The 121,896-nt window shown below is 48.1% G+C and overlaps 2 protein-coding genes, 1 long non-coding RNA gene and 1 other non-coding gene across 16 annotated transcripts; 3 read left to right on the top strand and 1 right to left on the bottom strand.

Moving 5' to 3' along the window:
- Window positions 1-9,504: 9,504 nt before the first annotated feature.
- On the top strand, window positions 9,505-9,612 carry LOC146395228 (U6 spliceosomal RNA). The gene has a single exon (XR_014832981.1). It is a non-coding gene; the product is annotated as a U6 spliceosomal RNA (small nuclear RNA).
- Window positions 9,613-30,771: 21,159 nt separating this feature from the next.
- SMOX (spermine oxidase) lies at window positions 30,772-69,827 on the top strand. Of its 13 annotated transcripts, none has more exon segments than NM_001444522.1 (8): window positions 30,772-30,920; window positions 54,941-55,174; window positions 58,746-58,972; window positions 65,039-65,212; window positions 65,375-66,134; window positions 66,839-66,999; window positions 68,804-68,893; window positions 69,350-69,827. In NM_001444522.1, coding segments are annotated over 7 exon segments (1,758 nt in total). In that variant the 5' UTR covers window positions 30,772-30,920; window positions 54,941-54,966; the 3' UTR covers window positions 69,488-69,827.
- A 4,403-nt stretch (window positions 69,828-74,230) lies between these two features.
- Window positions 74,231-79,625, top strand: LOC146395227 (uncharacterized). The gene is made up of 2 exons (XR_014832117.1): window positions 74,231-74,300; window positions 75,015-79,625. It is a non-coding gene; the product is annotated as an uncharacterized LOC146395227 (long non-coding RNA).
- Window positions 79,626-85,396: 5,771 nt separating this feature from the next.
- ADRA1D (adrenoceptor alpha 1D) lies at window positions 85,397-105,737 on the bottom strand. The gene is made up of 2 exons (NM_001123073.1): window positions 104,627-105,737; window positions 85,397-86,001 (listed from the first exon to the last, which is right to left on the bottom strand). The coding sequence occupies exons 1-2, from the start codon at window positions 105,735-105,737 to the stop codon at window positions 85,397-85,399; spliced, it is 1,716 nt and encodes a 571-aa protein (NP_001116545.1).
- Window positions 105,738-121,896: the final 16,159 nt, after the last annotated feature.

Here is a 121,896-nt window from a genome sequence, read left to right as displayed (position 1 = left end):
TTGTTTTCTGCGGGCCATTGTTTCTTGCTGCCCAACTTGAGCGTCCACATTCCGGGAGAGGGTGTCCACAGCAGGTCTCCAAGGTGAACAGCCACATTTGGGGGGTGGGGGTGGGGTTCTGTCTCTGTGCTCTGCGACCCTATCACTTCTGGGACCCTGACTAGTATTGTAACTGAGTGAGTGCCCTCTGTCGAGTTGCTGATTAACCTCTATCCAAAACTTTATTCCTTTTCATGTCCCAGACCTGTTCCCCTCAAACTGATTTATATCAAAGAAAAGGGCGGGGGTGGGGGTGGGGGAATCGAAACCAAGCAGGGCCCTGTGGAGCTCCTGGGCATGAAAGCTTTTCTGTGTCCTCCATTTCTTGTGTTTAGGAAATGGGCCTCATGCAGCCTCCATGACCTTTCCTGAGTCCAGCTAATCAGGGAAGGGAGGGGAAGTCAAGAAAAAAGAGTGCAGCCTTAGGGCAGGGTCCTGGTTCTGCCTCAAGAGACACACAAAACTGCAGCTTTGAGCTCTTCTGCAGAACTAAAACCCCTAACAAATGAAGGATGTTATGAAGCCTTCATTCCAGGACCCCCAGAACCAGTCCTGGGGCCACTAAACACCAGCTTTGAAGAATTTAAGCTTGAATCTTCCCTGATCCTTATCTGCAGCCCTATTTTCCAATCCCCAAACTATAAAGCTACCTCCTAATCTTTCCCAAGGGAGGGCACAGTTTTAAGGTGTTAGCTGGCCATGGCCTCCTTTGCCTGGCAAAGCAATAACGCTGTCTTTTTCTCCTTCACCCCAAACTCCACCCCTGTGTTTCTATTCAGACAAAGGCCATATTTAGGCAACATTCCTGGGTACAAAAGGCTTTCCATGCACCCTGTTTCTTGTCTGTAGGAAAAAGGCTTTAGCTTCCCAGACCTTCTCTGAGTTCCAAAGAACAGATTCAAACAGTTATTAATTAGGGAAGTAAGGGTATGTGGAAACACAGGAAAAGCAGTCAAACAATAATGCAGTGATAGAAATTCCCATCGTGGCTCAGCGGTTAATGAACCCAACTATCATCCATGAGGATTCGGGTTTGATCCCTGGCGTTGCTCAGTGGGTTAAGGATCTGGTGTTGCCACAAGCTGTGGTGTAGGTCTCGGACACAGCTCGGATCCTGCATTGCCGTGGCTGTGGTGTAGGCCTGCAGCTACAGCTCCAACTGGACCCCTAGCCTGGGAACCGTCATATGCCTCAGATGCAGCCCCAAAAAGACCAAAAAAAAAAAAAAAAAAAAAAAAAGATGCAGTGATAAAGCAGAGTCCTAGTTCCTCCTCAAGACCTATACAGAACAATTGGACACTTACCTTTGAATTGTTCTGTAGGAACTAAGGCCCCCTGCCCAGGTAGAAGAGGTAAATGCATGCTGAGACCCTAGATTGGGTGGAATTTGAAGGCTGATGATTGAGATTCCTGGAATACCACCCTTTACCTCAACACCAACCAATCAGAAAAAACTCTTGCACCCTGCAGGCTTTGGGGAGTTTGTGTCTATTGAACTTGAGCAGCCCATATTCCTTGCTTGGTACCTGTAATAAATACTACACTTTCCTCACCTCAACCTTGTGTCAGTAAATTGGTTTGCTGTGTGGCAGGTGAGTGGACCCACGTTTGGTCTGGTAATACAAGGATCTTGGTTCTCTATTGTACCCCCGATCTATCTTTGTAGATCCCAATCCTTAGAAGCAGCCAAATCAAGGGGTGAGTACCCAGGAACTCAGCCAGAGTACACGCCCTGGTTCCTTGGAAAACACCCAAGGAGAAATGGGGACCTTCTCTCATGTTGCCCCAAACATTTACACCATACTGTCCATCCATAGCTAATTGGGAACCAGGAACCTAGAAGACATCTTTTCCTTCTTCAGCTCAGGGCCTAATGGAACACCCCACCCTCAGACAGGTCCTTTAACCAGGTGACCAGGTAACCAGATAAGCAGAGAATAAGACAACAAGGCCACCAGATGACCAGACAACCAGGCAAACAGAACAGCAGGCAGCTTTCTGTGTATCTGCTGTTATGCTGCTCCAAATCCACTCTCCCTTTTCCAATAGCAGGTTTCCCCTGGGGAGCCTCTCTTCCCTCCCTCTCAGCCTCCAGCTCAACTTTGACATAGGCCCATGCCAGTTAGCCAATCAGGTAACCAAATCTGACCCTGGGGCTTGAGTAACCAGAAGGAGTTTCTTTCTTGTTGGATCTGCTAAGAGGCAGTGAGATCTGGAGCTGTGGGCACACTTTTATATCCAGGGTGGGAGCCAACGTGGAGGAATGCAGGGCTGAGAGAAGGTCATTGTTTGGGCCCTGATCAAGCCATGTCTGAAGTGAGCTACCCCGGAAACTTTCAGTTCATAAGCCAATTAATTCCCTTTTTGCTTAAAGCCAGTTTATGCAGAGTGTGCATAACTCTATGTGTGATAAGAAATACATACCCTTGAACAACAAGGGGATTAATCCAAGTATAATTTGTAGTTGTTACAAGGTTTCTTTGCATCTTTGGATTCAACCAACTGCATATCATGTACTCCTGTAATATTTACTATTGAAAAATATCCATGTGTAAATAGACCCACACTGCTCAAACCTGCCTTGTTCAAGGGTCAACTGTTTGTTTGGTCTTCGTTCCTGACACAGAGCTCCTAAAACCTCTGTAATTTCCTTAGTGATGAGAGTGTCTTTTGGTATTCAAAACAAGCCACACTTGAGTTTATGCTAATGAGGTAATTTAGGATGGGGTCCCTGCAGAGCCTCTGAAGAGGGAAAGTTTCCTCACCCCACCCACTATACCTCTACATCTCATTATTCATCTGTTTCTTTTCTAATAACCTGGTAAAGTGTTTCCCTGAGTTTGTGAGCCATGGTAGCAAATTACCAGAACTGTGGAGGGAGTTGTAGTGACGCCCTCGTCATATAGCCAGTCTATCAGAAGACTGAGAGGCCTAGACTGGCAATTGGCATCTGAGGTAGAGAGTAGTCTTCCCCCTGCCCTCTGCCCCCAGCTTTAAATGTTTATTTTGTTTTTGAGGGCCAGGTGTGGCATATGGTAGTTCCCAGGCTAGGGGTTCAATTGAAGCTACAGCCCCAGACCTACGCCACAGCCACAGCAACGCAGGATCTGAGCCACATCTGCAAAATATACCACAGCTCATGGCAACGAAGGATCCTTAACCCACTGAGTGAGGCCAGGGATTGAACCCAAATCTTCATGGATCCTAGTCGGGTGTGTTAACCGCTGAGCCATGAAGGGAATTCCATATTGGTTTTTTTTTTTTTAATTTATGTATTTTTGTCTTTTTAGGGCTGCATTTGTGGCATATGCAAGTTCCCAGACTAGGGATCGAATCAGAGCTGCAGCTGCTGGCCTACACCACAGCCACAGCAACACCAGATCTGAGCTGCATCTGCAACCTACACCAAAGCTCACGGCAGTGCCCGATCCTTAACCCACTGTTCAAGGCCAGGAATCAAACCTGTGTCCTCATGGATACTAGTCAGATTCATTTCCGCGGAACCAGGATGAGACCCGCCCCTCCCCCAGCTTTATAATTGACATATAATACTGTGTAAGTTAAGGTGTACAATGTAATGACGATGTACAAGGATTATCGCCCCTAACACCTCCATCCTGCCACATAGTTACTTTTTGTGTGTGGTAAGAACATTGAACATTTACTCTCTTAGTAACTTTCAAGTATACACTGCAGTATTATTAGTTCAAACCATCCTGCTATACATTAGGTCCCCAGAGATGCTGCATTTTACAACTGGAAGTTTGTACCCTCTGACCAACATCCGATTTCCCCCAACCCTAGTCCCTGGCTACCATCATTCTACTCCCTGTTTCTCTGAGTTTGGCTTTTTTAGATTCCATGTATGTGACATCATACAGTATATCTTTCTCTGATTTATCTTGCTTAGCATAATGCCCTCAAATTTCATCCAAGTTGTTGCAAATGGCAGGATTTCCTTTTTTCTCATGGCTGAGTAGTATTCAGTTGTATGTATATCAACCACATCTTCTTTATCCATTCATCCGTTGACAGGCGCTTAAGATTGCTTCCGGATCTTTCCTAATGTAAGTAATTCTACAGTGAAAATGAGGGTGTAGATATCTCTGTGAGACCCTGTTTTCATTTCTTTTGGATATGTAATCCAGAGTGGGATTACCGTAGCCCCCCCACCCCTTTTCTTTAGCTTTTTACGGTCACACCTGCAGCATATGGAAATTCCCAGGCTAGGGGTCAAATTGGAGCTACAGCTGCTGGCCTACACCACAGCCACAACAATGCAGGACCCCAGCCGCATCTGCGACCAACACCACAGCTCAAGGCAATGCTGGATCCCCGACCCACTGTTTGAGGCCAGGGATAGAACCCACATCCTCATGGATACTAGTCAGACTCTTTTCCGCTGAGCTGCAGCGGAAACTCACTGGTAGTCACTTTTTGAATTTTTTGAGGAATCTCCATGCTGTTTTCCACAGTGACTGTACCTTATATTCTGAAGTGGAGGACAGTCTTAATCTGTGGAGTCTGATGCTGTCTCTAGGTAGAGTGTCAGAACTGAGTTAAATTCTAGGACAACCAGTCAGCAGGGAAATGAATTGCATGGTTGCGGGGAGAACACACACACACACCTGGCATCTGAAGTGTTCTGTGTGAGAGTGCAGAGAAAGTTTTCCCTGACTTTGCAAAGGAAGGAGCCCTGAATGGGCTAAGAGCCATTACAACTTTATTCCACTGGCCTACTCTAGGGCCTGAGAAGGGGTGAGGATGAATCTACACACGTGAGGTTTCTCCCTGCTTGTGGGAGTCAGTTGGGAGGCCTGGGCTCAAACCTGGGTATGTGTTTAATAAGCTGAGTCAATGGACACATCCCTTCTGCTCTCAGGGCCTTGGGCTGCTCACTGGTAGCCAAGGGGGAGACTTTCCTGCCCTGATTCTCCAGGGCAGGGGGCTGAGCGTATGCTTCCCTGGGAGCTGCTGGGGTGGGGTTGGGGGTGTGGAGGCCAGGAGCAGCCGGCTCAGACCTGGCTCTCAGAGCAGGAGGCCTTGTTCTCTCTGGGAGAGGAGCCAGGGACCTGCCACCCCCATTGAGAACAGCTGGGCTCCCAGCCAGGGTGAGAACCTCACGCTGCAGCAGCTGAGTCTCCTTCCCCGCTTCTGGCCTCTGCCTCCCCTGTGTTTTTTTTCCCAACTCCTTTCCTGAATCAGAGGAACCAAGGGGAGCTGAGTGCAGGATAAGGATGACAGGATCAGGAAAGCTTATTTGCTCTCATAACTCTTTTTTTTTTTTTTTTTTTTTTTTTTTTTTTTTTTGATCACACCCGTTGCATGTGGAAGTTCTCAAGCCACATGAGAACCTGCACCTCAGCAGCAACCTGAGCCACTAAAGTGACAACACTGGACTTTAACCCACTGCGTCACAAGGGAGCCCCCATAACTCAGCCTTTAATCATTGGGAATTGCCCGTCCCACATGCTAGAGCCATGGTTCTCAAGTTTGGACTCCACACCAGCAGCAAGAGAACTTAACCTGGGAACTTGTTAAGAATACAAGTTCTGTTGTTTCCATCATGGTGCAGCAGAAATGAATCCGTCTAGGAACCATGAGGTTGTGGATTCGATCCCTGGCCCTGCTCAGCGGGTTAAGGATCCAGTGTTGCCTTGAGCTGTGGTATAGGTCGCAGATGTGGCTTGGATCTGGCGTTGCTGTGGCTGAGGTGTAGGCTGGCAGCTGTAGCTCTGATTTGGTTTCTAGTCTGGGAACTTCCATATGCCGCAGCTGTGGCCCTAAAAAGACAAAAAAAAAAAAAAAAAAAAAAGAAAAAAGAAAAGAAAAAGAATGTAAATTCTACAGAGAGCTATATCTCATCACTTGTGATGGAACATGATGGACGATAATGTGAAAAAAAAGAATGTATATATATATATGTAGAACTGGGTCACTTCTGGACAGAGGAAATTGAAAGAATATTGTAAATCTATTCTAATAAAAAATTTTTTTAAAAAAAGAATGCAAGTGCTCAGGTCTCATGTCAGACCTGTGGAATCAAGTGCTCTGGGGGGTGCAGCCCAGCCACGTGTGTTTGAAGGAGCCCTGCAGGGGAAGCTCCCCCAAGTGTGAGAACCACTTGGATCTGTTCTAGAAAGAACTTGGGGCTGTTGCTCATACAAAAGGTGCAGGAGGCGATGGTCTAGTGCTTGCCTGGATCCCTCGTAGCTGCAGATGCCCGTTCCCCACCTTCAGTGAGGGAACGTGGCTGCTAAGGCCTCCAGCTGGCCCTTCTCTTGAGTGTTGCCCCGCGCTAAATCACTCTGCCCAGAAATGCCTGAGAGGTTATGCACTCACCCACCCCCTTGTGGGCCACAGCCAATGACTGATGGCTGGGGAGTAATGGACCAGCCCCTTGTCTCCAGGTGGGACATTTTGGTGTGAATTGCTCTCTGGAGCCTCTCTGTGAATTAGGTCAAGCCTAGACCTTAATTGCTCCAAGTTGCTGCTTATCCCAAATGCCCAGAGCTCTTGTTGGTACAATAGGTATGAATTACTGCACAAGGCCCTGGTGTAAAAAGAAAATGTCACTTGGCTTGCTTTGAAAAAATAAAAATAAACCTGGCTGCCAGGACTGCTATGCTTGGTGCCCTCCTTTGTATGCTGCTTTGGAGGCAGCCAGGAGGGCCTCCTGCAGTGGGGGAAGCTGGGGAGATCCTGAATCACAGGCTCCGGTGGCTGTAACGGGTCCATTTTCCTCTTGATCTTAAACAATCAGTTCATCTGCCCTCAGCCCAGATGCCATCGGGGCACATCTCACAGGAGCACAGGAAATACAAAAAAGTTGTCAATGAGGAGTACTCATTGTGGCTCAGCAGTAATGAAGCTGATTAGTATCCATGAGGATGCAGGTTCGATCCCCGGCCTCACTCAGTGGGTTAAGGATCTGGCATTGCTATGAGCTGTGGTGCGGGTCACATATGCAGCTCGGATCCTACATAGGTATGGCTGAGCAGTAGGGTGGCAGCTACAGCTCTGAATCAATCCCTAGATTGGGAACTTCCCTATGCCCTAAAAAGACAAAAAAAAAAAAAAAAAAAGAAAAAGAAAAAGTTGTTAATGATTTTCCTCCCCAAGTGTCCTTCCTAAGAGGAGAGAGAGGAAAAATATTTACTTTTTTGTCCTCAATAGAAAGAAAAAAGAGACAAGACATGAATTAATTTCCTCAATTAGTTCCTGTGGGTTTCAGAGCAGATGGTGTGTGTCTGTGTGTATGTGTGTGTAGGGTTATGTTGGCAAATTGTGTGTGTACAGGTGTGTTTGCACGTGTGAGCCTGACTCGGGTTCCATTACTGAGAGGTAGCCCTGAGAGGTAGCCAGAGGCCCTTTCACCTAAGAAGGTGTCTGTCTCTTCCCCAGTCCCAGTTTTCTGCCTCAGGCCTCGCAGACGATAAGGCCCTCATCTGCTACCTTCTAGGAGCCCCTGGGAGCACAGAAGGTAGCCCTGGACAGGACAGTGGGATGAGCTAAGTTCCAGCCACTTCCTTGCTTTGGCACTTCAGAGAGCTGGGGTTCTGACTCCTGTGGTTTGCTCTTTTTGCTGTTTCGGAGTCAAAAAATGACAAAACCTGGGTAATTATGTTAATACAATAAGACATTTACAGCATTATCTTCCCCTTGGGAGCTGTGATTATGGGTGGTTTCTATTTATGTTTTGGTGTTTATTTGCATTTTTGAAACTTTCTACACTCAACATGAATTATGTGTATAATAATTAAAAATGAAACCATAAGAATAATTATAAACACTCCCACATCTATTCCTGAGTGTCAGCTTCCTCTCCACCCACATCATCAAAGGAAAGCTTTTATTTCCTTAACTTTGTGTTATGAAAATTTCTTGACGTAGAGAAAAAAAATGGAAAGGAAGACACTGTCCTTTCAGTATACTCTACCACTTAATTTCAAAACTGGAAATTATTTTTTCATATTTGACTTATTTACGTATGTTAAAACATATACTTTTTTCTGGAGCGTTGTGAAAATAATGAAAACATTCTGAAACAATTTGTAAGTAAATTGCAGATACCATGATATTTCACTTCTAAACACATTTTTTTTTTCTTTTTAGGTAGCTGCACCTGCAGCATATGGAAATTTCCAGGCCGGGGGTCAACTCAGAGCTGCAGCTGCTGGCCTTCGCCACAGCCACAGCAACAAGGGATCTGAGCCACAGCTCACGGCAACACCAAATCCTTAACCCAATGAGCAAGGCCAGGGATCAATCCTGCATCCTCATGGATACTAGTGGGGTTCATAACCCGCAGAGCCACAGCAGGAACTCCTCACTTCTAAACGCTTTTGAACACATCTTCTAAGACTAGAGATTTCTGAGAATCCAGGTCAGTTTCCTACGGAATGTCCTAAAATTCTGGCTTAGTCACTGTCAGCTGTCTCTCCTGGGCTACTTCCCTGCATGGATTCACCTGCACAGACTGTCTGCAGATTCAGGGTCATTTTCAAACCCTACCTCCCCCAGGAAGCCTTCTCTGACATCATTTAATAGGCTGTTTTGTTATCTCACTGTTCATTCAACATTTTTTTGAGTAAAACCATTCAGACCAAGACTCAGTCCTGCTCTCAGGGAGCCTGCAGTCTGGGTGTTGGGGAGCAGAGCAGGTACTTAAGCAGAGTGTGCTGGGGATATAGGAGGCACCAGCCAGGACTTGGTGCTGTTGGAGGTGGAGGTAGAGGAGGCATAGCTCCCTGAGGCTGGGGTGGCCAGAAAAGGTATTTCAAGAGGCAGATGGCATCTAACCTGAGAGCTGAGGGATAATACTTGGGAGGATGTGGAACCAGGGGCAGATCAGGATTGGTGGAAGATGTCTCAGTTAGAGTTTCATGTCAGGAAAATTTCTCTCCCCACATAAATTTCTCTGCCCTCAAAAATATTATTTGAATGGGACTTCCAGTCATGGCTCAGCAGAAACAACTCTAACTAGTATCCAAGAGGATTCACTTTTGATGCCCGGCTTCGCTAAGTGGGTGAAGGATCTGGTGTTGCCGTGAGCTGTGGTATAGGTTGCAGACAAGATTCAGATCTGGCGTGGCTGTGGTTGTGGCTCCGACAGGACCCCTAGCCTGGGAATCTCTGTATGCCACAGGTGCGGCCCTAAAAAGACAAAAAAAAAAAAAAAAAAATGTTTGAGTGAATGAAATGCTGAATGGAGAGTAGATTGGAGAAGAACAGGTTCTATTGGGGAGCTAAGGCAGCCATCCAGCAGACATTCACAGTGTAGCTTGATATTAGGATATTAGGGTTCATAGGAGTTAACAATCAGCAAGGTTTGGTTATTGAGTAGATGTGGGAGGATAAGCAGGGAGATAAGTCAAAACTGGTTAAAGCATCCAAATTTCTGGCTTGAGCAATTGGATTGGCACTGGAACCTTCGATGAATCAGGTAATTTAAAAGAAGAAATAGAGCTCTCGCTTTGGCAGCACATATTCTAAAATTGGAATGATACAGGGAAGAATAGCATGGCTCCTGCACAGGATGGCATGCAAATTCGTAAAGTGTTTCATTTTTTTTTTTTTTAAACAAGGACCTATTGTTTAGCAGAGGGAGGTCTGCTCTGCTCAATGTTCTGTAATAACTTACACAGGGATAAAAGAATGGATATATAAATATGTATAACTGATTCACTTTGCTATAAACCCGAAGCTAATATAACATTGTAAATCAACCCCAATAATTTTTTTCTTTGTCTTTTTTTTTTTTTTTTTTTTTTTTTTGCCTTTTTCTAGGGCCACTCCTGCGGCATATGGAGGTTCCCAGGCTAGGGGTCTGGGTCTTCCCTATGCCAGAGCCACAGCAACCCGGGATCCGAGCCGCATTTGCGACCTACACCACAGCTCATGGCAACGCCAGATCCTTAACCCACTGAGCAAGGGCAGGGATTGAACCCACAACCTCATGGTTCCTAGTCAGGTTTGTTAACCACTGTGCCACGATGGGAATTCCCAATTTTTTTTTCTTTTTTTCTTATTAAGGCTGCACCTGTGGCTTATGGAAGTTCCCAGGCTAAGGGTTGAATCAGAGCTGCGGTTGCTGGCCTATGCCACAGCCACAGCAATGTGGTGCGGAAGTCTATGCTGCAGCTTGTGGCAATGCTGGATCCTTAACCCACTCAACAAGGCCAGGGATTGAACATGCATCCTCATGGATACTAGTCAGATTCTTAACCTGCTGAGCCACAATGGGAACTCTATAAATTAAAAAAAAAAAAGAAAGGAAAAAGAAATAGCATTTTATGGGTGGATGAGAGAAATGAGAATCCTTTCTCACATGTTTTATTTGAAGTGCCTGAGGCTCATCCAAGTGGAAACATGTGATAGTTGGGAGTATACATGAAAGTTCAGGGGACTCATCTAGACCGAAGATACAGACTGTGGGACTTCACTGCAGGCATGGAGATGACATCACACCTAGGACATGAGTGTGGCTTGAGTGGAGAAGTGAACTGAGCCTCAAATATGGAGGAACTGCCACATTTGGGATTTAATCAGAAGCAGGAGACTGAGGAGGTGTGGCCAGAGAAATGAGAGGAAAGTCAGAACCTGATGCCAAGGAAACCAAGAACACTACCAAGGAAGGAGGAAATGGTTAGTGAGTCAAATGGTTCCAAGAACATAAAAGTCAGATGAGGATGTACAAAGGTCCACTGAGGATAACATTGAAGGACAGTACCAATAAAGTGATAAGGGCAGAAGCAAGATTCCAGGGGCTTGGTGATGAGCAGAACCCAAGGCAGGGAGGTATTTATAAGGGGTATGCTCTGTAGCAACAGGAAGATTTTGGGAGTGGTGGATGGAGGAAGGGAAAGCTCTCTGAAATGGGGTCTCCCATTCTCCGTTGTTCCTCAGCATCCAGCTAATGAGGAGCGAACTGAGATGGGATACGGGAAAGGAGGAGGATGGTGGCAACTGCCGAATAAATACACCGTCTAGGGAAGGCGGCCAAGGCTGGGCCCAGAATATCTGGAACGGAACCCATCTTCCGTCTGCAGCAGGAAGTGGTGTTGGGAGCTGAGTTGACTGTGGAATTTCCGAGCTGGGAGGATGTTCCTGGTGAATGCTTTTTATTTATTTATTTATTCATTCATGAAAAAGAGTTGGACTTAAGTGACACCCACTCCAAACCCCACATTCCCTCCCACAGAGGAAGTGCTTTATTTAGCCTTATGTTCCAGTTGAAAAATATCCCTGAGGTTTGGAGGCTTCTACTGGTTGTTTGTCACCCTTAAATATGGCAGGATGTTAATGCATATGGCAAGATTGGACTCTTTGTGTACTGATTTCAGCTGAGGTCCTAAGAGAATAGGTGGCACCATCCCAACCTCTGTACCAAGAGGAAGTCCTGTTAGACCATCTATGCAGGATGTGGAAAGAATGTCTCTAAAACCAGTTTTAGGAACCTTAGATGACCCTCCCCTTCTCTGGGCAATGGAAGAGGTTGGTGAGGCAGAGAGGGTTGAAATGTGTGCTACGGTCCTATCTCCCTCGAAGCAGGGGATGCTGTCCTTTATCTAGAGTCAAATGAGAGTCTTTTGGCACCGTTCAGAAAGCTTGATGTGTGCCCCTGGAACTTGCAGGACACAGCAGACTGGTACCTGATTCACCAAAGAAAATTGATTTTTACAAGACTGCCTTGAACTGACCGTCTGAGATCTAAACGGAGATGTTTTGGGGAGTAAAGTTTAGCCCCTGAGGAGGTGGGTCAAAGGAACTGTCTTTTTGTACCAGATGTGGCCATACAAGAGAGGAAAAGAAGATTGTTTAGATCCTTCCCCAAAGGGTTACCTGGCATAAGGGGGTGATCCCAGAATAAGGAGCCTGAAGATAACCATCCCAGATACTGGGATATTTAAAGGAGGTGGCTAGGAAAAGGCATCCTAAGTAAGTGATTAAACTGGGACCCCCAAGGCTTTCTCAAGCACTTACAAGAAGGGTTCTTGGCTGCACAGTGTAAATCTGTCCAGCAGCAAAGATCAAAATATAGCTGTTGCCTTCATATCTGTGATATTGTGATTTATCATAGAAAATACATATTTGGTCTTTACCCTTGGTTTCTGGTATAAAGTTCGTAAATCTCTTGGGATTTCTCAAGTAATAAAAACAATAAAGGTGTCTTGATATTCATAACAAACCCCTTTCAACCTCACCTAAGTTTATGTTAATGAAATGACCTTTGGAAAGCCCATAAGGATGGAGGGGCTGGTTGCCAGGGAAACCACTTCTTGTCCCATCTCCCCCCTGACCTCCAGAAAGGGAAGAGGATCTGGAGATTGAGTTCAATCACTAATTGCCAATGATTTATTTAATCATGCCTTTAGAGATCCGGAGAGTGGTATGCCTGGAGAGGACATGGAAGCTCCTCATGCTTTCCCCATACCTTGCCCTATGCACCTGTTCTGATTGGCTGTTCCAGAGTTATATCTCTTTATAATAAACCAGTAATAGAGTAAATAAAAATGTCTCCATGCATGAACTTAATCAAACCCAAGAAAGCGGCCATGGGAACCTCTGATCTACAGCCAGTCAGAAGCACAGGTGACAACCTGGACTTGCAGCTATTGGTATCTGAAGTGGGAAGGGGACAGTCTTGTTAGGACTGAGCCCTTAACCTGTGAGATCTGATGTCACCTTCACATAGACAGTATCAGGATTGAGTTGAATTATAGGACATTCAGTGTCCATGAGAATTGAGGAATTGCAATTAGACCCCTAGCCTGGGAACCTCCATATGCCTCGGGTATGGCCCTAGAAAAGACAAACAAACAAACAGAAAAATCCAAGGCTATTATTTCGTATGTCCTTAGGGAGATGCCATTAAGCGAAATAATGGAGGCTATCTGAATATCAATGTCAATAAAAAAGTCAAGAGTTTTCAAAAGCATAAATAAAGAAGAAAAATAAAAAAAGACCTTCTTTGGGTAAGTTTACTTAAACATCAAAGTGTGGCTAAACACATCTGAAGCCTTCTAAAGGTTAGATGGTGCTGGACTGCCAAAGAAACTTTAAGCCTGACCTGCAGCCCATAAAGCAACCTCAGATCTTCTATACTAGTCTGAAGCCAATTGTGAAAGGTATGCAGAACCCAGGGAGGTCACATGCTTCAAAGCCAATTTTATTTTATTTTATTTGGCCGTACCAAAAGTACGCAGAAATTCTCAGGCCAGGGATCAAATCTGCACCACAGCAGTGACCTGAGCCACAGCAGTGACTGCCAGTTCCTTAACCCACTGAGCCACCAGGGAATTCCCAAAGCCCCTTTTTTTCTTTCTGTTTTTTTCTTTTTTATGGCTGCTCCTGTAGCCTATGGAAGTTCTCAGGCCAGGGGTTGAATTGAATTGGAGCTGTAGCTGCCAGCCTATGCCACAGCAGTAGCAGCAACACCAGATCTGAGCCACATCTGTGACCTATGCCACAGCTTTCCACAACGACGGATCCTTAACGCACTGGGTGAGGCCAGGGATGGAACCCGCATCTTCATGGACACTGCGTTGTGTTCTTAACCTGCTGAGCCACAACCGGAACTTCTCGAAGCCAATTTTATATTGAGAAAAATGAATACTCAAGTGGCAATTCCAAGGCCAAAGAGGAAAAGAACAGAACCAAATTGGTCAACTAAGGAACTCACTCCACTGAGTAAATCAGGGCAGATATTTCATGACTCCTGCCTACCAAGTGCTGCTTGATCACAGTTTAGATCACTGACTGCTGAGGAGGTTTCCTCCCATTCTCCACCCCCCCCCCCATTTTTTTGCTTTCTAGGACTGCGCTTGTGGCATATTGGAATTCCCAGACTAGGGGTCGAATTGGAGCTACAGCTGCTGGCCTATGCCACAGCCACAGCAACACAGGATCCAAGCTATGTCTGCTACCTACACCACAGTTCACGGCAACGCCGGATCTTTAACCCACTGAGTGAGGTCAGGAATTGAAATTGCAACCTCATGGTTACTGGTCAGATTCATTTCCTCTGCATCACAACGGAAACTCCCCATTCTCCTATTTTTCAAATGAGAGTTTTTGCCTTAGTTAAACTATTTTTTCTCCAGCATTGTACATAATCACCATTTGTGGTGGAGCTAGGTAATTTCTCTTTTATTTGTCTCTGCACTGAATGCAGAGAAGTTTATCCAGATCTCATGGGGAAACTGTACATCTCCCACAGACCTGGACTTTGAGCTGGAATCATTCATTAGATAGGACTTTAAAGTCGTCTTCCTTGGGGAGGGGCAAGGATTTTTCCATTCATGGACAGAAAGGTTTGCATGGCCAGATTGGTGGACAGTTAGAAAGATTGCTAAGTTGTACCCCATCTTCTCTATTTTCCTTTTATTCTATGGCAGTAGAAGTAGAAGTTTTTTGCGAGGCACTTGATTGCTCACCTATGACCCCACTTCGAGGACTCCCTTGCAGCGAGATGTGGCCATGGACCCAGGCCAGTGATGTTAGTGGAAGTGATGTGTAGAGTTCCCTGGTTGTGCTGTTAAAAGGAAGTTTACTTGTGTTCGTTCTAGTTTAGTCTTCATTTCTGAATTATTGTATTTCGAATTCTCTCTTGAGTGCTCTCAACATATTTCTAAGTTTTTTCATTCTGATTTATGTTGCTATTTCCTACCTTATATGATCTTCTCATAATCTTTTAGCTCATTTTGATGTAGTAGATTACATTTTATTTATTTACTTATTTATTTTTAAAATTTTATTTTTGTCTTTTTAGGGCCGTACTTGTAGCATATAGAAGTTCCAGGCTAGGGCTTGAATTGGAGCTGCAGCTGCTGGCCTACAGCATATCAACACCAGTTCTGAGCCACATCTGCAACCTACACTGCAACTCACCACCACGCCAGATCTTTAACCCACTGAGTGAGCCCAAGAATCCATTTTATGTCTTTGTGGATACTAGTCAGGTTTGTTTCCACTCAGCCACAACAGAAACTCCATAGATTACATTTTAAAATTTGTTTTGTGGCCACATCTTTCTGGCTCATGTTCATTATCTGTAGGGTTGTTATTTTGCTCCTTATTCTCTGTCTCTTTTCTTTAAAAGTAATAACATTATATGGGATTTGGCTTTGATAATTTTCTATTGGTTATAGCTATGTGAAGTTAGTTTTCCTGATTTTTAGAAGGCGTCTGGCCAGGACTTCCTGTACAAAGAGAATAGAAGCAGTGACAAGCAGTTTTCTTGTTTCATCCTAGGATTTTTTTTTTTTTTTTTTTTTTTTTTTTTGGTCTCTTTCTGGGGCTGCATCTGTGGCATATGGAGGTTCCCAGGCTAGGCGTCTAATTGGAACTGTAGCTGCTGGCCTAAGCCACAGCCACAGCAATGTGGGATCCGAGCCAGGACTGCGACTACATCATAGCTCATGGCAACGCCGGATCCTTAACCCACTGAGCAAGGCCAGGGGTTGAACCCGCCACATCATGGTTCCTAGTTAGATTCGTTAATCACTGAGTCATGACGGGAGCTCCTATCCTTGGATTTTTAAAGGTGAAAGTTTAATGTTTCTCCATTAAGTATGATTTTTTTAAAAAGGATTTTGGTAAATATCTTTTGCCAGATTTAGGAGTTCCATTCTGTTTTTAGATACCTAAGAATTTTTATTTTTAATGGATGTGAATCAAATATTTAAAAATTTGGGAATTCCTATTGTAGCTTAGCAGTATCCATGAAGATTCGTGTTTGATCCCTGGCTTCACTCAGTGGGTTAAGGATCTGATGTTGCTGTGAGCTGAGGTGTACCTCACAGACTCATCTTGGATCTGGCATTGCTATGGCTGTGGTGTAGGCCTAGGAACTTCCATATTCCACAAGTGCAGCCCTGCAAAGCAAACAACAACAAAAACCCACAACCCAAAACCCAATAATAATAATAATAATTTGAGATAATCTTGTGTATTTTAAAACTTTAGTAACGAGGTGAATATTTAATACATTTTAATGGTGAGCCCTTCCTTCCTTCCTTCCTTTCTTTCTTTTTAAGCATATGGAGGTTCAGAGCTGTAGCTGCTGGCCTACACCACAGCCATAGCAATGCCAGATCCAAGCCACATTCGCAAACTACACTGTAGATTGTGGAAATGCTGGATCCTTAATCTACTGAAAAAGCTCAGGGATTGAACCTGCATCCTCATGGGTACTATTCAGGTTCTTAACCCACTGAGTCACAATGGGAACTCCTGGTGAGCCATTTCTGAATTCCAGAGGTAAATCTAACTAGGGCATGATTAATCGTTGCTTTAAATACATTGATGGATATAATTTGTAGAATTTTACTTTGAATTTTTAGATCCATGTTTATGAGTAATATTGGTCTGTGATATTTCTTTCTCATTTTATTCTTGTTTGGTTTGGGCACTGGGGATTTTCTAACCTCATAAAAAGAATTGGGGCACGTTCTCTTATTTTCTGGAACAGTTTGCATGAGATTCAAATGATCTGTTTCTTGAGTGCTTTGAAGAAACTGTATAAAACCATCAGAGACTATTTTCACTGGTTATGGGGCAGACCAAAGATTTTTAAACTTTTGATTACATTTCTCAAGTGGTTATAAAATTATTTAACTTTTCTATTTCTTGAGTCAGTTTTGGATAGACATAAACTGAGAAATTTGCCCATTTCGTCTAAGTTTTTATGTTTAATAGCAAAAAGTTGTTCATATTTTATAGTTGTTTATAGTTTGTGTCTATTTTTCTATCATTATGCATCTTTTTTCATTTTCAATATTAAGTTGTGCCTCCTTTCTTATTTAAGTATTAAGTTCCTAAATTTTATCATTTCATTCCTCTGCTTTCTTCAGATGTATTCTATTATTCCTTTGCTCCTGTCCAATGTTGGCTGTTTAGCTCAACAATTTTCAGCCTCTCTATGTGTGGAATCCAGAAAAATACAACAAGCTAATGAATAGAACAAAAAAGAAACAGATGCACAAATATAGAGAACAAATTAGTGGTTACCAGTGGAGAGAAGAAAGGGAAGAAGGGAAATACAGGGGTAAGGGATTAAGAGGTACAAACTATTATGTATAAAACAAACTACAAAGATATATTGTACAGCACAGGGAGTGTAGCCAATATTTTATAATGTCTGTAAGTGGAGCATAATCCTTAAAAACTGTGAATCACTATAGTGTATACCTGTAACTTATAATATACAGCTATACCTCAACTTTTAATATTAAAAACCAATTTTCAACCTTTCTTCTTTTCTAATATCATCATTATGGTTACATATCAATCTTATGCCATGTTTCCTAGAAATAGAGTCTAAGATGGGGATTCTCGTGGACATGATTTATTGAGAGAGAACTCTCAGAAAAAGGAAGCTGAGGGAGATAAAGTAGAGGAATGAGCTAAGCAAAGATATGGTCTCGGCTGGAGTCTACCTGCTCCTGATCCATGGGGAGCTCTGGAGCGTCCCTGGCCACAGCAGTGGTCCCACCTTGAGGCATGTGGGCTGGACATTTGTACTCCTACTTGAGTTAATGCTTGGTTGCAGAATGCTGAAGGGGGTGGTAGATAGGGGCATAATCTCCCAGGTGAGTTGGCACCCATGAACTGAGTGAGAGCAATTCCCTAGATAAGGGCAATTCACATGAGCTGCTAGCAGAAGCACCCATTGATGCTGGAGATGGGCCTGCTGATCTATTTAAAGGGCACCATCAGAAGCTACAATATTATATGATAATAATATGCCAATATTATATGAAAATAATATTATATGATAATAAGATATATGTATATATACACCAATAATATACAGATAGCATTTCTTTAAAAAAGTTTTTTTATTATGATTGATTTACAATGTTCTGTCAATCAGAAAAGTGACCCAGTCATACATATATATATATATATATATATATACATACATACTTTTTTTTTTTTTTTTTGGTCTTTTTGGTCTTTGTTGTTGTTGTTGTTGTTGTTGTTGCTATTTCTTGGGCCGCTCCTGCGGCATATGGAGGTTCCCAGGATAGGGGTTGAATCGGAGCTGTAGCCACCGGCCTACACCAGAGCCACAGCAACGCAGGATCCGAGCCGCGTCTGCAACCTACACCACAGCTCACGGCAACGCCGGATCCTTAACCCACTGAGCAAGGGCAGGGATCGAACCCGCAACCTCATGGTTCCTAGTCGGATTCGTTAACCACTGCGCCACGACGGGAACTCCTATACATACATTTTTTTCTCACATTATCCTCCATCATGTTCCATTATGAATGATTAGATATATAGCAGATAGCATTTCTATTATTCCATTTTTTACTACTATATAACTCTATATAAATTTATTTTTAATCTATATCTGATTTTTATCTGATTTTGAATGAGTTGAAAATAAGTTGTAAATCTGTTTTTTACAGTTATCTCTTTGTTAGATTTATAAATTAATTGCTTTATGTTAAGAGATTTATGATACTCATTCTTTCCCATTGGTTATAAAATGCTCTATGGTCTATTCTGTGGTCAATTTTGTAAATATTATATATGTGCTTGAGAGGAATGGTGCTTTTTTTACCTCTTGTTGATGCAAGGTTCTATATTTGCCTCTTAGATCAAGCTTACTAATACTATTATTCAAATCATCCATAGTCATTAAAAATGTTTAATCTACCTTTTTCTCAAATATTGAAAGAAGTTTGTTAAAAATTTATTCTAAGATTATTGATTGGTCAATTTTTTCTTTTAATGTTAGCAAATTTTGTTTCATCATATTTCATCAATTCAGCTCAGGATCTGAGCCATGTCTGTGACCTCAACAACAGCTCATGGCAACACCAGATCCTTAAGCCAGTGAGCAAGCCCAGGGATCAAACTCACATCCTCATGGATACTAGTCAGGTTGGTGACCCACTGACCCACAACGGAACTCCCTATTTCATCAATTCTAAGATGTCCCCCCCTTTTGGGGGGGGCTGCACTTGTGTCATGTGGAAGTTCCCAGGCCAGGGATTGAATTGAACCACAGCAGTGACAATGCCAGATCCTTAACTTTCTGAGCCACAAGGGAACTCTTAACCTTTGTGTTACTGGGATACATTTCACAATTGATGTTAGTTACTTTGTGATTGCTTTTGGCCAGGTGGATTCAAGATGAAGTTGTCACTGCCTGAGTATGGATGAACTTGGGCATAGTCGTTTCTTTTGTCATCATTTCATTTGAGGGATATGTTGGTACATCATGTATAGAAGTTAATGACCATTTGACATTACCTAACAATATTATATTAATTCAGCATTGAAATGAAAAGTTGTGTACATTCTATGTATAGAAAGAAAGCAGCAGGGCAAAAGCACCTGATATTGAAAGAATTTTGTAATTCTGTTTTTTTGGGGTAAAACAACAAGAGATTTTTATGAAATAAAATGAAGATATCCATAAGCAGATGAAGTTGTATTATGGTTAAAAACTTGCCTGTCATTCACCAAGCAAAGCAATGAAAGGCAAGAGAAATTCCCAAGCCCCTCAAATTGGATGAAAGACATTTCAAAACAACGAGGAACTGGTATGACTGATGTGTCAGTGGGAATTTTTGCTGAAGCTTTGCAAATAATTATTCCAGAGGCTTTCTGCTTTGAACAGAAGCTGTTTAATTTCTCATGGTATGATTCAATTGGGGGAAAAAAACTATGAATTTAGTCAAATAGAGAATGATGACAAAATCGCACATCCTTTAAATACTTCAAAATTGTACTGTCACTTTTAAAAGCACTAAAAAATTAATATCATAAGCACAGGTTACTAAAACAAGCCATCACTGTGATGTTCTATGTAGCTGCTGCTAACCAAAAGATGCCAATATATTTAATATGAGTAAGATGTTCAGATAGTTTAATTTCCAAAATAGAATACTTAAGAGTGAAAGAGGGGATGTTCTCCCGCCATGGCTCAGTGGAAACGAATCTGACTAGCATCCATGAGGACACAGTTTCGATCCCTGGCCTCACTCTTTGGGTTAAGGATCTGGCATTGCCATGAGCTGCGGTTGTAGGTATAGATGCAGCTCAGATCCCATGTTGCTGTGGCTACGGTGTAGGCAGCTGTAGCTCCGATTCAACCCCCAGCCTGGGAACCTCCATATGCCGTGTGTGCGGCCCTAAAAAGCCAAAAAAAAAAAATTCTGGAAATGCATAGTAGTTTGGTTGCACAACATGGTAAATGTACTTAGTGCCACTGAATTATACACTTACAAATGATTAAAATGGGAGTTCCTGCTATGGTGAAATGGGCTTGGTGGCGTCTCTGGAGCGATGAGAAGGTTGATTCCCATCCGGCACAATGGGTTAAGGATCCTGCACTGCTGCAGCTGTGGCATAGTTTACAACTATGGCTGGGAACTGACCGGGGCCGAACCTCCATATGCTGTGGGGTGTCCAAAAAAGAAAAATAAGGTTAAAATGGTAAATTTTATGTTATATATAATTTTTTCTTTTTAGAGTCACATCTGAGGCATATGGAATTTCCCAGGCTAGGGGGTTGAATTGGAGCTATAGCTGCTGGCCTATGCCACAGCCACAGCAATGCGGGATCCGAGCCAAGTCTGCGACCTACACTACGGCTTGGAGCTGGGCTGGGCATGCGCAGGGGTGTTGGAGGTTTGAGGACAGAGGGTAAGGCGTGAACAAGTCATAGCAGAGAGTGGAGGGGCAACACCCACAGGAAGTGCAGAGTGCCCTGTGGCCCTGGATGTGGAAGGAGACCAGTGCCTAGACTGACTCTGCCGCAGCACTGCTATCCGCGTTCTCCAGGTGCGTGCAGAATGCAGGCAGGTGAGGCAGACTCAACAAGTTATTCTCAGAGGTGCTTTACAGACCAGCAGGATGAGACTACCTGGGAACTTGTAAACATGCAAATAATCAGGCACCGCCCCAAACTTATTGAATCAGAAACTGTGAGGTGGGGCCCAGCCGTCTGCGTTTTTGGCAAGCTTTCCAGGTGATTCTGAAAGTTTGAGATGCTCTAAACTAGAGTGAAGGATTCAGGGCACTGGGGTTGACTTTGTAGGTGAGAATGGCTACCATTCTCCAGGGCAGAAGTTCTAGTGCTAGGAACTCGTGTGTTTGATCTCTTAACCAACAAACCCTGGGAACTGCCAAAAACAGAATGCTGTTTGAAGGAGCTCTGATCTTTCTAATGAAAGATTATTTCACAAGGCAAACACATCTTTCAAATGTACTTTTTGTTTTTCTGAGTCTGATTTTGAATCAGTTATGTGTATCTTCCTCTTCATTCCTTCCTGCTGCAGTGTTTTGAAAGGACCCTGGGCTCTCCTTTCTCTGCCCAGGTCATGTCTTCTTCCAGGTTTATCATGGGGACATTGTTGAGGCCTGCTTCACCTTTCCACGTGACTCAATTCTAGTTCCAAGTCTGTGAGGAAACAACGATGAACTGGCCATTCTCTTACGTGCGAAGTCTTTCCTCCTCGGCTAAAATAAAGACAAGGATGAGTCAGTTTCTGCCAACCAGGATCTCCCAATAGTCCCAGTGACTCAGAAGATGGTTTGTTTAATGGGTCAGTGCTCCTCCCAGCAAGTTGGCAGCCCCAGCCTCCCCCTACCTGAGTCACCAGCTCTGGGTGATCCTATCAAGATACAGTTAGTAGAGAGCAGGGGAGGCAGGCCAAGAAAGATCAAGGATAAGTGGGCCAGGAAAGAGGATGGGAAGTGAAAGAATAAGATGCAGGAGGCTACATTTGTTCCTCATTTGCTGGTGGCCTTGGGTGGACCAACAAAGGGCTCAGTGTTCCCACTTTTTTTCTTTTTTCTTTTTTTTTAGGGCTGCACTCGTGGCATATGGAAGTTCCAGGCTAGGGGTTGAATTGGAGCCTCAGCTAGCAGCCAATGCCACAGCCACAGCAATGTGGGATCCTTAACCCAATGAGTGAGGCCAGGGATCAAACCCTCGTCCTCATGGATACTAGTTGGGTTCCTTACCACTGAGCCACAGGAGGAAGTCCTCAGTGTCCCTACTTGAAAATGGGAGAAGCTGAGTATCCTATAATATTAGTAGACCCAGTAGTGGCCCAGAAGGAGAGAAGATGAGACCACCAGGAATATATCTGGCTGGAGATAGACGCACTCTGGAACTTTCCTGTGCAAAAGGAAGGGAGCCCTGGAGACGGTCTGTCCTTGCAGATTTGGGGGCCTTCAGGAGGGTAGGGAGGAGGGGCAGCAGGTCAGATGTGAGGGGACTAGCCCAAGACAGGGGAGCTTGACAGATCAGGACACCTTTGGGGGCACAGAGCAGCTGGTGGAAACACAGCAGCCCAAGACCTTGGTTTCACTGCCTGAATTGCTGGCTCTGGTTTTCTTCTGTCTGCTTTGCTGTCTCTCTCTGTCAATCTTTGTTTTTCTCTCTCCATCTCATCTCCTCTCTCCTACAACACAAAGAGTAGTGAAGGCTCCCCTCCCCATGGGCTGAGTGTTTTCTTTCCTGTTTAGACGGTGACTGGCATCTGCGTATGGAGGCAGTAATCAATCCATCCTGTTTACTTGAGGCTGACACAGTGAGTTGTGGTCAGCAAGGCTGTCTTCCACGCCCCCCCAGGGTGGGGTGGGGGCCAGGATGCTGACACATACAGGCGCACACACACTCAGCTATGACCAGGTCAGTCTGCCTCACCAGAGCTGCAAGGTCCTGGGCTGTCCCACTCTGATGTCTGCAATGTTGTGGGACAGTCAGCTGGGCTGAGGTCATCTCCTCGGCTGCATGCCTGGCATAGATTCAGGGCTCAGAAAAGATCTCCTGACTGAAGTTCCTTGGACAGCACACGGCTCCTTGCAGCAGGGGCGGTCCTCAGAGGTGAGAAGGGCAGTGCCCAGAGGGGATAACATTAGGAGGCATCCTGATCAGAGCTCCCATTTTTACACGAGGGCATCTGGACTAGAGACAGCAAAGAGCTTGGAGAATGGGCCACCCTTAAACCTGTTCCCTCTCTGCTCTGCCTCTTTTGACTACTTCATGTGATTTGAGACACATTATTTTTCTTGGTTTCTCCAAATTCTCTGCAGGACCACTCTACAGGGTTAGGCTGGAGGCTGACAAGGTTTCCAGGGGTTGGTGATGCCAGTGGGGAAAGGGTGGGAGTAAGGCTGATGGAGGCAGATGGTGGTGGAGGCTGGAGGAATCCAGGCGGAGAAGATGGTGCTCTGTTTTCAAGGTGCTTGCCTAGGACCTGACTCAAGCATTGAACACAAGGGCCCAAGTAGACAAAGACTGTCAAACAAAAAACCAAAGAACAACTAAAACCCACATAAGCTGAGAGTCTGGGCCAACGCCCTATGATGCTTTGAGTGGTCTTTCGGAATTCCTGAGGCTATCTGAAGCTCTCCGGAGTCTACCTCCCAGCCTGATTGCACGCCAGCTCTGACGGTAAAGAACCCCACAGACCTGGGCTCTGGGGCCCAACTCTGTCGCTTGCTACTATGTGACTGAGGCCCATGCTTCCACTAAGAAATCACCTGTCTGAAATTCCGATTGAACTGGGTGTCTGCTATTTTTTGCCATGACATATGGAAGTTCCCAGGCTAGGGGTCGAATTGGAGCTATAGCTGATGGCCTACACCACAGCCACAGCAACATGGGATCTGCGACCTACACCACAGCTCATGGCAACGCCAGATCCTTAACCCACTGATTCTTAACCCAGGGATTGAACCCGTGTCCTCATGGATACTAGTCAGGTTCATTATCACTGATCCACAGTGGGGACTCCAGTGTACTCTATTTTATTTGCTAATCTGGCAATCCTTCCAAGCCCTCAAAAGTCAGCCCCGCCTACAACCCAAGACCATCAGTAGAAGACCCTGAATTACTTTGAAGTCTGGGATTTTATCTAAAAAACTCATACAAAATTTATTTCCTTGTTTTTAGTCCTTGTTTTGATATAAAACAGGTTTTATTTTATTTATTTTTGCTTTATAGGGCCACACCTGTGGCATATGGAAGTTCCCAGGCTAGGGGTTGAATCGTAGCTATAGCCGCCAGCCTACACCACAGCCGCAGCAACGCAGGGCCTGAGCCGCATCTGCAACTACACCACAGCTCACAGCAACACCGGATCCTTAACCCACTGAGTGGGGCCAGGGATCAAACCTGTAACCTCATGGTTCCTAGTTGGATTCATTTCTGCTCTGCCACAATGGGAACTCCGTAAACAGGTTTTAAACTATCTTGGTTAGAAGGCAAACATTTCCCACTTATTTACACCTGGCTGTGGACAAATTAAAGCCTGCTTACCTTGAGGGCCTACTTTCTAGGTGGCCAGGAGGAGGCCCTGGGCTGCACCTCGGGCCCTAGAAGTGTTTGCACCCGGAACCAGTGAACTAGGAAAGGAAGAGCAGGAGGGTGAGACATTTACAAGGTCATGTCTGTTCGGTTTAAAGGACTTCATTTTTGTCTTCCTATTTCATCTTTTTGATAGGTGTTTAACTGTTTTTTCTTTCACAAAATGAGAATTATTTTAGTTAAAAAAAAAATTAGGAGGAGTTCCAGTCGTGGCGCAGTGGTTAACGAATCCGACTAGAAACCATGAGGTTGAGGGTTCGATCCCTGCCCTTGCTCAGTGGGTTAACGATCCGGCGTTGCCGTGAGCTGTGGTGTAGGTTGCAGACGCGGCTCGGATCCCGCGTTGCTGTGGCTCTGGCGTAGGCCGGTGGCTACAGCTCCGATTCAACCCCTAGCCTGGGAACCTCCATATGCCGCAGGAGCGGCCCAAGAAATAGCAACAATAACAACAACAACAACAACAAAAAAGACAAAAGACAAAAAAAAAAAAAAAAAATTAAACCCCCTTATGCAAAATAAGGGCAGAGAGCCAGAGCCTCCATAAAAGTGGAGAGAAGGAGTTCCTGTTGTGACTCAGTAGTAATGAACCCAAGTAGTATCCATGAGGACATGGGTTCAATCCTTGGCCTCATTCAGTGGGTTAAGGATCTGGCGTTGCTGTGAGCTGTGGTGTAGTTTGCAGACTCAGCTCAGATCCCACATTGCTGTGGCTGTGGTATAGGCTGGTGGCTACAGCTCTGATTCGACCCCTAGCCTAGCCTGGGAACTTCCAAATGCCACCGGTGTGGTCCTAAAAAGCAAAAATAAATAAATAAATAAATAAAAATTAAAAAAAGAAAGAAAGAAAAAGAAAGAAAGAGGAGAGGAGTCAAGAGAACAGGACCCCCTGAAAGCAGTAGAGGTTGCTTTCAGAACAGTGGCTACACAGTGCTAGTCAGGATGTCCAGGCAGCACTCTGCACCTGTGGCATGTGGAAGTTCCCTGGCCAGGGAGCAAATCTGTGACTTGTCACTGCAATGACAAGGCCAGATCCTTAACCCATCGTGCCAGGGACTCCAGGAGCCTCATCTTGATGGGGTGGTCCCAGCAGCAGCTGGCCTCCTTCAGCGAGGAACTAAAGGCCATGATTACCAGTCTCTCCATCAGACATGCTCAGTGTCTCCCACTCCTGGGTGTACAAAGTCGGAGACTTACTTACAGTAATGGAACTTATATCCTTTGGCTGTTAGTCTTTTCGTTAATATGTCATTATCCCATCAGAACAACCATACCAAGGATGTTAGTTGAAGATCAGGAAGTCTCGTCCAGAGGAGAAACCTAAGGACACCAGTCAGTGTGTGCAGTGAGGACAAGATGAAATACACATTCTAGCCTCAACTTCAGATGTAATATTCATGTACTACATGCCTGGTTTTGAGTCAAGTACTCTTTTATTTTCTAACTTTGTCTTTAATGAGATGGAACTGACATTATTTATAAATGGCTGGGGGGAGGATGAGGATACTCTTTTGTTTTGTTTTGTTTTGTTTTTTGTCTGTTTGCCTTTTCTAGGGCTGCTCCCATGGCATATGGAGGTTCCCACGCTAGGGGTCTAATCAGAGCTGTAGCCACTGGCCTACGCCAGAGCCACAGCAACGCAGGATCCAAGCTGCATCTGTGACCTACACCACAGCTCACAGCAAGGCCAGATCTTTAGCCCACTGAGCGAGGCCAGGGATGGAACCCACAACCTCATAGTTCCTAGTTGGATTTGTTAACCACTGAGCCACGACGGGAACTCCAAGGATGCTCTTTATTTGTCCTTTAGCAGTCAGGTATTGCCACAGCAGTGCTGCGTAACAACCATGGAAACTCAGTGGCATACAACAGTTAGTATTTATTTCTTATGTGTATGTAGGTTGACTGGGATAATTCTGCTAATCTCATGCATCTACAAGTTGGTAGATAGGTGCTTCCAGATAATGGCCTTCCTGTGTTTGGCTCTAGGTGCTGGGTGGTGCTCTGGTCTGCTCCTTGTGTCTTCATTCTTTGGCCTCAGGCTGAAGGGCAGAAATTATCCAGGGAAGCATTTCTAAAGAGATAGAAAAAGCATGAGAAGGAAGTAGAAACATGCAGGAACACTTTAAGGCTCAAAACTGACATACTACCACTTTTACCCTATTTCATTGGCCAGAGAAAGTCATATGGTCAAGCCCATTAACAGTGGTGGGAATCCATGACAATAATATGGGTGCACAGTACTACACAGGGAAGTGAAATATCATGGTCCATATGTCAACTCACTGCATCCTACAGAGAAACTATGGGTCCTTGGGGACCCATCCCTCTAGAACTTTATAAACTCTCCCATGGTAAAGGCTCCTGGCTGTTCATGAAAAGTCACTCTCCTATCCCACTTGAGTTCCCAGCTAAAACACACTTCCTAGCCTCCTCTGTAGTTGGCCAACTCCAATTGTTGCTGGAGGCACAAGTTGGAATGTGCCTAGATCCCTGAATCACTATATGAGGGAGGGCCCTTATGAAATGGGAAACTTCTCTCTCATGTGGGTAAGATACATGTTTCTATTACATTTGAACTACTGTGTTCTTGGGTCTCTTTGTTATAGCAGCCAGCATAACTGTTACTAACACACTTCTTAAAGCCCTTCTTCAACGGCTCTGTTCTCACAACACAGAGAGACAGAGCTCCCTGCGATGGTGGGTGTGGAAGTGCTTTGGAAACTGTGAAGTTCTCCACACACTTGAAGTCTGACTGTGATTAATGTTTTACTAATGTTTCAAGTCAAAACGGAGTGTAAGTCACCTGCACTGATGTGGCAAAGACTGAAGCTAATAATTTCTGACATCTGGGGGGGGGGGTTGCTGATGGTTTAGACATCAGTTTTCATATCCTTTAGTCTTTTAAATTTTCACCACAACCCTGAGAGGCAGGCTTTTGTCATTACCCCCGAGGATGACAAAAGCAAGTCTGGCAAACTTGCTCAGCGCCTCATAGCTGATCAGGTGTCTGAGCCTGACCTTCTTCCTCCTGTCCTTCTAAGAGAAAACAATGAGGAAGCATCTTAGTTCCAGTCTACTTTGCACCTATAAGGCTCTAAAGGCTCCCTTGCGGGGGATAGAAAAACAGGTCATACCCAAGGCTGATGCTGGTAGCTTGACTTGTGAGGGGTGTTTAAAGTTCCAGCCTTGTTAAAACGACCTGCCCCGGGAATCTATTCTTGAAGATAAGAGAGAGGTATTTCCTGGGGCTTCTGCAAAGATGGTTACCAAGATTCCTTCTATTCCTACATGCACATTTGTCATAGGTTGAGGTATATCCCTCCGAGTAGGTATCTTGGATATGTTGGAGATCTGTGGGAGTCCTAACCCCCAGCACCTCAGAATGTGACCTTATTTGGAGATGGGGTCTTTACAGAGGTACTCAAGTTAAAATGAGGTCATCAGGGTGGGCCCTAGTCCACTGGTGTTCGTTTGTTTGCTTATTTATTTTTTGTTTTTTAGGGCTGCATACCTGGCATATTGAAGTCCCCAGGCTTGGGGTCGAATCAGAGCTGCAGCTGCCAGCCTACATAACAGCCACAGCAACGTGGGAGCCAAGTTGCATCTTGCAACATACACCACAGCTCATGGCAATGCCGGATCCCTAACCCACTTGAGTGAGGCCAGGGTTGGAACCCACACCCTATGGGTACTAGTCTGATTGTTTCCACTGTGCCACAAATGGGAACTCCCACTGGTGGTTTTATAAGGGGGGTTTGGGCACAGAGATAGGCACATGCACACAAGGGAGAACTCGTGTGAAGATAAAGGGATAGAAGCTAAGATTGGGGTGATGCATCTATAAGCCAAGGAAATCTAAAGATTGCCAGCGCACTATCAAAAGCCAGGAGAGAGGATTGGAACAGATTCTCTCTCCCTTAAAAGGAATCAACTCCGCTGGCACCTTGATCTCAGATTTCCAACCTCCAGAACAATATATTTCTGTTAATTAAGGTGCCCAGTTCAAAGGACTTTGTTGCAGCAGCTCTAGCAAATTAATACAACACCCTACTCTTCCTATCAAGAGGTAGATAGAGTCAGTTTATCCTCCCCTTGAATCTGAGGTGGCTTTGTGACTTTCTTTAGCCCATAGATTGTGGCAGAAATAATGAATTAGCAACTCTGGGCCCAGGTCTTAAGAACCTGGCAGCTTCCATTGCCATCCTCTGGGAAGCCAGGCTGCCATGTTGTCGTATGTTCTGCTGGAGAGGTCAGAAAAAGAGAGAAGTCACTTGGATTATTCTGGTTCCAGCCAAGCTACCAGTTGATGTCGCTAGATAGGGACAGCAGAAGAACTATCTAGCTGAGGCCAAAGAACCCAAAGAACTGTGAGAAAGAAATCATTGTTGTTTTAAGTCACTGTTTGGGGGGTGGTTTATTACACAGTAGACAAGTGAAATGTGTACCTTCATATTTTTGGCAGATACTCCAGCACCTCTATCATTGCTGCTCCTAAAGTCAGATGCCTTGTGTACCATTCTCCTTCTGAATGGATTCTGGTGGTGCCTGTCTCCTGACATTGCTCACTCCCCCATAAAAATTTACAATGGTGCATCTGGTTGGCAGGAGTTGGATGATGCCAGGAGAATGGGAAAGAGTGCTTCTGGCTCTGAAATAGGAGATGCAGGATTCGTGATACAGAAAGTGATGTTCAAAAGGTAATGGGCACCCCTGAGACATAATGAAGGTCTTCAGTAATGACCAATTTTTTTTTTTTTCTGCAAACCTACTGCATGCTTGGCACACAGTTCAGGGTCCATTTACCTTCTAATGGTAAATAGTGTCTTGCCATCACACTTCCTCACTCTCCATTCCTGTGGTTTGGGTGGAATGAACCCCAGTGTAAGCTTGTGATTCAGGCTGCAACAATGATATGTGACCCAGTCAGAGCCAACTTGGTGTAATGCTGGCTTTTTCTGGGACAGATGAAAGAAGTGAGGACTTGGGTTATGCCTAGAGCTGCTGCTGCAAAGAACCGAGATGAGAGATGAGAAGAACAAGTCTTTTTTTTTTTTTTTTCCTTAGGGCTGCACCCACAGGATATGAAGGTTCCCAGGCTAGGGGTCTAATTGGAGCTGTAGCCGCAGGCCTGCGCCATGGCCACAGCAATGCAGGTTCCGAGCCGTATCTGCGACCTACACCACAGCTCACCGCAACACCAGATCCTTAACCCACTGAGTGAGGCCAGGGATTGAACCTGCATCCTCATGGTTACTAGTCAGATTTGTTTCTGCTGAGCCAAAACTAAAACTCCGGAGAAGACCAAGTCTTGATGATATTTTTTGAGCCTCTTGGTTCCAGATCAGTCATACCATTGGAGTCTTCTGTTACATGAATATGTACATTTCCTATTTGCTTACACCAAGTCAATTTAAGTAGTTTCCCATCATTTGTAAATGGAGGTTCCCAGGCTAGGGGTTGAATCAGAGCTGTAGCCGCTGGCCTATGCCACAGTCACAGCAACGTGGGATCCAAGTCACATCTGCAAACTATACCACAGCTCACAGCAACACTAGATCCTTAACCTACTAAGCAAGGCCAAGGATTGAACCTGGGTCCTCATGGATGCTAGTCAGATTCATTTCCACTGAGCCAAGACAAGAACTCCTTCTTCTTCTTCTTCTTTTTTTTTTAAACAAATGACCCTCACACTTACAGTTGCTTTGGTTTTTATTAAAATTGAGGAGGCGGTGGGTAGTAGTACCAGGGAAAGAAGTTTTCTTCCAGAAGCCACCTCTGCTCAAAGCTATGGGCTGAGAAGGGACAGGTTCAAGCGAGTTGAAGTTTTGAGATTGAGGAGGTATGGGAGGGGGTGACTGTGGTGGGGTGCGGCAGCAGTGTTGGGAGAAAATGAGATTGGAGGTGACCCCCAGGGGAAAGAGCCCTCTGACCCCAACTGAGATCCAATGTAGGGTTTGCGAGAGTGAAGGCAGCTTTAGAGGAGGGTTCCGAGCTCTGCGGGTAAAGTGATGCCTGTGTCCTAGCTCCACCCCGGGGCCTGGCAGGCAGCTTCGGCTCCACGTTAAGCCCAAGCTCAGGGCGGGCAGGACTGCGCTGGCTGCTTATTGGGGGTGGACAGGTGGAGACGTTCGGCGGCCAGCTTGAGGCGGGGGCCGTGGGCCCAGGCGGGGAGCGCTGGGTCCGAGTCCGGAGGCGGGGAGCGCTGGGTCCGAGTCCGGAGACAGGGACAGTGGCGTTCTCCGCAAAGACGGCCTCCAGCCTCCCCGCCCCCGGCGGGCCGGGCCGGGGGGAGGAGTCCGGCGCGGCCCCGCCCCGAGGCGGAGCGGAGGCCGGGCCTGAGCGGACTGGGCGGGGTGGGCTGGGGACGCGAGGCGGAGCGGGGCCCCACACAGGCCGCGGCTGCTGGCTCGGGCCCCTAAGGTCCCAGCGGTGGCTGGAGGAGGAAGCCAGGCGGCTGAGGAGAAGGGGAGGCGGAGGAGGCCGAGGCTGGAGTGCGGCTCGCCGCAAATTCACTTCCCCGGCTCAGCAGGGAAAGGTACCGCGCGCCCGCTCCCCGACCCCCGGCTGCCGGCCCCGCTGGGGCGCAGGCTGGGGCTGCGGCTGCGGCCGCCGCGGGAGGGTGAGGGGCCCGAAGCGGTCCCGAGGCTTGGCCGGCCCGGGGCTCCGGCAGCCAGCGCGGCTCTCGGGTGGGAGGGCGAGGGTGCCCAACGTCCCCGGAGGCGGAGAGGGCGGTGGGTGCCGCGCCTCCTCCTCGCGTCGGGGGCAGCGGTGGTGGAGCCGGGTGGCTGTGGAGCCGGGTGGCTGTGGTACCGGGGCGGGGGTTGCGTGGGGGTGGGCAGGCGGGACCCGGGGGCTGAGTGCTGAGGGAGCACCCGGGGCGCCCGGCGGGCGCGTTTCCTGGGCGCAGACAAAGCCGGGCGCGGACGCCCCGCGACGTCTCAGGAGGTCCCTGGGGAGGGAAGAGAAGGCGCTGGGGGACATGGGGTCCCCCGGGCAGGGTGGGGAGCAGCTGTCCCCGAAGGGCCAACTAGGGGCTCACGGGCTGCGCTGGGGTTGGCAAGACCTGGGCTCGGAAAGGGTAGGGTGTGTTGAGTGCTCAATTTGGGGGAAGGGTTCAGAGTAGCCACTGCCCCGGGAGGGGGCTGGGGCTCTGGTTGAGCCGGTGAGGGGCCTGGCGACCCCCTCGGAGCTTGCACCAGGGAGGGGCATGGCCTGATGAGATAAGCACCTGGCTGACACCTGTGGTGAGATGTGCTTACAGGTTGGTTGCAGAGCCTGCTGGTGACGGCACATCTCGTGCCAGTCCACAGAGGGGCTGGGTAACTTCTAGTTTGGAGCAAGCAGCACCCGGCAGGTGTCTGGAGGGGTCATTGAAATGGTCAGAAATGGAGGGATGGCTAGGCCCTGTATCTGAAAGTGTGTGCAGTGAAGGCCCCCCATTTTTGCATCTTTGCTCCCCTCCCCTTTCATCTTGCTGTGGGGGCGGCGGCGGGGGGGGGGGTGGTCTAAGCGTCCCAGTTCCTGCCACAGGCTCATGCTTCCACTAGGGTTCCATGGTGGTCACCTCCCTGTCCCTGGTTCTTCAGTTACTTTCCCTCTCTCCAGTGTTAAAAGTGGCTGCTTTCCCCCTGGATCATTCACAATGGTGTAAGAACATGCTTTGTGCCCCCCTTCCCCATTTTACACCCCCACACCTTTTGCCTTCATCTCTCATTGGCCCTCAGCTATGATGCACTTTTCCACTTCTCTTCATAGCAAAAGTTCTCCGGAGAACTGTCTGTATCTGCAGCCCCTGTGGTTCTTCAGCTCATTTGACCTGGCTTTGGTCCCACCATTGCACTGAAACTGCCCTAGTAAAGGTCCCCTGTAATTTATACTCCCCCACCAGCAGATCTCTTTGACTTCCCTTGGTCTTGATCATTCTCTTCTGGCTTCTGGTTTTCTTCCTTAACACCAGCCTCCCTCAGCCCTTCCTTACCAGTCTTTAAGGACAACTCCTTCACTCAGCTTTAAATGTTGAGGGTCCCCAGCCTTGTCCTCAGCCCCCTCGTCTGCCCTGATTCCCTTCTATTTACATACTCTTCAAGCTGTCATTTTTCGTATAATTTTTTAATAATTTTAAAAATCAAGCATTAATTTACAAACACACAGATCTTAAATGTACATCATTTTCATTCTCATGATTTTAAGTAGCCAATTTTATCTCCAGCCCCAGCCTCTCTACCCAACCACCCTCCTGATGATTTATGGTGTCCTGGATGTCTCATAGGTATGAAAAACTTAATATGGAAGAAACAGAACCCTGACCACACTCCCCAAGCATGACCCTCCTGTGCCTTCCCATCTCAGTAAAGGGCCCATAACCCACCGTCCATTAAAGACAGGAAACCAGATGGCATCATCTCCTCCCTTTTCCTCCCTCTCCACAGCTAGTGCTACAGCAAGTCCTTTTGGTTCTTTCTGCCACATCTCTCTTAGGCCTCTTCTTCATGCTCTGACTCCACTGCTACTGCCCCAGGGCAAGCCACCTTGTCTGTCTTGCCTGAATGCTGTAGTAATTTCTACCTGTTTTCCCCAAGTCTGCAATTGCCTCCTCAAATCCATTTTAACCAAGCAGCGAGAACAATTTTGAAAACTATTGTGTAGATCATCTCAATCCTCTAAGACCCCCAATAGCTCCCTACTGCACTTGGAATAAAATTGCAAAGCTTTCCCTTGGCCTTTCAGACCCGCCATGATCTGGCCACTCTGACCTCTCCCGGCCTTATCCCCCACTGTCCCTTTTGCATCTTCCTAACAGTCACACCTGAATCATTCTGCTCCTTGAACACCCAAGCTTTTTCCTGCCCTGTGGCCTTTGCCTGTGCTCTTTCCTTTGCCTGGAATGTTATTTGCCTGGGCTGGCTTTGCTTCTTATTTTTCAGGTCTTGACTTAAGTATGCCTTCCCAGTCTTGGTAGCGGCTCGTCCTTCCCTATAATTCACTGTAGCACCTGGCTTACTTTCTTCATTATATTTATCAGAGTTCATAACCATTTGTTGCAGTTGTCTGTGTACTGTCTGGTTTCTTTCTTCCCCCCCCCCTTTTTTTTTTTTAGGGCCGAATTGTGGCGTATGGAAGTTCCCAGGCTAGGGGTCCAATTGGAGCTCTAACTGCCAGCCTATGCCACAGCCACAGCCACGTGGGATCCAAGCCGTGGCTGCGATCTACACCACAGCTCATGGCAATGCCGGATCCTTAACCCACTGAGCAAGGCTAGGGATCAAACCTGCATCCTCATGGATACTAGTCAGGTTTGTTACCACTGAACCATGACGGGAACTCCCTGTCTGGTTTCTTAAGGGCTGGAAACTTGAGAATGTTTCAAGCCCTGGCATGACGTTGATGCTCAGAAAACTGAGCCAGGTGGGAAGGTCAGGGCAGCACAGGGGCCCTCTTCAAATCCCAAGTGATCCTGAGGATTTTTATTTTCTTTCCACAAAAGCAGTTGTGTGAATCACTGCAAGAATCTGAGGGGGCCAGTGGGAGAAGAGATGTGGAGATGGGACAAGTGGTTCAAAGGCAGGCCTGTAGCCTAGCGGGAGGCGGGGTGGCTCTAGGGGGTGTGGAGTTGCTGCAGGTTGGGGATGAATGATTTCCTTTGCTCTCTTTGGTGGAAATCCAGACTGGGGCAACAGAGGGGTGAGTGCATGCAAGCTTGTGTGTGTTTTCTAACTCAGGAGACAGGGGTGGCCAACGAGGCCAGAGCTGTATTTCAGGCCACTCTCTCGAGGGACTGCTGAGTGCCCAGCCCTGGGGGGCAGGGAGTTGGAGGGGAGGAAGAAGGTGGGGCTGGGGGTCTCCCTGCAGACCCTTATCTTTCCAACCCCAGTTCTCCTCTTTGCACAGAGGAGCCAGCTGAGGACTGAGCTGTGTAGCTAGTGCTCTCAGTATGAAGGGCTAAGAGCTGAGGGGCCTTAGATCTGGGAGGAGGAAGCTGGATCCTGGACGGGGCAGTGCTGATGGACCAAGGTAACACTGTGAGGTGAGCACTGGAACTAGGGGCTGAGGGCTCAGATCAGGGCTGGGCTGGCAGGCCTAGGAGAGGCTTTGAGCTGGGATAGTGGGAGCAAAGGAGGGTATATCCTGAGTGGGAGAAATTAGGCAGAGGCCAAGAGGCTGGCCCAGGCAGTGTTCTAAGGACTTTGCAGATATTAGCTCCTTGTAATCCTCTTAAGGTAGGTCTTATTCCCATTTTACGGACGGGAAGACTGAGCCACAGTCATGTACTTCAGTTGTGACAGAACAAGAACTGGGACCTCAGCACCCTGGCTCCAGAATCCGTGCTCTGAACTATTCTATTCTGTCACTTCTCTCATGCCTCTCAGATATGTGCCCCCTGAAGTCTTCTTAACAAATGGTTTTCCCTGACTGCCAGATGTGCCTGGCCTTGGCTGGAGAAGGAGGAAAGGAATCCCACCCTCTAAGGCAGAAGGAGTCCTCACCCCAAGTGGGCAGCTGAGTCTCTCTGCTTCATGCCCCACCTTTTCTTCCAGGAGGGGCTCTGGGCTCAGGCCAAGTATTTGGGTGTCATGCATACTGTGATTTTGAGGAGCTAGGGAGTTCACCTGCTTCTTATAAAAGCAGCTGCCTGCTTGAGATGTCAGCATTAGAATGTCATCTCTCTGGGCTCAGCATCACTCCACTGTCCTCTTCATCTGCTTCTGGAGAGCCTGGGGGTTCAGGTAGGAGCTCTGCAGATAAACTAGTCTGTTTTGGATTCCATGTAGGATGTTGTGAGGTGGAGCTTCAGACTTGGCCTTGGGAAACCTGGTTGGGGGTCCGAATTGGCCTGGGTTGAACACGGGAACAGAACTAGGGGAAGAGAGAAATGGGAACTGAAAGAGCTTAATCCACTTCAGTATTGCCCTGTCCTTACCTCTCTTTTTCTGTCTGTAAGATGAGATTGGAGGGACCTTTTCTTTTGCTCCCCAGACGTTGTGGGAGCCAGGAACTGTCTGAGGTTACATGCTTGAGTACCTTCTTGAGGACTTGCTGTAAAGGAGTGAGGACTTCCTGGGGGATGCCAGCCTCTTGGAACTGGGCCAGGGAGGGGGTGGGGAGGAGGGTATGACAGTCCCATCCTTTGAGGCTTTACTGTTTGCCCATGAAGAGGCCTCTGGGCAAGTGACTTGGCCTCCCAGGGGCTTCTCTGCCTGGTAAGAAAGGGTTTGCTGACCACTCAAGGATGGAGCCTCTTTGCTCCAGATTCTGACCCCAGAATTTAGGGGGCCTACTCATCTATCTCAGAGATCTTGCCAACCCCCCAGGAAAAGAGGGAGGCAGGCTGGGTGGCATTCTCTTCTGTATTTGGGGAGACTGAGGCACAGAGCGAGCACATGGCTGATGGAGGCTCACCAGGCCTGTGTTCTGAGGAGTGCTCCTTCCCCCGCAGGGAGCATGCAGGGAGCTGGTCCACACTGCCTGAGTCCACCTCAACTACTCTGAGTTGAGGTGAAGGCCATGGCGGAGCCCGAGCCCAGCAGGCTAGAGCTGAGGGGGAGCTTCCCAACACCTGGACACTGGGCCTTGTTAGCTGTGGTTGGCATCTGGCATCTTCTTTGCCCCATCCTGGTGCTTAGAGCCACCAGGAACACAGGACAGGGTCCCCACTTACCAGGAAATACGAGTGAGCCAGGCCAGGTGTGATGTAATGAGGTGCAGTTCAGACCAGCTTCTTGGAGGAGGTGGTGCTTTTAGAGGGCCTTGAAGTTCGGGGTGGCTTTGGCTGACACAGGAGGGGATGGCATTCCTGAGGTGGAAGCAGAGCCCAAGCCGTGGGCAACAAGTCAGTTGAAGCCTTGACTGCCAAGCCACTGAGTCTAGACTACATTCACTAGGCCCTGGGGAGCCACTGGAAGTTATAGATCTAGGACACAAGGACTTGATTAGAGCAGTGGTCTATAAAACTACTCTCCAGACTCTAGCATACACGTGGATCACCTGGGTAGCTTGTTCAAATTCAAGTTCCAATTCACCAGGTCTGAGGTGTGGCCCAAGACTCTGCATTTCTAACAAGCTCCTGGGTGGTGTGATGCTGCTGGTTCAGGGGTTATCTTTGTGTAGTGAGGGCTGAGACTGGGGACTTTGGGCCAGGCAGGTGCAGGGATGGGCCTAGATCAGGTGTGCCCTGGGGCAGGTAAGAGGGACTGTCCTGGTTCTCGTGGACTGTTTTGGGGCAGGTGTAGAGGTTACCTGCATGGGGGCTGGGCAGAGGGGAGTGTGCAGAGAACCTGGGGTGGGGGGGAAGGGGCTACTCTGTGGGGGCGGGGGTGGGTCTGGGTGAGGGATTTCTGGGGACTTGGGAACACAGGCCTGATTTCTAGGGTGCGACTGTGAGGAGCTCTCCAAACCATGAGAAAGTGTCTCAGGCGACTGCCCCAGGGCAGGGTGACATGCAGGAGGCATGCAGGGCATCTTATCTTTCCCCACAGCCAAGCCCGGCCCTGTGGGTAGCCAATCTGGGGTGAGCACTCTTCCTCTAGTCAGGGTGGGCCCAAGGAGATTGGGGAGACAGCTGACTCCAGCCCTGGACATGCCGGCTTCTCCTGAAAGCCCCCAAGGTTTCCCCAGCTGCTGAGCCATCACCCCCCAGCAAGCGTCCCTTAACCGCAGCCTGGCCTGCCTGCTTCCTTGTAGCTGCCCTGATGGCTGCATGAGCTGTTCTTGGGGTTTTGTTCCCTCCTGGGCCACCTCCTCAGTGACCCTGGAAGTGGGAAGGTCTGGATGCTTCTCTCTGCTCTACTTCTGGCTGGGCCACTACAGGCAAGTGTCTGCTCTGCTCTGCAGCCTTGGTTTCCTATAGATTAAGGGACTCTGTCCTCTCCTGGGGCGGGGTGGGGGGCACAAGGGGGAGAGTTGCAGGGTTTTTGTGGGTGAAGCACTGCGTTTTCCCAGAAAGGCAGCTTAATACATTTTTATTTTGGTTAACTATTAGAACTCATGGGAGTTCCCGTCGTGGCGCAGTGGTTGACGAATCCGACTAGGAACCATGAGGTTGCGGGTTCGGTCCCTGCCCTTGCTCAGTGGGTTAACGATCCGGCGTTGCCGTGAGCTGTGGTGTAGGTTGCAGACGCGGCTCGGATCCCGCGTTGCTGTGGCTCTGGCGTAGGCCGGTGGCTACAGCTCCGATTCGACCCCTATCCTGGGAACCTCCATATGCCGTGGGAGCGGCCCAAGAAATAGCAACAACAACAACAACAACAACAACAAAAAAAAAAAAAACAAAAAAAAAAAACTATTAGAACTCATGGGCTAATGGTGGAGTAGAGTGAGCAGTTTGCCTGGAAGAGCTGTCCAGCTTGGATTTGAGGATCTCCTAAGGCCCCTTGCTCGCTCAAGTCTGAAGGCATAGCCTGACATCTGAGGGCACCGGTCAGATGAGGTCCCTCTAGACCCTAGCAGGAGGGTAGGTAGTCCCTGCTCCGAAAGAAAGGTGGGAAGGGTAGACACCAAAGGTGAGGTTTGGTTGCCCCCGGCAGTGCCAAGAGGGGCTTTCAGGCTGAGCTCCCAAAATGTCACACGTAATTTCCAAAGGGATACCCCTTGCCCTCCCTCCTTGATTCCTGCCCATGTGCCCCCTGCTGTGCCAGGCTGTCCTGAGAGGGTGGGAGGGATGGCATTTCTCAAAGACTGTTTTGAGAAACCTCAAAGGTTCAGGAAACAAACAAGAGTAGAAACTGGAAAATCCATTCCACTACTCCGTGGGAGGTTCAGGGCTCTGACAAGTGCTATAGAAAAGAAATTGGTGTTTCCTAAACTGATTTGACCATAAAAGTTTTTTTTTTTTTTTGTTTGGTCTTTTTAGAGCTGAACCTGCAGCACAAGGAGGTTCCCAGGGTAAGGGTCCAATCAGAGCTATAGCTGTCAGCCTACGCCACAGCCACAGCAACATGGGATCTGAGCCTCGTCTGTGACCTACACCACATCTCACAGCAACGCAGGATCATTAACCCACTGAGCAAGCCCCAGGATGGAACCTGCGTCCTCATGGATGCTAGTCAGATTTGTTTCTGCTGAGCCACGACAGGAACTCCTTGGGGTAGGGTCTTGATTAGAACAGGGTGTGATCTTTGGGAAGGACAAGAAAGAGTGAGGACTGGCTTCCTTGGGGAGTGGCTAGCAGAGGGGGGGAGATTTGGGCAGAATGAGCTTTCACAGGCCACTCTGGGTATGGGCATCAGAGGGTGGGTGTTGGAGAGAGGGGGGCTGAAGGCAGGGAGAAGGAGCCACTGAAGGTTTCTGAGCAGGACAGTGGTTTGATCGGAGCAGGCTTCAGTGAGAAGAGTGGCAGGGTGTGATGCCGGGTTGGGGGTTCAGGACCCCCTCATCGGGCTTCCTCAGAGAATTGCTGTGCCCTATCACATCTCAAAGCCTGGGGAGGGGTTGAGGTGCTCTTGTGGGCTCTCAAATTATCAGAGCTCTGAATCATTTTCCCCAAAGTCTGTGGCCTTCCGGGAAGGGGTGTCCATAGTTCGGGATGGGAAGAGTCCCAGGGCCCTTGCTCCCCCCGCCTGCCCTGTGCTGGGAGAGAAGGTCAGTGAGGCCACCCTGGCTTGCCCCTTGCCTCACCTCATTTCCTCTGAGGTGTGAGGACTCTTTGTGCAGCAGCTCAGCGGAGGTGGTGGGGTGTGGCATTTCAAGCAGTGACCCATAAGAAGTTGCTGGAATGGCATCATGTGGTGTGGACTGGCTGACACAGTGACAGAAGCCCTCAAGGAGGCCTGGGCAGGGGACGCTCAGGGAGCTTTCCACCCCACTCAGCTGCCTTCTCGTCATCCTCTGCCCCTGTCTTTTTCTTCCTCAAATAGGCAGGAGCCCAGGGCTTTTCCTGCTCTCTCTAAATCAGGGGCTAGGAGGATGGAGGATGAGGAAGAGCATTAGTGTTGAATCAGGCCAGGGTGGCCGGGCTGTGTGTGTGTGGAGGCAGGTAGCTTCGGTCCCCTTGCCCCTCAGTTCGGGTTCCTTTATCATCTCGCTGCTTCTTTTGGGAGGGTGTTAAGGAAAGTGGGATTTAAGACCAGAAGAATCAGCACTTGGAAATGAGTTGGAATTTATTAGGTAATAGGACAAAGAACCCGGCCACCCTCTGCCAACCTTGTGCCAGGCCCCGATAGACCCACACTTCCTGTCCTCCCATGTGGCCTACGAACTGTTTCACAGATGGGAACACTGGTAGTGCCAGCAAATGGCATGAATGGGTCCCAAAGCCAGGTTCTAGGTCATCTGGTTCGATGCCCTTTCCTCAAGTCACAGACTCCTCAGAGCCTGTCTCCAATCTTTCAACCATGCCTTACCCGCAACCAGACCGCCTCCCCAGGCCAGCCCAGTCAGTTCTGGCGCCCCCGAACTCCTGACCTCAGCGAGAAGGGGCTGATGGGTCCTCCTTGTGGACTGGCAAATAACTAGACCTTGAGTCAGCTACATTTTAGGATGACTCAAGTAGGAGACACGCAGGACCACCAGTGGGCAAACATTCTTAGGAAAGATTTTTAAATGAGGCCTTTAAATGTTAAACACACAGATCCCTTTTTAGCCTCTTTTATTTTGGAAGCTTAAACAATTATATACAGTTAATGCAAAACTTTCGAGTTAATCTGAGAAAGTAACCAAGAAAAGATGATGAACTTGATTCATTCCTTGGTTTAAAAAAAAAAGAAAAAGGAGTTCTCTTTGTGTCTCCGTGGTTAACGAACCCAACTAGGATCGGTGAGGATGCGGGTTTGATCCTGGCCTCATTCAGTGGGTTAAGGAACCAGTGTTGCCATGCTTGAGCTGTGGTGTAAGTTGCAGATGCGGCTTGGCTGCTGTGTTGCTGTGGCTATGGTGTAGGCTGGCAGCTGTAGCTCTGATTCGACCTCTAGCCTGAGAAATTCCATATGCTGTGGGTTCCGCCTTAAAAAGCAAAAAAATAGGAGTTCCCGTTGTGGCTCAGTGGTTAACGAATCCAACTAGGAACCATGAGGTTGTGGGTTTGATCCCTGGCCTTGCTCAGTGGGTTAAGGATCTGGCGTTGCTGTGAGCTGTGGTGTAGGTCGCAGACACAGCTCGGATCCTGCGTTGCTGTGGCTGTGGTGTAGGCCAGTGGCTACAGCTCTGATTGGACCCCTAGCCTGGGAACCTCCATATGCCGCAAGAGTGGCCCTATAAATGGCAAAGAGACAAAACAAACAAACAAACAAACAAAACAAAACAAAACAAAAAAACCCTAAAAACTAAAAACTAAATAAATACTTAAAATAATAGAAAAATAAAGCCTGAGCCCTAGTGTCTTACTGAATATATTGTGGGGTGTCTTGTGTCAGATAAACTTCCCTGGACCTCAGTTTCTTCCTCTGTAGAAGGGAAATGTTAACATGAAGATTAACCAAATATTCCATTTGAAATGCTTAGCATCACCCTCTATACCTCAGATGTATTCAGTGAAAAGTAGCAATAACATTGCTGATAGAGGAGTTCCTGTCGTGGCGCAGCAGAAATAAATCCGAATAGGAACCATGAGGTTGCGGGTTTGACCCTTGGCCTTCCTCATTGGGTTAAGGATCCAGCATTGCCGTGAGCTGTGGTGTAGGCTGGAGGCTATAGCTCCGATTCGACCCCTGGCCTGGGAACCTCCATATGCCGAGAGTGTGGCCCTAAAAAAAAAACCCAAAAACCAAACCAAACAAAACAAAAACAAAAAAAACCCAACATTGCTGATAGAATTGGAAGAGCAGACATTTCTTGATTCCAAAAGCTGGTGAGTTATTAAGACTCTTTGAACTCAACAAGAGAACCTTGAGAATAGGTTTATTGTCCAAGCTCAGTATCTTAACTCCGAAGGTGTTTTATGGATTAAATCACGGGCCCATGTGTGCATTTTGAAATGAACACCATTGCCTTTTCAGACCTGGTTCCAGTTCTTTCTGAGGCTGGCTGGTGGGGGGGGGGTGATGATGTTTTACATCAGGGTTGAACTTCATGACAAGCCTTTTATTGGGTGGCCCTTTGTTAGGAGGTCCTGTGCTACGATTTGTTAGGAGAGCAGTTAAACCACCTTGGAGTTACCAGGAGGGGAAAATCTTGGGCCAGAGAGAGGAGGTGGCTGTTTAAAGGGAATTATCATTTAGTTGCTCTTAGAATTTTCTTTTGTGATGCCAAAAGCCATTAGATACTGTCCCTGTCCCTATTTGTTGGCATAGGGCTAGGGTCTGGGCACCCTTAAGCTAGCCCCCATGGGGCAGGGAGTCTAGGGTGGCTCACAGCCACCACACTAACACCCTGGCCAGGGGGCAGGTGGCCTCCTGGCAGCAGCCCCAAGTTTTGGCAGAGTAGCTGAGGTGAGCTGCCAGGCTCGGGGACACCTCCTGCTAGCCCTGAGTGCCTGGCACAATGTATGCAGTGTCAGTGTGTGGGGAGGGGTAAGACAGGAGTGCCAAGCCGAGGGCTATCCTCAGACCTGCTACCCACGGAGGCTGAGTGAGGGCCCGAGAAGCAGGCAGATGTTGAGTAGAAATGAGCTGAGCATTGTCAAACCCTGCTCTGTCTCTTGCTCTCTTGAGGTGGCCTCCATCACAACTGTGAGCCTTTCTGAGCCTTTCCTCATCTGTAAAATGGGCACTAGGGTGTTTGGAAGGATTGAATGATGCCATGGCCTGGCACACAAAGGGCTCAATAAATGGAGATTTGCTCTGGGGTTTATCTGGTGGCTGGGTGTAGGGGGATGTTTTGTTCCCATGTTGGGATTGCGCTTGCTACCTTTGCTCTGTGATAAACCATACTGAGCAGGGGTTGGGGCTGGAGGAGGAGGTGAGCGTAGAAGATGGGGCTTTGCAGGAAAAGAGTTTGCAGTGGAGGGGACCCTCTTCCCACCAATGCTGCCTGCACCCAGCAAGCCCTGGACAGCCCATCAGGGCTGCAGTCTGTCTTTGTGGGCCTGGAGGGAGCACAGATCCTGGGCTAGGCAGAGTGGGGACCCCACCCATAGCTCTGGAGAGAGGTTTGGCCTACAAGAGACCCCCCTCCTCCCAGAGGCTGGAGCCGAAGCACAGACCAGCTTTGTGTAGAGTCACGAGGGGCCGGCAAGGGGGAACTGCGCCCGGGCCCAGCTGTCTCACAAGCCTCAGTTCTTGTCAGTGGTTTGAAAGAGTCAGTGGAAAGTGCTGACTGGGCTGTCCTCCTTACCCCCAGAGCTGCGAGGCTGTGGCTCCTGGCAGGGAGAGGGGAGAAGCCCCGCAGGGAGGCCACCTCCTCATCTGCCAGCTCACACCCCCTCAGCTTCAAGCCCCCCATCTGCAGAATGGGTGGCTCTCCGTGTGGAGACTTGACCCAGGTCAGGGGCTGGTCAGGGCTTTGCCTGCAGGTGACACCTGGTGCAGTGGGGCTGGGAGAGGGGCCCTGAGCTGTGTGTTTGGAGGCGGGCTCTGCACTGCAATGGGAGGCTGCCTGGAGAAGCATTTCCAACTCTGGTGATATCCCCAAGGAGAGAACTGGGCTCTAGAACCAGGCCACTGGGCCCTCCTCCTGCCTATAGGTCCTGTACCAAGTTTCTTCTCTTTTTCTTTTCTTTCTTCATTTTTTTAAAGTTTTATTGAAGTATAGTTGATTTATAATGTTGTGATAATTCTGAGGTACAGCAAAGAAATTCAGTTATACTTGTATACACACCAAGTTTCTTTTTCTTTCTTTGTGTTTTGGCTGCACCTGAGGCATGTGGAAGGTCCTAGTTCAGGAATCGAACCTGCGCCACAACAGTGACCCAAGCTGCTGCAGTGACGATGCCAGATCCTTAACCCACTGCACCACAAGGGAACTCCTCACACAAAGTTTCTTGCCTTTCCTACCGCACAGCCTTGTTGTGAAGGGGAAGGGAGGTGACCGTTTGACACAGAACTTGTAAAGCTTGTTCCTGGTGTCATGACTGGTCACCCAAGCCACCCTGACCCCATCCTTGCTCTTACCCTCACATTCCATCATTCAGGAAGTCCTTAGAAGGTCCCTACAGCATGATCATCCTCTGGTCCCCTCCTGCCTGTCACTTCCTCTGCTCTGGTGTGTCACCTTGTCAGAGAGGTTTCCTGCCCTCCCCATGCAGAGCCCCTGCCTCTCCCTTATCTGCTTTGCTTCATAGACCCTCTCTGATGGGGAGGCTTCTGGCTGTTTCTATAAATCAAGTGCCTGGTAGAGTAGCACTCACTCAGCTTCTCTTTTGTTGTTGTTTTTATTGTGATAAAACATACATAAAATGTATCATTTTAACCATTTTTATTTTTATTTATTTTTTGTCTTTTTAGGTCTGCATCCACAGCATATGGAGGTTCCCAGGCTAGGGGTTGAATCAGAGCTGTAGCTGACAGCCTACACCATATCCACAGCAACGCCAGATCCAAGCCACATCTGCGACCTACACCACAGCTCACAGCAACGCAGATCTTTAACCCAGTGAGTGAGACCAGGGATTGAACCCACGTCCTCATGAATACTAGTTGGGTTTGTTACCACTGAGCCATGAGGGGAACTCCCATTTTAACCATTTTTAGGTATACAGCTTAATGGTATTAAAGGTATTCACATTATTGTGCTACCATCACCACCATTCATCTTCAGAACTCTTTTTCAGCTTCCAAAACAGCTCTGTACCCTATAAACACTAACTCCCCATTTCCCCCTCACTTCTGCCCCTTGGCATCCACCATTCTATTTCCTGTCTCTGTGAATGTGACCACTCTAGGTGCCTCATGTGAGTGGAATTGTATAGCGTTAGTCATTTTGTGACTGGCTTATCTCACTTGGCATCATGTGTTCAAGGTTAATCCATGTTGAGGCACGTGTCTGAATTTCCTTCTTTTTCAAGGCTGAATAATATTCTCTCACATGCATGTTTGTTGATTCATCCATCGATGGACACTTGAATGAATTCTACCTTTCGGCTGTTGTGACTAATGCTGCTGTGAAGGTGGGGGAAGCTGTGTCTTGAGGGAGACAAAATGTAAATCTCTGAAAACATCCAGGTGGGAGCCTAGGGCCCATGACAGAGCAAAGCAGGTGTGAAAACAGTGCCCATTTTGTGGCCGAGGAAAAGGAGTCTTCTCCAGATCACTCAGTGTTAGACCCCATCCCCGCACCCTGGGGCCTCTCTGAGGAAGCAGTCCATGTGAGCAGAGCGTGGACCTTTCTGGCTTGAGGCATGTCACACATGTTCAGCGCAGGGCACTTTGGGAGTTGGGCAGCAGTGGGGGAGGGAGGACAGAAGGAGACCCTTGGCCTAAGTTGGAGGGTGGGCAGTGGACCTTGGGTGCTACCTGGCCTGGCTGCTCTCTCTGCCTCCTCCACTCCTGCATAGGCAGACCCCAGATGTTCTGACCCGGAATCTGCATTTGAGTCTGCTGTAGAGCAGTGATCCTCAGCTTTGGCTCTATGTTCACATCATGTAGGGTCCTTTAAAAGTTTCCACTTGAACCCCACCTCAAAGAGCCTGGTTTAGATGACCCAATGTTGAAGCACAGTATCAATCTTTTGTAAAAATCTCCAGGTGAGTCAGATGCCCAGGCTGGGAAGGAGTTCCTGTACGGGGCCTTGTAAGCTACAGGGTCTGGGCCAGGCTCTCTGCTCACTCAACCCCAGCGCTGAAGTTCAGAAAAGAGGGAGCTGGGACCCTGAGTAGGATGGGGGGAGAGAACTGCTGACAGTATTAGTTACCCCATGGCTGTGTAACAAACTATCCCCAAATTTAGTAGCTTAAAATGGCAATAAATAGTTATCCTCGTAGTTTGTGTGGGTCAGATTTTTTTTTTCTTCTTCTTGTTTTCAGTTGCCCCCACAGCATATGGGAGTTCCTGGGCCAGGGATTGAATCTGAGCCAGAGCTGCCACCCACACTACAGCTGCAGCGACCCTGGATCCTTACCCCACTGTGCTGTGGGTCAGGAATGTGGAAGCAGTTTAGTTGTTTCCAGCTGGAGGTCTCTCAGGAGGTCGCAGTCAAGGTGGTGACTGGGGCTGCAGTCATCAGGAGGCTTTACTGGGGCTGATGGATTGGCTTCCAGGGTGGTTCAGTCATGTGCTTGGCAAGACGGTTTGGCTGATGGTAGAACTAACTCAGTTCCTCCCCTCTCTGTGGGCTTCTTCTGTGAGTGTCCTCACAGCGTGGCGACTGGCTTTCCCTTAAGTAAGCAGTCTCGGAGAGCAAGAGGAAAGCCCCAGTGTGTCTTGTGACCGTGTTATGGAAGTCATCCTCCATAATTCTCCAGGATCCTCTTGGTTGCACAGGTCAGCCTGGGAGGGGGCTGTGCTAGGGCAGGTGTTCTAGGAGGGGAGGATCATCCAGGGCCACCCTGGGGGCTGGTGATCAACCAGCTTGTCCTGTTGTTGCACTCGCAGCCTCACAGACCTTGCCTGGGAGGATCCAGTGCCCCCAGTAAGTGGGATGGCTCTACTCCCTCATTCGCTCGTTCCTCCCATCATCAGACCACAGCAGTGTCACCTCGGGGTGGGGTGGTTCTCTCTGAGGCCTGGAGGTCTTGCTCTGGAGTCATCATGCAACAGGGTCTGTGTTCTCTCTCTTGGCTGGATTTCTCATCGCCATCCATGTCTAATGTCCCAGCCCAGCCCTCCCTGTGGAGGCCCCACTGGTGTGCAGACTTGGGTCTGTAGGAAAACTAATTTAAGAATCATTGCTACTACATGCCCAGCTCTGTCGCATTCAACCCTATGAGCCAGGGACTTTTTATCCTGATTCTAATGATGAAGGAACTGAGGCTCAGGTCACTCATCTAAAAAGTTGTGGAGTCTCAAACCACTGGTATTTAAAAAAGGGGGGGGGTTTGTATGAAAACCATGATATAATAAGGTATTCCAGAAGGAGACTATTTGTCAAGTCGAGTCATCAAGTGAAACATACGTGTGTGTGTGTGTGTGTGTGTGTGTGTGTGTGTGTGTGTGTGTGTGTGCGTGCGTGTGTGTGTGAAAGAGAGAGAGGGAGAAGAAAGATGTCTTTCTGGGGTTTCCCAAGGGCCATGGTGACTTAGGTGCTTAGAACAGGGCTGGTATGTTCTTGAGGGTGGATTTCCCTCTCCAGATTCAACCCTTTCCAGGGCAACGAGTGACTGAGGACCACCTCCCATCAGCCCTCCCCTGCCCATGGCCTGATTTGATGTCACCAAGGGCAGTCTCTCATCAGTGTAGTCAACTGGCATAGTAACCAGCTCTGTAGTCTCTCACACTTCTGTGGTGACGACTTCCTCGAGGGGACGTTCCTGCTCTGAGGGAATCCAGGCCATGAGGTCTCGTCCTAAGGGTTGCTAAAGAGAGCCACCAGGAAACCTGTGTGTTTAGGACTTTGCTGGGGACACAGGAAGCTGATTAATAGGGTCTGGGGTCAGGGCGGGTCTTGTTCGAGGTAGAGGTGATTGTTTCCCTTCTACAGAAGGGGAAACTGAAGTTCACGTACTCATGGACTCACCCAAGGGAATGGTAGTTAGGGACAGGCTGCTGTCTGGGCACTTTCATCTTCTCCAGGAGCAGCAGCCATCCTGTGGGCTGTGTCTGCCTCTGGAAGATCTGGGATCCGAGGGCAAGAATGTGGGTCTTGTTTGCAGAGGGGTGACTTGGCCAGTTAGGATGTCTGTGTGGGAGCCATGGGGTGCATGGATCGGAGATGGAAGCTGAGCTAGCCAGATTATAGATGTTTAGGTGACAAGCACCTGATCTGATCTATTGTCAGAGCATGATCCACTCATTTTCACTGAAGGTGGCTGGGTCTCTAGGATGGAGTTGGGGGTAAAGCTCTTTGGGTGTGAGAATGGGGTCAGGATGTGCTTCTAGGCTCTGCCTTGGTCCATCTCCACCTCTTTTTCCAGCTGCACAGTCGTCAAGGCTGCCAGCTGAGCTCTGTGCCCATCAGAGAGGCCCTACCCTTTCTCTGACCTCTCTCCTGGCTTTCTTCCTGGTGGTCTTCCTGGGCACCCCCACTCAGGTAGTCTCTGTCTCTGCAGGCAGCTGTAAGCCAGCATCCTAGAGCAAGTCACCTGAGCCTGTCCCACCTTGCAGAATATCATGGGAAACAGGCCAGCCAGAGCACTCACTCTCCTGCCCACCAGTACCCTTGTGGGCTGTGCCTTTGGCTGTGACCCCTCAGACGCCAAGCCTAGGGCTGCCTTTCTCCATGCAGTGCAGGCTCCCCACTTCTCTTCTGAAAAGGCTTACAAACTCTTTTAAAATCATGCTTTTAGGAGTTCCTGTTGTGGTGCAGAGGAAACGAATCCGACTAGGAACAATGAGATTGCAGGTTCATTCTCTGGCCTCGCTCAGTGGGTTAAGGATCCGGCATTGCCGTGAGCTGTGGTATAGGTCGCAGCTGTGGCTCAGATCTTGTGTTGCTGTGGTGTGGCGGAGGCCAGCAGCTATAGCTCTGATTTGACCCCTAGCCTGGGAACTTCCATATGTTGCGAATGTGCACTTTCCCCCCCCCGCCCCAAATCGTGCTTTTAGGGGCTTTACACATCTGGTTGCAGGGAAGAGATGTGGGTAATAAAGACATTGGACTTGGAGAACAATCTAAGTGCCAGGAAGGAGGATGGGGCCCAGAACCCCTTTCCCATGTCAGGGAAAGAGAACACTGCTGGCAGGAGGGCTCTGCAGAATGAGGCCCTCATGCTTCTTCTCTTATTGACATCTCTAATGGCCACTGTTTCTGATGGCTGTTCCCCCCAGCCCCCCACCCCCCACCACCCCGCAGCCAAGACTGGTACCTTACCTACACTGGTCAAGCTAAGTCAGGGTTGGGTGCCAGTCAAAACACAGGCTGTGGGGATAGTCTGATGGATATCAAGGTTCACTCTGATATTAGGATTGGGGCCAAGGCTGAGGCTGGAGTCTGGGCTCAGATGAAGACAGGCTCTTTTACAAGTGAAAAGGAACCCTGGGCTAGGAGAGCTGGCTCCCTCCTTCACACTAGTCTCTTTGGGACTCATCCTTCCGCTCCCTCCCTCTCTGAGGGCCCTGACAGGTGGCCACACCTTTTACCTTTGCTACCATTTAATTTTCTCAGCAGTCCCACCAGGTACCCATTCCCATTTTACAGATGGGAAAGCTTAAAGGCTAAAGGAGGCCGGCAGTTAAGCATCAGAAGGGGCTTAGACAAGTATATCTAGGAGGTGGGGTACAGATGCTGTGTCCTTGGGGTGAATTCAGAGTTATTAGCCAAGTGGGGCCCAGGGAAGAGAAGACACTGGTCTGGGGTTACATGCCAAGAGAGAGACTGAGCTGGGGCCTGAACCCAGGTCCCTGGGCTCCCAGGCCAGTGTTCTCTTCCCTTCCCCTGTGTCTTCTGGACTCACAGGCTGCCCCTGCTCTGTCCACGTTTACCAGCACCCCCCCTAACCTCCCCCAACCTGCCTTCTGTGACTGGCCAGGCCCAGCTCAGCAATCCTACTTCTTTCACTTCCTGGCTGGCTGAGCAGGGTGAGGAGGGCCGGGAGGGTCTGGCCGGGAGGGGTTCGGGCTCAGTCCTTCCCTGGGGGTGAGGGGTGGGAGGGGCCTCATAAGCAGACACAGAGCCCCTTTGTCTGGACCGCTGTGCAAAGCAGCTGGTCTGGGATTTCTGGGCATTTTTTACATCTGAAGAATAATTGCATTGTCTAGGGGGCCCTTGAGAATCCAAATCCCTCCCAGACCTGCCAGGCCATCCAGAGAGATTCTCCAGGACCAGCACCCAGCTTCCCTCCCTCTCCCTCCCTCCTGTTAGAAGCCTGAGGCAGAGAGGGGTCCCTCCAGGGAAACCGAGGTGGAGCTGCTGCCTGGGGCACTAGGGGTATCCACTGGGAGGAGTGACTCGTAAGGTCCTGAGTTTGGGTGGAGAAGGTAAATGCGGCCCCCAGAGCCCTGGACAGGGTGCTCATGACAAATGTGTGGCTTAGAGGAGGAGAGAAGCCTGCTTACTGAAAGGGGTGGGCCCATTGTGGAGTTCCTCTGCTGCTGGAGTCTGGACCCTAAGGGGCAGGGGGAGGTGAGCCAGGTGGGCTACGTGCCTTGGCCATACTCTTCTCTCGAAAATGCTTCATTCATCCTGCGGTGGCCTTGAGAAAAGGACAGGGAGACAGACATACTTGGTAGTAGCCTGTGTTCAGAAGGGAGCCAAGGACCTCAGCCCCAGTCGTGCTTGTGGGGCTGCAGCCTCATTGAATAATAGGCAGCAGGATTTCCTGGGGTGAGATGCCCATGCTTTGGGGACAGGCTGGGGTTGGGTGGTGGTGGCTGCAGAGAACTCACTTTTCCAAGGTGTCTGTAGCTTCAGGGGAAACATCAGCGGAGCAGGTCTTGCTGGTAGTTCAATTAACCTAGAGCCACATGGTCACAGCTGTGCAAGCACTGTGCCCTGCACAAGGGTGTCCATGTGCTAAGGGAACCCAGAGCCAGTTTCTCTGATGCACTGGTGAGGGATGTTTCCCACAGGCCTTCAGAGAGGCCAGGCTGGGGAGGCCTGAGACTTTGGTGAAGTTGGAGTATATGTGTATGTTTGGGATGGGGCGTGGTGTGTGAGTGAAAACTGAAGTCAGAAAAGTCAGAAAGGGTTCAGAGGGTCATGGGCTGCCATGCCGAGGCCTCAGTAGATAGTAGATGCTTGTTAGATTTTTACCCCTTGCCATCCTTGTCTTTAAGGGGTGGGGCTTGGGATAGGCCTAGCAGTTCTCTAGGAGTGGGGTTCAGATGAGGAAGTGGGCAGGCACCTGGGAAGTTGAGGGTAGAGGCAACTGTGACATGGGTTGCCGGGTTGACAAGCCTTGACCTGATGGGTAAGCGCAGGGCTTCCACTCAGGATGCTTTTGAGCTGTGGGCATACTCCAGCACTCCAGTGGCTTTAACTGTGTTTGAGGAAGTGTAAGGTGATGCATGGTGCCCCCAACTCAGTTCTGGGCATTTCCAAGAGGGGTCAGATGTTGGATGCCAGAACTAAAACATGACTGTGGTCCTGGCCTCCAGTCATGACTGTAGTATGTGGCAATCCAGAGGTTCTTCTTGGAGGGTAAATTTCTGAGGGGGACACAAAGAAACTGGTGAGGATACTGAAAGCAGGTGGATGGGGACAGATGCTTGGTGGCTAGGGCCCAGCCTCCTGCTCTTCATCCATCCTTCTTTGGCAACCCTGCCCCGGGACAGGAGGGTCTTTCTTCTTTTCTTCTCCCCTTCCCCTGCTGCCTTCTTTCCAGTTTGGCCTCTTGGCCAGGTTCAGTTGGGGTATTGTTGGCTCTGGCCTGCAGGGGGAGGCGGTGGCCTGCAGGCCCAAGAAATGAGGGTGGGGCTGGGGAGGCAGTGGGGCATCTGGGCATCTTGAACGGGGGTGGACCTGATTTCTTGAAGCTGCCAGGCTTGGCCTGCCTGGGGCCATGGAGGCCCTCAACCTCCCACCCCCATTTTGCCATGGAAGCAGAAGCAAGAAGGCAAGCGTTTGTTGCCGGGCCTCCCTCCTCCCTTCTCCCTCCTCCTCCCCCTACTCCCTCCCTGCCTGGCTGAGCCAGCACTTTTTTCTCCTCTCCTTTATCTGCTAGAAAAAGTACAGGGTGTTCTGTTTCTCCTGTGCATACAGATCAAGGAGGGGATGTTATTTATTTATTTATTTCATGAAGGCAAGAGAAGGGCAGGCTGGCACTGGGGAGCATAAAGTGATTCTTCTTCCTCAATAAGGCATTTTCTCATAAAATTTTTAAGAATTTCCAAAGGAAAAGATGACACAAACTAAGAGGAAATAAATTTGCTTCTCTCCCCCACCCCCGAGATAACAGCCCAAAGGTCCAGTTCAACCTTCAGCTGAGGGCCCAGCATGGAGCACACAGTTAGTGTTGCTACCTATAGCTTTCTCTCTCCCCTTCAGCTGGGACCCCACGGTACATTGGCTCCATGGGCTGATATGGGAGGCCACGCAAGACTCCTCATTTTTGCCATGTGTGGGCTGTGCCTTTGGTTTCTCTGGCTTCTTAGGGGCGGGGTGTCCAGGGGTTGACAGGCACGTCTGGGACAAGGCCTGTGGAGAGACGGAACAGGGGGGTTAGCAGTGAGGGCAGAGAAACAGGCAACCTACACGATTCCTGTTTATTTGGTCCCACTGTGGCACCCTATGTGTTATGTCTGAGTGGAAGTTCTCTGGTGTGTTGGGAACTTGGGGTCCTTTCTGTGTGCATCTTCAAGGCACACTGCCCGCCTGCGTTTCCCACAGTCCATTCCTGAAGCCTGTTCCAAAGGCAGTCTGCTCATAATTCAGCTACAGAACTCAACAAAAGATTTTCCTGCTCGAGACTCTTGAAAATGCTGATGATCTCTTGACATCCATAGAGGGCCTTGTTTAACTGTCACTACAATGTAGTTGGGACAAGCTGGCCACTTTGGGGAAAAGTTTCAGGCTGGGAAGCCACGGAGTTCAGGTACCCCTGAGAATGTGCTGTTGCTCCCCAGCATTTCCTCCCTCTACAGGCCTCCCAAGGCTGCATCTTATCCCAGTCCCCAAGTTCCCAGAGGGTGTGCTCCAGGGAGCTGGGGAGTTTCAGCAATGAGACCTTAGGGACCTCAGGGAATAGTGGGGCCCACATTTTCATCCCAGTTACACCCTGTTCTCCACAGGGGCTTTTGGAGAAGGGGTCCACCAGTAAGGTCTGAGAACCACTGTCATGATCCTACCCCTTTATTGCATAAAAGAGGGTGTTTTGGGGGGTGGCCTTGGGCTAGAGGTGGGGCCAGAGGCCCAGACACCAGCACGCAGGCAGAGCTCCCCAGTCCTGGGGACCCGAGGCATGGGGGTGGGGTGCCCAGCAGTGGTGGCCTCAGCTGCTGCTCTGAACACCCTGTGTGTTTACAAACCTGATGCAGAGCACGCTCCTTGGCCAGCCACTTGGGCGGACTCCTCCTCCCTGCTGGCCGCTGGTACAGGCAGCCACACCCTCACCTCTAATTTTAGTCTTCGGAAGAGATCCTGGGGGAGGGAGGGGAAGGAGGCAAAGGGAGTCAAGGAGGGGTAAGGGAGAGGGGAGGGGAGGATGGGACTGGAGCCAGCTCTGAACTCCGGGCTCCCGGGAGGCCGAACAGAACATCCCTGAGGTGGGGGTGGGTGGGTAGAAGGAGGACAGAAGGCCACAGAAAGGAGGAATGGGAGAGCAGGGACATGGGCTCCGGTGGAAGGGGGCAGGGACCCATGCTGTGTGGGGAGCCACGGCCTATGAGGGGAGACTGCTTCCGAGGGGCTCTGGGCCTCGGGCGCCACCTTCCGGCTCTCTAGGGAACCGGTCCAACACGGAGTCGGAATGCCTGGGGGTAGGGGCTGTAGTTTGGAGGGAGTTTGGAGCCAGGGATGGGGTGATGTTCCTGTCCGTCCCCATGCATGGAATCGGCAGGCGGAATGGGTTGGGGAGGTGCAAGGAACAGCTTCTCAGCCTGATCATACTTGGAAAACGACCCCCTTTAAAATCTATGTTAAAAAGACGTTTAGAGGTGGAATGGTAACCTAAATAGTCAGATGTTGATATTTGCGGAGAAGAATGTTAGTGCATAGCTTTTACGTTATTTTTCAAAATAACCAGGAAGGCATATCTGAATAGTCATTGAGGTGTGTGTGGTGTGTGTGTGGCACAAATCCCAAGTATACAGTAATGTATAGTGTGTGTGTGTGTGTGTGTGTGTGTGTGTGTGTGTGTGTGTGTGTATGTGTGTATATGGCACAAATCCCAAGTATACAGTTATGTATATTGTATAATCACCATTCATATGAAGATACATAGTCTTTCCACTCCAGAAATGTCCCTTCTGACCCTTTTCACTCATTTCCCTCCTTCCACTCTTGCTTCTGTCAGCACAGATTCATTTTACCTCTTCATGAATTCAAATTATGGAGTCATACAGTATGGTGCTCTTTTGTCTCTGGCTTCTTTTCCCAGCGGAAAGGAATCTGACTAGTAGCCATGAGGATATGGGTTCGATCCGAGGCCTTGCTTAGTGGGTCAGGGATATGGCGTTGTGGTGAGCTGTGGTGTAGAGTGCAGACGTAGCTTGGATCCGGAGTTGCTGTGGCTATAGTGTAGGCTGGCAGCTGTAGCTCCAATTCGACCCCTAGCTTGGGAACTTCCATATGCCATGGGTATAGCCCTAAAAGAGAAAAAGAATATTCCTTTGTATGAATATACTGCACATACAACAATATATTTATCCATTCTTCTGTGGATGGACCTTTGGGGAGTTAGTTTTTGGCTTTTATGAGTAAAGCTGCTAGGAACATTCTTTAGCATGTCTATTAGGTGGAATATACCCCATTTCTCTTGGTTGTTTTCTTAGGAGTTGGATTGCTGTGTCATAGGAAGGGTTATACTTAGCTTTGTTAGGTATGGGCGACAGCTTTTTATCTACCCCCTGTCCACTGTCCAGCAGCTACTTTTCACTTACATTCACTTCCTTGTTGTCAGGTCCTGGACACTGTGGGTAGCATGGATAACTAACTGGATAGTATGAAACTTCTGCCACTGAAGCCTTAGCAAAGGCAGTTTGGGTCTGGAGAGGAACGAGAACAGGATCAGAACTGAGGTGCCCCTTGGGGTGGCCCACAGACACCTTCAGACCCTTGTAGTCACTCCAGGAATAGCAGGGTGGCCTCTCCCAGCCTTGGGGGCAGATGCAGGGACCCCCTTGGCCTCCCATCAGCTCCCCAGGCTGGCGTCTCTGAGCAAGCTGGCTTAGCGTAACTGTCAATTTGATGTCTGGCCTCTGGTGCCACGGGTCCTCATGGTCCACTGTTTCCTGGGCTCTTTGCTGCTTTGCGGTGACTGGGGCTGGGTGGCCTGGGAAAAAAACTGGAGATCTACCCAGAATAGCTGAGGTTCATCTGATACCAGCCTCGTGGCACTTTCTGGGGGAGGGGAGAACTATGTCCTGCCCGCCAAATTGCCACCTCATTGAGGCTGTTAAAGCCTAACGGAAAACAAGGGGAGAAGATTAGGGGCAAGGGAGAGAGCGTGCCAGGGAAGGGCCAGGCCAGGGAGGAAGAACAGAGGGTCCAGTGCAGAGTTTGCAAGTATCCAGCACCCTGAGGTCTGTAAAAATATCCTGAGATTCATCCAGGCATCTTGGGGTCCATGTGAGTATCCTGGGGTCGGTGTGAGCTGGTCCCTAACAGCTGTGCTGAGCTGTGCTGAGCTGGTCCAGAGTAAGCAGCACAAGGGTCAGTTTCCCCTGAATTTGGCCTTCTTGGTCGTTCCCTTCCTGGCTGACTCTTGTCTCATCGTTAGAAACAGGCGATGGGATTGATGGATTAAAAGGGCTTGGGGCGGGCTCTCAGCTCCCCTGTTTGCTGACAGGGTCCTGCAGTGTATCTCCCTTCTTGTCTCCTTCCCTCTGACTCTCTCTCTCCATCCCCAACTCCTTTGTAGGTGGCTCTTATTGTCCAGGTCTTCAGGAAGGGAGTGAGGGGGCTCGGGGTCCCCCCTTGAGGGCAGAGCCTGTGAGCATCTTCGGGCAGATGGGAAGCAAAAGCAGAGCAGTGAACTGTGACGCCCTCTGTCCCCTGCAGGTTCCTAGGAGGTGAGCACGGACGGTATGCAAAGTTGTGAATCCAGTGGCGACAGCGCGGATGACCCTCTCAGTTGTGGCCTGCGGAGAAGGGGACAGCCTCGTGTGGTGGTGATTGGTGCCGGCTTGGCTGGCCTGGCTGCGGCCAAAGCACTTCTGGAGCAGGGCTTTACGAATGTCACTGTGCTTGAGGCTTCCAGCCGCATCGGAGGCCGTGTACAGAGCGTGAAACTTGGTAAGCACCTCAGTTCACCTCAGCCCAGTCACCTTCCAAGGTCACCTCTTGTCCTCTAATGTACTGGCCCAGCCTCAAATCTCGTTATTTCAGTGTCTTCCCTGGAATAAGTGTTCCATCATGCAGTCTGCCTGGGCATTTTCCAGAAACTTCCTCTGCCCCCTTCTCAGCACCCTCTCGAGATGGGCGACAGAATGGGGCTCTGGCCTTTATTTTTGGAGGATGATCTAGGGTTCATAGTTTTTAGGAGGGAGAGGATACCTAGAACCAAACTGTCGTGGCAGTGGGTAGCCAGTTTCTATTTCACAAGAGGGGAAATTCTGCAAGTTCCTATTAGTCATGAACTTTTGAGTATGAATTAGTGTATTATGAATTAGTGTATGGGTATGAATTAGTGTATTATGACTGAGAACTAGCCCCAGGACAGTAGGAGGCTCAGGGCAGTGGAAGTGGAAGATTTTGGGCTGCCTTGTGAGTGATGGGCAGGTCTTAGGATTGTCTGGGAAGAAGGTCTGCCCAGGTTGCAGAGTAATGAGGACTCTGGAGAAAGCAGCCAGTGTAAGAGACCTACCCCAGGGGAGGGCAGATTTTGCCAGGGGTCCTAGTGGATGGTGAATTACCTGAAATGCAGCTGGAAGCCAGAGTTTCCCATCTAGGGGGGCTGATCAATCAGACCATGAAAATAGCCCAGTGGTCACTCATGGTAGCCAGGAGTGTGTGGGCTAGACTGACCCTCCAGAAGATTTCATGCTGTGTCTCTTCCCACACAGGCATCAAGGCCAAGCAGACTGTGTAGCAACTTTTGATGAATGGGGCAGCTGGCTTGGGAAATAGGTTGTCAGGCTTAAAATAAGCAGAGATGGAGGAGACATGGGGATCTTCTTGCTTCTTTCAGAAACTTCAGTCACATTAAAAGTCTCCCCTTAGAGCATTTCCTGGAAGGTGTACGTGCAGTTACATCTGTCTTTCCCTGGCACTCACAGGAGTGCCTGTTGGCAGTGAGGATGAAAGTGCAGTCTAAGGAACTCGCAACCTGGGAACAGCCAGCTGGGAAGCCCTGAGACTTTTGCTCGACATCTGATTGGCTGGCCAGGAGCCTTAGGGATGGAATGACTCCATTTGTGGCTCTTGAGTCTTGATGAGAATTCAAGGTCTGACCTGAAAGCAGAAGACAAGAGGACAAATGGCCCAGGCTCAGTGGTAGTTGACGGCTGCCATGCAGGGAAGTTGGGTAGAAGGCAACAAGGTGCAAGGGCTGGGGCTGCAGGAGGCCAAGGGGGTGCATGTGGCAGGGAGGGGCGGGGAGCCTTCCTTGTGGGGCAGGGAGCTTGGCAGGGCTTCAGGGGATGAGGGGAGTTGGGTAAGTAATTAGAAGAAGGAAGGGGGTAATTAATCCCATACACGGAATGATGTAAGTGAGGAATCACATCAAGGCAGACCCTACCAGGATACAGGAGAGCAAGTCCAGGCACAGGTGTATGTGTGTGTGCTGTGTATGCAGACACGCAGGGCTGACAGCCCAGACTGCAGTTGGACTTGCTATAGCGTGAGATGCTAGCTGTGAATCCTGGGCATAAGGGCAGGGGCCCCAAGGACACTGCCCAGTAGATGTGGAGCCGGTACCTGGTACCTTGTGGATGCAGGGATGTAGCAAGGATGACAGAGATGAGACGCACGTGGGAGAGGGCAGGGAACATCCTCAGACTGAGGCCTGCTTCGGGCTGGGCTACTTCATCTCCTTGTAAAGCTTGGCAGGGGGGTAGGGGTGGAGCACTGACCTTGCTGCTGACCTTGACTTCCTCTCCTTGTTCCTGCTTATGCCTAGATACCCATGCTTGGTCGTCACTGCCCAGTGACTATGACTTGGAGCTGTCTGGTGTCCCCTGGGGAGGGTCCAGCATGCAGGCCCCTTTTGCTCCTTTTGGGAGTTCAAACTGAGCAAGACACCATGGGGAGCCCTAGGCCTGGGGCTCTAAAGGAGAATTAGTAATAAATGTCCCCAGTGCCGACCCCCCCACCCCCTCCCCGGGAACCCCTCGGAAGGAGGGCACTGGGTGCCATCTAGTCTGCCCACTTTTTCTGGACAAAGGGACCTATGCATTTTGCTTCTGATTCCAGAGACACCAGGAAATTATGCCTTGCCTTGGCTTGAAGTTGATTGTGTTTTCTCTTGCTCTGTGTTTGGCACATAGATGCATACAGGGCGTTTTATTTTATTTTATTTTGTTTTTTTTAAGTAACTGATGGTTTAATTAGAATCAGCCCGAAGAAGAGGAATGCCCAGTTCCTGGGTTGAGGGATGATTGTTGTCTGTTATGGTGTATGAGAGAGCTGTTGCTGTGTTAACAGACCACCCCAAAATGTAGTGGCTTAAAATAGCACCATTTTATTGCTGATATTCTGTGGCTCCAGAAATTTGGGTTTCTGTCCATAGTAGTCACAGTCTAAGAGGGTGAAAGTGGAAGCCACAAGGTTTCTTGAGGCCTAGGCTCTGATGTCACAAACGTTGCTTTCACTGCCTTCTGTTAATCAGAGAAAGGTGCAAGGTCAACCAGAGGGGTGGGGAAAGATTCCATCTCTCGATAGGAGGACTGGCAAAGCTACACTGCAAAGGGCCATGTGTGTAAGGATAGGAGGAATTATTGTGACCATCTTGGCAAAAAAGTTACCACACATGACGTCTTGAATCAAGCCTCCAAAAACAAAACAAAACACCAAAAAATGTTCTTTTCTATTGTCCTTTCATTGTTTCAGCTCCCCGGGAGCTAGGCAGGGGAGAAGACAAATGTATCATAGCCTCTGCAGCATGAGACCTAGGCACAGTGGCAACTTGCCTCAGGGCATCTGGTACCTCGGCTATGGATGGGGAGGTAGAACGAGCCATCAGCCCTGTCCCAGCTTGGGCCAAGGCATTGACCTCTGTTCCATCAGATCTGCAGGGCTCTCACCTGTGCCATAGGATGAAAAGCTTGGTTTTCTCCAGAAGTCGGTCTTAGACTGCCTTGGAGAGGAGTCTTCCAAACTGTGATGTTTGCCCTCTTTCCTCTGTCCCAGATTGAGTTGGGAGGTGGCCATTTTCTGTCTGGGAGAGGCTTTGACTCTGGGCCACTGGATGTTGAGGAATTAGAGTTAAGACCAAATGGGGACTTTGGGTCTAGAGGGCTGGGCCTCCTCAATGGGTGCCTCAGGTCCCTTGCTCCCCTCACTGGGCCCATTGTACTCTCTGGTACCCATAGACTTTCTCCCGAGGTGGGGGCACCAATGAGGAAGGAGGGTCTTGTCTGGTGTTATCTTAGAAGGAGAGTTTTCCAATTATTGCAGTCAGGTGACCTGCTGTCAGATCATAGAGTCGTTCAGGGTCGAAGTTATCTCAGCTATAACATGGAATCTATTTCGTGCCACATGTGGTTTCTACAAGGAATTTTTCGCTGAAGACTTTGGTTCATTGCTAGAAGGGTCTTAATCCCGTTCCTGCCCTGTTGTTGCGGGTGGAGAGGAAGGATCCTTTTGGAGGAAGGAGGGTGAGGCAGAAGAAGTCCTTGCCCCTCTAAGAGCCTGTTGTCACCATCAGGACACGCCACCTTTGAGCTGGGAGCCACGTGGATCCATGGCTCCCACGGGAATCCCATCTATCATCTAGCAGAAGCCAATGGCCTCCTGGAAGAGACAACTGATGGGGAGCGCAGTGTGGGCCGCATCAGCCTCTATTCCAAGAATGGCGTGGCCTGCTACCTCACCAACCATGGCCGCAGGATCCCCAAGGACGTGGTTGAGGAATTCAGTGATTTATACAACGAGGTGAGGTATTAGGACAGCTGGGCATAAGGGTGTGGGGGGCAGGGAGTGCCCTGGCAGTGTGTGTGTGTATGTCGGGGGTGGGAGGCTGGGTGATCTGCCGGGGTCTTCTATGATCCTGGTCATGTTGCACACTCTCTGGGCCCTGTATTTGGAAAGTGAGGACAATCTAAGGATAGAATGAACATGATGAATGAGAGAAGCGCTAGGTAAGAGATTATTGATACTCATAATTAAATATTTTCCCAGAAGGCCTTAAACATCTTTTATTAGATTTAGTACTAGGTATGTGGGTGTGATTATTGTTGTTACTGCTCTTAGATACTCTTGTAAATGGTAGTTTTAAAAAACCTTATTTTCTAATAGAGTATAGAATTGTAACTGATTTTTTTAAATTGAGTATAGCTGATTTACAGTATTGTATTAGTTTCAGGTGTGAACACAGTGATTCAATATTTTTATACATTATGCTTCATTTAAAGTTATTGCAAAATAATGATAACATTTCTCTGTGCTATGTAATATAGCCTTGTTTCTTATTTACTTTATACACAGTAGTTTGTATCTCTTAATCTCACACCCTTATCTTGCCCTTCCCTCCTTCTTTCTCCTCACTGGTAACCACTAGTTTTGTTCTCTATCCAAGTTTTTTTCTGTTTTGTTATATTCATTCATTCATTTTATTTTTTTAGATTCTACATATAAGTGATAACAGAGTATTTTCTCTAACTTATTTCATTAAACATAACACCCTCTAGGTCCATCCGCATTGCTGCATATGGCAGATTTTCATTCTTTTTTATGACCGAATAAAATTCCGTTTTGTGTGTGTGTGTCTTTGTTCATTCATCTGTTGATGGGCACCTAGGTTGCTCCCTTAGCTTGGCTGTTGTAAATAATGCTGTGGTGAACATTGGGGTGCAAGTATCTTTTTTTTTTTTTCTTGCTTTTTAGGGCCAAGCCTGAGACATATGGAGGTTCCCAGACTATGGGTCAAATTGGAGTTGCAGCTGCTGGCCTACACCATAGCCACAGCAACATGGGATCTGAGCTGCGTCTGCAACCTAAACCACAACTCACAGCAACACCGGTTCCTTGATCCACTGAGTGAGGCCAGGGATTGAACCAGCATCCTCATGGATACTAATCAGATTCCTTTCTGCTGCGCCACAGTGGGAACTCTGGCAAGTATCTTTTTGAATTAGTGTTTTCTTTTTCTTTGGATATATACTCAAGAGTGGAATTACTGGATCATAGTTACATTTTTAATTTTTTGAGGAAGCTCTATACTGTTTCCCATAGTGGCTGCTCCAATTTACATTCTGCCAACAGTGCACAAGGGTTCCCTTTCTTCCACACCCTTGCCAACATTTGGTTATTTGTGTCTTTTTTGATGATAGCCAGCATGACAGGGGTGAGGTGATATCTCATTGTTATTTTAACTTGCATCTCCCTGATGATTAGCTGTGTTGAGCATCTTTTCATGTACCTGTGCCATCTATATGTCTTCTTTGGGAAAATGTGTATTCAGGTCTTCTGCCCATTTTTTGAATTGAGTTGTTGTTTTTGTTTTTTGATATTGAGTTGTATGAGATGTTTATATATTTTTAGATATTAACCTCCGATTGGTCATATCATTTGCAAATATTTTCTCCCATACTGTAGTAGTCATCTTTTTGTTTTTCAGTGCTTTCCAAAAGCTTTTAGGTTAAATTAAATTAAATTACATCAGTCCATTTTTTGCTTTTATTTATTTTGCCTTAGGAGACTGATTCAAAAAAAAAAAAAAACAAAAAACAAAAAACAAACCCTACTATAATTTATGTCAAAGTATTCTGCATATGTTCTTTTCTAGGAATTTCATTTTCTTGGATGTTACATTTAGGTCTTTAATCCATTTTGAGTTTATTTTTGTATATGTGTGAGAAAGTGTTCTAATTTCACTTTTTTACATGTGGCTATCCTGTTTCACCAGCAGCACTTATTGAAGAGACTGTATTTTCTCCACATATATTCTGCCTCCTTATCATAGATTGTGTGTGGGTTTATTTCTGGGCTGTTTTGTTCGGTTGATCTGCATGTGTTTCTGTACCAGTACCATGCTGTTTTGGTTACTATAGCTTTGTAGTATAGTCTTAAGTCAAGGCATGTGATACCTCAAGCTTTGTTCTTTTTTCTCAAGGTTGCATTGGCAATTTGGGATCTTTCATGGTTCTATATAAATATTTTTTTCTTTTTAAGGCCATACCTGCAGCGTATGGAAGTTCCTGGGGTAGGGGTCAAGTCAGGGTTGCAGCTGGAGGTCTACACCATGGCCACAGCAGTGCTGGATCCAAGCCACATCTGTGACCTACACCACAGTTTGCAATGATGCTGGATACTTAACCCACTGAGCGAGGCCAGGGATTGAACCCACATCCTCACAGTCACTGTGTTGGGTCCTTAACTTGCTGAGCTACAATGGGAACTCCATATAAATTTTAAGATTATTTGTTTCAGTTACGTGCAAAATGTCATGGGTGTTTAAATTGATTTTAGCCACCTTGCTAAATTGTTATTTTAACTCTAATATTTTATATATTATATATAATAATATTATTATATATTATATATAATATTAATTTATATTCTAATGATATTTTTGAATTTTATGAATATAATCCTGTACTAAAAAAATGAGAATTTCGCTTTTACTTTTTAATTCTCAGACCAGTGTTGTCCAATAGAATTTTCCATGATAATGGAGATGTTTTAGACCTGCCTGCCCTACCCAGTGTGGCAGTCACTAGCCACATGTGGCTTTTGAGGCTTAGTAATACTAAGGAACTAGATGTTTAATTTAATTTTAAATTGCCATAGAGATCTAATGACTACTGTATTGGACAGCACAACCTAAAACTATTCATTTTTCTTGCCTTTTTGCACTGGCAACCTCCAGTACAGTGTTGGATAGAAATGGCAGTGGCACACATCTTTGTCTTATTCAGGTTTTTAAAAATTGTTAATATTTTAAGTAACTTTTCAGTGGTGCCATGAACATGTAGATCTTGCCTTCCAATAACTTGTCATTTATCGTGTAATGACCCTTCACATCAGGTCAGTAAATTGGCCAACAGCCATCTATTGTACATTTCCTTTGTCTCTTGGGCCTGGGAAAAGAGAAATGACCCTTGTTTTGGGGTAGTCCCTGCTCAATGGAGGACAGGCACACTTAGTGTCTCATGTTTGTGTACCCACAAACTACATGGTGTACAGTCCTATAGTGTTGTGCATTCTCACTAAATACTATTATTAAACAGATAAGAATTAGTATTCTTCAGTGTAGACCTTCCTGGTGGGAGTCAGTCACGTCCTGATTTCCATGTTGCTGTGAGTGCTTCGAGCTGGGAGGCCTCTTGAGAATGACTTTCAGGGTCCATGATTGACTTGTTCTTCTAAATGTCCTTCACAGTTCATCATCATCAACTTCTGCTTGTGGGTCTGATTTTTGAAAGCCGAGAGTGTGAGTCATGGAAAGTAGGATGGATAAAGTTTGGTTATCACTCTGGCAGTGCTGCTTTGGTCAGAAGGAAGCGGTTTTATCCCTGAGGTCAAGAAAGCAATTGCCTTATGCAGCTCTTAAACAATGCTGGAGATTGCCTTCATTCAAGTATCAGTTCTACCATTTATTAGCTGTATAATCGTGAGCCAGTTGTTGTGCCTCTCTGAGCCTTACTTTCTGCATCTGTAAAATGGACACAGTTGTACCTACTTCATAGTCATGAAGACTAAATGAGGAGTTTCCGTTGTGGTGCAGCAGAAATGAATCCGACTAGTATCCATGCAGATGAGGGTTTGATCCCTGGCCTCGCTCAGTGGGTTAAGGATCTGGCGTTACCATGAGCTGTGATGTAGGTTGTGGACGCAGCTTGGATCTGATGTTTCTGTGGTTGTGGTGTAGGCAGGCAGCTGCAGCTCGGATTGGATCCGTAACCTGGGAACTTCTATATGCTGTGGTGCAGTCCTAAAAGGCAAAAAAAAAAAAAAAAAAAAAAAAAAAAAGACAGAGAGAGATCCTAATGAAAAGTGCTTAATGAGAATGAGGATTGGGGTGAGTAATATTATTAGCTGTTACAGACCTGTCTCATTTTCTTTGGTCACATTGGGAAGATGTCACATAACCCAGGATAGGAGATTGTACCCATATGACAAGGAGTGTGTTCAGTTAAGGCTGTCCTAGTCAGTGGTTGACCTAAGGGTCACATAGATGGACTAAATTTGTTAGTCCTCAGTTGGGTCCTCAGCTTTAGTTAACATAAGCTGACTGGCTACTGTGTTGCTTATCATCTAAGGCAAAACCCTGGGGGGAGAGGAGGCAAGTTGAAAGCCTGATTCCTTGGCAGTGGTGCTGGGTGAGGAATTTGCTGAGGACTCCAGTTAAGGCCAAATGCCCAGTGTCTTGTGACTGTGGGGAGAAAAATGAATAAACTCACGTTCTTTATATTTTGTACTTCAGAGACATACTTAATTCATGTTTCTCTCTTGTGGAGGCCTTTCCCTTGGGTAGAGTAGTGGGGGGTGGGCCATGCGCCTTCCTTCCTCCACCGAGCAGCCCCAGGGCCGGGGTGCAGGGCAGGCACATTCCTGTGAGTGTATGTTGCCCAAATTCAGATTCACTTTAGGAAGGGAAACATGCCATGCATCGGCACCAGCCACAGACATTTGGCCAAGGAGCCCACAATTGCCAGTGTCCTCAGAGGGAGAGTGGGCATGTGATCACGCTCACCACGCTTCAGGGAGGCCAGGGTCTTGGATAAAGTCCACAGCCCTCGGCATGACTTTCGTGGCACCTGCCTGCCTTTCCAAACCCCTGTCTTGCAACTGTCTTTCTCCTCACTGCCCACTTCACAAGACTGAGCCACTTTGAATGCATCTCACACTCTCCCTCTCCATATGCTGTTCCTTCTGCCTAAAATACTTTTCCTCTTCCTTCCTCTGCCTCCCTGGCTGTCTCCTGACTGAGGGAGGCTGTCTGAGTTGATCTCACAATCCCTGGTATAATAGCCAGTTATAACATCTCCCCAGCTTGAGTGAGGGTGGCAGCTCAGTTCTGTGTCCGTCTTGCTCACTCTTACAACCTGCGTCGGGCATAGAGCCCAGTCAGTGTTTATTGAGTGAATGTTGGGGCTCAGGCTTTGCCCTTGGGGGATCCCACGCCTGACCCAGGGCAGGCTTGCTTTCTTCAGGGAGACCTGCCCAGTGTCTGGTGGGTGTTACATACCAGGCGGGCAAGGCAGGCAATAGGACCTTGCTCTAAGGGACTCTTCATTGTTTTCTGTTGATGAAGTGTGGGTTGGGGTTCATGCCAAAATATGCCCACGAAATACACTTCCATTCTTTGGTGCACTGGGTACCCCTCCTCTCTACACGCCTTGCCCCAGCATGGCCTCTTCCTTAAATGCATCTAGGTCCTGCAATAAAGGGGTCACTTTGTGTGGGTCTGAGCACCGCCCCGGAGGGTCTCCTTTTCAGATCAGATTTCAAGGCCCCTTCTGCTTCCTCTCCCCTCAGAACACTGGCCAGGCCACTGCTCCACACTGCCCTCCTGGGAGAGGGTGAAGCAGATACCCTTGGGGAGGAATGTCAGGGAAAGAGTTTGTGCATTTGGTTCTTGGAAAAGGGAAATGTGTGTAGACCTGGGTTCTCCAGTGGGCGGTCTGCTTGGCCATGCAGAGCGCATGGGGAGGCAGTTCCTTTCCCACAGACTTTAGAGGCACATCAGCTGCTTCACTTTGATCTAAGCAAGGGCCCAGTAAGAGAGCCGCTGGGGCCCATCCCACCTCCTGAGTCTGGACGCAAGGAAGCTGGCTGCCCAGCTTCAGCTTGCCATCCCCAAACCCGATTTCTCATGGTGCAGCCTCAGTGCGGCACTGAGTGCCATGCTGCTTTACCAAGGGAGGGGTGCCATGGGCTCGGCACATCTGGGAGCACCTGGCAGGTCATGACTTTTGAGTTGGAGCCCTTAGGTCTGAGATGCAGGCAGGATGAGTGAGTGTGTTTTCAGTTCCCTGTCCTGGGGTTTCTCTGCAGGTCTATAACTTGACCCAGGAGTTCTTCCGGCATGGTAAACCAGTCAATGCTGAGAGTCAGAACAGTGTGGGGGTGTTCACCCGAGAGGAGGTGCGAAACCGCATCAGGGATGACCCTGATGAGCCGGAGGCCACCAAGCGCCTGAAGCTCGCCATGATCCAGCAGTACCTGAAGGTATCTTTGCCATCTCGGAGCTCTCTTGAGTACAAATACCAGAGTGAGGAAGACTGATCCTGGGGAAGCTGGGTCCGAGGAGGGCGGCCTTGCCCTGAGGTCCTGCTCCTGCCCCTGTCCAGCCTTGGCGGTCACCTGGCTCCCCTCTGGCTCTTCCCACAGGTGGAGAGCTGTGAGAGTAGCTCACACAGCATGGATGAGGTGTCCCTGAGCGCCTTTGGGGAGTGGACTGAGATTCCCGGTGCCCACCACATCATCCCCTCGGGCTTCATGCGGGTTGTGGAGCTGCTGGCAGAAGGCATCCCGGCCCACGTCATCCAGCTGGGGAAACCTGTCCGTTGTGTTCACTGGAACCAGGCCTCAGCTCGCCCCCGGGGCCCTGAGATTGAGCCCCGGGGTGAGGGTGACCATAACCATGACGCTGGGGAGGGCAGCCAGGGTGGAGAGGAGCCCCCCGGGGAGAGGCAGGACGAGGACGAGCAGTGGCCGGTGCTGGTGGAGTGCGAAGACTGCGAGGTGATCCCCGCCGACCACGTGATCGTGACCGTGTCGCTGGGCGTGCTCAAGAGGCAGCACGCTAGCTTCTTCCAGCCGGGCCTGCCCACCGAGAAGGTGGTGGCCATCCACCGCCTGGGCATCGGCACCACCGACAAGATCTTTCTAGAATTTGAGGAGCCCTTCTGGGGCCCCGAGTGCAACAGCCTGCAGTTTGTGTGGGAAGACGAGGCTGAGAGCCGCACGCTCACCTACCCGCCCGAGCTCTGGTACCGCAAGATCTGCGGCTTCGATGTTCTCTACCCGCCTGAGCGCTACGGCCACGTGCTGAGTGGCTGGATCTGTGGGGAGGAGGCGCTGGTCATGGAGAAGTGCGACGACGAGGCGGTGGCCGAGATCTGCACGGAGATGCTGCGGCAGTTCACGGGTGCGTCCTCGGCCCTGCTCTTCCAGCCTTGTACCATCTGCCCTCCTCCGCGAGACCCCTCTGCGTCTCCTGCGCCATGTGCTAGCTAGCATCCCTGTGGCCAGGTCGCAATGCCGAGGTGGGTTGCCCAGGGGCAGAGACGCCTGAAGGGCGCCACGTCTTAGCCTTGGCTTCTAAATTGCAGGCCCTCCCCGTTTGGAACTTGAGACACTCAAAACCACAGGCTCTGGATTTCTTCTTTCTAAGGGCTGATGGTAAAAAAAACTCAGACATCACCGCAAAACCGCAGATTGCCCATTTCCTACTCATGTTGTCTGGCTAGGAGATGGATTTGCGTGTGTGGTTTTTTTGTTTTTTGTTTTTTTTTTGTCAACTCTTTTAGTTGAACGTCCTTCCTCCCCTATCCCAGAAGAGCCTCCCAGGAACCCCTGGTGTTGGAAGGGGGAATGTGATTATATGGGATGTTTATCAGATAGCAAAGTTAAGACCTGCAGAGAGGAGATGTCTTGCTGGGAGTCACCGGGAGGTGTTGAGGGGTACACAGCTTAAATCCCAGCCTCCGCACTCCCTCCTCCAGGCCTCCTCATAGCAGCCTGGCCTTCTTGGAGCCCTGGAGGTAGAGTGAGAGTTGTCTGCTCAGGGGTGTCTTCTGGGTGCAACCATTTCTGACCCTCGTCCCCTTGGCTTTTCTCTCTCCCCAATAGGGAATCCCAACATTCCAAAGCCTCGGCGAATCCTGCGCTCGGCCTGGGGCAGCAATCCCTACTTCCGGGGCTCCTATTCGTACACACAGGTGGGCTCAAGTGGGGCCGATGTGGAGAAGCTGGCCAAGCCCCTGCCGTACACTGAGAGCTCCAAGACAGCGGTGAGTGTGGGTGTGCTGGGTGCATAAGGGGTGCAGGCTGATGGGATCTGTGGCGGGTGAGGAAGGGTATTTTGTATGTGTGCTTTGTCCAGGGGGCGGAGAGGGAGGGGAGTGTCCCCTTGGGAGGGCCAAGGCAAGATAGATGGAGCAGCTCCCATAACAGAAGAGGAAACAGGAAAATGTGCCCTTACATCGGGGAGAACAAATGGAATCAAATTGAGGTGTATCACATACTTTCCTGAGGTTATAAAAAAGGAGCCATTTAATGCTGTGCTGTCCAATATGGTAGCCATTAGTCACATGTAATTTAACTAAAATTTAAAGTCATAAATATGACATTTTGTTCTTTAGCTGCACTAGTCACGTGTCAAGTTTGAGAGCCACTTGTTGCTTGTGGTACCACTTTAGAGTGTGTCACTATAGAGCATTTCTGTCATCGTGGAAAGTTCTTTTGGTCAGCACTGACCCAGTATATTTTATTTATTTTCCCCTGTATGTTGTAGAAAATAAGACTGAGAATATGGACCCACCCCCAAATTATATCAACTATATAATAATATATAGAAAAAATAGTGAATCAAAAAGAAATTATCTATAATGTACTTCTCCCATAAAGTAGATTTTGAGTTTCCCCCACCAAACAGACACATACAATAAATGTTAAAACCCCAACAGAATTATATTTAAAATAATTCTTTGATGTAATTGGTGAAGAAGATTGCAGTCAACCAATGTGTGTTGTGCTTGCCCTGGCGGTGCTCCGGGGCAGAGAGGAAAAGGCCTTCCCTGCCGCTACAGCCATCTTCCTGAAAAGCACACCATCTCTTGTCACCTGCATCACTTAGGACTAGTGCATGTAACAAAAAGCAAAACAAAACAAACTGTGGTTTAAACAAGACGGAAGTTTCCTTCTGTCACAGAAAAGGAAAATCCAGAGGTAGGTATCGGGGCCCCGTGTCATTAGCCGTGGCTCCATCTTCCAGGCCACCCTGTGGTCCAAGAGGGCTGTGGAGGCTGCTGCTCTTGCTCTCATGTCTGTGACAGGTTCCTGGGTAAAAGAGGTGAACCCCTGGGCTGAGTCAGTGTCTCTCAGCAACAATGCTGATTGGCTAGAACATAATCACATGACTCCACCAGCTGGATGGGAGTGGGCCCAGTGAAAAGTCAGGACTTCTGTTACTGAGGAGAAAGAGAATGGATGTGGGAGGAGGCAGCTTGCCCTCTGCCACAACATGTGCCCCACTTTCAGTTTAACCACCTCTGCAGGTTCCTTGTTGGTAGGTTAAAACCTCACTACTCAAGGTGGGTGGTCCATGGACCAGCAGCACCAGCATCAGGTGGAAGCATGTTAGAAATGGAGATCTCAGCCCACCCAGACTTGCTGAATTAAAAACTGCATTCTGCCTGGGTCCCTAGCGGGTACCTTTGCACATTCAGTTTGAGATGTACTGGAATAAATTCCAAACTCAAGCTCAGAAAGCAGGCATCCGTATTTTGCTGGGACCCCACCTAGACAGCCTGCTTTCTTGAGGCCCTGACTGTACCAAAATTCTCACTGTCTCCTAGGCAAGGCCTGCTTTGGTGCATTTTTGCTCCCATTTCCCTTTCTTCCTGAAACGTCCTTTACCTGTTTATCCAGCATATTCCAAGAAGAAACCCAAAGGTCCTGTCCTCTGGGAAGCTTTGTGTGATTCTGCTTGGCAATGGGCTTCTTTTCTGGGCTCTCAGCCTCTCGCCCAAACACCCATCATGTCACATATGATGCCATTTAGTAATTGGATTTCGTGTCTGGCTTCCCCACCAGCAAGGAAGCTCCTCAAAGCAGCTGCCTGGTCTCCTTTTATCTTCCAAGTGCCCAGAACAGTCCCTGGAACCTAATAGGGGCTCTATAAAGGTTTGTTAAATTACTGCCTAACTGTATCGAGTGCTTATATTCTTTCAGGTTCTAAGTGCTTTAGATATGTTATTTCACTTGATCCTTACAACCACCCTAAGAAGTAGATGGATGGTATAAGGCCATTTTGCAGATGAAGAAATCAAGGCTTAGGGAGGTTATGTCATTCCCTGAGTTCACTAGTAAGAGGCACAGTGAGTCTCTGAAACTGTGTAGTCAGGACTCATAAAAGCCTCAGAGCAGAATGGATGGAGGCCTGGATGTTTGGGGAAGAAGCAGGGGAAGACGGGCAGGTGGGATGGGCAACTCCTCATCCTGTGGAAACAGCAAAACCTGCATCTCAAGATGGTTGCTCATTCCTCTCTGACTTGTAGTATGGATGGGGGGGGGGGGTTCTGGGGCAGACAGGTAGCCTTTCTTGCTCCTCCACCTTCACTTCCCTGTCCCCCTGCCCAGCCCATGCAGGTGCTGTTCTCGGGTGAGGCCACCCACCGCAAGTACTATTCCACCACCCATGGTGCTCTGCTTTCTGGCCAGCGTGAGGCTGCCCGTCTCATTGAGATGTACCAAGACCTCTTCCAGCAGGGGACCTGAAGGCCTCCTTGCTGCCGAGCGTGTTCCTTAAAGAACCACTAACTCGTGACTGCCAGCCCTGCCCCTTGCTGCTGTGTATGCCTCGTTTCCTAATCCTCTGTAGAATGGATTTGTATCTTTTGTAGAGCTAGACACCTGACTGGCTTCAGACCTGGCCCTGTAGCTTTTCCTTTTCTCCGTGCTGGGTGGTGACCAAGGTGGGGTCCATTGATTTACCTCTGTGCTCTGACCTCTGACCTCCCCCCATGCCTCCCCTCATCTCTGGCCTTGTTATTGTAAGTGCCTTCAATACTTTGCATTTTGGGATAATAAAAGAGGCTTGCCCTTCCTATGCTCCTCAGCTTCTCTCTTCCATTTTTCTCAGTGGGGTATGTGTATGTGTGTGTGTGTCATCCTCTTTGAGGGAGGGGATGGTAGGGGGAGCTGTGGTCTGGCTGTACCCCCACAGGGGAAGGTGCCTGCCTTTACTGAATGGGCATTTTCTCATCCCAGTCTGTCTGTAGTTGTTTCCTTCCTGCTGGTGAGACCCCTCAGGGGTAAGGGCCCCTCCCTGCCCAGCCCCAGCTCCTTCAGGACAGGCCTGAGTCTGCCTGCTGGCCATTTACCGGATTTCTCAGAGCCTCAGTGGGTGATATGGCCACATGGAGTGAAGGTGAGTTTTATGAGAGGGGACACCTGCTGTTGCTCCCTGCCAGGCTCTGCTGTGTTAATTATTAACAGTGTCACTTGGCCACAGGGCCCTGGTCTGGCTCTTGGGGTGGCTGCTCTTGACTTCTGGGAAGGTGGATACCTCCAGCTTTTTTTTTTTTTTTTCCTGAGTGAACACACACAGATACACCCCTTATATACCCACACACACACACATCACTCCCACACAGATATACCACTCCACACCCTTACACCTGTACACAACTATACCTACACACACACATACACACACGCGCGTGCGCGTAAAACCTGAAAGAACATGTAGTCATTTTCTTACTCCAGATTTCTAGTGATAGGGCTTGAATTCTGTAGCGTCGAGGTGTTGGGTGGTGGAGAAAGTGATGAAGAGCCAGGTGTGCCCCCTGGTCTAACTTAGGTTGGGCCCCCTCCTCAGAAATTTAGGGCACTGCCCTTGGTAAGACTTTCCATCCTCTCCCCGCTCACCTCAGGCTGCGCTGGAGATGCCCACACGTAGGCATAGCCCTACACCCTCCCTACACCCATCTGCATGCCCCGTCATCCTCATGGAGTTTATGTCCGGGATTCATATTCACCTGATGTGTAACTTGAAAGAATTGTGAGTATATATATTACATTTAAAAATTTTTGAATCGAGTATTATCAGTGTAGTTCAAGCTCAAAAATCTTAAAAGGATACACTGAGCCATCTCCTCCAACATCCGCCCCAGTACCATTGCCATTCCCTGTGTTATTAGTACTTTGCGTGTCCATTTCTAGATAAATCACTATACATATATACCCTTCTCTCCTTTTTATACAAAAGTGACAAAGTATTCATCCTGTCATGCATTTTGCTTGTTTTAGTTAACAGTGTATCTTGGAGATCTGTCCATAACAATACTTAGACAATGTAAATTTGGATCTTACTTTTAGTCAGAGTGTCTGTCTCCTTCCTGACCAGTTACTTTGCAGGAAGCACCTTTTAGTAACTTTTGCCTTTGGAGGCACTGATCCAGCTTGGACCCTCTGCATGTGCTGGATTTTCCCCACTAACTGTGGTGGGACGGACAGAAGTGGCCTGTCACATAAGTAAGGGGAATGAAAGTGATATGCAGAGTCTCTGGATCACAGGTGTAGGAATTTTAAAGAACTCTATGAGGGTGAAGGACCAGAAATGTTTATTTGACAATTGCATGTTGGGGAGCTTTAGGTGTGGGCATTTATGACAGTCAGGAGGGTTGTCATAAAGGCTGGGTGCAGAGTCTCTTAATTTGACGTGGATGCAGCTCAGGCTGGGGAGGGTGATGCATCCCAGTGGGGAAACCAAACCTCTGAGAGTTGAGAGTTAAGAAATGTGCCTAAGTAGGTGATGATGCAGAGACTTGATCCAAGGTCTGTTGGGTGCTACAGCAGGCTTATTCTAGTTATTGTGTGATTAGAGGAAGAGGCTGGTGCCATAAAAAACAAAACATCAAACCACGCCCCCCCCAACCTGAGGCCATTACTGGAGAAAGTAGAGCTGCGTATAGCTACCCTGGGAGACTGTGTGGCAGAACCCTACCAAGCTGCCCGTGTGCCTGCCAGCATCCCCACTCGTGGGTATACATTCAGAAGAACCAAATGCATATGCCTATAGAAATAGGTACCAAAGACTAGATGTACCAGGGACACAGGATGAGGTCCTTGCTGTAACTAGGTTTCTGAAATAGCTGTGGCATCGACTGAGACTCAGAGGGCTCTATCAGAGGTATCTGATATGGCATGCTAAGGCTAACACCCATGCCAGCACCTGCTATACAATTCCTGCCACCTATGGGAGGTCACTCCAGAGTAAGCTTCTTTTCCTGGCACTGGAGTCTAGGTAGAATTGGTTGCATGGTTTCTTGTGCTGTGGGCATCAGTGAATCCACGGGCATGGTTGTGGTTTTATGGAAGCTTCAGGTATGTTCCTTCAAGGAGCCCTGGTACTTGGCAGGTACTGTCGCTTTCCATGTTTGCTGCTCTAGAACAGGTGAGCAGTATTAGCTCCCACTTCATGAAGGTCACTTTGGGATGCCTGCCTCACCACAGCAAAGGGAGGAGTGAAGCACTCCTGGGTTACATCACCCTGATTTGCCCGGGCCTGTCCAGTTGAACCCAAGGGTGATCCCAAAGTGCAGAGTGAGGTGGGCTGCTGGTTCACTTCTAGAGAACTGCCTGTCTAATTACTGGTCTGCCCAACATAATGGTAGAGTTGCATGAAGCCATGTGTTCTCATAATGACCGGCTGGGGTGTTTGTCTAGGCTACTCTTAATTTGTGTAGGATAATCAAATCTCAACAAACAGGAGGAGTTGTGGCCCTGCTAAGGTGGCATCCAGGACATCTAAGCTCACGTTAGGTATTGCATAAAAGAAACGGAGGGTTGGTCACAGCCCTGCTTCGTTCACCTGGAGATGATGGATATGAAAGCTAGCTCTTGCCTCCCGTGACTGTAGCGGTGGTTGTTGAACACCAATTTTGCAGGAGTGTTCAATCCCTGGCTCTCTGTTAGGGGATCCAGTGTTGTCTCTGTAGTGGCTCAGATTTTCTTCCTGGCCTGGGGACTTCCATTTGCCAGGGGTGCAGCTGAAACAAATAAAAAAAACCCAAATGTCAGGCATATCTTATCTCAGGGAGCTCCATTCTTGAAAGCATTTTTGACCTGTTGGATTGGGTGTTCCTCCTCATTTCACTGCAGAACCTGTTACTTACTCCTTTTGTCTTGGACTTGTCAGCTCCCCTTCTCATGTAGGGAGCACATGGACTCACACAGCATCTGTCCACGCCCAGTTAAAGGCCATGATCAAGACCTGATGCCTCATAGCTCCTGCTTCCCACTTGTATGCTATTTCAGGGCCCTATCCAGCTACATGAGCCATTACTTTCCCCCTTGCTTAGTTTGGGTTAGTTTTTTTTCCTTTTTATGGCTGCACTTGCAGCATATGGAAGTTCCCAGGCTAGGGGTCAAACAAGCTGCAACCGCTGGCCTGTGTCACAGCCATAGCAACATGGGATCTGAGACTCATCTGTGACCTATGCTACAGTTGTGGCAACACGGGACCCACTGAGTGAGGCCAGGAATTGAACCTGAATCCTCATAAGAGACACACGCACACAGAATGTAGGTTATGGTGTCCAAAATAGTGCCTAGTGTCATAGGTTATCAATGAATCTTTGCGGAATGAATGAGCAAGTCAGTGAAGAAGCTGAGCTGCGTGGTTACCCCCCAGACCCCGCCCCACCCCATGCTGGCCAGCAATCCAGCTGGGCTTCCCTGCTCAGCTCTCCTTCAACTCTGACACTTCTGCTTCTCCACCAACTGTCAACAGGCCACATGGTCTCCTGCTTCACAGACAAAATAGAAGCCACCTGGAGGCAACTTCCTTGGCAAATCTACAAACTACCAGCCTGCATGCCCATCATTTTAGACCTTCCCCAGACTCAACACCACTTGTGCATCCCATGCCCCAAACTCCAGGACCCTGCTCGTCCTTTCCTACCCCCATTCTCTCTACTCCATCCTTCCCACCTGCCTTTCAGTGTCCTTATGTCTTAGCCATCACCAGCCCTCATCTAATTCCCATCTTTCCTTGCCTCTCACACTAGTATTGTCTACACTTGCTCTCTCTGCATCCTCACTATCCTCACCCTGGCAGTGGTTGGTGGGGTTCCTCCAGCTGCAGAGGCAGACACTGGAAGGACTAGGTTTGTGTTCCCTTTCCGTGGCTGGGAGAGGGGAGGATTCTAGGTCTGTGGAAAGACAACCTCATGGGCTAAACCACATCCTCTGGTGCCATCTGCTGGCCATGTGGGCATGCTTCCTTCTTGTGCAGAGACCATCTGTGTTCTGGATTCTCTGAATTTTCTGAATTAAAAAATTTCAATATATCATAAAAAGTACCTTTAATTAATGTTTAACATTTTAATAAAGTAATATTACAACTTATTCTAGAGTATTATTTATTTTTCATTCTTAATCTTTTGTAAAAAGAGGCCTTATTGGCCTTCAAGAGGAGACATTTTCTCTTCCATTCATTCATTTACTCATTCCTTCTTTTTTTTTTTTTTTTTTTTTTTTTTTGGTCTTTTTGCTATTTCTTCGGCCGCTCCCACGGCATATGGAGGTTCCCAGGCTAGGAGTCCAATCAGAGCTGTAGCCGCCGGCCTACGCCAGAGCCACAGCAACGCGGGATCCAAGCCACGTCTCCAACCTACACCACAGCTCACGGCAACACCGGATCGTTAACCCACTGAGCAAGGGCAGGGATCGAACCCGCAACCTCATGGTTCCTAGTCAGATTCGTTAACCACTGCGCCACGACGGGAACTCCTCATTCCTTCTTTTGTTCATCTTTATATGCCAGCTTCTGTGCTAGAAAGTTTTAATTATGCTTTAATAATTTTACTAAATAAATAAGAAATACAAACTTATTTTATCCCCCAAGTAAATCTTGACTGTATGATTTCTTTTTTTTTTAAATTTTTTGATGTTTATTTTATGGCCCAGGATATGGTCTATCTTGGTATATGATCTATGGTGCTTGCAAAGGATGTGTATTTGGCTGTTGTTGGGTGGAGTGTTCTACAGGTGTTGATTAGATACTGTTGCTGGATGGTGGTGTTGATTTCCTCTATATCGTTGCTGATTTTCTGTCTAGTTCTATTAATTGTTGAGAGAAAAGCTGAAGTGTCCAGCTATAACTCTATCAGCTTTTTTTTTGTTGTTGTATCAATAGACTTCTTTTCTTTCTTTCTTTCCTTCCTTCCTTCCTTCCTTCCTTCCTTCCTTCCTTCCTTCCTTTCTTGTCTTTTTTGGGCGGCACCCACAGCATATGGAGGTTCCTAGGCTAGGGGTCAAATTGGAGCTGCAGCTGCTGACCTACACCACAACTCACGGCAATGTCGTATCCTTAACCCACTGAGTGAGGCCAGGGATCAAACCTGCGTCCTCCTGGATCCTAGTCAGATTCGTTTCCACTGAGCCACAATGGGAACTCTTGTATCAATAGACTTTTATAAGAACAGTTTAGACTTACAGAAAAAGCAAGTATATAGTCCCTGCCCCCTTTCCCTGTTATTAGCATCTTACATTAATATGGTACACTTGTTATAACCAATTAACCAATATTGGTATGTAATTACTAATCAAAATCCATAGTTTATTCATCTTTCCTTAGTTTTCACCTAATGTCTTTTTCTGTTTCAGAATTCCATCCACGATACCATGTTACATTTAGCCATCATGTTCCTCTTGGTTGGGATGTTTTCTCAGACTCTCCTTGTCTTTGATGATCTTAACAGTTTTGAGGAGAGTAGTCAGGTATATAGTAAGGTGTCACTCTATTGAAGTTTTTCTGATGTTTTTCTTATGACTAAACTGAGATTAGAGGTTTTTAGGAAGAAAACCACAGAATTGAAGTGCCGTTTTCATCTCATCATATGACCTTTGCTGAAATGGCCTTTGTCAGGTTTCTGCACTGTAAAGTTATTCACCTTCCCCCACCCCCCATCCCCGCTGTCTTCTTTGGAAGGAAGTCACTTTGCAGCCCACACGTAAGGAGTGGGGATTACGCTTTGCTCCTTTAGAGTTTCCACATAACTTATTTGCAATTCTTCTGCACAGGCAAATTGTCCTTTCTCTTCCCTCCCCCTCCTACATTTATTAATTTGTTCAATCAGGATAAATTATATCAGAATGGAGTTACGAATTTTTTTAGGGGGAGGGCCACATTTGTGGCATATGGAAGTTCCCAGGCTAGGGGTTGAATTGGAGCTGCAGCTGCGAGCCTATACCACAGCTATAGCAACATCAGATCCAAGCCACATCTGCTGCCTATACCACATCTCATGGCAATGCCAGATCCTTAACCCACTGAGCAAAGCCAGAGATCAAACCTGTATCCTCATGGATGCTCGTTTCTGCTGAGTCACAACAAGGACTCCTTGATTTGTGGATATTTATTTTACACTTTGGATTATAATCTAATACCATTTTATTTTGTTGTTCAGTTATTCCAACTTTGGTCCCTGGGAGCTCTTTCAGTTTGCTCCTATGTCCTTTTGATATAACCCCTATCAATGTGTATGGGTTTTTTTCTTTTTTTCTTTTTTGAAGATTTCCTTACTTTCTGGAACTATAAGATGCTCAAGGCTCATCTTGTATATTTCCTCCTCTGTCATCAAAACAACCATTTCTCCAGGGAGCCCTGGTTCCTTTTTTTTTTTTTTTTTTGTCTTTTTTGCTATTTCTTGGGCCGCTCCCGCGGCATATGGAGGTTCCCAGGATAGGGGTTGAATCGGAGCTGTAGCCACCGGCCTACGGCAGAGCCACAGCAACGCGGGATCCGAGCCGCGTCTGCAACCTACACCACAGCTCACGGCAACGCCGGATCGTTAACCCACTGAGCAAGGCCAGGGACCGAACCTGCAACCTCATGGTTCCTAGTCAGATTCATTAACCACTGCGCCACGACGGGAACTCCATGGTTCCTTTTTATAGGGCTTGTTCTAGCTTAAAGCAAAAGCTAGATTGGTGTTGCCATTTGTGGTTGGTAATGGCAGAAGCGACCTCAGTTCTTCACTTCTCTCTGCTTTGCCATGTGACCTTGCATCTCCTCTCAAGAGGTTGTCATGGACTGCGCTGTGTCCTTTCAAATGCATGCGTCAAAGTCCTAACCCAGCTCCCTGGGTTTTTTCAGCAAATATTCAGGATTAAGGATTATTCAGCAAATATTCCATCACTTCCCTCTTCCTCTGGGAGCAGAGTATCTTTTCCTACCCCATTGACTTTAGGTTTGGCCATCTGACTTGTTTTGGCCAACAGAATGTAAACAGACGTGATATGATAGGAGCAGACGCTTCCAACGTGTGTACACAGTTGGGTTTGGTGTCTCATGTTCTTGCCATTTGTCATGACAACAGGCCCCTGATTGCTGATGTTTCAGGGAGAATGTGGAGAAAAGGAGACTAGATCTGAGCCTATAGAAACCTGGAACCAAACCTGGGACCTGCAGACAGACACATAAGCAAGAAAAGCAAATGAATCTAGGGGTGGCTTGTTGTGCAGCATTACTATGGCAATAGCTGACTGATACACCTCTCTATGGGGAAAGTCATCCAGCTCAAGAGGGATATTTCTAGGCACTGGTGGGTGATAGAGGGAGCACTGGCCCATAGACTGGGAAGCCACCCAGGCTGCAAGAGTGGGCCTGGCAGGAATAGGCCCAGGGACTCAGATGCCCAGAGGATTCATTTCATGGCTCAACTCTGGCTCAAGGAGCTGGAAGGACAGAAGCCAGAGGCAGTTTTTTTTTTTTTTTAAGTTCCGTTCAACTGAGCAAAAAAATCTATCCACCACTGACCAGTTCTCAGCTGAAGAAGAACTTTGTTCTAAAAAGTGAGGGCTGCTGCTAGTCCTCTTCCACCAGATGGAGCTGCTACTAGTCCTCATCCACCAGATGGAACGCTGAGAAGCTACAACATTCTGTTCTACCCTCGGATCCCTTCTGACCCAGACCCATAAGCCAGTCTTGAAGTCCTTGCTGAACGTAGAAAGTTCCTGCAGGGAATCAGGAAGATGGGGGAGGGGGTCACTACTGTGTCCTCTGCTGCTTGGACAGCAGTTCTTGGGCAGTAGCACAGCGGCTGGGGGTTCGATGACTGTGCTCTTCTTGGGGTCAGGAGTGGGCAGCGGGGGACTGTGTGGCAGAGAGGGTAGAGCCTTTTCCTTACCCACCCCCAGCCAGCAGTGCCTTGATGCAGAGGGGTAGAACCCTGGCCGGCCTTTTAATTCTGCTTGCTCAGCTCTGGAGTCCCCACTGTTTGCACATGGTTGACCGATGCCTTTCCTTTTCAGACCTGTCTTGAATGTCTATACCCCTTTTTACGTCTTTATTGGTATTTTAAGGAGGGGGGGGGGTCTTATAATGGACCAGATAGGATGTCACTTAAGTTGGAAGTGTCTGTCCTTGATTTTAAAAGAAATTTCCTGAGGTGCTGTGGGCTCCTAATAAGGGAGGCAAGACTAGACGGTAGCTTGGGATGGCACACCAGGCGTGGGTGCAGCACATGGAAAGGCCACCTCCAGAGTCTCCCTCTTTCCATCAGTCACCTGCACTCAGGCCAGGACCCACTGACTTTTGCTTGGACTGTTGCAGTCACTACTCTCTAATTGGTCTATTTTTTTTTTTTCTTTTTTAGGGCTGCACCCAAGGCATATGGAGGTTCCCAGGCTAGGGGCTGTATCAGAGCTACAGCTGCCTGCCTACAGCACAGCCACAGCAATGCCAAATCCAAGCTGCGATCTACTCCACAGCTCATGTCAATGCCAGATCCTTAACCCACTGAATGAGGCCAGGGATCTAAGTGGTCTCTTTGTGTTTTGTTTTTATTTTTGATTTCAACACAACAGCCAGAGTGACCTGTTCACCCTAAGTCAGAGCCTGTCACTTTTTCTCAAACCCTCATTAAGGTGCCACTTGACTTGGAGGGAGAGCCAGGCTTGTCCCCTACTATGCCTGGCACCTCCATTTCCCACTTCTCTCCTTGGCCTGATTTGCTCTGGCTACACTGCCCACTTGGCTAATCTGAACACTCCAGGTCTCCTCCTATGTTAAGACTTTGCACCTGCTGTTCCCTCTGCCTGGAATGCTTTTCCCCAGCGATCTGCATGGTTTACTTCATTACCACCTCAGGCCTTTCCTCACACATCACCTTTTATCTGAGAACTCCCCTGGGTTCTCAGTGTAAAAGTGCAGTGTCCCCCATCCTCAACACTCCCTGTTCTCTTTTCCCATTTAGTTGCTTATCACCATCTACTATATATTTTGTTTATGTTATTACCCATTACTTCTGTTTCTCCTGAAATTAGAACTCCATGGAGGCTACACATTTTTATTTTCCATGAATGTATCCCCACCTACTGGGCACAAAGTACGTACTCAGTAAATATAAAATGCATGCATTGGTCAGTGACCATCGCCCGGCCATTTGTTATCGGTTGAAGGGTACTGGCTGGTTGAAATATCAGAGGTCACCTGGGCCCCATCTGAGCAGGTGCAGTTCATACCTGGGGTTGGAGGAACACCAACTGCCCAATCTGTAAGAGGCCCAGGTATCTGGCTCTTGTAGGCTTGCCTACTAGGGTGACTATGAGATATTCCCTAAGAGTTTGGAGGACTGGCCTCTGAGGTTTCCAGTCTGAAATGGACCCATGATAAATGAAATTAGAGACAAAGTGAACTTAAATGCAGAGAGTAAGACAAAAGACTGGGAGTGAAGCATGAAATGGGAGGATGGAGAGGGATGTATGATGGAAACAGGCAGAATGCACTGGGAGATGGAACCCTGGCCTGGGGACTGACCCCCATGGTTGGTGCACTAAATAAGTGACCTTTCCCTTTAACTTCCTGGCTTTGCCTCTGAACTCACTAAATGGCTTTCAGAACACAGCCTGGCTTCCTGTCATGTTCGTTTATCATCATGATGATGTTGGCTTTTGTGGTGAGTTATAGTTCCCATTAAAAATGAGCACGTTGGTTTTGGGCTTGTGAACTTCACATCCTAGTGAGGTAGGCTATCTGTGTCACCTTAGGTGCTTAGGTGAGACTGGTAACTGTGGAACTCTGACCAGCTCCATTTTCTAGACCTATAATCCTGAGGACTAGCCGCTTGCCTGGGCATAAGTTCATTGAGCAAATCAAACCCCATCAAGCCTTTTGGGGGCACAGCTTTTGTGGTGTCCCACTTTTTTTTTTTAACCAGTCTTCTTTCAAATCCCACACATTTGGTCACTTTGAGAAAATGTCGTTGAGGTAGAGGGCTTCCTGAAAAACCTCTTTGCGTTAGGTTTCTGGTGAAACTCTCCAGGGGAACTTTTAGTTCCAGGGGAAACTCTTGGCTTACACTCTTGCAGATCAGAGAGCTAACCCCGGCTTGCAATGTGGTGATTGGCCTACGTGACACTGAGCTGCCTGCCCAATGGGTAAACCATTGCTTCCTCCTGCTTACCAGAGTCCTGATTTTGTGCAGGAAAGCAGTGTGCCCAATGGGAGGCAATGATCCCTGTTGCCCTAAAGCAGGGTCAACAACGTTTTTCAACAATTAAAAAAAAAAATTAGGCTTTGTGGGTCAAGAGGTAACTTTCTTATATCCGTCATGAAATAGTGTCTATCTCTCTTTTTGGCTTCACCCACGATATGTGGAAGTACTCGGGTCAGGGATTGAACCCAAGCCACAGCAGTGACAATGCTGAATCCCTAACCGTTAGGCCACCAGAGAACTCCATGAAATATTCCCCAACTGCTTAAAAATGTAAAACCCATTCTTAGTTCATAGACTCTACAAAGTCAGGTGGTGGGCTAAATTTGGCCCACGTTCCAGACTTCTGCTCTAAGCCAATCACTGCATCCTATTTATTTTACCAGTTTCCCCTCCAGGGTGGTCATGGCACACAGTTCTGGCCCTTAAACGACCTAAGTGGAAATGTGCTGGGAAAGAGTGGTTTGGGGCAAATTTTATTATCTTGATAAAAGGAAGCAGACCCTTCTCCTTTTTTTCTCTGCCTTGAATATGAATGTGAGTTGTGGTGCCATTGATCACAGTGACACAACAAAGAAGGTAAAAACCAACCCATCAGAGATTGTGAAGCAAAGATAGAAAGAGCTTAGGTGTGTGACTGACAATGCCAGGAACTATCTGCTTTACCACTTGTCAAGTGAGAAAAATAATGACCAATGTTTAAGCTGCTATTGATCAGCTTCCTTATGACTTGTAGCTGTATTTTTAACTGATCCAGCCTGCTAGAGATGTGGCCTTCAATCTTGTCTCAGGAATGGGGGCTGAGACACCTGTGGTTTCTGGCAGAAGAGAAAAAGGTGGCTGTAAACAGCATGGTGGAGTCACATGAATGGCAAACTCCTGGACAGGCAAACTCCTGTCCACGAATGTCATGGGTGAGGTCCTCCTCCAGGGCTTCCTTCCCTCCAGCTCATGACTCTAAAGGCTCAGCCTGTTGTGGCCCCAGTTCCTGGATTTCTTCTCCTTCTTTTATTTTTTTGTCTTTTTAGGACCCCACCCATGGCATATGGAGGTTCCCAGGCTAGGGGTTGAATCAGAGCTGTTGCTGCTGGCCTACGCCATAGCCACAGCAACACGGGATCTGAGCTGCATCTGCCACTTACACCACAGCTCATGGCAATGCCAGATCCTTAACTCACTGAGCCAGATCAGGGATTGAACCTGCATCCTCATGAATGCTAGTCAGATTCACTTCCGCTGATCCACAACGGGATCTCCCTGGATTTCTTCTTGATTCCAAATTCACCCAGCAATTCCTGCTTCATTCTTCTCCAGACAAGGCAATTTGAGGCCTGGGTCCTATGCAGCATTCTTTTTGTTTCCCTGCTCCCACCAAGGGCTGGTTGGGGGAAGGGAAGGGAATGAACGCCAGGCCAGACCTGCAGCTCCCCTTCCCCAAAGGCCCACCCCCAGCACCACCTGGTCCACCGGGCCCCCCAGAGAGCTATTCTGAGCTGAGAGGCTGCGGGACTGGTTTAGCCTTTACAAGCATCTGGTTTTGTGCTTCACTGGAACCATAAGAAAAAAAAAGGAAATTCCTTTCCAAGTGGACAGTGAACATGTAACCCCCTGGGGGTATGACAGGATGGGAACAGAAACAGGGTCAGGAGGGCTTTGAGGAGTTGGGGGTGTGACAGGTCATTGAGGTCCCCAACCTTTCCCCAGGACATGTCAGCACCAGGAGCAGGAGAGACTAAGGGACTGACTTGCATTGGTGACTGTGGTGGTGCCGGCAGGGGAAGGTGAGGCTCTGGGTGGGAGCGGTAGATGGGCTGCAGGGTGCGTGGAGCAGATGTTTCTGCAGAAGTCCAGGGTGCAGCTGGCTCTCTGGGCTAAGGAAGGATACAGGCTCTAGCCCCTTGGGGACTGGTGGGACCAGGTTGGGGGAAGGTCATGCAAAGATGGTGATGTTAGCCAGCCATCACGTGGGTCCTGGGCTGGTCTCCCAGGAATGGGTCAATGGGCCAACTCCATTGATCCAGAGTTTAAGAATACTCACACCTAGCCCTGAGCAGCCCTGGGACAGACAGCCCACTTCCCCGTGGGGGTGAAGCTATGGATTCTGTCAGTGGACTATGCCAGGATGGCCCTTAGTGGGAGCTACTAGAGAGGCTGAGGATGGCTCAGAGCTTAATTCTGAGCTGGGGGTCTTGGAAGGAGGTCTTGGGAAGATGATGGGGAGTGGAGAGGGTGGGTAGGCTCAGGGCCTCCAGGGCCCTGAAGCCTCAGCACCAGTGGCCCTGTCATGCCTGCATGGAGTAGAGGATGTGGCTCTGCAGGAGACCAGTGGGCTTGTATTTGGGGTGTCTGGGGATCATGCAGGGGAGGGTGAAAACACACATTTGGAGCTAGAGCCGGACCCTTGGGAGCCATTTATGTACAAGCAGTCATTGAGATGATTTTGGAGTGGATGAGATTGTATGGCAAGTTGAGATAAGAAAGAAAACCCTGGGGACACTTAGAGGCATAGAGAGGCAAGAGACAGAGAGACAGAATGTGGTCAGGGGACCAGAAGATCCCAGGGGCATGGCTCAGGCAGGGAGAGGAATATTTCAGGAAGCAGGGAGCAGCCCCTGGACTGCAGCAGAGACAGGGGGAGGAGACTGGGGAAATGAAAGGTCCCAGGTGACTTGCAAAAGCAGCCCTGGGGGAAGCTGGGACAGAGGTCCTGGAAAGAGTGTGGGAAGCACTTGAGATGGGTGGCAGAAGCCCAGCTAGAGAAGGAGGGTGGACTGGAGCTGAGGCCTTGGGAGGGAAGTAGAAACGAGGCTTTCTAAGGAATTGGGGGGAGGGCAGTTGGGCAAAGGCCAGTGTCCTTGGAAGCTTGGTTCTATCTCTGTCACATCTCACAGGACCATCCTCCTTCCCACTCAGACTCCCTCCAGGCTCGCCCTGTCCTGTGAGGGCTGTGTAAAGGAACCCCGGTACCATTTTTATGGGTGCTGAATCTTCTCTGCTTCCCCAGTGGCCTTGACATTTCATAGGGGCCTCCTTCAGACAATGGCCCTGTTTTTTTATATGCACCTCAGAGACAGTCTCTAGTCAGATGTGTGGTGCTTGGCTGGGGTAGCCAGGGACCCAGAGAGTGATGCAGTGAAGGCATTTCTCCCAGATGTCCCAAAATCCCTTGCAAAAGGCTCCCTCCTCTAGAAGGGCTGTTGCTACCCCCTCCACTCCGCTTGACCATTCGGACTCTTTGCCAGGTCCTGAGAACAAGGTCAGCAGCTCAGTGCTTTATTGATGATTAGAACTGGGTCATTGGATGCCCTTGCTGTGGCATAGCCTCTCTGAGGGCTCCAGCCCCTAGTGTGGAGAGTACAGGTGTGGGCAGCTGTGTGCGGAGAGCACCATGTACAGGAATCAGGAGCTTAGGCTTAACCATTAGATAAGTTTTGCTGATTGTTCAGTGAGCCTATAGAAAGTACTTTAACTGGGCAAGCTGCTGACCCCATCTGCCTCCATGCCCACTGTTATCCAGAACAGGGAAGGCCCCCCTAGAACCCTCATAAGGGCCCCTCCTCCATCCCAACTGCTGACCACCTGTGGCTTAACTGCCCTGGCATGTAGGAACCCTCTCAGACACCCTCCCCTGCTGCTGAACCCAGTGTGCAATCCTCTGACACTAGGGTCTGCCTCCTCACTGACCTTTGCTTTGACAGATGGCCCCCACAGTGAGAAGACTACTGGGGCTGAAATTGTGGTGATCTTTCAAACAGACTTCCCTAGTTCAGGGTGAAAGCTTTTGGCTCAAAATACTGGTCCACGTTGGCCCTAGCATCTAGCCTTTCCAGTTTCAGAACACCTCCACTCCAGACACCCCAGGGTATTATTTAGCCAGCTCTCCTTCCAAGGGTCCACTGGGCTACAGTCATCATTCCCATGCTGGTTGGATGTATGTGGTTGGTATTATCCAGCTGAAGACTGAATGGCCTGCAGTCTCTTGGGACTATGACAAGTGCTGGACATTTTATTCAAAGCTAATAACCATGGTATTATTAGGTAGGTGTTCTCTCACTCACTATATACACTTGCCTACTTAGGCTTGTATATTTTTCCATGTAATGTTTCACCCACTTAACTGATGGCTACCCTGAGACTCTCAGAGCATCACAGATACATCTGCAGGGACTGAAAGAGTGAAACTTTGTGCTTATAATCACTGCTTGGTTTTCAAGACTAATCATATGAGTTTTAAAAGCCAATGAAATGCCCAAATCTTCTGCTTATACTCAAAGTCCCAAAGGACAGCAGCCATCAATTAAAAAGACAGGTTAAAACTAGAAAGATGAACACAGATCCAATCTATCCTGTGGTGGGCCTTTAGTACTTGAAGGATTTTAGAAAAACAAAAAATAGTTCTTTATAGGCTGTAAGCTAAAGAGGACAGTTTGCACAGTCTGGACAAAATAGAAGTCCTCTGACCAATAAATATGTCTAAAAATGACAAAGCTCTCCCCATTTGATGGTTCCAGATCCCAGCAAGAAGTGATGGGTACAGGTACAAGAAGCTATATACTGAGTGTAAACAGTAAGGCCCTTGGGAGACAACATGAGGGGCAGGCAGAGTGGAACCCCTGGGAGGGGAAAGTGGGCCCAGTGAGTTAGTACAACAGGCTCGTAGGACAGTCATCCAATTTGCCACCAAAGCTTCTGGGTGGCAATGGCAGGCCCACTGGATTCCTCCAGTTGGCAGTAGGAGAAATCCTGTCCATTGAGAAGCCCTGGCCCCACTGACGTTTTCAGGAGAGGAGGCATTAGGGGCAGCCAGTCAGGGCTCCTGTGCCCTTTCCTCTGCAAGGGGAGGGACAGGCTGCCTGGCCATACTTGGGGCAATCTACCCAGGGTTCAGGGCATGGATGGGGCAGTGTTTCTCAAACAGGGATTGGAAACTAATGGCTCTAAGGAGCCGGCAGCCCCTCCCTCGAAAGGAGCTGCGGGCATCTGTGCCCAGGAGTGGGAGCCCAAAACTCTCCACCCTTCAAGGGCCCCACCCCAGCTCAGTTCCTCAAGGAGGCCAGAGAACAGTCCACCTGATCAGTCTTTGGGTCCCTGATTCTCATTTGGCCTCCCGAATAAAGCCAGCCTCCCTCTCCACACCTACACCCACCCCTGGCACACTTCTCTCGGCCTAGCTCAGGGGTCCTTAAATATCAGTCTCCCGGAGATGGCTGTAGTCGGCCAATTCGTAGGCCTGCCAGGTGGCGCCCTCAGCCGCGTCGTGGGGGACGTTTAAGGACACAGCCTCCACCTCCGAGCGCAGGGCGCACGGGGCCTCTGCGCAGGGTGCGCTTCCGGCGCGGATCTTCTGCGACAGGCTGGAAACCTTGGCACGCAGCTGCGTGGTGGGTCTCCGGAACGGCCCGAGCAGCCTCCAATCGCGGAAGGAGTAGGGCGGCTTTCGACGGCCCACGACCGGAGCCTGGGCCTCGGGCGCGCTCGGGGTGTCGGTGGCCTCGGGCGCGGGGAGGGCCAGCGGGGCCTCGCGGGGCGCGGCTCCCAGGCCGGGGGCGCAGTCGGGGCGCGGGCCGCCGTTGGAGGCCAGCCAGTGGTGACCGTAGGCACGCCAGAGGGGGCGGCGGCGCCTGCGACTGTGATGGCACTGGCAGCGCAGGAGGCGAAGGAAGGCGCGCTTGAACTCGCGGCTGGAGCAGGGGTAGATGAGCGGGTTCACGCAGCTGTTGAAGTAGCCCAGCCAGAAGATAACCTTGAAGACGCCCTCCGAGGGCTTCAGCTGCGGGAACAGGGAGCCTGCAGGGAGCAGAGACCCAGGCAGGTTAGATGCCAGGGAGGGGGAGACCCAGGCAGCCCCTAGCACAAAGAAGCCACCCCCTCCACTATTCCCCGAACCCTCCTTTTTCAGGGGCCCTGGCCAGTCATGAATTAAGGGCTCTCAAGCTGTCTCTCCTCAATGAATCCCTGATATAATTTGAAGATGTCCATGAACTTGGATGAGAAAAAAATTTATCTTCAGTTTTACTCACATTTACCTGAAATTGAGCATTTCTCGCGAGTGTAAGCAACAAAGGAGAGTAGAATTAGACAGACGATATGAAATCACTGTTTTGTGGCTCAAAAGTGGTACAATATTGGCAGTTTCATCATGGTTCAACTTAATGTTAGCAGTTGCCACTGATGGTTTCCTATCACTTTCAGTGGTTGCAGATGTTTTGAAATATTGTCTATGCACCTATTTGGAAATGTCAGCCGTTAAAATGCACCACACTGGATCTTGTTATTTAAAGCCTTCACGTGGAAGCACATTTAATACTAAATCACAAATTTTAATTAAAAATATTTTGACAAAATTTTCAATAAAATCGATTTCATCTGCAATCTTTTGTATTTTATTTTATGTGTTTGAAAGAGTAGTTCCGGGGCGGGGGGAGAGAAACTCTGAGATGGGCTCCATAGATTTCACCAGATGCCCCAAGTGGTCCCGAGCACAAAAAGGGTAAGAACTCCTGAATTAAATGTTAACCAAGGCTTGCCCCGTGCCAGGCACAGTGCTGAGCTCTCCTCAAACACCCGAGGTCCTACTCCCTCAGCAGCAAAGTTGATCAGATATCCTAGGAACGTGGAGGGTGGTGATGGCGGTGCTTAGTATACTGGGGTGGGGGGCCTTAGGGCTCTCAGGATGGACAGGAGCTAGGAGGCATGAGGAAGGACAGAGGGTATCCGGCATGGAAGGGACGGGTGGGCAGGAGGATAAGTTTGGGGCATGGGAATGTCTATAGGATATACTCAGAAAACCTCACTTGGGACAGATGGTCATGGGCCTTAAATGCTGGGAAGTTTGGCTCTTATTCTGTGGGTAGTTAGGAGCCGTGGATATTTTTGAGCAGGTGAGAGACAGAACCTAAAAAGAATTAAGCCTCAATAAACACAATGCCTATGGGCTGTTGGAATGCAGGGTAGTGGGTATGTCCCAGTGGAAGTGGGAAGTGGTTAGGGAAGGTTTCTGGGGTGGCTTTGACAGGGAGCAGAGTGCCATGCAGGATGGGGAGAGAGCACTGGGATCTGAGCTGTGCCAGGAAGACCCTCCTCCCCACACATCTCTCCCCTGGCTTCCCCATCATGGACCTGAAGGAGTCATGTTTCCAAAAGGCACCTAACAAAAGGCAAAGGCATCATCCAGGAAATGGCAGCCACCCCCTCCCCCTGTCTTCTGCAGCAGCAGGGGTCGAGGGTGGACAGCTGGAGTGGCCCATCCTAGGCAAAAGCTTCACATGTCTGCCAGGCTGAGAAGGCCAGGGGTCATGGTCCTCGACAAATCATAGGACCCACTTTCTTTTCTTGCCCCGGAAGAAATAAGAGCAGGGTCCTCTACTGAAGGGACATGAGCTGGGGGCCCTTCATATCACCCACCTCCCACCTGGTGGGGATTCCGCACTAGGAGGCACTGGAGGAAGAGGAGTGTCAGGCAGTAACACCTGGCACAGGATGTTCATACCCTGGTCACACAGCACTGAGCAAGTTATTTGGCCATCTAAGTCTTGCTCTCCTTTTCGGCAGAATATACACAACAATGTTTCTCTGCAAAGGATCTTGGGACAGTTCATAAATTTCAGGGTGGAGACTCAACCGGTTCATCATGAATACAGGAGTCTGTATACCCACCCCACCCCTTTCCCTGTTTCTGTGGCTTTTGAGAGAAGAGACCTCAGCCCTGGGAAGGACCCTGTTCCCAGCTCTGGAAAGTGGCCAGGAACAGAAGCCGAGACCTGGTGGGTTTAGGGGAGGCTGGGGCATCAGTTGGAGTGTGTTAAGGAGATAATTTCACTTGGAAGAAGAGTTGGGCAGTTGTCCCTGGAATGTGGGGGCCTCCAGGGTTGACCTCAGCCTCCAGAAAGGCAGGCCTCCGAACAGCATCCCTCCACAGCTACAAAGTAAGACAGAGCGCTGAAAATAACTTTCTGACTCAGGCCAGAATTCTTTTATATTTAGCCCAGGATGACAAATCAGGGGACTATGCTTTCAGCAGTGAGCCTAAAGCCAGCCAAAGGGCTTTCTTATCAGCGTGGTTTTGATTAAGACTGGTGGGCAACGTGGCCTATTGCAGTGTGCCCTGGACCTTATCGTAAACATTAAAGTTCTAATTTATGCTCAACCAACCTATGCAGAAGCCTGTTGTCAGTGGGAACTCCTTACACAAAAAGGAGCTGGGATTCAAACACAGCCGTTCAGCCCTGAGTTTTTCCTACTGTGTCCTGCTGAGATTCTGTCCTACTTTGGACTCTCCCAGAAGCACACCCTGAGACAAGGATTCAAATGCAAGCTGTTAATTTAGAAGGTAAACGAAACACCAGTAGTGAAGTGTGAGAAAGAGAGGGAAGGGAAGAAGGCCAATAAGAGGAGTTGACAAGTGAGTCACTGCTGTGGGCAACCGGGGTGCAATCCCACTGGGACCTCTGGGAGGCTGTGGAGAGCAGGAACCTCAGCGTTACCCCACCAGTGGGGTGAGGGAGGTGGGGTATCTATACACCCATTCCCATCAGTCAGCCTTTGGGCTGCTCCCTCCGGGTGTTCATTTTCCACACTTCCTGCCTGCTGGAAATCCTGGGTAAATTTTAGTATATGTGCTGCCGAAGCGAACACTGGAAATCCTGGGTAAAGAGATGGAGGCAGCTGCTGGGGCAGAAGGTGACCCATGTACAGGGGGGATGGGTGGGGCACAGATGGCAGCTGCCACAATTTGGTTTCATTTGCTTTCACCCCTCTGTGCAGAGACATCTTGCCTGGAAAATACAGACATCTGTGCCTTGGGCTCCAGCTTCCACGAGATTTTTTCCTCTGTTCCCTTCACACAGGGATAGTTCTGAGTCTCGACCTCCCTCTGCCTAAGGCTGCAGTCTACCCCCTACGCCGGCCGCCCTGCCCCCTGCCTTACCCCTCTGCCTGCCCCAGCGTTCTCTCCTCTGCTCACAGCTTCTTTCAAGGATCTCTGGGTCAGGGAGGTGTGTTGTGGGCACTTCCCTTTGCCACAGATGAGGTGGGTGACTGTCCTGAGACCCTAGAGGATTGCCCTGCAGTGGGGGCATCAGTGGACAAGCCCCTTTGCAGCCACTCAGTTCTGGTCTCTCACGTTGACCATTTGTTGCCTGTCTTGCCTTCTCGGGCCTCTCTGGCCCCAGAACCCCAGCTACAGGAAAGCCTTAATGGGAACAGGGTGGCTCTGAGACAGGGCCTCAGTCTCTCAGTACCTGGCAGCCCGGTTCTCTGCCCTGAGCTGACTCCCTCTCCACTCCCCACATTGTCCTCAGCTTCTCTTGCAGGTATAAAGCCCAGCTGTGCTAACTCACCTTGGCAGCTGTCACTGGAAACAGACACGGTCATACGACCCCCCTCCCTCAACCTCCCACCCCCCAGGCGCCCAGCACCACCCCCTCGCTCTCCTTTCTCTGATTCTCTTCTGTCCTCCTGTGCATCAGCTAAGTGGCCACACTGACCGCTCGCCCCGCTCTAGCCACAGTGGGCTTCCCATCTTGTCTCTGTGCCTTTGCACATGATCATCCTGCGATGCCCTTCCTCCTTCCCCCACCTGGTAGTGCTGGCTCTGCTGGCACCTCCTCCTGGGAGCCTCCCTCACACCAGCCCCTCCCGATGGATGGCAGAGTTAGTTGTCCTTCCCCCTCTCCCAGCACCTCTACTCACTTCTGAGTGCAAGAACACTGCGGGGAACTACTGGTCTCCCGTCTATCTGATCCTTAAATGGCAAGCTCCCCACACTACACTTGACACATTGTAGATGCTCCACACATTGTGACCCCTCTTTCTCTCACACCCTGCAGGCCCTCCATCACCTACTCCCGTTGGTCCTGAATCCTCATACTTTACACCTGGTACCAGCTACCGTCATCATCTACATGCAGTGCCCTTCCAAGTGGGCTCTGCTCCTGCCCCTGTGCTCCTGAACCCTTTTCTCCGCATAGCAGCTGGGCGATCCTTTCCTTTCCTCTCCTCTCCTCTCCTTTCCTTCATGTAAGCATTCCATTCCTTCATGTGAACCCACGTTCCACTGCTGACTGCAGCTTTCTGTCCCCACCCTCTCTCTCTGATCTTGACCTTCTGCCAGCCCCTTGGATTTCTTCTATCCTGCTTAGCCAAGACCCCCTTCACTTGCACCCCAGCTGTTCTTGCCTCCTTCCTTCCATGCCCAAGCCCTTCTGGATTTGGGCTGTATTTATCCAGCCAGATCCTAACTCTGAAGAGATCCACCTACACTCTGTGCAGGCTCAGGGTCCTCAACCTCTGCTCGGGGGTCCTGGTGCCGGCAGCCTTGCTGCACAGCCTCAGCCCACCGTTCCCTGCTGTGCACACCGGCTCCTCTGAGCCTTTGCTCCTCTCCACAGGCCTGGCAGGCCCCTCCCCCATCTCCAGGGCAGGTGATCTCACTTCCTGTTTCATAGAGAAAACAGAAGGACACAGAAGCTGGGCACTCATCAAACCTGCCTCTCTCCTCTTCTTCCGGTGAGAAAGGAGTCTCTCCCCCACCCAGGGCTTGTTCCCTACTCGTGGCCCTGGACCCACCTGCGAGCTTGCCTGACAGAGCTGCACCCTCTTTGCCGGTTCTCTGGTGGTGACCTCATTCTCTCTCCGCTTTCCGTCCACACGTCTTTTCTGTCTCCTCTTCCCATCCACTTTGCCCCACTCCATGCAGCCCCCCCACCCGCAGGCCGTGCCCTCGTCTCTCCTGGACACCTCTCATCTTAGCTGGAGCTTCTAGGGTGCTGCTCTCTTGGGGTTTTGACCCCATGTCAATTGCCTTTGCTCCTTCTTGCCTACGTCCCCACTGCCAGGTGAGGCTGTACCCTTATAAGAAGCGTCTTGCAATCTCTTCTCTTTGCATTCTCCAGGCAGTTTCAGCCAGGCTCACTGACTTTTGGCAGATAACGTCCACAGTTCTATGTCCAGCTCAGTCTGCTCCCCCGAATTCCCAGACTCATAGATCCAACTGCCTTCCAGACATTTCCCTCCACCTGGATGTCTGCTGCATCTCACACTCATCCTGCCCTCATGAAGCTTATATTTCATAGGGCAAGAGCAGCAATACACAGGAAAAAGAAGGAAAATGCAAATGTTTCAGATAATAAAACATGCTAAAAAGGAATTCCCGTCATGGCTCAGTAGTAACAAACCCGACTAGGATCCATGAGGATGTGAGTTCAATCCCTGGCCTTGTTCAGTGGGTCAAGGATCCGGCATTGCTGTGAGCTGTGGTGTAGGTCGCAGATGCAGCTCGGATCCTGCGTTGCTGTGGCTGTGGTGCAGGCCTTCTGTAGCTCTGATTCGACCCCTGGCCTGGGAACTTCCATATGCCGAGGATGCACCCCTAAAAAGACAAAAACAAAAACAAACAAAAAAACTTCCCCTGGTCTCCCAGGATCTTGGGGGTCAGCAGCCACAGAGACTCACTTGATACCATCCAGCAGCTGCCCAACCCTACCTCTGGGCTTTTGCGTGGCTGACCTGGAGGATGGCCCTCCTTTCTCCACAGTGGATCTCCCCGGTTCTTCAGACTGGGGCCTAGAACCACCTCTCCAGGAGCACTTCTGTGATTAACTCCAGTGCCTGGGGTCTGCGGAGAGTGGTTTCTACAGTGCCTGTGCCTTAAGAAGTTCTTGATTCTGCCTCTACCAAGTGGCATTTGTTGCCCTCCTCCATCACCTCCAAGGTGGCCTGTCATATTGAGTTTGGCTCCTATGCACCCACGCCCATCCAAACAATCAGACGGCTATTGCCTGCTCACTGCATCTCAGGAGAGTGTCAGACAGACCCCAACCTCCTGGGAGGAGCTCTAGTAAACCTCTGGGCCATCTCCTTCCCCTTCTTCAAGACTTTGCTCAAAAGTCACCTTTAAGCTTTGAAGTCAATGTTACTGGTGCCCCGCTCAGGTGCCCCCCAGCCCCAGCTGCTGTGAGTGTTGGCTGCTACATGGCTTATAATTGTCCCTTCTTTGGAGAACTGCCCTGGGCCAAAGGGAGCTGCTTCAACCAGGAGATGATACCTTCCCACCAAGGAGGCAGCTCACAGCCAGTCACAGACTGACGCGGGGATAGAAAATGCCAGACTCTGTGGCTCATTGTAGGGGCAAGGACACTGGTGGCAGAACCCCAGGGAATAATCATGAATGTGAACCCTCTCAGAGGTCACCATTTTAGTCCCACCCAAGAGCCTGCAGGCTTCAGTGCTAGGGCACTTCAGGCCAAACAACCACCAGGGTGGGAACACAGTCCCACCCATTAGCAGACAAGCTGCCTGAAATCATACTGAGCTCACAGCTGCCTCTCAACATGCCCTTTGACATGGCCCCGCCCACCAGAGGGACAAGTCCCACCTCCACCCACTGGTGGGCAGGCACCAGTCCCTCCCACCAGGAAACTTGTACAAGCTCCTAGACCAACCTCACCCATCAGGGGTCGGACACCAGAAACAAGTGGAACTCCAATCCTGTATCCTGTGGAACGGAGACCACAAATGCAGGAAGTCAGAAAAAACCAGCCTCTTTGCCTCAAGGTGGCACAATTCTCTGCTGCCATTCTTATTCCCCGTGGGGGTCAGGACAGACTTTGAGACCATATCCTGGGCTTAAGTCTTTCCTGACCTATCCTACTTCCCTACCTTCCTCACAGCTTCCTTCTGACAGCCTCCCTCAGTTCAACTTGCATAAGAACCCCTGTCTCAGGCTCTGCATACAGGGACATAACCCAAGACAGTTTTTGCCTGGACATCTTCAAGCTCTCTTGATTAGTCTCAAACCTATAATCCAGGGAATAGCTCTTGGTCTGTTTCAACGCTTTCACCCACTGCAGGGAAAGGCGTGGCATGAGTGTGCATGTTCACGTCCATTTCTTCACACTGACCCACTCCCCACGCAGGCTGGAGTGGGAGTGGACACACTGACCCACCTAAGAGGAGAGATGGTCAGGACATGGGTAGGAGATAACTGCAAATATAGCTCTTGCCTGCTTTTCTCTGCTACTTGGCCTTGTTCCCACATGTGAGCATCCATCAAGCTTGTTCCCACCTGCCTTCCCCAATTCCCTGTATTGGGGTGCCTCTGTCAGGAGTCCAACCTAACATCCAGGGATGGTGAATGTCCACTGGTCTGAAGATGCAGGCCCTCTCCTGTGTCAGTAGGTTATGCTGCTCTTTGGCATGCTGGCTGGGCTAGCCTGGCCTGTGCACTATTGGGGAAACTGGGGCAGCCTGTGAGGTTGAGGTGTGTGGGTTTGCAGCCTTATCACAGGAGTCCCCTCTCCTAAGGAAGAGTGATGTCCAGGCCCAGGAAATGCTGCTGAGATGCTGGTTAAGGCTGGAGCTGGCCAATCTGGCCATGCCGCACTGAAGAGTGACAATGCTGAAGCCAAGGGGGGGAGCTGTGTGATTAACAGCACTCTTTTGGCATCACCAGAATGAACTTTTTCTTGAGAGAAGGTCAGAATTCACAGCCAGCCTTGTTCAAAGTTTGCAGCCAACCAGGTGGCACCCCAGCCTCTCCCCTTTCCCACCCCCTCCCTCACCAGTGACTTTTCTATCCACAGGCGGCCATTTTCTCCATCCAGAAAGAGACGAGTTAAAAATACCACATTCTCTTAGCTATTCAGGTCTCTTCCTGCCAGCAGGGCTAGGAGAGAAGGAATTCCCAGCCTTAGACTCCCTTTCTCTCTCTCAGTTCTTTCAGATGCCCACTTAGTACCTCCAATTCTAGAACTCAATAGCATCTTGCCCAAGAAAGGCTGGGAAGCAGTAGACCTCTTTGCTATATTTTAAAGAGTCAGATGAGCCTTTCCAATACAGCGCACTTGATTTGAGACCTGAAGACCCTCTGAGGGAGTAAGTCATGCATCTACCTGAGGAAAGAGAATTCCAGACAGAGGAAAGGGCATGTACAGAGGCCTTGAGGCAGCCGGGTACCTGAAAAGTTCAAGGACAACCAAGAAGTTAGGATTGCTGAAACAGAAAAGAGGAGGGAAAGATGGTAAGAGATAAAGCCACAGTGAAGCAGAAACAATCATGGAAGGCTGTCAGGAAGAGGTGACCTGAATAGGGTCCAGGTCTCAGATGGATCATGAAGACATGGAGGCATGAGTTGAGGGTACTGTGGGGCTAGCTTGCCAAGCCAGATATGTTGAATTACTTGCATTGCCAATTTTCCATGGTGAGAGGTAACTGGTGGTCCTCTGGCTTGAGAGAGACAAATAGATCAGAAGTCCTTCTGTGCCCCCATGTTTGCTTCAGGAGCCTTGAGCTCTGTGGGGCTGGCTCTAAACATCCTTCTGCAGCTATGAGGACTGGCGGAGAGGGGCAGTTCCTAGAGCCACAGAGGCTGCCTGGTGGGGCCCATGGCAGGGAGATTAGTCACAAACCTGTCCAGTGTCCTACACAGGGCCCACCCATTTCCCTTCAGCTGGTCTCCTTCCTTTTCTCTCCTCTCTTTCTACCTTCCCTCTCTGCCCTTCTCGTCACTTAACTCAATTCCTGATTTGTGGCCTTGGAGTGGCCACACCCCAAGCTCTGTGTGCCCAAGGCTGAAGTCTCTGCCAAATGGCTCTTGTGCTCAGTCGAACATGAGCCTGATCTGAGCATGAACCTTGCAGCTCTGCAGCCACACTGACAAATGGCTCATGAATCTGGGCAGATCAGTGCTTATGCCAGAGTAGAGAAGGTTCCCAGACAGTGGTCACTCTGTCCAGGAGTCCCAGTACTGAGCTGCTGGGGCATAGCCCACTAGGCAATGCTGGCTCTCAGGGGCTCAGGCCAACATTCTGCTGGGTCACCATGAGCAAAGGAGGGCAGGAAAATCCTGCAGCTTGCAAGGAGACCTTTTTGGTGAGCATATGAAGTAGGATGGGGCGGGTTCAGGTGGAGCCAGAGATGGGCTCAGGAACTCAGAGACTTTCTCATAAGGAATGGGCTCAAGGGCTCTGGGGGCCTAGGAAATAAAGTAGCAACAAGGAGTTCCCATCATGGCTCAGTGGTAATGAACCTGACTAGTAACCATGAGGATGCAGGTTTGATCCCTGGCCTCGCTCAGTGGGTTAAGGATCCCACATTGCTGCGGCTGTGGTATAGGCCAGTGGCTACAGCTCCAATTACCCCTAGCCTGGGACCCTCCATGTGCTGAGGCTGTGCCCCTTAAAAAAAAAAAAGACAAAGAATTAAAAAAAAATTTAAAAGATGGCAAAAGACAGTGAAGTGATGAGTTATAGGAAAGGAGGTGACTAAAAGACAAGGTGAGGGGCAGGGAGGTGAAGGCTTGGTCAAGGTTGGGGTCAGTGAGCAGGTATAATGGGAGCCAATGAGCAGAAGATGGACTCTGGTTGCAGAGATTCACTGACGATCTGGAGGGACAAAGATCAAGGTGGGCACATGGGCCTGGGCATGGCCCTGGGAAGAAGGGTGGAGGGGGAGTCATAGGGTATCAGCCTCAGTACAGTGAGTTACACCAGTGGCCAGGGTGGAAATGAGAATGTGGGAGAAAGCATGTGACCCCAGTATCCTAGCCTTTAATGAATGAGGCAGAGTAATCAACAGCTCATCAGAAATTTGGGACAAACATATCAGTAGGAATTGGGCAGAGGACAAGACCCTCAGGAGAGGAAGATCTGTGCTTGCCCAAGAACAGAGGTCCATCCCCATCAGTGGTGTATTTTTCTTTTACACACACACAAAAGTATTTCCTAGCTCTGACCACTGGGTCAGTAGCCAACTTAATGTCAATGGACATCTGAGAGCGCAGACTGTGGTCTTTTAAATCATCATTTTCCACTAAAAGAGACCAGGGCTCTTTAGAGAAATGGTACAGGGCAAAAAAATAAAGTATAAGCTGGGTCTGAAACATCATCAGACCAGAAAGCTCAGGACTCTCTGGGTGGTGCCAAAGGTCTCAGGAGCCAATTTGAAAGGGTGCCCATTGGCCAACCGCAAAATGATGACATCTGTAATGTGTGACAGATTTAAAAATCACCTTGTCATGGTGCTAAAAAACCTGTTGGCCCCCTTTGGAAAGACTGCTAGGACTTTTTTTTTTTTTTTTTTCTTTTTACAACTGCACCTTCAGCACATGGAATTTCCCAGAGTAGGGGTCAAATTGGAGCTATAGCTGCCAGCCTACACCACAGTCACGGCAACTGGGGATCTGAGCCACATCTGCAACCTACACCGCAGCTTGTGGCAATGCCGGATCCTTAACCCACTGAGCGAGGCCAGGGATAGAACTCACATCCTCATGGATACTAGCCACAATGGGAATTCTGATTGCTAGGAAATTGACTCTTCTTTTGATAAAGGGGAACATGGAGCAGCTCTCCTGCTTCTCCTGTGCAGAATCTATTTCAAGTGCCCAAATAGCTAGTGGCAAATTCTTTTTAGAATTCTAGTCTACAAATGCAGAAGGAATGACGGCATTTGGATATCACCACTTTAAGTCCCAGTGACACAACTGGTCCAGGCCATGGTCAATGGTGAAGGCTGATAGGACATTTTATAATGGATGAATCAGGCTGACTACATCTGAATCCATGATCAATCTTAAATTCTTGCCCCAAACACTGAACTTGAATCTGATCAAGCCAGTTTACAGGAAGTACAGGGAACAGGGGGACACATTATGTGGTACCATAGGGATGCATACCCCAGACTGTGGGTAATTCCTTTGGGACACACAATCTGGTTTCTTCACCAAATAAGTTGAAAGGGAAAAAGTGAGGGAAGGAGAAGCTTATCAATTAAAGAAACTGAGGAGGCAAATCAACTGCATGCTATGTATGTACTTTTTTCGACCCCAAATCAAACAAATAACTAAAAACTAAAATGAGGCAATTGGCATCATTTGAACACTAAGATATTTTGATAATAATAAATAGCTATTTCTATGTGTTATAATGGATTGTATTTTTTTAAAGTTCTTTTAGAAATATGTATTGAAGAATTTACAGGTGAACTGATATGGTATCTGGGATTTTCTTCAAAATAATAAGCAGTGGTGGAAAGTGAGTGGGCATCAGCCTTGGATTGATACTTTTTTCTTTTTCTTTTGTCTTTTTAGAGCCACACCCACGACATATGGAGGTTCCCAGGCTAGGGGTCGAACTGGAGCTGAATCTGCTTGCCTACACCACAGCCACAGCCAACAGTGGATCCGAGCCTCATCTGCGACCTACACCACAGCTCATGGTAACATTAGATTCTGGATCCTTAACCCATGGAGCAAGGCCAGGGATCAAACCCTCATGGATGCTAGTCGGGTTCATTAACAGCTGAGCCATGACGGGAACTCTGGACGGATACTTGATGAAGCTGGGTCATAGATGTCTGGGGGCCATCACACTGTTCTATTTATGTATGTGTTTGAAACTATTCATGATCTTTAAAAATGGGGAAAAAAATCTCTAGCTCATTGCTTGTTCATAATAATCACTCAATAAATGTCAGATATTACGTTTAAAACGTTTTTTAGGTGACATAAATGGAGCCACCCCCAATGCATCGCTAGTAAGGGGAAGTCTGCTTTACACAGAGGCTGTTATATTACAATCACAGAAGGACTGTATGACTTCACTTCCACAAGGTATCTAAAATAGTCAAATTCAAAGAATCGGTGAGTGGATGGTAGGTGCGGGGGTTGGGGGGGAATGGGAAGTTGCTAATTAATAGGCATAAAATTTTAGCTAAGCAAGATGAATAAATTCTGCAGATCTGCTGAAAAGCCTTGTGTCTGGAGTCAACAATACTGTACACTTAAAAATTTGTTAAGATGGTTTCATATTAAGTGTTCCTACCACAGTGATGATGATGATGATGAAGATGATAGAGGGCTGTGCTTTGTCTCCCAGATCCTTGGCACGGCAGGGCGTGAAGAGGCCATGGGTTTTGCCACGTCTTCCTTCTCACACACTGACTGAGAACCTACTCTGTGCCAGGTGCCACAAAGGCACAGATAGGAGACGTAAGGCCAGCCTCTTCTTCAGGCTTCTGGATCAGAGCACAGCAATGCAATTACTGAGGACCCGCTGCAATGGACCCCCTGCCTGTGGACCCCTGGGCCACCTCAAGGAGCCTGTGGAGATGGGTCCTTTGGCACTTGGCCAACACTCTCACATGCAAATGTTGAATCTACCCTCCACACCCGCTGCCGACGTGTGCCATGCAATCTGGACACCCATCCTCAGCATGGAGCACAGCCTTCTCCTGCCTCCCCTCACCTTCTCAGCCCCTCTCCTCCTCTCTTTCTCTCTCACATTAAGGCATAAAACACTGACGCTCAAGTTTATAAAATGTGTACATTTTAAGAGTACAAATTCATGATTTTACATATATATACGCTAATGTAGTCACTGCCCAGCCTGAGGTATAGAATGTCCCCGGTCCTTTGGAAGGTTTCCTGGCAGTCTTTTCCAGTTACCCTCCCACCCCCAACACCCCACATCACACATGTAGCCACCCTCTTAATTTTTATCCTCATTGATTAGTTTTGCCTGATTTTGAACTTGAGATACACAGAATCACATGGTGCAGTTTCAGACCTGGATACTTTGCTGAGCATTTTGTAAAATTCATCCACATGGCTGTGGACAGCAAAACTTTCTTAGTTTTGTTCAGTGTATATACGGAGATGGGAGTGCAAGCTGGGGTTCTGCTTATGGTCACTAGGAATGACAGGGGTGGGGCTTCGTGTGTGTGGGCGCGCACATGTGCGCACATGCGTGCATCTAGGTCTCAGTGGACAGGTCACCTCTGGGCATGGCTCGAGTGCTTGCAAGGCAGGCCAAAGCTAGACTCAGCAAAGTGCTGCTGCTATGAAAACACAGAGGAGAGACGTGGCCTCTGGAGGGTTAGGAGAGAAAGGGAGCTCTTCTGCAGATGGGTGCCTGGGGCAGGATTTTTCTTGTCTCTCTGTCCCCCTCTCATTTGCACGTAGGCTGACTGGCATTTCTCTCTCTCTCTCTCCTTCTCTCTCTCTTTCTTTCTTTCCTTCCTTCCTTCTCTCTCTCCCTCCCTTTCTTCCTTCCTTTCTTTTAAAATTTTTGGGCTACACCTGCGACATATGGAAGTTCCCATGCTAGGGGGCAAATTGGAGCTGCAACTGTCAGCCTATGCCGCAGCCACAGCAATGCCAGATCCGAGCCGCATCTGTGACCTACATCATGGCTTGAAGATCCTTAACCCACTGAGTGAGGCCAGGGATTAAACCTGATTCCTCATAGATACTAGTCAGGTTCTTTTTTTTTTTTTTTCTGCATTTTTTTAGGGCTGCATCCGTGGCATATGGAAGTTTCAAGGCTAGGGGTTGAATCAGAGCTACAGCTGCCAGCTTACACCACAGCCACAGCAATGTGGGATCCAAGCCGAATCTGCAACCTACACCATAGGCTCACGGCAACACCAGATCCTTAACCCACTGAGCGAGAACAGGGATGAACCTGCATCCTCATGGATACTAGCTGGATCGTTTCCACTGTGCCACAACAGGAACTCCCTGACTGGCATTTCTTTCTTTCTTTTTTTTTTTTTTTTGGTCTTTTTAGGGCCGCATCCGTGGCATATGAAGTTCCCAGGTTAGGGGTCCAATTGGGGTCCACGCTATGCCCCCTCTCCTGGATGTCCTCTGTGGATGTCTGCAGAAAGCAGGCCCCCATGGCTGCCCTTCCCATACATACTCTGTAAGTGTGAGCTCCTCTCCATCAGGCTAAAGAATCCCTGTAAGGAGGGAATTTTACTCAGCTTCCTGTGATGCTCCAAGGCACCCAGCTTGCTGGGGTGAGGGTAGGGCACATGTACCTCTCCGGGCAGAGCTGCCAAGAGCCCATCCTCCAAAGACCCCAAGCATTGGTGAGCATATACTCCATCATCCAAAGTGAAAGGGGGCATGACTAGTAAAGGGGGCATCAACAGAGCTTCCTGGGAAAACTAGGATGTGTGGTCATTCTGCATGGAGCATATGACTCAGCAGGGCATCAGCCAAGAATGCCAGGAGGGTGGGCACCCAATCAAGGGGGCAAGTGGCACTTCCTGTCCTCATGCAGCTCCCCAAGTGTCCTAGAGGAGCTGGTGCTGCCCTCCCTGGCCCTGCTCTCATAATCACGGGGTGGCGTGTGACGTTTCAGGCCCACGGAGCTGAGACCTGCCTGCTGCCACAGGGAAGTTGAGGCCCTCAGGATTTTTGATGCCTTGTGTCTGTGTCTCAGTCTTTCCTGCCCAGCAGCTTGGGCCCCAAAGGCCTCCCATGAACCCCAGCTCAGAACTCTTTTTTAAAAATTTTTTTTTGCCTTCTTTTTTTTTTTTTTTTAAGGGCTGCACCCTTGGCATATGGACGTTCCCAGGCCAGGGGTCTAATTGGTGCTGTAAGCCGCCAGGCTACACCAGAGCCACAGCAACTCGGGATCTAAGCCATGTTTGCGACCTACACCACAGCTCACGGCAACACCAGATCCTCAACCCACTGAGCGAGGCCAGGGATCAAACCTGCATCCAGGTTTGGTTTGGATGCTAGTCAGGTTCGTTAACTGCTGAGCCCGACAGGAACTCCTCAGTACCCTTTATCTGTGTCTCTCGCTGCTGCAGCCCTGACTTGACTAAAGCATTCCAGGTGATAGCTGGCAGGTCACAGCCCTCTGTGCCAATGCCCCTCTGGGACCCTGGGTCCCCTTCCCAAGGCTCTCAATATTCTCTGGGCTGGTGGGGCTGCTCACTGGCTATGTTATTGCTGTGGCTGAGGCTGCTGCTTCCACTTGGCTTTGTGTGTACAGATGTGGGTGAGGGGCACCCTGGATCTGCTCAGCAACCCCAGGTTGTGGCCCTACTGGGCACCTTCTTTCCATGGTCCATCGCCCTTGCTGGCACACAGTGCTTTTTCTCAATCCCTTCATCTCTGCTGCTCTGTACACCTGGTGTGGGCATCAGGGCCTGTGAGGAGGGAAGTGCCACTTCTGGCTTCTCCCTCTCTGCCTCCTCCTGCTTCTTTCAAACTGGGTGCTCCCCAAGGCTCCTTCCCCAACCCCTCTCTTGTCTTTGTTCTTCCATCCTCTTTCTAGGAGATGGTGCCCTACATTCACTTCTGCACCTTATCCATCCTTGGTCCCCTTATCTAAATTCTCAACACCCTCTTCCCTCCTGCCAGGCACCTCCTACCAAAACACGCCAACCCCTTGGATTCCACATCCCACCCCTCCCAAAACCTCGAAAAATTTGCTGCTTAGAATGTTCCCTGTTCCTTCAAAGATGCCTCCCTCCTCCCAGGCCTGGGGCAAGAGCTGGGGTGGGGGTGGTGGTAGGGACAGGACCTCTTGGCCCTGCTCCCTCCTGCACAGCCCTTGGGCCACTCCTGCTTCCACTGCAGGCTCTGTCGTCCTGTTCTCTCTGCTGCCCTGCCCTCCACACCACATCAGGGCAGGTCGGAATATTCTGTTACCCTGTTTGGGCCTCTGTCCAGCTTGCTCATTATTGCCAGATTCCACTCAATTCGGAGTGTCCTCAGGCTTTGTTCTGGCCTTGGTGAGGTGCCCTGGGAGGCTGGGCACAGTGCAGACATGCAGGGAGGGGAAGCAAGGATAGCCCCTGGGTTCCCACGCCAGGTGCAAGGAGCAGCGGAGATGGAGGGGCTTGGGAAGAGCGGTGAGTGCCAGCAAGGGCACAGGTCACAGAGGTTTAGGGCTGACTTCCTGGAAGAGGGAGACACGATCTTCACCTCAAAAAATTGTAGCCTTTTGCAGTGTTGACTGTAACAGTGAAAAATTAGAAAAAGTGAACACCCAGCAGGAGAATGCATCAACACACTGTGGAATACTCTCTTATAGAATACTACATGGCTGCCAAAATGAACCAGAATGGATAAATCTCAACGAGAAAACTCTGGGTGAAAAAGGCAAACTGAAGACCTATGTGCAGGGCTGGTGCAATTTATATAAATGTGAAGGACACACAAAATCTACTACTTATTATTAGGGATTCAGGTGTCTGTGGTAAGAGTATAAACATGGGTGTGGGCATGATAAACATCTGGTTTACCTCTGTGGAGGGAGAGAGAAAATGAAGAAAGGACAGAAGGAGGGAATTTAGTTGTGGCTGTGTCCTATTTCTTTGAAGAGAGAGAAAGGGATCTTATGGTGAAAAGTTATCATCTGTTTAATATGGGTGATTACAAGTACACAAGCACATGTTAAATTATTTTCTCCATATCTGTGCATTACTCTGTCACTAAAAATTTTAGAAGATATTAAAAGAACAAAAAGGGAGGTGGCATTCTGTACACACCTTGACCATTCCTGATGGGAGGCTAGTATGAACCTAGGGACTGAGAGGAGGCTGAGGGCACCTGGACCAGGTCACAACTGGGGTTGGCAAAGTGGGGGGGGGGCACTGACTTTCTCCTGCCTGCCTATTTGCCACCACCTGCTCCATTCATTCTTCCCCCTCCCCCTACGGTGATTTATTCATTCTTTACCTTGTATTTGTTGAGCATCTACTACAAAAGCAAAAGCACACACACACCAAACTCACCATGTACACAGATATAGTCCCACACAATACCTCACTCAAGTCTCACCACAGCCCTGCCAGTGGGTATCATTACCACCACTGCCATCCCTATTTTGCAGATGAAGAAACAGAGGCAGAGGGGTTTAGGGACTAGAGAGCCTGCTGGCCTCTCTGCTGTGCTCACTGGGGTGACAACACAGATGACACAGCCCTGCCCCGCAGAGCTTCTGGGGGCAGGGGGGAGGCAGGGAATCCTACCCCAAACCAAGCAACACACAGATGTGATTGCAGCAAAGGAACTAGTCACAGAAGAGAATCTTGTGCCTGAGGGAGAAAATACAGAGGAAGACACTGAAATTGAGAGAAGAGATGAGAGGAGGCCAGAAGTGGGGACATTTATGCTGAGACCTAAAAGATGAGGAGTTAGCCAGGAGGAAGGAGTTGGGGAAGGCAGGCCAGACAGAGGGAAGAGCAAGTGCAAGGGCATGAGCTTGGTGCGGGCAAGGACCCAGAAGACATTCAGAAGGGCCTGAGAGCAGAGAGCAAAGGGCAGGGCAGCAAAGCCATGAAGTCAGAGGTCAGAGGGGGGGTGGCTCATCACTTGGGCCCTTCCTTACAAAAGGGAGACCCCATGTGTGGGTTTGTCCTCACTGTTCCAGTCCATGCCTGCAGTCCTGGTGTAAATATTCATGTCTCATTTTGGTCTGGACAATAATAAACTTGAAGGTCACCCTGTCATAGGCTACAGTGGAGAGTCTGGATTTTGTTCCCAGGGCAGTGGAAAAGCATTGAGGGGTTTTAGTAGAAGAGCGACACTCTGATTTATAATGCATAAAGGTCACCCTGACTGCCGTGTGGAGAGGGCCTACAGGGACGCAAGGGGGAGGCCATTGTTCTTTTCCTGACTCAGAGCAGAGGGTAGAAGGAGCCAGGCCTGAGAAAGGCAATGGAGACCCTGGCGTGGGCTGGCTGAAGTTGCAGCCACGGGTGAAGTGACTCAGGGAGAATGCGTCCCCGGAGATGCTGTTCCCCTTCTCCCTGTGCTGACCCAGCCCCCAGGTCCAGAAGGGGCCTCAAGGCATGGGAGGAAGCCCCCTGGGGGAAGATTGGCCCACCTCCTAGGACTACAAGGAAGCCTGTGAAAGAAACAGCAAAGTTCTCTGAAAGTGCTAAAGGACTCCGTAAATTTAAGAAACAATGATGAACAATATTAACTTTCCATTTGTCCATTTGATAACTTACATTTTCCCTTTCTTTTTCACTCCCACACAGCCCCCTGTCCCCGCCCCTGACCTCCAAGAGGAGATGTCAGAGGTGAGAGTCCAGGGAATTCACAGATACCCTGGGAAGGGCCTCCGAGGGGGCAGCTTCCAAACTGAGAGAAAGCAGGTGGCTTATGGTGTCCACTGGTGTTCGTGTTGGTTGGCCAGGGATGGTGGCCCATGAATGAATGTAAGCCCACCACCCTGAGCACCACCTCTGGAGGCTGGCATTTACAGCTGGGGGTGCAGAGAGGGGGAAATGTAGACAAGCACATACACTGCTCACCACATACCACAGGCAGATGCCTACACAAATTTCTACGAACTTTCATATTCAGAGAAGTCGTGAGCATAAAACAAGCCCAGGGCTTGGTAATGGCAGTGAAGAAAGGGGAAGGCCAGTAATGTCAGAGGCCCATAAAACCCTGCAAGCAGGAAGGGCCTCTCATCTGTCTCTCACACAGCAGCTTGCATGCACCTACCTAAGAGACTGGACAGGTTACTAAGTAAACCTTTGACATTCAGATGGAGAGTCACCCTCCACTTGGAAGGACCATCCAAGTCCAGGTGCCAGAATGGGACAGCCACCAGCTGAGAGAGGACGGAAAGGGGTTGGTGGGAGAGGGGTCACTCACCCAGTGGTAGGACGAAGAAAAAGGGGAACCAGCAGAGCACGAAGACGCCCACGACGATGGCCAGCGTCTTGGCTGCCTTCTTCTCGCGGGAGAACTTGAGCAGGCGTAGGGACAGTGAGCTTCGGAAAGTGTGGCCCTTGGTGCTGCGCATCGCCCCGTGGCCCCGGTCGGTGCCCGTGCTTGAGCCGCGGCAGTGGATGCGCAGCACCACCTCCGAGGCCTTGCCCCGCTCGCGCTTGACGCCCGCCTCGAGGCTGCGCGTGGTGCTTCGCGCAACCACGTACACACGGCAGTACATGACCACGATGACGGCCATGGGCAGGTAGAAAGAGCACAGGGAGGAGAAGACGGCGTAACCCGCCTCCTCCGTGATGCCGCAGAAGCGCTCGTCAGGGGGTACCGGCTCCTTCCAGCCCAGCAGCGGTCCCACGGACACCACAATGGCTACGGCCCAGAGCAGCGCCAGGATGGCGGCCGCCTTGCGCTCGGTCATGATGGAGGGGTACTTGAGCGAGTGGCGCACACCCACGTACCGGTCCACCGAGATGGTGCAGAGGCTGAGGATGGAGGCAGTGCAGCACAGCACGTCCACGGCGGCCCACACGTCGCAGAAGGCCCGGCCGAATGCCCAGAAGCCCAGGACCTCCATAGTGGCAGAGAAGGGGAGCACGGTGGCACTCAGCAGCAGGTCGGCCACGGCCAGGTTCACAATGAAATAGTTGGTGACCGTCTGCAGATGGCGGTTGCAAGCCACCGAGAGGATGACCAGCAGGTTGCCCGCCACGGCCATGAGGATGAAGGCGGCCAGGAAGACGCCCACGCCCACGCCCTGCGCGCTCACCACCAGCCCCCCGACGGCCGCCGTGCCGTTCACCTCGCCTCCAGCACCGGCGGCCCCCGGCTCCCCCGCGGAGCTCCGGTTGTTCTCGTCACTGCCCGCCCCCACCACGCCGCCGCTGCCCGCGGTCCCCGGCACGCCGTCCACCGCCCGGCCCTCCGAGGCAGCCGCGCCGCCGGAGCCACCCCCGCTGCCGCCCGCGCTGGCGCCCCCGGCGCTGCCGTCCGAGCGGGATCCCTCGAAATTGACGCTCAGGAGGTCTCGGAAAGTCATCTCAACGCGCGGCCGTCGGGGGCCGGGCCCGGGCGCGGGACGAGCGACTGGTAGGGTGGGGGGCACAGGGCATAGCCGCGGGGCTGGGGCTCCCGCCCCACGCGCCGGTCCCGTCGGGGTCCTGCTCCAGTTCCTGCGACGAGGAGCGCGGCTGCCCGCCAGTGGTGCCCGGCTGGCCGCGGAGTGGGACTGAAAAGCCGGGACCGGCCGGCGACGCGCGCCGCTCTCGCAGCGTGCCCAGGCTAGTGCAGCGGGCGGTGCGGGCGGCGGCCACTGCGGCGTTTGCTGCTGGGCGCGGGGGGCGGGACTGAGGAGGGGCGGCGCGGGGGAGGGGGAGGGGCGGCCGGCGCCAACGGACCCGGCGCCGCACTCGCCTGAAGAAGGGGTCTGCGCTCGGCGCGAGCGGGCGTTCCCGGGTCACTACGCTCCGCGGGTGCCCACGCCTGCCCTCTCCCCTCACGGCCTGCTCTCGGCGCCCCCCTCGCGTCCCTCCTGGGCCTCCTCTCTCTTTCCCCTCAGCCGCGTCTTCTTCCTCCCGCCCTTTCCCCGGAGTCTCGGTCACTGCTGGTGCCCTTGGGCGCGCGGAGCGTAGAAGGTGCGGTTCCCGGGTTCCCGGACTCCCGGCTCCGGCCGCCAGAGAGCAGCAAGCGCCTGGGATTCTGCAGACTGCGGACTGGACTGCGCCTTGTCGCGGCGGGTCGCTTCCAGGGACTACCTGACTACCTGGATGGATCTACTGCACTTCTCTCAAGGTACTGGACAAGGGAGGGTCTCAAACACCTCTGTCCAGTGCTGTGGCGTGGAAAGCTCCGGGCAGGGGTCGCAAGCTTTGCAGGCCTGTGATGGGAGAAGGAACAGGAGACTACTTATATGGTTACAGCCTTCAGACCCGGCCGAGGACCCATTGGTTGATCAGCATATACCAACTTCCGTACTGTTACTTTACTCCGTATCAGATGTCGGAATAAAATTTCCTATTGCTACCCTGAATAAGTGGCCTCGTCCTAGGGAGGGAGGATTTACATGCTGGAGGGTGGGAAAGGCCACTTGGCGGGATGGCCGAAGGAGGTGGGGCAGACAGTCTGGCTCCAAATCTAGGCTCCGCCCCATGTTAGCTGTTTGACCTCTTTGTGTCTCAGTTCCTCATCTGTAACTGGCGTGAAGGTTTAATGAGTTAATATGTGTTAAGGCCCCAGAGCTGTGCCTGCGTTGGTTAGCTGAGTGGGACTAGGCAGGATGGGATTTAAACCGGGAGGACCGGAGGGCAGAGGGAATGTAGAGCTGGCATGAACCTGGAACAGGTGGAAGAGTGGGTTTGCGGTGCCTCTTGTTCACTAGAAAGACTGGCTAGGGAGAGACCAAAAGAGACCATTCCTTTGGCCAATGTAAAAATACTAACCAAGCTGCTGTCCTGCCTCAGGCCATGTTGGACATTCTGGGTGGCAGGGCAGGGGGGAATTGCAGGGAGGATAATGGCATGGAGTAGGTGGGGGATGAGGAAGTCTCGAGTGGTGATGAGGACCTGTTTGGAGAGGTGTCTGAGAAGGGGCGGAGAACTCATGACCTCAGTGCCAATGGCTGTGAATGGCATCTCTGGATGTCCTAGATGAGAAGATGCTTTGGAGAAGAAGCAGAAAAATGGGATAAATTTTGAGAGATGGGTGAATGTCCTGTCCCCCCCCACCCCACCCCCACCCCCTGCGCGCCATGTAGGAAGCTGTTACAGTCATAGCTTAGAAACAGCTCTTTCAAGGCCCTCAGCTTCCCATTGTATGTTCCATCTTTTACTTGGTCTTTGGAAGCTTACTGTGGAGAGTTGAAATGAAAGCAAGGTGCCTTATAAGGATTACTTGGCAGCTGACCAAAAGCCACTTATTTGATTATTTATGCTAATATTTATCTAAAATTAATGGAGTTGGCAGTTAGTGACTGTATTGCTCATCATAGTTGAAATGGTAGTAGCTGGGGATGGGCACCAGTGGAATGATATTCTTCCTTGAAGCTTGGCAAGCAGCCCACTGCTCTGGGGACCCTTGGTGTAACTTTTTGCTTTGCAGCTGTGTTTGTTTCTGCTCCTAAGAGATATTCTTTTGCTTCTTTTTATTTTTTTCATGAGCGGAAATAAGCTGGGAAGCAGAATATTGGACAAAGTTGGAAGACCCCCAAGTTGAAAAACTCTCAGAGAGGGGCAGAGATTAGTTATAGTAGGTTAAAAGCTGAAATAGGCAACCCCCAAACTTTAGTAGGTAACACAGTAAAAATTCATTTTCTCATTTATTCAGCATCCAATGTACCCATTGGGCAGCTCTCCTGGACAGATCTCCATGGAATGACTCAGGGATCCAGACTTTTTCCATTGTGTGGCTCCACCATTTTCTAGAACTCTAGAATTCTCCAGGACCCTGGAGACTCTTCTAGATTGTCTACATCCAGCTGCCCAAAGAACAAAAGGGGAATGTGAACAATTATGTAGGCATTTCAGGAGGCAACACAACAATCGTGTCTAAGCTCTTGCCCCTACTTAGATGCAAGGGAGAAATGTGGCTCAGCCAAGTGCCTAAGAATGGGGAATGGATTTGATGACCATCAGCCTGTGGCACATTATGCTGCAGGAAAGCAAGGGTCCCGGGAAGACTCCATCTGAGCATTAACTTGGCAATGCCTGATGCTTGGATTATGCAAAGAGCAGGTAGATTGGCTGTTCTGAACTTCTGGCTAATACTCTATCCAGGCCCAATTGATACTTTTCATGTGGCTATTCCTTCAAGACCAGGCGCAACATGTACATTTCCTGTATGATTTACTAAAAAAGGGTTAAAGTTGAAAATGCCATTTGGGAATGTCTGGTGACAATGCCACTGCCAATCTCTTCAGCTCTGGAAATGCAAAAGGAGAATTAAGGTGGGCAGTGGGAACCCAACTAGCATTGCTTTAACCTTCATGGAGAATAAGCAATCTTTCTCTAGTAGAGTCCACTCAATGCCAAGGGGAATCTCTTACCTTCCTTTCTTAGTGCCAGAAATACCACCCTAATGATCTAAGTCTTCCAACTCCAAGAACCAGAATTTGTCATTATATTACAGATTCTTTGTATGTCCTAGTAGAGGTGACGTCTAAGGTTACCATCTCCTCCAGCCCCTGGAGACCTGATTACCCATTGCAGTATGCAGAATGGGAGGATGGGAAAGAAGTTCCATAGGGATATTCTGAGGTAATGAAAAGAAATATGAGAAAGTTCTAGGTGTAAATTTGGCTAACCTGACAGATTCCCTGACCCCCAGAATGGAGCAACAAATGCTTAAGAGGGAGATTTCCTAAAACGGAATCAAAATAGGCCCATCAACTGTGAGGAAGTGGTCTATATATAATCAACCTGAGAGGCCAGGCAGGGTTCCTCGACTCTGGTCCCAATTAGGGAGGCTGAGACAGCTCCTCCTGGGATGTCAACCTTCCAGTTCACTAGTAAGATGGCACAAAGCCATTCTCCATTTCCTTTCTCCTGGGCCAAGGTTCAGTCTCTGGAGAAGACAGTGAAGAAAGGAAGATTTCCCTCGACAATGGTTCCATGAAGGAAAAAAGGATGAAAGAAGCAAAAAATCCCAAGTATCCCAGGAAAAAAATTAGGAAGTGAGGCAGGCCTTCCCTACTTTAGTGCTCTCTGGCCCTATCCCCTGGGCTCTCACCAACTCTCCCTTACTCTTTCCTCAGTGGGTTGGTCACTTAGTCTCCATGGTCCTCTCTTTCCCCATAAATGTAAAATAGTGATGATAACTCTGTCCCACATGGGGATTAAGTGTTTGCAAAAATCCCGTTTCCTTCTCCTCTGGTTCCCCAGTATCTATGATTTACTCCTCTGTTGAATAGTGTTTTGAAATTTGATTGTTTATTTGTGGTATCTGGAGATAATGACCCTCTTGGGCTTTTCAGCGACTGTGACATATTTGTCTTTTTGTGCTCAGCAGCTAGTGCAGTGCTGGCCTCTTGAAGTTGCTCAGTGAATGCCTGCTGAGATAGTAGATGAGAGTATGAATCAACAAATGAAGAAATGAATGAATGCTTGAAAGCCTGAAGGGCTGTACACCTCTGTCACTGAGGGTTAGAGTATGTGTCTGTACCAGAGTTCCAGACTTTTGTAATAGATGACTGGGGAGGGCTTTCACACATTCCAGGGAGTCTGGTTTCCTAGGCAGGAGTGAATATCTTTCTCCACGGAGGAATGCTTCTGAGAGGCGTCAACTAGGATGACTGACTACATTTATCGTTACCTTGGATATTTATGGGTAAGACAGGATATTGTGTGCATTTATCTCATGCATTTTCCTTTCTTTTTCTTTTTTCTTTTTAGGGCTGCACCTACAGCATATAGAAGTTCCCGGGCTAGGGGTTGAACAGGAGCTGTAGCTGCCAGCTTACACCACTGCCTCAGCAATGTGGGATCCAAGTGGCATCTGGAACCTATGCCACAGCTTGTGACAACACCGGATCCTTAACCACTGACTGAGGCCAAGGATTGAACCTGTATCCTCATGGATACTAGTTGAGGTCTTAACCTGCTGAGCCACAGTGGGATCTCTGCATTTTCCTTTCTTGGAACACACTCATTGACTTAAATTGAGGAACTTTTATTTGTCTTGGTTTTTCTCTTGTAAAAAGGGATGATGTTTCACTAGTGTGCTTTCTGTTTACAATACTGATACATGTCCTTATTAATAAAGGTGATCAGTTGGGAAGTAGGCCAGCTACCTCTTTGATCTGCAGGGCTATAATAGTGAGGTTGTCCAGAGAAACAGGCAATGGGAGAGAGATATACATACCTTCAAATAAATAAATAAATAAAATTAAAAAGTATTTAAACTTTATTTACTATTTTTTTATTTTTTTACAATTTTTTTTTCTTTTGTCTTTTATCTTTTATCTTTATAGGGCTGCAGCCATGGCATATGGAGGTTCCCACGCTAGGGGTCCAGTCAGACCTGTTGCTGCTGGCCCATGCCAGAGCCACAGCAATGCCAGATCCGAGCTACATCTGCGACCTACACTGCAGCTCATGGCAACGCTGGATCCTTAACCCACTGAGCGAGGCCAGGGATCGAACCTGCAACCTCATAGTTCCTAGTCGGATTTGTTTCCACTGCACCACAACGGGAACTCCTAAACTTTATTTTTGTTTTAAGGAATGGGCTCACTTAATAGTGGGGGATGGCAAGTCCAAAATCTGTAGGGCAGTCTGGAAATTCAGAGTTGAAGTTGAAATCTTGAATTTGAAATTGATAGGGCAGGCCAGCAGGCTGGAGACGCAGGTATGTTTTTTTCTTTTTTTGAGGGGAAGTGATTTATATTTTTAATTCATTTTGGGGGAAATTATTTATAATTAAAATTTTTATTTATGATTTTTATTGGAGTAGAGTTGACTTACAATGTTGTATTTGTTTCCGTGTATAGCAAAGTGAATCAGTCATACATATAAATATATGCATTCATTTTTCCCATGTAGGTTACTATAAACTGTTGAATAGAATATATTCAATAGTTGGTATATTGAATTGAGTAAATTTTCCTGTGCTATGCAGTAGGTTCTCTTTAATCATCTATTTTATACAGTAGTGTGTGTTCTTCCCACCCTCCCGATTCTTCCTTCCCCACAACAGTTTCGCCTATGGAAACCATAAAATTGGTTTTGAAATCTGTGAGTTTGTTTCTTTTTTTAAAATAAGTTCTTTTGTATCATTTTTATTAGATTTCACATATAAGTGACAGCATGTGATATCTGTCTTTCTCTGTTTTACTTACTTCACTCAGTATGATAATCTCTAAGTATCTATTACAGTTATTACAAAATATTGGCTAAATTCCCAGTGTTGTACAGTACATCCTTGAGTCTGTCTTATCCCCAATAATTTGTACTTACCAATTTCCCACTCCTATCTTGCCATTCCCTACCCCTCCCACCAGTAGCCACTAGTTTGTTTTCCATATCTGTAAGTCTGCTTCTTTTTTTGCTAGATTCATAATATATTGTATTTTTTAGATTCCACCTGTAAGTGATATCATACAGTATTAGTCTTTGTCTGAGTTATTTCACTTAGCATAATGCCCTCAAAGCCCATTCTTGCAACCTGCAACCTCATGGTTCCTAGTCGGATTCGTTTCTGCTGCGCCATGACAGAAACTCCTATCTTTAGTTTTTTAAGGAACCTCCATAATGTTCTTCATAGTGGTTGTACCAATTTACATTCCCACCAGTAGTGTAGGAGGGTTCCATTATCTCCAGCCCTCTCCAGCATTTATGATTTGTAGATTTTTTGATGATGGCCATTCTGACTAGAGTGAAGTGATACCTCATTGCAGTTTTGATTTGCACATCTCTAATAATTAGTGATGTTGAGCATCTTCTCATGTGACTTTGGCCATCTGTATATCTTTGTTGGAGAAATATCTATTTAGTCCTTCTTCCCATTTTTAAAATTTATTTTATTTTATTTTTATTTTTTGGCTGTCCTGTGGCATGTGGAGTTCCCAGGCTGGGGATCAGATCCAAGCCACAGTTGCAGCCCATGTTGCAGCTGCAGCAACGCTAGATACTTTAACCCACTGTGCTGGACTGAACACACTGAACTGTATCCTAGTGCTGCAGAGACACTGCTGATCCCATTGTACCATAGAGGGAACTCCAGTTTGTTTGTTTTCTTGATATTGAGTTGTATGAACTGTTTGTATATTTTGGAGATTAAGCTCTTGTTGGTTGCATCATTTGCAAATACTTTTTCCCATACTGTAGGTTGTCTTTTCGTTTTGTTTATGGTTTCCTTTGCTGTGCCAAAGCTTTTACAGGGTTTAACTAGATCTTATTTGTTTGTTTTTGTTATTTCCATTACTCTAGGAGATGGATTCAAAATGATACTGCTGCAATTTATGTCAAAGTGTGTTCTGCCTATGTTTTTGTCAAGGAGTTATATAGCATCTGGTCTTAACATTTAGGTCTTTAATCCATTTTGAGGGTTTTGTTTTGTTTTTTTCTATTTATTTATTTTTTAAATTTTATTTTTTCCCATAATCCTTGCTTTTATTTATTATTTTTATTTTTAAATGAATTTATTACATTTATAGTTGTACAATCATCATCACAACCCAATTTTATAAGATTTCCATCCCACAACCCCCAGTGCATCCCCCCACCCCCCCAACCTGTCTCCTTTGGAAACCATAAGTTTTTCAAAGTCTGTGAATCAGTATCTGTTCTGCAAAGAAGTTCATTGTGTCCTTTTTTAAGATTCCACATGTCAGTGAAAGCATTTGATGTTGGTGTCTCATTGTCTGACTGACTTCACTCAGCATGATAATTTCTAGGTCCATCCATGTTGCAAAAAATGCTGGTATTTCATTCCTTTTAATGGCTGAGTAATATTCCATTGTGTGTATGTACCACATCTTCTGGATCCACTCCTCTGTTGATGGACATTTAGGTTGTTTCCATATCTTGGCTGTTGCAGATAGTGCTGCAATGAACATCAGAGTATATGTGTCTTTTCAAGTCATGGTTTTCTCTGGATAGATGCCCAGGAGTGGGATTGCTGGGTCAAATGGTAGTTCTATGTTTAGTTTTCTGAGGAATCTCCATACTGCTTTCCACAGTGGTTGTACCCAATTCACAATCCCACCAACAATGTACTAGGGTTCCTTTTTCTCCACACCCTCTCCAGCACTTATTGTTTGTAGACTTTTTGATGATGGCCATTCTGGCCAGTGTAAGGTGATACCTCATAGTGGTTTTGATTTGCATTTCTCTAATAATGAGTGACGCTGAACATCTTTTCATGTGTTTTTTGCCCATCAGTATGTCTTCTTTGGAGAACTGTCTGTTTAGATCTTCTGCCCACTTTTTGATGGGATTGTTTGTTTTTTTGGTATTGAGCTGCAGAAGGTGTTTATTATATAAACTTTGGAGATGAATCCCTTGTCAGTTGATTCATTTGCAAAGATTTTCTCCCATTCTGTGGGTTGTCTTTTTGTTTTGTTTAGGGTTTCCTTTGCTGTGCAGAAACTTTTAAGCTTGATTAGGTCCCATTTGTTTATTTTTGTTTTTACTGTCATTACTCTAAGAGGTGGATCTGAGAAGATGTTGCTGTCGTTTATGTCAGTGAGTGTTTGGCCTATGTTTTCCTCTAAGAGTTTTACAGTGTCTGGTCTTATATCTAGGTCTTTAATCCATTTGGAGTTTATTTTTGTGTATGGTGTTAGGGAGTGTTCTAATTTCATTCTTCTCCATGTGGCTGTCCAGTTTTCCCAGCACCATTTATTGAACAGGCTGTCTTTTCTCCATTGTGTATTCTTGCCTCCTTTGTCATAGATTAGTTGGCTGTAGGTGTGTGAGTTTAATTCTGGGTTTTCTATCCTATTCCACTGATCTATATATCTGTCTTTGTTCAAGTACCATACTGTTTTGATGGTTGTTGCTTTGTAATAGAGTCTGAAGTCTGGGAGCCTGATTCCTCCAGCTACATTTTTCTTTTTCAGGATGTCTTTGGCTATTCTGGGTCTTTTGTGCTTCCAAACAAACTTTAAACTATTTCGTTTGAGTTCTATGAAAAATGTCCTTGGTAATTTGATAGGGATTGCATTGAATGTGTAGATTGCCTTGGGTAGTATAGTCATTTTGATAATATTAACTCTTCCAATCCATGAGCATGGTATGTCTTTCCATCTAGTTGTGTCATCTTTGATTTCTTTCATCAGTGTCTTATAGTTTTCAGAGTACAGGTCTTTTGTCTCTTTAGGTAGGTTTACTCCTAGGTATTTTATTCTTTTGGATGCGATGGTAAACAGGATTGCTGCCCTAATTTCTCTTTCTGATCTTTAATTGTTAGTATATAGAAATGTTGTAGATTTCTGTGTATTAATTTTGTATCCTGCAACTTTGCCAAATTCATTATGAGCTCTAACAGTTTTCTGGTAGAGTCTTTAGGATTCTCTAGATATAGTATCATGTCATCTGCAAATAGTGATAGTTTTACTTCTTCCTTTCCAATTTGGATTCCTTTTATTTCTTTTACCTCTCTGATTGTGTGACTAGGGCTTCCAAAACTATGTTGAATAGTAGTGGCGAGAACAGACATCCTTGTCTTGTTCCTGATCTCAGCAGAAATTCTTTCAGCTTTTCACCATTGAGAATGATGTTAGCTGTGGGTTTGTCATATATGGCCTTTACTATGTTGAGGTAGATTCCCTCTCTGCCCACTTTCTGAAGGGTTTTTATCAGAAATGGGTGTTGGATTTTGTCAAAGGCTTTTTCCACATCTATTGAGAGGACCATATGATTTTTATTCTTCAGTTTGTTAATGTGGTGTATCACACTGATGGATTTGTGGATATTGAAGAACCCTTGCATCTCTGGGATAAATCCCACTTGATCATGATGTACAATCCTTTTAATGTATTGTTGGATGTGGTTTGCTAGTATTTTGTTGAGGATTTTTTGCATCTATATGAATGATATTGGCGTATAATTTTCTTTTTTGTGGTGTATTTCTCTGGTTTTGGTACCAGGGTGATGGTGGCCTCATAGAATGAGTTTAGGAGTATCCCTTCCTCTGCAGTTTTTTGGAATAGTTTCAGAAGGATAGGTATTAGCTCTTCTCTAAATGTTTGATAGAATTCGCCTGTGATGCCATCTGGTCCTGGACTTTTGTTTTTTGGAAGTTTTTACTTTTTTTATTTATTTATTTTTTGTCTTTTTGCTATTTCTTGGGCTGCTCCCGCGGCATATGGAGGTTCCCAGGCTAGGAGTCCAATCGGAGCTGTAGCCACCGGCCTACGCCAGAGCCACAGCAATGCAGGATCCAAGCCGCGTCTGCAACCTACATCACAGCTCACGGCAACGCCGGATCGTTAACCCACTGAGCAAGGGCAGGGACCGAACCCGCAACCTCATGGTTCCTAGTCGGATTTGTTAACCACTGCGCCACGACGGGAACTCCCCATGGAAGTTTTTAAATCACAGTTTCAATTTCAGTTTTTGTGATTGGTCCGTTCATCTTTTCTATTTCATCTTGGTTTAGTCTTGGAAGATTGTACCTTTCTAAGAATTTGTCCATTTCTTCTAGGTTTTCCATTTTATTGGCGTATAGTTGCATATAGTAGTCTCTTATGATCCTTTGTATTTTTGTGATGTCCATTTTTACTTTTCCTTTTTCACTTCTAATTTTATTGATTTGAATATTCTCTCTTTTTTTCTTGTTAAAGTCTGGCTAAGGGTTTATCAATTTTGTTGATCTTTTCAAAGAACCAGCTTTTCATTTCGTTGATTTTTTTCTATGGTCTTCTTCATTTCTATTTCATTGATTTATGCTATGATCTTTATGATTCCTTTCCTTCTACCAACTTTAGGTCTTGTCTGTTCTTCTCTCTCTAGCTGCTTTAGATGTTAAGTTAACTTGTTTATTTGAGCTTTTTCTGTTTCCTGAGGTGGGCTTGTATTGCTGGAAACTTTCCTCTTAGAATGGCTTTTGCCACATCCCATAGGTTTTGGAGTGTCATATCTTTGTTGTCATTTGCTTCTAGATATTTTTAAATTTCCTCTTTGATTTCTTCAATGATCCATTGGTCGTTTAGTAACATGTTGTTTAGTCTCCACGTGTTGGTGGTTTTTTTTTTTTTTCTGCAGTTTTTTTCTTGTTGTTGATTTCCAGTCATGTAGTATTGTGGTCAGAAAAGCTGCTTGATATGATTTCAATTTTCTAAAAGTTACTGAGTTTGATTTGTAGCCCAGGATGTGATCAATCTTAGAGAATGTTCTTTGTGCACTTGAGAAGAATATGTATTCTGCTGTTTTTGGATGGAATGTCCTATAAATATCTATTAAGTCCATCTGATCTATTGCTTCATTCAGGGCCTGTGTTTCCTTATTAATTTTTTGTCTGGATGATCTGTCCATTACCGTAAGTGGGGTGTTAAAATCCCCCACTATTATTGTGTTATTGCTGATTTCTCCTTTTAAGGTTGTTAGGAGTTGCCTTATATATTGTGGTGAACCTGTGTTGGGTGCATAGATATTTAAAACTGTTACATCTTTTTTTTTGGATTGATCCTTTGATCATTAGGTAGTGACCTTCCTTGTCCCTGAAAATATTCTTCATTTTAAGTCTATTTTGTCTGTTATGAGTAATGCTACTCCAGCTTTCTTTTGATTCCCGTTTGCATGAAATATTTTCTTCCATCCTCTCACTTTCAATTTGTATGTGTCCCTAGAAGAGAAGTGGGTCTCTTGAAGACAGTATATATATGGATCTTGTTTTTGTATCCATTTAGCCAGTCTATGTCTTTTGGTTGGGGCGTTTAGTCCATTAACATTTAAGGTAATTATTGATATGTATGTTCTTATTGACATTGTATTAATTGCTTTGGATTTGTTTTTGTTGTTGTTTTTTCTTCCCTTATTCTCTTGTTCTCTCCTCTTCTGGTTTGATGACTATCTTTAGTATTGTATTTGCATTCATTTTTCTTATTTGTGTATGTATCAGTCGTACATTTTTGGCTTGCAGTTATTTTGAAGTTTTGCTATGAGTCTATATATATGTATGAGATTGTTTTAAGTTGTTGGTCCTTTAATTTCAAGTGCATCTCCAGTGTCCTGCATTTGTACCCACCTCTTCTCATGATTTCTGATTTGGGTGGCATAATTGTGCATGGATGATTTTGTATCTTTACTGTATATATACCTTTACTGGTGAACCTTGTCATTTGTGGCATTTTTGTTTCCTGTTGTGGCCTTTTCTTTTCTGCCTAAAGAAGTTCCTTTACTATTTGTTGGAAAGCTGGTTTAATGTTGCTGAATTCTCTTAGCTTTTTCTTATCTGTGAAGGTTTTGATTTCTCCTTCAAATCTGAATGAGATCCTTGCTGGGTAAAGTAATCTCGGTTGGAGGTTTTTTCCTTTCATCACATTAAGTATATCATGCCACTCCCTTCTGGCTTGCAGAGTTTCTGCTGAAAAATCAGCTGATAACCTTATCAGGTTCCCTTATATGTTATTTGTTTCTTTTCCCTAGCTGCTTTCAATATTTTCTCTTTGTCTTTAATTTTGGTCAGTTTGATTAATATGTGTCTTGGGGTGTTCCTCCTTGGGTTTATTTTATGTGGTACTCGTTGTGCTTTCTGGATTTGAGTGAGTGGTTCCTTTCCCATGTTAGGGAAGTTTTCAGCTATTATCTCTTGGAATACTTTTTCTGTCCCCTTCTCTCTCTCCTCGTTCTGGCACCTCTATAATACGGATGCTGGTGCATTTAACATTGTCCCAGAGTTCTCTGAGACTCTCTTCATTTGTTTTCAATATTTTTTCTCTATTATATTCCACATCCATAATTTCCACTAATCTGTCCTCCACCTCGCTTATTCGTTCTGCCATTTTGAGTTTTTTTTTTAATTTTTTGCTTTTTGGGGGTTTATTTTGGCCACATCCATGGCATGTTGAAGTTCCCAGGCCAGGGATCAAATCTGAGCTGCAACTGTGACCTGCGCCACAGCTGCAGTAATGCCAAATCCTTAACCTGCTTCACCTGGCTGAGGGTTGAATCTGCACCTCTGCAGTGACCCAAGCCACTACAGTTGGATCTTTAAACTCACTGTGCCACAACAGGAACTCTCATTTTGAGTTTATGCTTGTGTATAATGTTAGAGAACATTCTGATTTCACTCTTTTACATGTAGATGTCCAGTTTTCCCAGCACCACTTATTGAAAAGACTGTCTTTTCTCTATTGTATAGTCTTGCTTCCTTTGTTGTGCATTAATTGGCTATAGGTTCATAGATTTATTTCTGGGCTTTCTATCCTAAATCAGTGATCTACATTTCTGTTTTTGTGTCAGTACCATACTGTTTTTAATTACTGTTGCTTTGTAGTACAGCCTGATTTCAGAGAACCTGATTTCTCCATCATTTTTCTTTCACAAGATTTCTTTGGCTATTCAAGGTCTTTTGTGTTTCCATACAAATTAAAAAACTTGTTCTAGTTCTGTGAATAGTGCCACTGGTAATTTAATAGGGATTGTAATGAATCTGTAGATTGCCTTGGGTAGTATAGTCATTTTGATAGCATTGATTCTTCCAATCCAAGAGCATGGTATATCTTTCCATCTGTTTGTGTTATCTTCGATTCCTTATCAGTGTCATGTAGTTTTCAGAGTACAGGTCTTTTGCCTCCTCAGATTTGTGTATTCCTAGATATTTTATTCTTTGTGATGTGATGGTAAATGGGATTATTTCCTTATTTTCTCTTTCTAATCTTTCATTGTTAGTATATAGAAATGCAGTATATTTCTGTATATTAATTTTGTATCCTGCAGCTTTATCAAATTCATTGATGAGCTCTAGAAATTTTCTGGTAGCTTCTTCAGGAATTTTTATGTATAGAAATGTCATCTGCAAACAGTGACAGTTTTACTTCTTATTTTCCAATTTTGACCTTTTAAATTTCTTTTTCTTCTCTAATTTCTGTGGCCAGCACTTCCAAAAGCTATGTTGAATAAAAGTGGTGAGAGTGGACATCCTTGTCTTGTTCCTGATCTTAGAGGGAATACTCTCTGTTTTTCACCATTGAGTATTATGCTAGCTGTATTTTTGTCATATATGGGCTTTATTATGTTGAGGTAGATTCCTTCCATGCCCACTTTCTAGAAAGTTTATATGATAAATTGGAGTTGAATTTTGTCAAAAGCTTATTAGACTCCTATTGAAGTGATCATACAAAGATTATTCTTGAATTTGTGCCACTCCCTTCTGGCCTGCAGAATTTCTGCTGAAAAATCAGCTGACAATCTTATGGAGATTCCCTTGTATTTTATCTGTTGCTTTTCCCTTGCTGCTTTTAATGTTCTCTCTTTATCTTTAATTTTTGCCATTTTAATTACACTGTGTTTTGGTGTGTTCCTCTTTTGGTTAATTCTGAATGGGACCCTCTGTGCTTCCTGGATTTGTGTTACTACTTCCTTTCCCAGGTTAGGGAGGTTTTCAGCTATTATCTCTTCAAAATATTTCCTCAGACCATTTTTCTCACTCTTCTCCTTCTGGGATGCTTATAAAGTGAATATTAGTGTGTTTGATGTTGTTCCAGAGGTCTCTTAAACTGTCTTCTTTTATTTTAAGTTTTCTGTTCAGCAGCAGTGATTTCTACCACTTTGTCTTCCAGCTCATTGATTTGTTACTGTATCACTTAGTCTACTATTGATTCCTTCTATTGATTTCATTTCCGTTATTGTATTATTCATCTCTGTTTTTTTTCTGCCACGCCTATGGCATGTGGAATTTCTCAGGCCAGGGACTGAATCCAAGCCACAGCTATGACATATGTGAATGCTGGATCCTTAACCTATTATTGCCAGGCTGGATCAAACCTGAACTGCCAGAGACAACACTGGATCCTTAGCCCACTGTGCCACAGCAGAAACTCCTGTTTGGTTGTACTTTATATTTTATAACTGTTTCAAACTTCTAACTTCTCACTCTATGTTCCATTCTTCTCTCAAGTGCTTTGATAATCTTTATTACTATTACCTGTACTCTTTCTTGGGTAGATTGCCTATTTCCAATTCACTTAGTTTTTCTGGAGTTTTATCTTGTCCTTTGTCTGGAACATGTTCCTTTGCCACCTCATTTTGTCTAAATTGCTATTTGTATTTTTATTTATGTGGTAGGTGCAGTCCCCTCTTGTCACCTAAGCTATATGCTTGAGGGGTTCCCCCTAAGATGGCTATATGGGTCCTCCTTTTGTGGCAGGCTCACTGTGTCTGGTTGGCTTGATTGGCCCCTAGCCTAGTTAGCTCCCAGGCTCTGCCTTGTGCAGATGCTCCTGGCTACTATATAGGGGGCCTGGTCACAATGTACCTGGCTTCAGAACTCTGGGTGGGGAGGGACAAGGACAAGTGCTGGCTCACTGGTGGGTAAAGTCAGAGTCCTGAAGGCTCTGGGGCCGTTGCCTGCTCACTGGAGAGTGAAGCCATCTTCTGGGTTTAGTGCTGGAGTACCATCAGGAAGAGCTGGTTCCTAGAGTCTGGTAGCAGGGCCAGGATCCCAGGGCTAATTTCAGATCATTGGTTAGCAGGGTAGCTTATTCCTAACACAGTTGAGTATGAGGTCTAGGGTTTACCAAAGCTGGTGATGGCCTGCTAATGGTCAGGGCCAGGGCCCAGATGGTCCTAGAGTAGCGTCTGGCCTGCTGTGGATGGGCTGGGTCTGAAAACTGCAGGATTATAGTTTTTGTTCCTCTTTTTAAAAAACATATATATATATATATAATTCATTTAAAATATTATTTTCCATTATGGTTTATCATAGGATATTTAATATACTTCCCTGTGCTATATACAGTAGAGAATTCTCTATATAGTAGCTTACATCTGCTAACTTCAGCCTTCCACCTCATGTCTCCCCCACCCCCCTTCACCTTGACAACCACAAGTCTGTTTTCTTTGTACATGAATCTGTTTCTGTTTCATAAATAGGTTCATTTGTGTCATATTTTAGATTCCACATATAAGTGATATCATGTGGTACTTGTCTTTCTCTTTATGACTTACTTCACTTAGTATGAGAGTCTCTAGTTCCATCCATGTTGCTGCAAATGGTATTATTTTGTTCTTTTTTTATGGCTGAGTAGAATTCCATTGTATATATGTGCCGTTTCTTCTTTATCCATTCATCTGTTGATGGACATTTGTTTCCATATATTGGCTATTGTGAATAGTGCTGCTATGAACATGGGGGTGCATGAATTATAGTTTTTTATGGATATAGGCCCAGGAGAGGACTTTCAGGATTGTATAGTTTTCTGAGGAACCTCCATATTGTTTTCCAAAGTGGCTGCACAAACATACATTCCCACCAACAGTGTAGGAGGGTTCCCTTTTCTCCATACCCTCTCCAGTATTTGTTATTTGTAGACTTATTAATGATGACCATTCTGATGGATTTGAGGTGGTACCTCATTGTAGTTTTGATTTGCATTTCTCTAATAATTAGTGATGTGGAACATCTTTTCGTGTGCCTGCTGACCATCGTATATCTTTGGAGTAATGTCTATTTAGGTCTTCTGCCCTTTTTTCTTTCTTTCTTTCTTTCTTTGGGCCGAACGCATGGCATATGGAGGGTCCCAGGCTAGGGGTCTAATTGGA

Source organism: Sus scrofa, chromosome 17 (assembly GCF_054392235.1).
Source record: "Sus scrofa isolate SSC_HxYL_T2T_F1_AM1 chromosome 17, Sscrofa_HxYL_maternal_Yorkshire_Landrace_v2.0, whole genome shotgun sequence".
Classification (NCBI taxonomy): Eukaryota; Metazoa; Chordata; class Mammalia; order Artiodactyla; family Suidae; genus Sus; species Sus scrofa.
The sequence above is the reverse complement of the archived record's forward strand: the minus strand, read 5'-3'. Positions and strand labels throughout refer to the sequence as shown.

What these genes read in the sequence shown, in the direction of transcription:
- SMOX (XM_085002641.1), top strand. Translation starts at nt 54,967, where the DNA reads ATGCAAAGTTGTGAATCCAGTGGCGACAGCGCGGATGACCCTCTCAGT. An exon ending in GATGCTGCGGCAGTTCACGG is followed by an intron (nt 66,135 to 66,838) that starts GTGCGTCCTCGG and finishes TCTCCCCAATAG; the next exon opens with GGAATCCCAACATTCCAAAG. An exon ending in CTAATAGGGGCTCTATAAAG is followed by an intron (nt 68,894 to 69,349) that starts GTTTGTTAAATT and finishes CCCCCTGCCCAG; the next exon opens with CCCATGCAGGTGCTGTTCTC.
- ADRA1D (NM_001123073.1), bottom strand. Translation starts at nt 105,737, where the DNA reads ATGACTTTCCGAGACCTCCTGAGCGTCAATTTCGAGGGATCCCGCTCG. An exon ending in TTTCTTCGTCCTACCACTGG is followed by an intron (nt 86,002 to 104,626) that starts GTGAGTGACCCC and finishes TGCTCCCTGCAG; the next exon opens with GCTCCCTGTTCCCGCAGCTG.